This window comes from Euprymna scolopes, chromosome 5 (genome assembly GCF_053919585.1).
Source record: "Euprymna scolopes isolate OS-2025 chromosome 5, ASM5391958v1, whole genome shotgun sequence".
Taxonomy (NCBI): Eukaryota; Metazoa; Mollusca; class Cephalopoda; order Sepiida; family Sepiolidae; genus Euprymna; species Euprymna scolopes.
In genome coordinates, this window is record NC_136486.1 from 77224932 (window position 1) to 77369110 (window position 144179).

At 38.0% G+C, this 144179-nt stretch overlaps 1 protein-coding gene across 3 annotated transcripts; it reads left to right on the forward strand.

The window, feature by feature from the left end:
* The first annotated feature begins 26118 nt into the window (after positions 1–26118).
* On the forward strand, positions 26119–120168 carry LOC145276866 (charged multivesicular body protein 2b-like). Of its 3 annotated transcripts, XM_080128267.1 has the most exons (9): positions 26147–26289; positions 27376–27467; positions 59279–59306; positions 67349–67390; positions 110130–110231; positions 113609–113659; positions 119005–119107; positions 119225–119331; positions 119498–120168. In XM_080128267.1, the coding sequence occupies exons 2-9, from the start codon at positions 27439–27441 to the stop codon at positions 119603–119605; spliced, it is 570 nt and encodes a 189-aa protein (XP_079984393.1). In that variant the 5' UTR covers positions 26147–26289; positions 27376–27438; the 3' UTR covers positions 119606–120168. The 3 variants fall into 3 exon arrangements, with proteins under 3 accessions (XP_079984392.1, XP_079984394.1, XP_079984393.1); XM_080128266.1 differs by lacking the exon at positions 59279–59306 and having other exon boundaries at positions 26119–26289; XM_080128268.1 differs by lacking the exons at positions 59279–59306; positions 110130–110231 and having other exon boundaries at positions 26119–26289.
* The last annotated feature ends 24011 nt before the right edge of the window (positions 120169–144179 follow it).

Consider the following 144179-nt stretch of genomic DNA (forward strand, 5'->3'; position numbering starts at 1 on the left):
TCGCATTAGCAGGTGCACTTTCAGCAGTCGCGTCAGCCTTTGGCGTTGTATTGTACCTATATACAGCCTCCGCAATCGTGCATTGCTTCCTTGCTGCTATCCGTTTCACACTTCGGTGGCACCGCTCTGCTATACCGTTGCCACTCGGCACATACGCACACCTGTGTCAAAGCCGGGTCCCCCACTCGTCCATGAAACGCCTGAATTCCCCGCTGCAAAAGGCTGTGTCGTTGTCCGTGAGAATCTCTTCGAGTGGCCCCCGCTCGTAAAATATAGACTCTAATTGGCAGATGACACTAGCCGAGTCCTGTCTTGTTAACAGTCGCCAGATCGCAAACCTCGTCAGTCCGCAATCGATTAGTGTGAGGAAGTGCTGACCACCATAGTGGGTTATGTCCATGCCCAGCCGGCTCCAAGTCCCGTCGACTTCCAGCCGACCTTTCTGCCATTTGGTGGGAGCCGGGTCGATTGACTGGCATATTTGGCATTCCTTGACCACTGATTCTACTCTATTTTTGGACACTGACGGGTTGGTTAAGTGTGCAAAATAATATGTCCGTCTCACTCCGGGGTGTCCAGTGTCGTGGTGTACCCTCTTGATTTCATCCGTCTCCTCAATAGAGGCAGCACATAACGATCCTGGTTCGGCTTCTTTCTTCATTGCGTCGAACCACCTCTGGGGCACACGGGTGAGTTTATCTGCAAGATTGCGGGTGGAAGCGACAAGCACCGCGTTCACCGATAGGTTGTACTCTTCCACCAACTTCCTTAGTGTCTCCAACCTTCGTCTGATTAGCATTTCGGTAGCCGCCTTGGTGCGCACTCGCGCTTTGCCTGTTAGTGTGTCAACTATCCAGTGGTACACGCACAGTGAATCTGTGTGTAAGCACAATTCTTTAACCTTCCACCGGAGTGCCATATTTACTCCCTTTATCGCCGCATCCAACTCCGCTAGGTTGATGTGAGCAGCATCATCCAGTGGTCGCAACCAGCAGGCATCCTCAATCACAGACCCGTTCATCTCCAATTGTGCCCCGATCGTGAGGGAGCTCGCATCCACCCACACATTTAGTCTGTCTCCCTGGACGCACCAATCTCCTTTAGCGGGGTCCTCCTGCTTGACTCTTGTGATGGTTTCTTTTACCATGCGAAGCAACAGATTGTCCATCGTCTCGTCATCCCAGCCTTTGGTAACTGCACTCGCCCTCCTCTTCATGCTGGCTGTTGCGACCCGGGTCCATCCACATACTGGCAAGTGTCCTACCAGTTTTCCACAGGGAAAATATGGCCCGCCTCGTGAGGATATGGGGCACTTCGGGGACTGCAGTTCCGTGCCCCACCTCAAGGTCCCTCGCTCCTGTTGAACACTCAACCCCAAAACACGAGCGCCATCCTCCAAGCATTCTGGATCCTTACAAATCAGTCCAAGTTCGGCAAGCTTAGCCCTCACACGTGATGATGGCACAACGTCTTCATTCACGTATATGTCAAGGTATGCTGATGTCCCCTCTTTTACGGTCTTATCCTGTGACAATACAGCATTGACGATCGTCTTCATGATTTGGGGCGCAACGTTTAGCCCAAAGCCCAGTCGCGTGAGACAATACCTCCTACCGGAAAACACTAACGGCCACAGTGTCTCGCTAACCCGGACCTGCAGATATGCCCTTCTAAGGTCCAATAGGGACACATTAGAACCCAGCTGGCACCATTCTCGCAGTTTGCTAGCACACACGTTGGCATCGCCTGTGAACGCATCAACATATGAGTTCAGTTCTCGGTAATCCATCACCGGCCTGACTTTTGCTTTGTTCTGTTGAGCAGATCCTTGGGGGGTCCAAGTTTTTTGTAGGGGTAGGGAATCAACCAGCCATCCTCGATCCATCTGCGAAGTTCTTCTTCGTACGCGGGCCTCATGTGGTCGGGCACATGGTATTCCGTTATGCCATTTTGCAGTTTGGCCGGTTCTCGGTCTTCCGACCACTTCCATGAGGCAGTCCAGGCCCTCTTTTGCTCGTCAAATTCGACGCTGAAATCTGGTTGGTCGATCTTTAGTGCAGCACAAACTGGGGCTTTCTCCTGAAAATGTACCGCCCCCGTCGGCGTTATGTAGACGCCACCAAGGGCTCTGATGGCATCATATCCTAGGAGCAGGTCAAAACTCAGGGGGTTTTCTGGTACCACCAGCGCCTCTAGGTTAGCTGAGATTCCATTTTTCGTCCGAATGTTTACGCTGCCCACCCCGCAACATGTGCGCGTCTCTCCACTGATGGTAGTCACTCGGACGTTCTTCTTTCTCCAAGTGTGGCAGAAATCTGCACATATGATAGTGCGGGAGCACCCGGAGTCGAGGAGTGCTGAGCGCAGTGTTTCGTTGACATATATCGAAACGATCGGCAGCGTCTCATTTAATTTCTGCGTGGGGAAGAGGTTGACGCTGACACCTTGTCCCTGGTTCCGTTTCCCGGACAGTCTTGAGCTATATGGCCGGCTTCCTTACACCAGTAGCAGCGAACAGCCGTTGGTTGCTGCCGGCAGTTCCTTGCAATATGGCCCTGTCCATTGCATTTGTAGCATATGATTCCGCCACGTGGACCGGGTCCCTGATACGGTTTCTTTTCATTCGGCATGGACCGGGCAGCAGCAATTACCGGTTCCCTCATCTCGGAATAATTCTTCATTACAGTCCTGGCCCGATCCACTAGGTCATTAAGGGGCAACGAATCCGCACTTATGCTGGCTCGTAATAGTCGCTTTGATCTGTCGGGAGTCCTGCTAGGAATTTGCATGCTAAGGCCCGCTCGGGCAGTCCACCAAACAAGACCGTTAACTTGGTCAGTTCAGCCAAGTATACATCGACCGTTTTGCCCGGACGTAGGGTCCTTGCCTCAAGTTGCTCCCAAGCAGTGGCGGGGTCAATCGCAAACGCCTTGAACAGCGCCGCCTTAATTGTCTCATAGTCCTGTTTGCCGTCCTGGCTGAGCTGTTGATACACGGCAAAGGCACTGCCGGACAAGCGCAGAGGGGCAACACATTCGAAGTTCTTTACGCCAGACAAAACACAATGTAACTCCAACTTTTCCGCCCAGTCAAGTACCGGGGTTGATCCATCGAACTCCGGTATTAATTTGAAGTCAATTTTTTCCCCCATTTCGCCGAAATAGCTTAAAGCCGTTTCACAAGTAAGTTGGATTCTACCTTTTTAGGCGACTACGTGTGAAAAGAAAAAAAAGGCTTGAAGTTTTGTTCCAAGTTCTGCAGAAGGGCAGGTCCTGTAGAATCAGCAGAAAAGAAAGTCCTGTAAAGTCAGCAGACGAGCAAGTCCCAAAAAATCACACACACACTAAAGTACTCTTAAAGCTGCAGCAGTTCACCGATACAATCACACTGACGTCGATCCTAGAAAAGACACCCCCATGTTCCAAACACACTCCCTTTATCCTTCCGGCATTCGTCCTCGGCCAATCAGCAGCCAAAGAACGGTCACGTGGGGCCCAGTGATGATCGCACAATCTACAAGATGAGGACGGCGCCATTTTGGAATTTCTTTCATGTTTCGGCCATGCACGTGCGCACACCGTAGGAGCGTTCCAAGGTAAGGCATGACGCGCAGACACGTGGGTGCTTCCTCCCTTCATTTTCTTCGACTCTACAAATCCACAGTACAAAGATAGTCTCTATCTGTAAACTTAAACAGGTCCACTCCCACTTTCGCCCAGGGTCTGTCAGGAACTTCATGAGCCATTAATGGTTCGGCTGGATTGGCTACTTCATATTTTCTGCATGTGGGGCATTTTGAAACATAGTCTCTGATCTCACTGTTCATGTTTGGCCAATACAAACATTCTCTTGCCCTTCTGCAGCATCCTTCTATTCCTAGGTGTGTAGAATGCGGCTTCTCCTTCAGTATAGCCCGCTGGGTAATTGGAACCACTACACGATTACCCCTGAAAATTAACCCATCTTGTACAGTCATTTCATTTCATGTACCAAAAAACGGTCTCACCTCTGGGTCAAGATGTATTTTTTCGTCTGGCCATCCCTCCACAATTACTTGCTGCAACTGCTGTATGCTTCGGTCTTCTTTTGTGGTTGAGCGCAGTTCAAGCAGCCTCCTCTCTGTTACAGGAATGTATTCAGTTTCCTTGACATCATCTTCATTGTCCGTATCTTCGCTGCTTACTCCGTGGATATATGCTCTTGATAGCGTGTCTGCAAGGAACATCTTCCTACCTGGATGGTACAGAACGGTAGCATCATAAGCCTGTAATCGCATCATTATATTTTGCAGTCGTTTGGGGCATTTTCCCAACTCTTTTTTCATGATAGCTTCTAATGGCCTATGATCGGTCAGTACCGTTATCTGTCGAACAAACGTATATTGATGAAACCGTTCGGTAGCATAGACTACTGCTAGCTGTTCTTTTTCAATTTGCGCATATCGGGTTTCTGTGTCAGTCAGCGCATGGCTGATATAGGCTAGAGGTTGACCTTCCTGCAGTAGTGCAGCCCCCATACCCTTCTCACTTGCATCACATTGAATGGCCAAAGGTTTGTTGGGTTCATAGTATCTCAATACTGGTGTCTCACTCACTAACCTTTTAATTTTTTCAAAAGCTCTTTCATGAATTTGGGACTACGTCCATGGCACATCTGCCTTCACTAAATTCCGAATTGGGGCCATCATGTCGGAAATATGTGGCAGAAACTTGGCCAAGTAGTTCACAAATCCAGCCAATCTTTGCACACCTTTAACATCTGTTGGGCATGGCATCTCTTTTATAGCTTTTACCTTCCCAGGGTCAGGAAGTAACCCATCACTGGTTATCGTATGACCTAGGAAAGATATAGATGTTTGTTGTAGGTTCAATTTTCCAGCATTCAATCAAATCCCATGATCACGGCATCTCTGCAACAGTTTTCTCAGTTTTTTGTCATGATCAGCTGTTGCTTCCTCCATTGTTTTACCTTTCCCAATCACCAGAAGATCATCTGCTTTGTTGATCACACCCTCTAAATCCCATACATTGTTAAAGAGGGCCTTTTCAAATATCTCTGGAGCTGGAGTAATCCCAAATGGTAAAACCTTCCACCGAAACCGACCAAATAGTAATGAAACGACTGCTGACTTCATCTAATTTCAAATGCCAAAATCCATCTCGTAAATCCAGGGTGGAAAATACATTGCTGTCAGCCAGTTCTGGCAGCAAATCATCCAATGTAGGTAGTTGGAAATGTTCCCTTTTGAAAGCCTTATTTAGCGGTCTTGGGTCTATGCAAATCCTTAGATTTCCATTTTTCTTCATCACCAATGCCAATGCACTTACCCATGGAGTTGGCTCATTTACTGGTTCAATAACTTTCTTTTTAACCAGTTTCTCCAATTCAACTTTTAATTTGTCTTTCAGTGCGACTGGCACTCTTCGTGCTGCAGCTACATTTAGTGTTACTGCTGTATCCACCTCCAAATGTACCACTCCAGGTAACTGACCCAATTCCTCCTTAAATACATCTCTGAACTCGTTTATAATGCTGTCAGAGTTCTGGTTGCTGGATTCATCCACTTGGGAAATTTTGGCTATCATTTTGAACTGGTCCTGGTTGATTGTGATGAGTGCCATCTTCTGAATTGCATTTACTCCCAGTAAAGGATGGAAATGCTCTTTTACAATGACAAACTTAACTGCATATTTTTGTCCAGTTTTGGGGTCTATCATTTTGACTCAACACTCTCCCAATGGCTTCACTTCTGTACCATTCCACATGACCAGTGTCTTATTTGAAGGCTCCAGTGTTTTCCCCATTACATGCTTCTCATTCAGTATGTTTACTGATGCTCCACTGTCAAGATGAAAAATAATTGGCTTTCCTTTCACCATCATTTCCGCTTTTATCACCTCATGATTCACAGTGTTAACTTTTTCTTTTATTGTTACACTGTCTACCTGCCCATAGTCTGAAGAACTACTACTGTCATCTTGATCCTCATATTGTTGCGTTTTGACAGTCTGCACCTTCTTTTTCCTTGCTAGTTTGCATTTCGCAGAAAAATTATTTTTTCCATTACAGTTGTGTTACATGATAAGGGCTGTCCCCTTTTCATGTAAGTATAAAAATAGACAGATTTAGTTAAAATGAAAATGAAATAGAATAGACGAAATTCGAACCTCGTAATTTAGGTTTAGAAATAGACTACGAGAGAGAATTAGCAAATGGAATGTAAAAAACAAACCATTGTTTAGCTTAGAGATAAAATAGTTTGAAGAAAAGAATGTGCATTGTCATATTATGTGACTGTTATGAAAATTCAATTGAAGAATGCAACTATAAGATAATTTAATAAACATGTTTTTAACATATTGGAAATATAGGTTACTGGGAATATAGGTTAAAATTCCTTTTGCAAATAAAGGAAAAAGTTTTGGACATGCATTTCCAGAACACGTGAAAGAAGACACATGTTTTAACATGTGTATGACGTCATGGAAAATGGGGAGTTCTCGATATAATTAGAAACTTTAGAGTTAAGCAGGGATAAACTGAGAGAGAGTCTGAGAGAGAGTCTGAGGGACAGACGACAGTCCAGACATGGGATTCGAACGTCTAGAAGCGAGACGGTTACCTTTGAAACTTAGAATGTGAAACTTGAATTCTTGACTATGAAAGCCATGACCGGTCGGGAGAAGAAATAAACTCATCATGTGTTTTTATAAACGTTGTCTTTGTGTTGTAATTCTACCAAAAGGTAAAGTGAATATTGTCATTATATGTCTTGTATATCATGTGTTTTAAAATGTCTTTACATACACAATGTGAACACTAAGACTACCTCAACACTACCTCCTCACTAACACTTCTAAGTATGAACATTTTATATATATGAATCTCGTCATAACACGAACACAAAGAACGCAACAACATCTCTCTCTCTCTCTCTCTCTCTCTCTCTCTCTCTCTCTCTCTCTCTCTCTCTCTCTCTCTCTAAGACTCAACAACAAATCTCCTAATAAGACTCACTTTTAATAAGTCCTAACAACGAACAATATAACAACAAAAAGAAACAGAGTAATAATAATAATAATAATAATAATAATAATAATGAAACCTATATAACAAATACAATTTTGGTTGCCATGACCTCTGCTTTTAAAGAAAAAAAGCAACATCGAACCAGCACCACAGACAACGTGAAACGGGTCCTTAAAAGAAAAAACTTTGAGTGCCACAGAAAAAAAAAAAAAAGAAACACGTTTTAAAAGGGTCCAAGATAATTAAAAAAATAAATAAATAAATAATACCACGGTAAAAAAAAAAGAAACACAACGTTTTAAAAGGGTCCAAGATAATTAAAAAAAAATTAAAATAAATAATACTACGGAAAAAAAAACATTATGCGATCACAGAGATGCGAAAAAAAAAAAATTGAACACACACGCATACAAAAAACTAAAGTTTACAAGAAAATATTAAAAAAGAAAAAGGCCGATATCCCGTAATGAATGATAAAAGAGATACGGTCAGTTCAAAAAAACAACCCACGAATATTTCATTCATAAATAAAATAAAAACAAGAGAAAAATTGTTGTATTCGGATAATATGTTTTGAAATATACGGCCGCACACAAATAGAAAATAGGACAGTGTGTCATTCATAAGAATGTGTGTTAATGTCTGAATTGTTTAGAGAAACTGTCAATCATAATAAATAACAATTTAGTGTCAAAAGTCGAAAGTACATTTAAAATTCTCGAGTATTAAAAGGAAAAATGAATAAATAAATAAAATAAAATACACTAGAAAAAAGAAGGATGTAGAAATGAAAATCAAATTTATGCATTATGAATATTTTTTGGCTTTTTAGTGTGTTTTAATTGTTCTGGTCTTTGAAAAAGGGACAATTTTTTGTTTTGTGTTAACGGACTTTTGAAATGTATAATGTAACGAATTTTTTTTTTTTTTTTTGTGCAAGATGTTTAAATGTATTAAGGTATTTTCGTTTGAAAATGTGTTGAAAGTGAAACCATATTGTAAATTTGTACTTAATGTAAATGTAATTGATTTTCACAGTAGGAATTCAAAGTCATTAGTAAATATACATTAGAATTAAAATGATCTAGGAGAAAAAAAGACTAAGATAAATGTTGGCTTAGAAATCAGTTAGAATTTTAGAGATGGGACAAAATAAATTACGTAAACGGGTATTTAGAGAGTTTTTAGATGTGATAAGCCGTAAGAAAGATGTTTTTTTTTTTAGCATTTGGTTTTTGTTTTTGTTTTTTTAGAGATCCTATAATTTTTTTCCAAGAAAAGTGACTTGGTAGGGATTGATAAGCACAAGATGTGCCCCTATTCAAAAAATTTGGGAACCTGGTTAATTAAGTGCTTAAAATAAGCTGGTTGCACGTAACGACTCCAAGCAAGTGGTAAGACTTGGTTTAATTAATAAACAGGCGTTGGAAAGAATACGAAAATTCTTAAGGGGACTAGTAAACCGATGATAGGTAGTCCCGAGGCAATGACATATAGCTTAATGAAATGAGAGACAGGCCGTAGAGTACGTAAGAAAGATATAACCTTGTCTTTTTTTTTTACAGACGCATGAATGTGGGATATATCTGCTGGATCTTGGAAGCTCTGGTGAGAGAGAAGAAAAATCACAAAAAATCGGGCTATTAGATAGAATTTAGTGCGCAATTAAGGTGTTGTGGCGCAAAAGGTGTTAGTTAGTTAGGGGTGATATTTCTAAATCCTCGTCGAAGTTTCAAGAATCCAAGCGAGGAAATCCGAGTAAATCCGTATGAGAGAAAAAAAAAAGTATATCTTGATAGTTAAAGCCAACCAAGAAGATTGGTTATGAGCTTTGGTATGTCCCGTATAAGATAGTTATAGAATAAAAAACAAAACAAAGCCATACTTGATAAGACTAACCATGCGGAAAGAGACGATCAGGACACTTTTGGGACGAAGGGAGTCATCCATTTTGAGGGAGGTGGAAACCTCTAGTCTGCGGCATATGGGTGGCTGGAAAGTAGCTGATGTGAATCCTACAGGCAAAAAGTAAATGCCAAGAAGATCAGAAAGGTTCTGATCTTATAAAAATATAATAATTGTGAGGAGGGCTGACTGAAAGAGATTTTTTTTTATTAGCCTGATCTTTCCTAGCCGGGTGGTTGTGTAAATGTAGAAAAAAAAATGTACTAAATTTAAAAATGCATACATTTTTTTTGTGAAATATGGAAGGAAGGGATGTTACATGATAAGGGCTGTCCCTTTTCATGTAAGTATAAAAATAGAGAGATTTAGTTAAAAATGAAAATGAAATAGAATAGATGAAATTCGAACCTCGTAATTTAGGTTTAGAAATAGATTACGAGAGAGAATTAGCAAATGGAATGTAAAAAACAAACCATTGTTTAGCTTAGAGATAAAATAGTTTGAAGAAAAGAATGTGCATTGTCAATTCTGTTATGAAAATTCAATTGAAGAATGCAACTATAAGATAATTTAATAAACATGTTTTTAACATATTGGAAATATAGGTTACTGGGAATATAGGTTAAAATTCCTTTTGCAAATAAAGGAAAAAGTTTTGGACACGCATTTCCAGAACACGTGAAAGAAGACACATGTTTTAATATATGTATGACGTTATGGAAAATGGGAAGTTCTCGATATAATTAGAAACTTTAGAGTTAAGCAGGGAGAAACTGAGGGAGAGTCTGAGAGAGAGCCTGAGGGACAGACGACAGTCCAGACATGGGATTCGAACGTCTAGAAGCGAGACGGTCACCTTTGAAACTTAGAATGTGAAACTTGAATTCTTGACTATGAAAACCACGACCGGTCGGGAGAAGAAATAAACCCATCATGTGTTTTTATAAACGTTGTCTTTGTGTTGTAATTCTACCAAAAGGTAAAGTGAATATTGTCATTATATGTCTTGTATATCATGTGTTTTAAAATGTCTTTACATACACAATGTGAACACTAAGACTACCTCAACACTACCTCCTCACTAACACTTCTAAGTATGAACATTTTATATATATGAATCTCGTCATAACACGAACACAAAGAACGCAACAACATCTCTCTCTCTCTCTCTCTCTCTCTCTCTCTCTCTCTCTCTCTAAGACTCAACAACAAATCTCCTAATAAGACTCACTTTTAATAAGTCCTAACAACAAACAATATAACAACAAAAAGAAACAGAGTAATAATAATAATAATAATAATAATAATAATAATAATAATAATGAAACCTATATATAACAGTTGTAGCATGTCTTGCCAAATGCAGGACATACTTCCTTGTTCGGTCCATGTTGCAGTGTACACGCTCTGCATTCTCTCACAGTTTTTTCCCCTGGCTTTTTCTTGTGTCTGAATTCCACTCGGTTCACTCTCTCAGGCCTTAGGATACTGGCTTGTAATGTAGCATTTTCAGACAGCTTACAAATGTCTATACATCTTTGTAAATCCAGCTGTCTTATTTTAAGTAACTCAGCTTGTGTCTGAGGGTTAGGTATTCCCAGCACTACTTGATCTCTGAGTACTGAGGAAACGCAATTGTCACAAAAATTGCACGTTTTTACTAACATCCGAAGTGCCGTAATAAAACATTCCACGGTCTCCGTTTCTCCTTGCTTTCTCGTGTGAAAAACATAACGCTCGTAAGTTTCATTTGTTTCCCCTATGGCATATTTATCAAACGCCTGAATAATTTCCGTAGACGTTCTTTCATCTTCGGCGTTGAAAAGTGAAACCCGTAGTACACTTTCAAAGCATCATCCCCTAACGTATGAAGCAAAAGTGCAGTTTGATATTGTATCGACTGGGTTGTCAGATACGTAATAATAGCATAATTATGCCATTTTAGCTTAAATAGCTTCCAATTCTCTGTCAAATTCTGCTCCATATAAAGGGGTGGTGGTGGTCTTATGTGCCAGCTACCGGTCTGTTTATTGCACTCACGTCTCCTTCCGACATTTTTTTTTCCTCATCACCTCGTGGCATCGTAATTTTCACACCGAAAAATTAAACGTTACTTATCTGTTTTTTTTTTTCTTTTTCTGCTACCTTTCCACCGTTTTGTTTTTTCTTCTCTTTATTGTACATCCCACTGCCATCACCATGTTTCATGTGTGAGGATGCCCACGGATAAAATATAACATAAAACTAGTCGTTGTGTTTACTCGGCAACCATCTTTATTTGATACTCTTCTTACACCGGTCACCTCCAAGGGGCGTTACTCCAAACGGTGTAACATCTGTTTCTGTATGTTCTGAATTAATTGCTTCGTTAAAGCTTTTTGGCGCATTTTCCATTGAATAGCAATAGTCTATTTGATAATCTTTTATATTGTCGACCACAAAAAAATCGGGTCGTTTTCTATTTCTTTTGGGATATCTTTCGCTTTTATCATCATCATCATCATCATCATGGATACTCTCATCTCCGTCATTTTTATTGTCTTCGTTTGTTTTAATTATTTGAGGGAATATAATTTCATCTTCTTCATATGACGGTTTCCATCTGTAAAATCAAGCATGTCTGTGAATTTTACACATTGGATTCATTTTATTTTATTTTTCTCTGGAAAAAATACTAAATTGGCTTGATTGTTTTTATCGTATCCAAGAAATATACCTCTGTCGGCTTTAATATTCAATTTACTCTTTTTATCTATATATGCGAAGCAAGTTGAACCAAATATATGCATTCTGCTTAAATTTGTTTTTTTTTACCACAGAAAGATTCATATGGAGTTTTAGATAGTGTTTTGTTAAAACACCTGTTGCGTATTTAGGCTGCCGCCATAAGTGCATATGTCGAGAGGTTTTTGGGGAGATTTGATTCAATGAGTAGGCATCTTGCCATTTCAAAAAGTGTCCACCACGCTCTTTCAGCAGTCCCGTTTTGGTGTGGCGATCTAGGAGCTGATTTTTCATGCCTGATATGATGGTTAATTAGTAAAAGTTCAAAGTCTTTATTGGTGAATTCCGTACCGTTGTCAGAGCGAATACACTTGATTTCACCGTAGGGAGCCATGTCAGCTAGATATTTTTTAGTTGCTAGCAGAGTATCAGATTTGTTCTTTAAAAAGTAAACCATTATTAAACCTGAATGGTCATCTACGAAATTCAACACATATCTATAATGCTCTCTGGCCATTGGTTCCACAGGACCATTCAAGTCACAATGCACCATTGATAGGATTTTTTTGGCCTTCTTGTCTGGTATCTTGCTTTGATAGTTTGCCATTTTCCCTTGCGAACAGACGTCGCAGTTGAAATTTTTTGATGTTTGTATTTTCATTCCATCAACTACAGTCGGCAATTTTGTGATATCAGGAATGGTGCCATGTGAATTTTATGTCTGTAGATCATGGCAGGCGGTTTTCGATGGGACTATGCTATTTAAATAATATAGTCTTCCATTTTCTTTAATTTTGAATATAGTTCCATTCGGGTAAACCAGTTTTGATTTATTGGGGCTAAAGTTTATATTTGCACCTTGTTTTGTAGCAGCTTGTACAGAAAATATATTTTGTTTAAATTGCTGGGATTAGAAGAGCATTTTCTAGAATACAGAAACACAGTTCACCTTTATTGTTCTTTAGCAAGATTTTAGCATCGCCTCTGTTGCGGGAGCTGGTCGTCCGGAGATAATCGACCCAACAACTAACAAGGTAGACACAGGCAGAAAAACGGTGAATAGGCAAAAAAGAATGACAGATCACAGAAATGTCCGTTTAAAGGACGAAAAATCGCCCTTTTATTTGTAAAAAAACAGAGGATGTGTTCGATCGAGAGTCCTCGTCCTGGTCTTGATTGGTCGGCTGGACATTAGGAACGAGTGAATTGACCTAGTCTGGATTAGCCAGGAACCGGGGGCCTAGACCCAGGAGTGGTCTAGGAATGGCGTCCGGGACTTGAAAAGGAAGGCAACAGACTGCGAAGCAGGGCCAGGTGTTGCAGAAGGAGTCTGGAGCTGCAGACAGGAGGTGCAGGAAGCTGAAGGCTGGAAATGCTGGAAGCCGGAGCTGCAGACAGGAGTTGCCGGAAGGCTGCAGGCTGGAGGCTGCAGGAAGCTGGAGCTGCAGGAGGCGATAGGCAGTAAAACAAAGGGGAAGGTTTTTTGTAGGAACCTAGCCCTGAAAAGGGCTCTTCGGATTACTGCTGCGGCTGCACTGTGCTGTGGTCAGGAAAGGCTAAACAGAGTAAACAAAGAGGAGGTCTTTCGGAGGAACCTAGCCCTGAAAAGGGCTTTTTGAATTACTGCTGTAGCGGCTGCTGGTACTGGAACTGGAGTTTGATCCTACAGCCGTGTTTGGATCTCCTGATTCAGGCCGTATTCATGTCGTCGGCGTGATATCAGTGCGGTCGTTTCGTGAACACAAACAAACGATTCTAATTAATTTTAAACGGAAATTTATGCAATCAAAAGTAGATTGTGAGTGTATTGATTCCATTTAAAATTAATTTCGTCTAAAGGATAAATGTTAATCACCTGTTTTAGTGGTGTTTTTTGTGATATATTTAAGTCACGAGTTGATGATGAACGGGAGAAAGAAAGGGTGAAGGAATTCATTGCGGCCGGATCTGTTCGCTAGTTTCTACACTCATGCTCTCGCCATGGCGCGTTTTAAGGTAAGGGAAGGCGCAGGGGTGCGGAAAGGAGAGAAAAACAAAGAAAATATTGAAGCAGTGATTTCCACCGTGACACCTCTTTTCAAAACGATATCATTGACTCGACTCCCGTCAGTTAGTTCTACAAAATGATTTTGTGGCTTAAAGTTGGGGTCAAAATTGATAAAATCAGATTCCTTTGTAATCACATGTGCCGTGGCCCCACAATCGACAAGAAAATTATTATTGTTTAAACGTACACGAAAATAAAAATGTATGTTCGCTAACAGAGCTCTCCACATTTTTAATGGAGTCGCCATTTTGAGTCCTGTATCTACTGTGGTTTGAGTTGTCCCCCTTTGCAAATTGGCTGTTTGGAGAAATGGAAAACTAGATGGCTCTGGTTGATAGCCAATTTGCATAAGTGGAGAAATGGGCAGCATATAAACGGTACTTTTTTTTAAGCAGGGGTGAAGAGCGCAGAGAGTGAAACGACGGTTGGAAGAAGTGACGGTGAATTCTTTTTGTGACGGTGAATTATTTTTGGACGTTGAAGAGCTCAACCTTTTGGAAGGAACAGCTGTGTCTTATATATTTTTTTAAATTTCTTTTTTTTCTACTTCACTACAAGCTATTTCGGCGGGAACTATGGAAGCAAAGAGGAGCAGCAATGAAATGTTTAAGACGTTCTCTGGTGAGGGAGATGTTATAACCTGGTTGACCAAGGTTAAACTTGTCGCTAAGTTGCGGGACATCGCGGATGTAGCCAGCTTGATACCGCTATATCTTGATGGTGATGCTCTGACCCTATATCTGGAGATGCGGGAGGAGGATCGACTGTCTGTTGATGCCATTGAGGAAAAGTTGAAGGAAGCATTTACCGAAGGACCGTTTGTGGCATATGGCAAACTAAGCCGTATGGTGTGGACCAGAGAGCCTGCCGATGTTTACGCCAACAATATCAGGAGGTTGACGGGACTAGCAGGATTCAATGGAGGAGGCCGTCGATAGATGGTTAAGATGGCCTTTATCAATGGCTTCCCGGACCATATTTCTATAGCTCTGCAGCAACTGCCCGGTGTAAATACTATGGAGGTGGTGGAGTTGATTACACAGGCTAGGGTGCTGGCCAGGAAAAAAGAGAGTGAGCAGGGAATCGTAGCTGTTGCTCAACGAAGCAAACTGCAGCAGGAAATTGTGAAGGACGAAAAGCAGAGAGGACTGTGGCAGAGCCCCAGGTTCTCTGGCAGATGCTACCGATACCAAGGCCCCCATATGGCGAGGGAGTGCAGGGAGCCAAAGCCAGAAGTCACGTGTTACCGCTGAAGTCACGTGTTACCGCTGTGGGGAAGTCGGCCACATCAGCAGATTCTATCCTCGATGAAGGCGCTTCAGGGTATGTCACCACAAGTAGAGGTGACCCTAAATGGACGAAGTGCAAAAGCCCTTGTCGACACGGGCTGTACTTCAACAATTGTCACCAAAGACATGGTTGACACATGCAATGGAACCAGCAGCATTACGGCAGTTGACGGCAGAGAGGTGAAGTGCAATGGCACAAGTATCGTTCAGTTGATGGTACGTGAGATGTTACTAACAATCCAGGCGATTGTTATTAACAAAATTGTCACGGGTGTCGATGTGGTGCTAGGGATGGACGCAATTGCTCGACTAGGGGGTGTTACAGTATATATTATAGGAACTCCGTGAGATTTGGAGGACATCAAGGGGCTGCAGGTGTGCAATTCGAAAAAGGTGTCACAGGAACGGCCGGGTCAGACAAAAGTTGCACGATAGAGGACCAAGATTTCTCTGCACACTTTGATGGTGAGAAATGGACAGTCAATGGACAGTGGGCATGGAAGGAAGAACCTCCCATACTGAACAACAGAGTGGAATGCTACGAGCATACGTTGCGAGGAGGCACAAGAGTTGAATTTGAGAAGGAGGTGGACCGATGGATCTCAGAGGGGATTTTAAGACCATGGAAGGAGAAGGTGGAAGGTGTGCTGCCATTAATGGCGGTTGTTCAGCCCACAAAATAAAAAGTTCGGCCAGTACTGGACTTCAGGGAGCTGAACGTACACATTGCGTGTCACACGGGAGGCGATGTGATGGACGTGTGCGGAGAGACTATGCGAGAGTGGAGGCAGATTCAGAAGGCTGCGACGATTGTGGATTTAAAATCTGCATACCTACAGATCCACATTTCACAGGAATTCTGGAAATACCAGCTGGTCAGATACAAGGGCAGAACGTACTGCCTGACTAGGTTGGGTTTTGGCCTGAATTCTGCACCAAAAATCATGGCAGCGATCCTCAAAACGGTGCTAAGCAAGGAGGACGCAGTCAGAAGAGCCACCAGTTCCTACATTGATGATATTTTGGTGGATGAGACGGTGACAACTGCGGAGGATGTAGTAAAACACCTCAACAGCTTTGGGCTAATTGCAAAATGCCCGGAGTCGTTGGAGGGAGGAGCTGTGTTAGGGCTCCAACTAAGAAAGGACCAGATAGGACGGTTAGTGTTCCGGAGGGGAAATGAGATCCCGGAGGTGTCGGAAAAATTGAGCAGGCGAGAACTCTTCTCAATATGCGGAAGACTGGTGGGCCATTACCCTATTGCAGGATGGCTACGGACTGCATGTAGTTATATCAAAAGGCTAGCTAGTGGAGCGAAGTGGGAGGATGGAGTTGATAAAGAGACTGTGGACATTATGAGAGAGATTATTGAAGAGGTGAAGAGGGAGGATCCAGTGAGAGGTGTTTGGCATGTACCCAACAGTGCAGAAGGTGTTGTGTGGTGTGATGCAAGCTGTATAGCAGTCGGGGTCACCTTGGAGATAGGTGGTGTTACTGCAGAAGATGCTGCTTGGTTGTGGAAGAAGGACGACGTGGCTCATATAAATGTGGCGGAACTGGATGCAGTTAGCCTTGAAATGGGGCCTACAGAATGTTGAGGTGAGGACCGACTCAGCCACTGTGTTCTCTTGGATCCAGTCCGAAGCTACAGGAGAAAGGAGGGTGAAGACGAAAGGCGCTGCCGAGATGCTAGTAAAGCGTCGATTGATGATGTTAAGGGATTAGGGAATTTGATCTTCAACTTAGGGTCACTATCGTTCCTTCAGCGAAGAACAGAGCAGATGTGATGACGAGGGTGCGGAAGACCTGGCTAAAGGTGCCGAATGAGGCGGCTGTTGCAATATGTTGTTTGAATAAAGACACTCTGAAGGATTTGCATGACATGCACCATTTTGGAGTGGATAGAACCTTGTTCTTGGCCAGGAAGGTGGACCCCAGAATCACAAAGGAGGCCGTTAGGACAGTGGTTGAGAGATGCAGCCGGTGTCAATCAATCAACCCTGCACCAAGTAGACACGGAGCTGGTGAGGTTCAGGTGGCAGAGAACTGGAGCAGGTTGGCGATAGACGTAACGCACTATCGACAGAGGCCGTATCTGTCAATGGTCGACTGTGGACCAGGAAGAGTAGCCATTTGGAGGGAGATCAAGGCGGAAAATGCAGGTGAAATTGCAAAGGTCTTGAAAGAGGTGTTTTTGGAGAGGGGTCCAGTGACGGAAGTGCTAATGGACAATGGAACTGCCGTTCGCTCAGCTGCCATGGAGAATGTGTTGGATAAGTGGGGAGTGTGGCGCTATTTCAGGGCTGCATATAGACCAGGCGGAAACGGAATTGTGGAGCGGCATCACAGGACCATTAAGGCTATAGCTGAAAGGGGCCCGACTTCGCCGCCAGAAGCTGTCTTCTGGTATAATATGGCTCCAAAGTTAAGGCAAAAAGTGGAGTCAGTGCCGCAGAGGGCAATCTTCAAGTACGAGTGACGGCATCCCCGAACTGCACAGGTACCCGCGGAGGAAGGTGAGAAGCGAGCGACTGTCTGAGTGGGAGAGGAAGTGTGGATCAAACCGCCTGATGCTCGCTGTGCCACACGCTGGGGGAGGGGCATTGTGACAAGTGTCCAGTCCCCGAACAATGTATCTATTGACGGCATCCCTCGACACATCCTTGATGTGCGGCCGGTAGTGGTGTCATCAGAGGAAGACAGCGACGTCGAGCCAAGTAGCGACGTTCACGAAGAGGCTCTGCAGAGATCGCAGCGAGAGAGATGGCCGCCATGTTGGTCGAGCGACTACGCGATGAGTTGACATGTGATGATCGTGTAGATCAAGGGGACGTGTGGTTTGAGTTGTCCCCCTTTGCAAATTGGCTGTTTGGAGAAATGGAAAACTAGATGGCTCTGGTTGATAGTCAATTTGCATAAGTGGAGAAATGGGCAGCATATATAAGCGGTACTTTTTTTTTAAGCAGGGGTGAAGAGCGCAGGGAGTGAAACGACGGTTGGAAAAAGTGACGGTGAATTCTTTTTGTGACGGTGAATTATTTTTGGACGTTGAAGAGCTCAACCTTTTGGAAGGAACAGCTGTGTCTTATATATTTATTTTAATTTCTTTTTTTTCTACTTCACTACATCTACATTGGAAACTCTTGTGTTTAGGTCGTCCACAATAATAATTTTTGTACTTTTCTTAGGAGAAAAATTGTTTTTGGCAAAGTTGCGGTTTTTATTCCTGGCATGGGTATAATTTAATTTTTGTGTTTTTTATGTGTGTATTTTTAAATTTCATGATATTTGTGGATTCGTTTTTTTCTGTGGTCATTTTTTCAGTTTCTTCATAACTTCTGAGTGCTACCTTGAATTGGCTAAAAGTCATGGGTTTTTCTTTCTGGGTTATCACGGTGGTAAATGGCTTGAAATCACTCAGTAACCCCTTAAGGACCATGGAAATTAACAGACTGTCACTTATAAATTCACCAGACATTTTTAAAGAATTTCAGCTTCCATTTGTTTTAGAGAGGTCAGTTCAGTGTATAAAGAAATAATTTTGGGTTTTCCTTTCGATAAATAATGCTCTCTCAATATGTTCAATGCTTTGTAGCCATCGTCCAGGGCTTCTCTCATTACCAGTGATAGACTTCAGTCATCTAAACACTGTATTAATTCCGCAAAGACAGTTGCGTCCTTTTCAATGAAGTTGGGGTCGTTTCTGTTTTCAGGTTGTGTTTGAAGTACTTTGTGTAGCTTTTGGATTCATAGATATCCTAGAAATTTAACTTGCCACAATTCGAATTTTGATTCGGATCCATCGAAATAAAGACACACGCTGGGCCCATAACCTCTAGAAGTGTAAGCCATGTTTAGTTTCAGAACAGTTTCCGATGGTTCGTTGTTCTAAACAAGTCTTGAGAGGTGACTGGTTTGCAGTAGACAGAACAGTTTCCGATAGTTCGTTGTTACACACGGATGACAGTGATGGCTGAGAATGCTTTTAGGAGATTCGAAGTTCCTATCCGTTGCGGTTACCACCTGACGAAGGCCAGAGGAATAGTTGACCAAAACGTTGTGAATATACAAACCAATAAAAGATGAAAAACAACAAATAATAAAGATGAGACTAATAGTCCGAAATAAAAATAAATTAATATATATGATGCTCATCTCAAAAAACGAATTCCAATTAAGGAATAATATATATACCAATCGGTACGGACCCGACTATGGAAGATCAGATAATAAATAAACGTGGATTTATAAGATCAAAGAATCCAACCTTGATCGCCCTTCGGGGCCCGTGGCGCAGTTGATAGAGACGTTGAATCTCTAAAGTTCCAGATGAACATTGTCTGAAGATAGCGGTTTCAATCCCATCCAAAGCATGCCAGAGGGTTACTTGGCCAAAATGTGGTGAGACGACAACAACTACGGATGGCAGTGATAACTGAGAATGCAGTTAGGAGATTCAAAGTTCCTATCCGTCGCGGTTACCACCTGACGAAGGCCAGAGGAATAGTTGGCCGAAACGTTGTGAATAAACAAACCAATAAAAGATGAAAAACAACAACTAATAAAGATGAGACGAATAATCCGAAATAAAAATAAATTAACATGCCTCCCTGATCTCTGGATCACATTTTATAATCCCTCATCTACTGTGGCGATTGTCTTTCCCTACTTGGTCTCTGAGGTGTCTCGCCATCCTCCCGTTGCACATTGCTTTTTTTTTCTTTTTTTTTTTTACATTGGCATCACGGCCAAGAGGCCACTACCATTTCATTTTCCACTGAATATGTCTTGGTACTCCATCTACCGCAATGTTGTTGCTAGTATTATTCCCAGTTATGCGCCCTCTGCTCCACTATGTGGTACATCGTGCCCCTGGGGGCTTCACCCATACTTCATCACCGAGTTTGATGGTCCCTGTTGTCTCCATCTCCCTGCTTGCCGGCTCAACTCTAGGATACTTCCAGGAGTATTTGAATATTGACAGGTGTGGAACTGTCCCTTGCTGTTGCCCCGATCTAGGCAACATGTTGTACCAATAGACAAAGTGTTCCCTCTCTCTGCCATTGCCTTTTATGTCCGGAGGTTTCTTTCTACAATCCTGTTGCCACTGGGTCTATAAGCAGCTCTAAAGAATTGATGGACATTCCATTTGTTTAGCACATCCGCAACTGCTGCCAATCTAAAAGCAGTCCAATTGTCGGTTAGAAGCTCTTCCACCGGATCACGCTCCAGAAACATCACGTCAAGGGCTTCTGCTATTTCACTGCCTGTTTCACCTTGCAGCCTTTTCCATAGGGCAAAGCGCCTGGAGCCACAATCGATTATTGTCATGTAAAGCCCACCCCTGTAATGGTTGACATCAACTGCGAGTCTTTCCCAGGTTCCAGTCACACCTAGTTCTCAAGCTTCATGCACCCTTGGAGCAGGGTCAATTGACTGACACTTGTCACAAGTCATGACCACATATTTCATTTGTTCCTTTGGAACCCTCGGATCGACTTTTCTCACCAGGTACAATGTCCTCTCTACCCCCATATGATGCAGATTGTGCAACTCTCGCACCCCAGAGTTATCCAGATGAGTCACTGTAGCAATATGCTCTTTTGTTGGCACAAGCCAGCTTTTTCTCACTCTTGTGAGAGCATCCACTTTGTTCTTCTCAGAGGCAACCATGATTACACGCAGCTTCAAAGAAAACTCCTGCATCAGCTCAGCCAGCATCCCGAGCCTGTGCTTCACTAGCATCTCTGCTGCCCCTTTCCTTCTTATCCTTTTGTTATGTAAAATCATCGCTTTCGGTCAAGCAAACACAGTGGCACAGTTTGTTTTCACACAGATGTTGTGTAGTCCGCATTTTAAGGCCAGATTAACTCCTTTGATAACTGCATCCAATTCTGCTACAGTGATGTGGCCAGCATCATCCTTCTTCCATAGCCAGGCCGCATCCTCTGCAACCACTCCATCCACTTCCAAGACAACCCTTGTTGCAATACTGCTTGCATCACACCACATGACTCCATCTAGTGTTCGCGGCACATTCCACGTTTCCCGAACTGGGTCTTGCTTTTCCACTTCTTTCAGGACCTCTTCAATCAAGCCCGTCGTTCTTCCTCCCACTATCATCCCATCCTCTACTTTCGGCATGCCTCTTAATGTAGCTGCATGCTGGTCCAAGCCAGCCGGCAATGGGGTAATGCCCAATCAGCCTGTCAAATATCAAAAAAAGCTCCTGCTTGTTGAGCTTTTTTTTTCATTTGTGGGATCTCTTCGATATTCCAGGCCACCCGACGCATTTCATTTCAACTTTAGTCCCAAAGCTGCTCCCCCATCCAATTCTTCCGGTGCCTTGGCGACCAACCCAAACTTCAAGTAAACCACGACCTCCCTTACAGTCACCAGAGTTTCATTCACGAAGATGGCACCATCTCCCTTCCCCTTTTTTCTAGAATCTTCCTTAGAATTGTTGACATGAGTTTTTTGGCAATGTGGAGTTGCAAATAGGCAAATTTTAGATCGCCCAACATAGAGGCACTGTTCATTTGCTCCATTCTCTGACGGTCTCATTGCATATATCTATAGCGTCACCCCCCCCCCCCAGTATAGCACTCGATTTGTTGGTTCAATTCTTGGAAATCTAGTACTGGTCTTACCTTTCCTTTTGTTGGTTGCAGAACGGCCATTAATGGCAAGATGCTCGATTCCACGTCATTCGTCTATAGCAACAGTATTCCCTCCTTGATCCATCTGTCCACTTCTTGTTCAAAATCCTTTCTTGCTCCTCCTTTGAGCGAGTTATCGTAACATGCCACCCTGTTTGTTAACGTAGGTGGTTCATTCCTCCATGCTCACTCCACTGTCCACTGATTCCCATCGAATTCCGCTCTAAAATCCAGATTGATATCCATTTCTTTTCTCCAACCTGTTTGATTCCATTCGTTGACCTGCTCTGTTACTGCGCATCCAGCTGGTCCGAATCTCACGCTGTTGCTGCCAACTGTGACACCTCCAAGTTGGCATATTACGTCCATTCCAACAATCGCTTGGAGGCACCAGGTGATCAGTGACAACTGCATAGACTCTCATCCAGTGATTCTCGATTTCAATTGTGACAGTCCTCCTCCCTCAACATTTCACTCATGACCCATCGAATGCCACTACTTCACCCTTCCATCCTCTGACAAGGCTAGTGTGTACCATGGTAGTGGTACAGCCAGTATCGAATAGGGCCACAGCTTCTTGTCCTTCCACCACAATTTCACGCTTGGTCATCTGCTGCGAGTGCACCATTATTCCCAAGTCGGGGCAGCTGCTGGCACTTCGGCTCCCCTTTGACAGTTTCCTGGACTCTTGCAGTTAACTACCATGTGACCACTCTGATTACACCTGTAGCACACAGTCCTTTCCAAAAACTTTCGACAGTCTCTCCGCAGGTGCAGGCCCCACATTCAAAACATGCACCTCGCGGTCTCGGGCGGCTTTTGCTCTCATCTTTCTGTGCCACTGCTCCTACGGCCCCAGAGGGTTGTGTGCTTATTAATATTCTTGCAGTTGGGAGCAGATCACTCACCTCCAACGTCTCGATACCTGGGACCTACTGCAGCCTCTCAGAAATCTCCTCTGGGAATCCGGTAACAAATGCCATCTTTGCTACGTGATTCACAACCTGTCTCCGAATTCCTGCCAGTTCCACCAATCTTTTGACTTCATTTGCAGACACATCGACAAATTCTCCCGTCCACCTCTTCTCTTTGAATTTATTGTGTGCCTCAAATGGCCCTTCCGCAAATGCCTGGATCAATCTGGCTATTATCGTCTCAGCGTCCTTCTGTTCATGGGAGCTCAGCTCCAAATATAGCTCCATATTTACATGAATAAAACAGAAACTAGTAGGAACAGTGACGGCAACAAAAATGCCGATGCTAAGACGACTCCCGCTTGTCGATACAACATAAATGATCACACTAAACACACATGGCAACATTAAAGCTTATTTCTTTATATACCCACATCAACAGAATAACTCGCAACTCACCTCAACAAAGAAAACCGCCAGAGAAAGCCATCCATCGAAGAAAAATCAAAATCCAAAGCACAAACATCACACCAGACGCAACTCAGGCAACATATAAACACACATAATTATCTCATAAAACTTTGTAACGGTACAATACCTACTAGAACACATTCACAACTTTCTTAGCTTTAAATTGACATGCATACAAACCAAACATCAAACAGATGACTTAACATGCATACAAACAGATGACTTAACATGCATACAAACCAAACATCAAACAGATGACTTAACATGCCTACAAACAGATAACTTAACATGCATACAAACCAAACATCAAACAGATGACAGAACGTTTAAACACAAAAAAACAAACACAAATGAAAAACGAAAATGACGATCAGCACTGAAAGTCACCTTTGTTTACAACTATGTCCCCAATATGAGTATTAATAAGTCCGTTTTTCGACAAGCAAGCAGATCACCACAGGTCATCAAGCAGTGAGGATTGTCCCGCCAGCAGCAGTAGCAACAATCTAAGAATGACTCACTTGTCACCAGTGGCACAGCAGTCAGCTAGAAACGATCTACTTGACACTTAGCAGCTTAAGCCAAGATCAGCCCAACGTATCAAGCAGTGAACTTCATTCCATCAGCAGCCACAATCATCAACCTTTCATCAGCAGCAGCAGCATCAAAATTACTCCTCTGCCGCCACCCCACTCATGCAGCCTTTAAGGTTATTTCTCCTTCGCCGTCGCCGCAGCTGCTGCCACCACACCAGAACACCAAAGCCACGTTCCTGTCGCCACTGCTCCTACCACAGCCTGATGATAACACCAAATCGTTGCCGAGTTCATATCAACACTCGACCATCATTCCTACCGACGTCCCCCCACCACCACCGCTGACATATCTTGACACATTCAGCAGTTCATTTTACGATTGTTTTAACTTTAAATAAAAGTTTAAACTCAGCCTTTTCGTTTGTCTTTTTCTTGCTTTCATATGCACAGTTTTGTAATATAACACATTGAATTAAGCATTGTTTATTTAATATTTTCACACAAAAAATTATAATTGCAAAAACTATTTCCTCTTTTTTAGATTACATGTTTCGCATAATTTTTATATGTAAGATACTAATATTTTCTTTGCTTGAATGAATGTGTTACATTCAGCGTAACATAATCTTGAAAAATAACAAACAATTTTTTTTTAATTTAAAAGCAGGAACACAGAAAAATAATTAAATTAAAAATGGTAAAAATTATACAAACGTTCACGATAGGAATGTATGGATGCACGTCTGGGAAAAAAAAAGAAAACCAGTGTTGCAGAGGGAAGCGACTGGTGATTAAACCAATCGACCGTCCCACTAAAATATAATAGACAAATAGGCAAAAAGAGAACACCAATGGCAAAGGGAAGAATGACAAAAAGCTGAAGTCAGTTTAAAGACGATGAATCGTTTTTTATTTATGAAAAAAAAGAAGTGTAAATGGTCAATTCAAAAAGACCATGGAGATTGCGGTTAGGGCAAGTAAATCGGGATCAGCCTGATGTCGTTGGGTACTAGAAGATTAGCATCAGCAGCTCATGAGCCGGCATCAGTGTGCTCTGGTATAAGTAACTCAAGGTTGACAGGCTCTAAAGTGTGTAGCCTGACGTTAACTGGCATTGGAATGCTGCAGGTGATGCTGAAAGGCTGTAGGAAGCTACGGCAGATGCTGGAAGGCTGCAGGAAGCTGCGGCAGACACTGAAAAGCTGAAGGAAGCTATGGTAGGCAGTAGGAGTGCTGCTGGAAAATGCAAGAGTGAGCTGGTGTCTGCTGATTGAAGAAGGGTAGCAGGCAGGCAGTAGTAGTTGCAGAAGAATAGGTTTTGATTCGTATAATTAATGGAGGAAAAGGTACCCTGAAAAGGGCTGTTCGAACTACTGCTGCTGTTGGGCTCGTCGACTTGACTGGGAACATCAAAGTTGTATTTGAGAGGCTTTCTGCTCTCTTGATGGCTCAAGAGCGGTGGTCCGCAGACATGCAAAGATATTGTTATGACAGGTGTGCAAAAAAAACAAACAAATTAATACAGTTAATTCTCCACTGAATCGAATACAATCAAAAGAGTTCCACGTGTAAATTGATTGTGTTTATTTTTGATTTAGCTTGAAATCAAAGTCTCTGCTATTTTATTTAATAGAAAAAGGGTTGAATTTATGTTTCTTTCATCTCAGTTAGAAACGAGAAAAGAGTAGTTTGCTATCAAGCAGTGTATATGAGATTGTTCACAAATGAAAAAATAGCCGGTGTAGCAAAATATAAACCACGATGTAAGCACACTGCAACACCAGCACTCCCTGCCTCCTTCCAACTATCTGACGTCATTTTCAGACAGTCTTTTGACTTTCTGACATTTTGGGCTTCTGTAGAACGCATTCTTAAACGACTTTCTTTTGTTTTGTTTGAGCGAAGCCAGAATCTCTTGCTTTGGGAGGCTAGTTAAGCTATTTTTGTACAAACAAGGTGTTTTTTTTTAATTTAATTCAGTATCTAAGGACTTTACTTTACTAATTATCTTTGAAATACACGCAGAAACTAATATTATCTTTCAAGGGACTTTCACAATTAATTTATTTAATTTCAAAATTAGTTGAATTTTTCAACGCCGTGAAAACATTTTTCATTATAACTTTTTTTTTTTTTTTTTTTCACGTATACAAATACTTTTTACTTTTGGAAATTAACTTTAGGCTTAAATTATTCAAATAAAATCAAAAAGTAGTCAGAAACCTACAAAAAGATTATGATAAACCGACTTTCAAAACTAAGCTCTCCTATCTTTTTCCGCCATTATTGCCCGTACCTACCCTACTGACAACGCATTCTAAATTCTTTTTTTTTTTTAAATGTGGTGTTTTTTTATTATTATTTTATTTCTTTTTTTTTAAATACTGTTAAGAAAATACTTTTTACATAAAATAGTAAAATCTCCTTATAGTGCAGAATGAGTAATTTTTAGCAAAGATTTTATTTTATAAAAGTCTTCCTAAATGAAATAATGTTTAAAACGAAAGACCTACATGGGGAATAACTCTAGTGGTTTGAAGAAATTTAGAAGCAAAACAGGAAGTATGGAAAATGGCAATTTCACTTCCTGTGCAGTTTTTACTTGAATCATTTTCGCCTCCTCTTTTATTTTTTTTTTTTTCGATTCCTTTCAAATCTATTTAAATTCACGATTCAATATGTCTGGATTCTTTTCAAAAAAGCCTACTGTCCAACGTAAGATGTTTTATTATTTAGATTCTTGTTTATATTTCTTACCATTTGTCCACTTGCAAGCATAACATAACATAGATGAATTCAAAACGCAGTCTCGAATTCAAATAAAATATGTCTTGAAATTCAAGTCTTAAATATGAAGTTACGTTTAATAAGAATACGTGAATTACAGTCGATTAAAAAAGGGTTGTTTTTCTTTTGTTATATAATTGCTTTTTTAATGCTTATGCAGAGAAGTTACCGTACTATTTTATTTTATATAGTATTTTCGGGTTTGTATTACTGTACACATAGATTCGAAAAAGTTGTCAAAAAACAAATATATAACAAATAAATGTTATCAAAGGCAAGATAAGTTACTTTTCTACCAAACTGGATATATTTTTTGTGTTTTTATTCAATGTAACATATTTATTCAGCTACAAAAACATACAGTGTTTACCGATGTGATGTATTCGAAAATTCAAGATGGCGTCTCACACCCTCTTTAACACCGTAAGTATGGAAAAAGGTGTTATAAATAAAAAATAAAAAAAACTATACAAAATACTATTAAAAACCCGCCGAATATATGTCAATCTATGTCACGGTAACATATATTGAGCGAGTTTTTAACAGTATTTTATCCGTTTTTTTATTTATAACATCTTTTCCCACACTTACCGTATTAAAGAGAGAATAAGACGCCATCTTGAATGTTCCAATACATCGGTAAACACTGTATGGTTTTCGAGCTGAATAAACATGTTACATTGAATAAAAACACGAAAAATATATCCAGTTTGGTAGAAAAGTAACTTATCTTGCCTTTGATAACATTTATTTGTTATATATTTGTTTTTTGACAACTTTTTCGAATCCATGTGTAATACAAACCCGTATTTTCAATTTAAAGTTTTGTGATAGTTTTGATCAAATTGTTAGGTGAAAGTATAAAAACCACCCTCTCCTCTTCATGTTAAGAATGGGTTCTTCACACGGTAATTTCTTTCTTTTTTTGTTGTTCTTAAGAAAAAAAATCATTTTAAAGTTTAATTCAGAATTACTACTGTTTTTAATTGCTTTTGTTTTCTTTCTTTGTTTTAGAACAATTAAGGCAGAATGAAAGGGTGCTTAAAAAGACACAACGAGATTTAACACGAGATCGAAATGCACTGGAACGTCAAGAAAAACAGTTGGTGTGTTTTTTTTTTTTGTTTTTTTTTTTGTTTTTTCAAGAATTCCAAATTTATTGCAACGATTGTAACATTACTTAAAACAAAGATGGGTGCTAATGCACACTTACTGATCCGCGCTCTTTATTAAATCGTATTTCCAAGTTTAATTAGTTTTAGTTTTTTTTTTATTCAATTGTAAGGTTAAAGTACAGAATAGGTACAAAACACCCTCCCCATGTTAAGAATGGCTTTTTAAATAATAACGTTATTATTTCAGCACGGATCAATAAGTGCATGACTAGCAGTATCAGAATTTTTGTAGGAATTTTTGACACCCCTAACACGAAACTGCGAATACAATATAAAAATCTCGTAATTTCTCTGTTAAAAGTGGGTTATTTATTTTCTTTATGGATTATACTTCCAAAATAAACTATTACAGTTGTTTTAAAAGTAATAAAAATATTTTTATTTTTTTTTAAAACAGTAATGAATTTTCCGAACTCAATATTTTTCAATTTTTAAACTCAATATTTTTAAATTTTAAAAATCTATCAAAATTTTTCTATTGATTCTATTTTTACGATATTTTCAGGGTCAATGTGAAATTTTATGTTCTTTCCAATAAACCGAATATAATATTTTAGACAAACGTTTTTTTTAAATTCACGCCCCCCCATTTTCACGCCCCCCCCCCCATTTTGAAATGTCTATTAAAAAGTAAATAATTAATTTATGTTTAATAGGTTTATATATCACAAATTGAAGAGAAAAGGTCAATAAATAATATATTCAAATTTAAAACAAAAAAAAAAAAATCAGTTTTTTAGAAATTTACCTGTAAAGTCCGAAGTTTAAAACCTTATTTTATAAGAACACATTTTTTCTTTTTGTCTTTTTTTTTTTTTTTTTTAATGAAACCTTGGTCCTTGCTCCTTTAATTGAAAAAAAAATTAGGGCTTGAATTACATTTTTCGAGGAGTTATAAGCTTAGAAAGATAGGGGGTCGAATAATTTACGCCTCTCATTTTGAAATGTCTATTAAAAAGTAAATAATCAATTTATGTTTAATAGGTTTATATATCACAAATTGAAGAGAAAAGGTCAATAAATAATATATTCAAATTTAAAACAAAAAAAAAATCAGTTTTTTAGAAATTTACCTGTAAAGTCCGAAGTTTAAAACCTTTTTAAAAAAAAAAAACACATTGTTTTGTTTTGTTTTTTTTTTAAATAAAACCTTGGTCCTTACTCCTTTAATTGAAAAAAAAAATTAGGGCTTGAATTACATTTTTCGAGGAGTTATAAGCTTGGAAAGATGGGGTGGAATTATTCACTATTTTCACGAAATTTCTGACACTGCTAGTGCATGACTGCATGCATGAGTACCCAAAGATGGCGGGTTGTACACATAGATTCGAAAAAAATGTCAAAAAAACAAATATATAACAAATAAATGTTATCAAAAGTAAGATAAGTTACTTTTCTACATAACTGGATATGTTTTTAGTGTTTTTATTTAATGTAATGTGTTTATTCAGTTCGAAAAATATACAGTGTTTACCGATGTATTGGAAAATCTAAAATGGCGCCCGACTCTCTCTTTGACACGGTAAGTTTGGGAAAAGAACTTACAAATAAAAAAAAACTAGACAAAATACTGTTAGAAACTCACTCAATATATGTTACCGTGACATAGGCTGACATATATTCGGTGGGTTTTTAAAAGTATTTTTATTTTTTTATTTTTAACTCCTTTTCCCAAACTTACCGTGTCAAAGAGAGGCGGGCGCCATTTAAAATTTTCCAATACATCGGTAAACACTGTATTTTTTTTTGAGCTGAATAAACATGCTACATTAAATAAAAACACTAAAAACCTATCCAGTTAGGTAGAAAAGTAACTTATATTGTCTTTGATGACATTTATTTGGGTGCTAATACACTTACTGATCCGCGCTTTTTTTTTAAATCGTATTTCCAAGTTTAATTAAAGTTTTATGATATGTTTTTTTATTCAATTGTAAGTACTGTGAGAAATTCCATATTAAACCGCCATCTTTCTTTTAGGCTGCCTACACGGTTTGGTAGCCGGTCTGTGATTAATTTAAATTTGAATGTGTCAGGTGACTTGGCGCCTTTTTTGTATTCATATTTGCTTTGTCATCTGCTTCAGTTGCATGCATGCATGGTTATGAAAATAAAATGGCTGCCACGGATTACTTTTACTATTATCTTGAATATCATGTTTTCATATTTGGTAAACAACATATAAACCCCAAATTTCACATGAAGTGAGACCCTAACTTTCAAACATACCGTATCTGTCAGTTGAGGTATGGAAGCACAAAATGGGTACAATTTTTTAAAATATTTTATGTTAATTTTTTTTTCACCCCACTTATCTTCTATATAAATAAAACAGTACATGTGTTTGTGTGTGTGTGTGTAAATATCTAACAGGTAAACTCTTAAGGTACTGGTCACATAACGCTGAAATTCTCAAGAAATAATAGTCATGCAGAAAGAATGGTTTATAGCGAGTAATATCTTTGTTTACATACATGTATATCGCATACAGACATTGGCAAATTTATATGTAAAATGTCCATTCCCACTAGCGGACATTTTTATTTTTATGCACATGTGCATATTTGTTTCATTCCTGTTTAGAAAACAATATCAGGCTGTAATGTTAGATGTTTTGATTTCAATTCTATTTTCAATTGATGACCCCAATTCATTTTTTTCATGTCTTTGTATTAATTGTATTAATACATAAAAAATGGAATGTGTAAATTTTACTCACGGTTTTGAATTTGAAAATACAAAGAAAAACCTATTTTGGTGCTAATGCAAAGAGTGATCTGCACTATTTTTTAAATCGTATTTCCACGTTTAATTAAAGGTTTATTATGTTTTTTTATTCAATTTTAAAGTACAGAATAGGTACAAAACACCCTCCCTTCCCCATGTTAAGAATGGCTTTTTAAATAATAACGTTATTATTTCAGCATGATCACTCTGGTGATCATGGGGGGGGGTCTACTTTTTTTAATAATAATAATAATTACCGAAGCAATTCATGATTTATTATTTATCCTCATGAAAAGGTGCTTACCACTCCAATGTTCGCCGTATTCCGGAGCATGATTCAAGAATATATGACTGAAATTGAAGTTTGCATAACCAAGTTACAGCTATCTCCTTCTTCCGCAGTTAAAGGAGAACAAATAGAAGATTGGTTGGCAGATCGGACTCTCTCATCAGGTGCTACAGATTTCTCATCTGGAAGCCATGTGTTCTCCTTTATAATGAAACCTCCACAAATTCAAATCGTGGGACCAACATTTAGTGGTTTGGATACGAACAAAGACTGCATGGGATTCCGTAACTTCCTATATCAAAATCTCGGAATTCAACAGCTTCCCCATTGGTAAATCTGTTGTTGAATGGTTTTAAAAGCCCGAACACGTTTACAGGCTGTCCAAAATAAAAAAGCCCACTGGTCATCCAAGTGAGGCTTGATTCCTTTAATGGCGATCATGAAAAAGCAGAAGGTATATCCAGTGTTAAACTACCGTGAATTAAACGGCTTTGTGGATGTGTTCACTGCCAACACAGAAGTATGTGCATAAAAGCTAAGACAATGGCAGCAGCAAGGAGTTGATGTATCACATTTAGATTTACGGAAGGCATATCTTCAGATTTATGATGACGAGAAACTTTGGCCATTTCAAACTGTCCTTTTTAAGGTCCAGCACTTTTGTCTCGCACAGCTAGGATTTGAACTCAACATGGTGCCTCTCATTATGAAATCTATTCTAGACACTATCATATCGCAAGACCACACAATCGAGTGTGCTGTGTCGACATATGTCGATGACATTTTCATTAATGAAAATGTGGCCTCTGCACTGTGTGTGTGAATATTTTTTTGATTCTGGTCTGACTAAAAAATCAAGCCAGAGTTCTTGGCTTGCAGGTCTGGGAAGAAAGTGGCACCCTTTGATGGAAATGAGGAAATCAGATTCCTGAAATCCCCATTGACATATGTTTTCCCTGTGTGGGGAAACTTGTCAGTCATTTTCCCATGTGTGGATGGCTCAAGGTGGCGGTTGCGTTCGTAAAGCGCCTGGGGACTGCATCAACCAAGGGATGGGACGATGAGATCGAAGACCTCTCTTTCTGTCGCATATTAGCAGAGATACTGAGCAGTATACAAAAGCAGAACCTTGTAGGAGACTGGTGCATGGGCAGCAGTGAGATTATAATATGCAAGTTCCGTAGTTACAGGAGTAGCATTGGAGGGAAGCAGAAATGTCATCGAAGATGCATGTTGGCTGCATCCGGTCAATGATGCCAGGCATATAAATTTAGCTGAACCTGACGCTGCAGTCAGGGAGGTCAACTTGGTCCTCTAATGGGAGACGATAACATTACATTTGGTCACTTATTCGGCATGCGTGCACCGGTGGATTTTCTATACCCTGACTGGGAAGGCACGAGTGAATACAAGGGCTGCTGGCAAGATACTAGTCAGGCAATGGTTGGGAACCTGCAATCACTGGTAAAAGGGTATGAATTTACATGGATGTGACGCTCATACAGTCTTTTCATAATAACACAGATCACCTCACCAGAATACCGTACAGGTGGCTGGATCTGCTAAATGAAGGAGGGCCAGCACTTGAAAGCTGCGCAGCGGTTGGAGGACAACTAAACTAAGAGCAGGTAGCCAATGTCCATTGATAAAGCGGACATTAGGGTGTGAAGCGAACTCTGTTCATTGACCTGCAAATGTTGAAAGAGAATGTGAAATTTGTTATAAATAGCAATACGCATGAAAAAATTGAAATGACTTAAAATATTTCAATATTGGTATAAATAAAAAGAGCTTGATGAGCTAAGAAAGAATATTTAAAAAAATTTTAAATCCAATTAAAATTAAGGAAGTTATTTTTGTGCCTCACACGTTTGGATAGTTTTTCCCCCTCTTTAAGACCATATGCATTTTATCACATTTTTTACACTACTTTTTCAGTAAAAATGCTATATCTTTGTTAAAAAAGAAGATTAAGCAATGAAATTTATAATATAAGTGTATTTTTGTGCTAGTAATTAGAATATGCTACTGAAAATCTCCAAAAAATAATGGTTTCCAAATAATCTGCTGTAAATGCACAGAAATATACTGCAATTCCTTAAAAATGCCATGTATCAATTAAAAGAAAAGAAGTTAGAGAACTCAAAGTTGAATTGTAATTTTTTGTACAAATAACTGTAATCGAAATCTAGGACTGTTTAAAATGAATATATTGTAGTACTTACCAACAAAACAAACGCCCACGTGTTCGTGCGCGACAACAAAACTTGGGTTTTTATAAGCAGAAGTCTCGAGGTTGTCAGGAATCTCCGGGCGCATGCGCAAGAGGATGGATTGAGAGAGTGGTATAAAAGACAGGTCGAGTGAGAAGGTTGTTTTTGTTGTCATGGGACGTTACAGTGACGCGTGCATTAGCAGTTGATTAAGAAGTTGTTTTTTTTTTGTGTCAAGTCGCGCACCTCGGTGAAGGTGAAGGTCATAATCTATTGCGGCTATTTCGTTTTGTCTCTTTTCCTGGACAACTATGGCTGGGGCAAAGTTTGATTTAAAACTGATACCCGAATTTGACGGATCCACTTCTGTTGTCGACTGGGTCGAAAGGGTTGAGCTGACCTGCAACCTCTGTGAAGTAAAGGGGGTCATACCGTGATTCCCCTGAGATTGGCTTGAGGCGCCCTGAGTGTATATCAGCAACTTAGTGCCGTGGAGAAGGCTGATGTTACCTCTATAAAAAATGCTTTATACAAGGCATTTGCCATGGATCCCTGCACGGCCTACGAAACATTTGCCTCTAGGAAGCTCATGCCAGGAGAAACCGTGGACGTCTTCTTCGTGGAGCTGAAGAAACTTGCAGTTCTATTTGGCAATGGAGTGTCAGAGCAGACACTGGCGTATGCGTTTGTGGCCAGCCTTCCCACCCATGTTAAGCAACTGTTGAGGGCTTCCACCAGCATATCTGTAACGCCCATGGAACATTTGTTGGAATGCGCTCAAGCCATTATCAGAGATGAGGAGGACCTGAGGGAACCGGTTGTAATAATGGCGCAGGCAGCCAAGACTAATGCTGAAAAGAGTCCCAGTTTGAGACCCACGACCACGACTGTTTCCAATGTGGTAGTTATGGACATTTATCCCAAAATTGTGCGGAAAATGCATCAGGGGGCAGGACGTTAGCGCCGCCCTGTTCCCCGGACAAGATTTAACTGAGGCGCAACCGACTATAAGTGTACGTGAAACAAGTGCCTTGTTCAGCTCTTCTCGACTCCGGGTGCTCACACACCATCATGAGTGCCAAGTTGTGTCAAAACTGGACAAAGCAACACATCAAAGTAACCACAATAGGTTGCAATACGCAAGCTTGCTGTGGAGCTGGAACTGTCAAAGTCCACACAAACTCTGGTGTGGCCGCAGACATTAATGTGCTGGTGCTGCGAGGGGATTTGCTGGGATTCGATGTACTGTTGGGATATGATGCTATTAAGGCACTGGGGGGAGTTGTTATCGGAAGAGATGGGACTGTGCGGTTTTTGGAAACCCCAGTGTGTGCTGCAGTTCACATTGATCGGCCTGATTTTAAGGTGGACTATGACCATCACCAAAAAGCATGGACTGCATCGTGGAAGTGGACAGAAGGAAGGATGCCAACCGAACTCAAGAATAGCATTACAGAGTACTCGATACCCAACAAGGCCCGTAATGAATACGAGAAGGAGCTTGAGGCATGGATCCAGGATGGATAGCTGATTCCCTACCCCAACAAGCTGGGACCACCTAAGGGTCTGATTCCCTTAATGGCAGTAGTCCAGCATAACAAATCAAAAGTTTGTCCAGTTCTGGACTATCATGAACTCAATAGATACATTGAGACGTACACTGCCAATGCTGACGTGTGCGCCAGCAAGCTGAGAGAATGGCACCAGAAAGGCTCCAATGTGTCTATAGTAGACTTGCGGAAGGCTTATTTGCAGGTGCGAGTGGATGAGACATTGTGGCCGTTCCAGACAGTGTGGTTCCGGGGTCAGAGATACTGCCTTACTCGACTTGGCTCTGGGCTGAATATGGCACCGCAAATCATGAAGACCATTGTAAATGCAGTGTTGTCCCAGGAAAAGACCACTGAGGACGCAACATCGGCCTATATTGACAATGTGTACGTCAATGAAGATATACAATCTGCGTCGCACGTTAGAGAAAAGTTAGCTCAATTCGGGTTGGAGTGCAAGGATCCCGAACGTCTAAGGGATGGAGCACGGGTATTAGGATTGGACGTCTGCGGAAAAAACGGTACCTTACAATGGAGGCGTGGCAGTGAGATTCCAAACATTCCTGATGTTATTACACGGCGGACTATTTTTTCCTTATGTTGGAAACTTATTGGTCACTTACCAGCGTGTGGCTGGCTCCGAGCAGCTGTGGGCATCATCAAACACAGGGCAAGTTTAGTAACTACAGGTTGGGATGATGTATCTGATGATGCTCTTCTAACTCTGATGACGACGGAAACCCTAGAGAGAGTTGACAAGGAGGACTCTGCCCATGGAGAATGGTGTGTCGATGGGGACACTGTGAATGCGTGGGTTGACGCTAGTTCTTTGGCATTGGGAGTGTTATTGGAGCAACGTGGAAACGTAATTGAAGACGCGTGCTGGCTGCGACCCGTGAATGATGCTCAACACATCAACCTGGCGGAACTGGATGCTGTTGTGAAGGGTTTAAATCTGGCAGTCAAAGAAGTTGCACTTGTACACGGATTCTCTCTGCGTCTACCACTGGGTGTCCGACACTCTTTCGGGACGAACAAGAGTCCGCACTAAGGCAGCCAGTGAGATGTTAATCTGGCAGAGACTAAACACCCTGAAGAGTCTGGTATCGGAGTATGACCTGTCGGTGAGTATAACGCTGATGGCATCACACTGTAATCGTGCAGACCAACTAACCCGTGTGCCTCACAAATGGTATGAAGCTGTGAAGACAGGCATGGAGTTCGCTGCTCGATCTTGCACAGTTGGCGCATGCCAAATACAAAGAATTCATGTGGACATCCAGGTATCAAAAGAACTCTATATTTTGCGAGGCGTGTGGACCCGGCAGTGACAAGGGCAGATGTCAGGCAGATCGTCAAGCACTGTGAGGCATGCCAGTATATCGATCCTGCACCTGAGCAATGGCAGAAGGGGCGATTAGAGGTTGAGCATGTGTGGCAATGAATAGCGATGGATATTACTCATTACAGTGGTAAGCTCTTTCTAACCCTTATCGACTGTGGACCCACTCGTTTTGCGGTGTGGCGGCAAATGACCAGGCAGGACTCGGCGAATGTTGTCCGCCAACTGTCATCTATCTTTTCTGAGCGAGGTGCGCCGGAAGAGATATTGATGGACAACGATGTTGCTTTTTGTAGCCACCAAGTTCGGCAGTTGTTGAATGAGTGGGGTGTCCGACTACAACTGCGATGTGCTCATGTGCCATCAGGGAATGGCATTGCTGAGAGGAGCCATCGCAGCATCAAGAGAATTGCTGCCAGAAAGCAATGCACCATTACGGAGGCCACATATTGGTATGACATCACACCAAAGGATGGGAAGACACTAACAACAGCACCGGCCAATGCCATACACACATACCGTGTTAGGATAAAGGGCATTGACACTGTCCAGCCAATCGACGAGGATAGTCATGACAAATACAAGGTAGGGGATCCAGTTTGAGTAAGACCCCCTGGAAACCGGTGCACCACCAAGTTCAAGCGAGGATGAATATCTGGAGTGGTCAGCCAGCAGTCGGTCCTTGTTGATGGAACCGCCCGCCATGTGCGCGATCTTCGCCCAGCTAGTGAAGTACATCCCACAACTACAGAGAGCGATGAATCCTCAGATGATGAGCTGCTGATGAGTGAGGTCACCGAGCAAGAGAGTAGTAGTTGTAGTTCGTCTGATCAGGCAGGATCAGAACCACAACCTGAACCTGAATCCGAGATTGTAAATACCACCCTTCGCAGAAGCCAGTGAACTAAGAGGCCAACCCCGGCGTGCACTCTATGTAATCATCAAATCAGGGGGAGTGTAGTACTTACTAACAGAACAAACGCCCACTTGTTTGCGCCTTGTGTAGGCATGCGCGACAACAAAACTTGGGGACACATTATTTGGAAGAAGGTTTTACAAAGTTTGTTTACAAGATAATAGACAAAACACATTTACCTTTTAGTGGAATGACAACAGATGAAGACAACATTTACAAATATTGATGATTCTTTATTCATACCAGCTGGATGATGATGATGATGGTGGTGGTGGTGGATTCAATTACATTTTCCTATCTTCTCCCCCTCTCGCTTCCAAGAGAGCATCAGCTCCTAGTGTGGACGACTCGGGCTCTCTCTGGCTCTGTCTCTCACTTTGACTCTTTATAACTCTGAACCCTGTCTCAATATATTGAGATTCTCCGTTCTTGATGACGTCAGAGGCATGTTTCACCATGTGAAATTTATTCTTGTAGATTTTACCTTTGTATGTCCAAACACTCTTTTGGCAAACAAAGAATTCCCAATTTGAATTGTTCAATATCTAACCTATTTGTTAATCCTTATTTCTAAACTTACATTGTCCATTCTTTTAACTGACGTATTTAATATCCAGTTATTTCTTAAAGAATGAACAATCGACTGCATTCCTATCTCTGACACAAATAATATTTAGCTATTTGCGAGAACAATGACAATTGTTCTGCATCCCTAGGATTTCAATATTTATTCTTTTTTAACTTCTTACTGGGTTCGATTCTAACCTTTTCCAAATATCCTTTCAAACTTATCTAGTTTGCTTTCTTACTTATTGGGATGTGTTCCTTTTCATAACACCAAGATTATGGTATATTGAAAAAAATATTCAGTTTGGGATACCTATTAAGTATATTGAAAGAATTAGCTTTCATAATATCTGCCAAATTTTGGTGATTAGTCTTTCATTAGAGTGATGAAAAATAATCCACCATATTAATCTGTGATTGTTGCAAATTTCTACTTTTCTTGCAAATATAGATTTGTTTTCATATTTTTTATCTACAATAATTGAAAAAAGATGGTCAAAATCAGCTTTTAAAAGCTTTTAAATTAAATTAAATCATTGGCTGCTAGAAAGTAATTTCATTCTAACGCGTTTCATATAAATTATAATTTCTTTGTTTTATGCTTTACAAGTTATCGAGTGTTAACTATTTTGTACAATTACATGTGTATGTCTTAAAAATTTACTTGAATGCTGAGAAAAAAAAGAAGTAATTTTTTTTCTTTAAATTTAAATAACATATAAACATGCCTACGTTGTAGGCATAAACATGTTTAGTTTATATTTAATTGTATACTCTAATAGCTCTAACTAAACATTTATGAACAATATTTTTTGGATAGGGTAATTTAAAAATTACAACTACAAAAAGATTAAACAACATAAAATTATCATTTTTTTATATAAAAGGATTGCTTCCCTTATCAGTTGAGGTTTGTAATATATTCAAAATGTTTGATACTTCTCATGTTGAAAGATTTTTTTGGATACAATAATAAAAAGAATGGGTTAGTTTGAGTGGTATTCCCATTATGATTAAGGGCTTTAACATTTTTACCATTTGCTCAAAACTCTTCTAATATATCATATAGATTTATTGGTTCATGTCAAAAAATAAAATTACTACCAAAACAGTTACAAAAAATCGCCATGAAGCAAACAGACAACATAAAATGTTGTGTTTTTAAAACAAAATGCTTACGTTGTAGGCTTGTATATAATCATGTTTTTCAGTTGTTTTCACTTGTCAAGTAATCCATTTCAGCTTCTAGTTAATGGCGGGTCATCAGGAGAGAAAACAATCCATTTTAGGGCCTTGCCCTTAGTTTATTCGCTCGCAGACTTGTATATAATCGTGTTTATTGTTTTGTTTTGTTTTGTTTTTTTCCTATGGAGTATTTCGTTTCATGCTCCAAATAATATTGGGTCATCAGTAGAGAATACATACCATTTTGGGGCCTTCCTCTTAGCAAATTTTTCACGTATTGGCCCCCTCACACTAGTGTGAGGCCCGATTATCAGAATTGCATTTAAACAAACTTCTGAATACAATAAATATTGACATTTAATAATTTATCATTTCCTGTTATGAGCAACTGCTTTGCACATGTTGTTCAAATGTTCAAAGATTGCATCAATCATATTCTTTAAGAGTTGCTCATATCAAAAGAAGAAAAGAGAAATAAATAAATCAAATTAAAAAATTAATTTAAAAAACAATGAGTAGAAATAAATAAATCTATCTATATATATATAAAAGGCAAATGCACACAGTTTTTGTATGTCTCGAAAAGGCTTTTTTTGCCAATGGTCCCGAGGGGAGTTACTATCGCTTAGAACTGTTTATATAACCCCCTAGATCATAATATGTATGATTTGCGAACGTGCGTTGCGTCTAGATTTATTTACGGCGATTTTTACAAAATTATTTCTATTTCAGCCCGTCTTATGTTGCGTTCAGCTTTTTTGTATAAAACCGAAAATAATTCAAAGCTAAGGCAGGTTGCCGGCAATCGCACCAGGAAATGTCCAGAAGCAATCAGCTTTGATCAATGTGGGACCAAACTCCTTATATCACACAATTGCTATTCAATCTGGACAATGAGGAACTGGTTTCCTCCTCCTCAACATCTTGCGGAAACAACCAGCCAAAGTTGGGTAAACAAACCAAAAAGCTGTCCCGCAGCAAAAGTTAAGTCCGCTACTTCTATTTGACCTCATTAATGAGGTCAAAAAGAAGGAGCGAAGTTAACTTTTATCGCGGGCACATGTCAATTCTGTTTTTAATACTTTTAAATAAATTCAAAGGTGTTTCAGCTGTATTGCTGGCCGAGCGAGTAACGTGTCAGGTTTTTTTCACACTTTATCTAAAGGTTGTGAATCCGAATGTTGGTGTAAGATATCTTTTTTCTTTTTTTTTTTTTTTTGATTTTTAAAGGTTTAATATTGAAACAGGGTTATTTAAGCTATTTTTCACGTTCTATGTTTTTTTTTTGTTTTGTGTTTTCAGACTTTTTAAAGAAGTTTTAACGTTCGTTTTTCTTATTTTTTTCCGTCACATTCACGTTTTCTTTTTTGTTTTTCCGATTTTATGAAATTTTAACATCGTTCGTTTGGCTTACATTAGTTGTTTTTGTTTATTTTTTTAAGATTTAACATTTTTTTTATAATCAAACAGGGTGATTACTTAGCTTATTTTTTTGTTTTGATTTACTCCCCCCCCCCCTGCCGAGCACAAACACCTCTAAACACTCGGGCAACACCTGCTAGTCAAATAATAAATCAAATAAAAAATAAATAAATAAATCAAATAATAAATAAATCAAATTAAAAAATAAATAAATCAAATTAAAAAATGAATAAATCAAATTAAAATATAAATAAATCTACTCACAGAGATAACTACACTGTCGACACATGCTATCAAATCATGCAGTATTATTTTTTGCCCAGAGTTACATTACATATTTTTCAGTTATCTCTATGAGACATTTACTGGCTGCGATTCTTTTTCGGCCTTTCATTCCAAGCTGGCTTAAAAGTTGATATAGAGAGCCTGCAAGGAAACTCCTTGTTCCAATGTCAACAGCTTGAATTATTAAAACATAACCTTTACAGCTCCATTTTTAGATCTTTATTTTTCTATTTTGTGTGATGTTGTTTTTCTACCCGGCTCTAATAAGGTATTATCAATTCAATCAAGATGAGTCTTTTCTTTGTTCTTGACAACAGAACAGTGTCTGGTTGTTGCCCCTTTTCTCTTATAATTTTGCAGTAATTACTTTACCAACCAGGGAGTGCTGCGGTGACCATCCAATCATCAATGATTCCAAGAATATTTTGGGGCAAGTTGTACGCTTTGATCTGATACACAAAAGCAAAAAACTTATGGCTTGTTCATTGATGCTACCACTGATACACGTTTTTTCACTCAGCCAGCAACAAAGAAAAAAGAAAGATGCCTGCTGCAAGGCTTTGTATTTTTTAACTCTCTCTATCTTTCTCTCTTCGCTGTCACTCACGTCACAACAATTACATGTTATCCAAACACTATTTGGTTAAAAAGTGGGTGATTATTTTTCATTAAATTTATATATGAAACTGATTACTCATTTTAAATTTGTAAATAATTTTTTTTTATTTACCTAAAAGTTTTTCAGAGTGTTCACACATATTTGGTTAAAAAAAAAAAGTAGAATCTTTCATTTTTTATTTTATGTTTTTTTGAGGGGGGAAGGGATTAGGTGGGGGTCCTCCTCTACAATAATGCCATTTTTTTTTTTTTTTTTTTTTTCCTATCTGTCATTCAAGCTGTTACACTTGGGCATTTTTTTTCTAAAATATCTTAGCATTTTAAATACTACACTGTCAAGCTTTAAAATTTTGGGTCTGTAAGAAAGTGGCCTCAATACTTGACTAAAACTGTAACTAGAGTATTAAAGATTTGATTTTCTTTTGTCATGCTTCATTGAATAGATGTCCTTTTGTTGTAGTTGCAACAGTGTTCACTCTGGTTTGCACTATATCTTTAATCATGGCATCTAATGTATGGTGGCTCTGAGTTAGGTTGCACCAGATGATTAGTCCTTCTTGATGGCTATTGTGTAGGTCCTCAATTGATCACTGACATACTTGCACCATGTAGCCAATGAGATATGGAGAATTATATTGTGAATTAGCTCTCCCTCCAACTCATGAACTGTATTGCTGTGCAATAGAACAAATGGCAGACTTTAGATTGACTTTTTAGTAGAGAACACTAGCTTGGGCATGGCAATATAAGCTGCAATGGAGACAGTCATTGTCAGCTGATAGCTTATGCTGATCAACCAAGCTCATTATTATGTCTGACAGTCATGGAATACTAAAATCTCCATACATCCCTATAAGGACTATTAGTAGCATTACAAGCATATGCTGTATTTTCGTGGACATCTGCAATATTACATACCTAATGTGCTTCAACAAGTCATATCTTTTTTATTTGTGGGTCAATTTTTAAAAGAATTACATTGATAGAAAGAGTATAGAATAATGTTCCAATGGTGTTAATTTATTTTTCTTTTATGCATTCAATGTTTTTATGTTCCAAGTTAAAAATGAAAAAACACTAAAAAAAAAAAAAGGGAAACAGTTTTTCAATGTTTACATTTTATACGTTACGTTTGGATACATATGCGCGGTGTCAAATTTGATTGGATATGGCTGAAATTTTACAGGCTATATAAACATAGAAGTCCATCTCTATTGGACTTTAATTTATATTTTTACAACCCCAGGAAACAAAGTTACGACCGAGCAAAGTTGACGAAGAATATTTCAAAATTGATAAGATAAATCAGTATATATCATCCATTTTCATATAGATAATAGTTTCAGATTATTTTCATGTATAATATGTAAATATTTGATAATTATTAATTGTTCAGAAATTTCTTTAAAATGTGATAACATTTTATAGAAATTCAAATCTGCTTAACGGGGGGAAAACAGCTTGCTATGCACTAATGCGCTGACCAGCACTCAGCTGCCTAAAGTCAGCCTATTAACGTTTTGTTTGTATTCTCTTAAAAATAAAAAAAACACTTTTTTTTTGCTTTCAAAACGAAAACAGAAAAATCAGTTTCATTTTTTATTCTGAGTTTGTCAATTTAAAAAAATTATTTTCAAGTTTTTCAAATTTGATTTCCAAACAATACTATTTTGTTGTTTTTAACGCTTTTAGTATAATGTACTAAAAGCATTAAAATCCAACAAAATGTAATAAGTACATGTGTTTCTGTTATTTATATCGGTATTTGTGGAGAAAGGAGTGGCTTACCATTAAAGCGGCTGCGTGTTTGTGCCTGCAGAGCACAAATTGAGAATCAAGATGGCGCCCACATGCTTTTATGTGGAAAAAAGTCTCGTGGACTCTCAGGGAATCTCGGAGAATCTCGTGCTCTGGTTCCATAAATAACGAGGAAAGGAAAGCGGGAGGAGAGACGATTTTTAGTCATTAAAGCGAACTGACGTGTGTAAAAGAAGAGGTAGAAGAAAAGAGTGTGGTGAACGAAACAAACAACGACTCGGTTGAAAGTAGAGTTGTAACGAACACAAGCTATTTCGGCATGCCGTCAGGATTTGACCCCAAGCTAATTCCCCTGTTTGATGGCAGTAGCATTGATCACTCAGTGCAGAAATGGGTGGAAAAAGCAGAATTAATAGTGGGGTGAAGCGTATGGAATGCGTGGTCCCAATGCGCCTCACTGGGGGAGCATATGCAGTATACCAGCAGTTGGCTGATGAGAAGAAAACAGATTTTGTCTGCATCAAGCGCGCCCTTTTTACAGCATTTGCGTTAGATCCAGTTACTGCATGGAAGGAATTCATGGCCCGAAAATTACATCCCGGGGAAACGGTGGATGTGTATCTGGCTGAACTAAAAAAGCTATTGGTCCTTCTTGGAGGGATGTCAGACAAAGGCTTGGTGTGCGCCTTTGTTGCAGGATTACCTAAGAGTGTGGAAGATCTGCTCCGTGCCTCATCCCAAGTGGACGAAATGGACATATCGAAAGTATTGGCGCGGGCACGAGCAATACTAAAGAAAAGCCCTAACACTATAGATCAAGCGGACACTGTACTTTGTCAAGATGATTGATCCAGGAGTAGAAAAAAAAGATATCCGAAGAGTGGTGGAAAGTTGCGAGGCCTGCCAATCCATCGACCCTGCTCCAGCACGATGGAAGAAAGGGGAGTTGGGAGTGAGTGCTAAGTGGCAGAGAGTGGGCATGGACATCACACACTACGGTGGCAACCACTTCCTTACCCTCATCGATTGTGGGCCTACACGTTTCGCAGTCTGGAGACTCCTCGGGCGCCAGGACTCTTGCAACATTATTCGCCAGCTGTCATCCGTGTTCTGTGAAAGAGGTGCGGCCGATGAAGTGCTGACGGACAACAACCCAGCCTTTTGCAGCCATCAGATGAGGCAGTTCTTACAAGAATGGGGTGTGCGGCTGTGGCTTAGATGTGCTTATGTGCCTTCTGGCAATGGTATAGCTGAGAGAAGCCATCGCAGCATCAAAACAATTGCAGCCAGGAAGCAGTGCACCATCGCAGAAGCTGTGTACTGGTATAATCTCATGCCGAAGGATGGTGTCTCTCCAGGAACGGCGTCTGCAAACGCAATCTATCAGTACCGTGTCCGAGAAAAAGGAATCCACCCCGATACAACTGTGGCCACTGAAATAGAACGGAATCGATATGCCAAAGGGGATGCTGTCTGGGTGAAGCCGCCAGGAAACCGATGTACTGACAAGTATAAACGGCGCACAGTAACCGATGTGGTGAGTCAGCAGTGTGTCCAGGTTGATGGCGTACCCCGTCACGTTAGGGACCTACAGCCGGTGACACATGTACCACCTCCAGTGGATGATGAGAGTGACTCTGACTCTGAGACGAGTGGGCCATCGCTTTGGTTTGCACCATCCCTATCAAGCAGTGACTCTGATATCAGTAGCCTCCATGGAGATGAAGCCTTCCTCGACCATCAGGCGGTGGATGAGAGTGCACGCGAAGACGAGAGCAGCACTGTCCCCCTTCGCAGAAGCACCCGACGGCGGCGATCGCCACCCCCCTGCCGTCTCTGTGATTATGAGATCAGGTGGGGGGGGGGGAGTGTGGAGAAAGAAGTGGCTTACCGTTAAAGCGGCTGCGCGTTTGTGCCTGCAGAGCACAAATTGAGAATCAAGATAGCACCCCCATGCTTTTATGTGGAAAAAAGTCTCGTGGACTCTCGGGGAATCTCGGAGAATCTCGTGCCCTGGTTCCATAAATAACGAGGAAAGGAAAGCGGGAGGAGAGACGATTTTTAGTCATTAAAGCGAACAGACGTGTGTAAAAGAAGAGGTAGAAGAAAAGAGTGTGGTGAACGAAACAAACAATGACTCGGTTGAAAGTACAGTTGTAACGAACACAGTATTTATAACCAGGGTTGCGAAGTCGGAGTCGGAAGGAGTCAAAGGTTTTAGTCGGAGTCAGATTTCTAAGAGTGCAAGGAGTCGGAATTTTTTATCCAACTCCGACTCCTTAAGTCCAATGAATTTTTTTACATGGTTTTCCTGTTTGGTTTTATTACATTTTCTAACCAAACAAGGCACATTGCCACTTTGATGTAGGGGGCTACTATCAGCAATTTTAAGTTTCAGGATCTTGGGAGTTTAGCAGCAAGATGTTTACATTACACTTGAACTTCTGCATGTCAGTACAGTTGGGGAAGCAGGTACTGGGAAGACAATTCCAAATTCTGGCAGTTCTGGGGAAGAAGCTATTAGAGTAGAAGGCTTTCTTACATCTAGGGATCTCTACTGTGTAGGGGTGGGACTTTGCTGCTTGTTGGGTTTGTCGGGGGGTATTTTCATTAATGGGGGGGGGTGCAAAAGCTTGTAGTTCATCAGGTCATCCACCATTAAAATACTTGTAAAACAACAAGCTTATGTGGTGACTCTCTTTAGAACACTGTCCAGGAGCGAGAGACTAGTAGCAGATGCACTAGCCGAAATATGACAACAGTACTCGATACATGGGTGGATGGTGGCTTTGTAGAGGTACAGGATACTTTCAGGCGTAAGTAATTTCTAGCAGGGTAGAGAGAGCCCACCTTCTTCACAGCAGCCTTGACAATTATCTCAATGTATTTATTCCAACTCATGCTCCCTGTGAATGTTAAGCCGGGGAGTTTGAATGAAGTACTTTCAGGTAATGTATCTTTAGCCATAACTATTGGTGGTTGATAAGGTTTCATGTAATTATTAAAGGAAACGAGCTTTGTCTTGGCAGCTTTGGACGTTACCATCCATTTCTGACCCCATTCCACTATAGACTGATGGTCTTCCTCTAGGGTTTCCGCCATTGCCTTAGATATGTGCTCATTAGTTTTCCCCACGTGCCTGCTATAGAGCGTGATGTCATTGGCAAATATACCCATGTCAGAGACAATTTTATCAGGTAAGGATCGGTCCCTGAAGTACCCCTGTATTTATATCATATTGTTTGGACGTACGCCCATCGAGGACAACCTGGATTCTTCTCTCATTTAAGAAGGATTTAATTATGTTACGCATTCGTCCAGTAATACCATAGAGTTTATTTTCGTGAGAAGACTATCATGCCATACCTTGTCAAAAGACTTAGATATATATAGGCCTACTGCCTTCCCCTCCCCTGCCTTATCCAGTGCTTGGTATATACATTCAGAGATTACAGTTAGAATATCTGCAGTTGAACGGGCTTGCCTAAATCCATATTGATGGTCAAACAGAAGTTTAGTAGCTGTAAGGTAGTGGACTAGAGCTTGATTAATTAAAGATTCAAATATTTTGGCGAAAAGCGGGAGGAGGTTAATTGGGAAATAATTTAATATGTCAATTCGTTCGCCAGAGATCTTGTAAATTGGTACCACAGAAGTAGTATTCCAGCTGTCAGGAAAGCAAGATTCGTTAAGACATTTGTTAAAGGGTTTAGAGAGAACTGGAGCAACCTCAGCGGAGCATTTTTTAATAGAACAGCCGGAATGAGATCAGGTCCACATGATTTTGAGGTGTCTAGGTTTTTTATGATGTTATGTAATTGAGGGGGGGGGGGATTTCAGTGGTTTCTGTCCACGGAAGAAAGTCCGGGAGGGAATGGTTTGCTTGGTCCAAGATAGAGTTTGAGGGAAAATAACGGGCAAACATGTTAGCTTTCTCATTTGCTGTACAAACAACCTCATGATTGTTGAATAGTGGGGGAATTATTGATTGGCCATTATTTACTACACTATTATAGATTTTCCAGAAATCATGAGTTCCTAATTTCTGCGCTTCAATGCATTTCCTGGTGGTTTCAGTATATTCACTCTTAGCTGTTGCTACTTCTTTCTAGCTTCTATATACTTTATCTGTTTGTACAGGACTTATGTTGGATAAATCTACGGTATGCATGTTATCTCTGAGCAATGGCAGCTGCGCAAGTAGAAGTAAACTATTGGGGAGGGTGGGGTTTGCTATAGAACTTCCATGTAGGAACATGTGCTTCAATTGCTGCTTTGAACCATTCAGTAGTCTCATTTGCGCACTATTCTGCTGGAAGAGAAAAGATATTTCCCCAGTGGGGCATCTCTGATGCGATCTCTAACGGCATCCCAAGCAGTCTTATTTTAGTACGTTGTCATTTTGAGCAATGTCTCTTCAACTTGGGGTCGAGAGTTTAGAGTGATTATATCATTATCGCAGCATGATCAGCATTCCTAAGTGGGCAATCAGCATTTGTTACACAATCCTCAGGATCTCTTGTCAGAAATAGATCCTGAAGTGAGGCTTGCTGTTCCTGGCGATCTGGGAGGCAGGTCGGGAATGTTACTGTCTGTGTCAAGGAATGGAATATAACAAAGTTATGGATGATGCTAGTAGCTGTGTCAGTGTAGTTAGAGAAGCCAAGCCAATTTCTGTGGTGGGCGTTAGCATCACTAAATACATGTATTTGGGCACTAGTGTCAAGAGAGAGAGCTACAACTATGTTGTCAGAGACATGTTTGATTATAGTACAGTCCTGGGTTGATGGAGAGCAATAAAGAAAATACAGGTAGCTAACGCTTTGTTGTAAAATTAGTTTAAAGCACATGGAGGCCTAGTCCCCTGATTCTAGTTGAGATTCCCTAGACATGGGGAGGGTGTTACAAATATAGACTCCAAGTCCGTTCTTGTTAAAGTCCTTACAACAAAGTGGAAGATAATCAGACATGTTAAAGATGTTAGAGGGGATGGAGGAGTGAAAGTTAGTTTCACTTAGTGCTAAGATATCTGGGAGTTTGCTAGAAGAAATGATTCTACATCATCTAAGTTAATTCTAAGTCCTTGGATATGTTTAAATGCAAGCCCCAAGGGAAGAGGCGTGAGTGCGTGTCTGGTTTGAACATATTTTGGGATTGAGTTGTCATTTTATCTATTTCGTAGTTTCAGATCTAGATTGAGGTGCTAGGCAAAACCGATGTGCATAGCCACCATCATGCAACACAAGTAGACCATCAGTCGGCTCCTCATCCACAGGAATGTGGCCTCGGGAATGCCCACCAGAGATGAGTGCAGGGTGCCTTTCCATGCATGACATGGCACTACAAATATCCCGATATTACACAACTGATGACAGAACCGCCACTCTAAGCACTATCAAAGAGTTAGGGCTCCTGTACTGTCAGTTGGAAACAGCAATCAGCAACTGTCAAACCGGTACCCTCAAACTTGTCCGACAGGAATGGCCCAGTCCAATCATGTTAGCATATAAGGTAAATAAGCACCCCCAAGATGCCCAGTTATAGGAGAAGAGAATAAGGCAAATGTGTGTGTGTGTGGAGGGGAGGGGCATTCATTGCCCTAGTCAGAAAACAAGGTTAAGCACTGGGCGTCTCTAATGAGTCCTTGTGGCCACACATCTGCTCCTGGCTAATAGGCAAAGAAGGATTATGGAGTAAAGATAGGCAGAGCCTTACTATTCCTTAAGCAGTTTAGGTTTGCAAACCGGTGATTGATCAAGTCACCAGCTCTAAGGAGGTTGTCGTCCAGGAATGAGGAGGCCTCCCTCCCCTGTTTGGTGCCAAGACGTATGAGATCAGTGGCACAGATTTACAAATCAAAGTTCTCCTTATCTTAGATGGATGACCTAACCAGATCTACTGGTCCATCAGCATTGAGAGGGTTTTCCCTGCACCTGGTTTCAAAGCCAGGTATTTCTATGCTCCTGCATGGATAGTTAGGATTGATAGAGTTAGTATCAAAGAATGAGTATCTGCTTTGAAGTTACACTCCTCAGAATAGGATTAAGATTGGTTACGTTTTTCATGTATGAGTGTGGGGTGTAGATTAAAGCTGAATATCTGCTAGGGTTAAGAAAAGATCAAATGTGGTTTGTGAATTAGTGACTAATTGGAAAATTATAGTATAAGGGTCTGTTTCGAAATGTGCTTTAGGTGTTAGTTTTCAAGTAAAGATAATCACTAGCACTTTATCCCATCTAATGTAAGAAAGATATAGTTGCTAGTTAATATAGATCACTTATAATCTGGGCGCAAATTGTGGCTATTAGTTATCTATTTTATAGATATTGTATAGAGTATAAATATAGGTTAAGCTAATGCATCCCTTAGCAATAGAAATCTATAGATGTTTAGTATTTATCGATTTTGAAAAGGTCAGCCTACTGAAGTTTATGATCGGAAGCTAAACCCTCCTTCAAGGTACATGCAAAGTATGTGATTTTATATCGGCTTGGGGAGAAGAGCAATCGGTTTTTTGTCCAGTTGAAACAGGAGAGATGATATAACTTACAAGAATACAGCATTAATATACAATATAGATATATAGGGATTTGGGGAGGATTTAGGAGTATAAGGATTTTTAATGTTTATCATGCAAAACATAGGCAGGCGTCTTGGAAGCAAAGTATTATCCATTTAAAGCAGACATTTAGAAATGACATTTGTGCCAGTTATTTTAGTAACATACATCAGTAACAATATACATGTGACCTGTATAGGTCTTATATTTAATCATTACACTTTAGTCATAGAATGATAAATTATGATTTCCAAAAAGAGGGAAGCAGTATAAGTAAATAAGAGCAGGAAAACAGGGTTGGTGAATAAGCAATAACTTAATTGCTTCCTAAGCAGTAGTTTGCACAATTTAGCAGTTTTTGTATGGTTTTGCTTTTATTTTTGGAGATATCTCATATTTTGTACTGTAATGCTTCCAGTTCATCAAGATATTTCGGTCTGTCAGATCACTGCAAATCCTGTTTGGACAGCTGTTTTCGTTTTGGTTGTGATGTTACACAAGATCAATGAAAGTTCTGTCTTTAAGTGGGATCACTGTGGATTACATTGGATATCTATCGGATTGTAATCTGAAAGTTATCCAGTTACTGAAGCAAATGGAATTTGACAATTGGATTAGTCCGGGATCAATCCAGAATTACAATCTTATCCCCCCCCCCAAAAAAAAAATAACTGGCATAAATCAATAAGAAGCAACTCATGACACTATAGACCTTTATAGCTTTTTCCTTTTTTTTTTTTTTTTTTACATAGAAGTCACCACTTACTAAGGCCCAAAGGTCACTCGAGGATAATGGTCAATAGCACAATATCCTAGTAATGTTAGTAGTGGAAATTTGGTAAATTGGATTAGTTAAGGAGAAGGCTCATCAAGAATTTGTTTATGTTGGACTTGAATATGATCAAATTGTAGTCAGCTGGAAAGCAGGGAAATGGAAGAGAGTTCCACAGACGTGCAGTTCTAAGAAAGAAGCTTTGTTCATGGAATCTACATTTAGGATTAGGCACAGAAAAAGAGTGGGGAAAATTATTGACAGTGGTTTCAGCTAGCCTAGTGTTTTTCATGAATGTTTAGCAAAGAGGGGCCATCTCAGACAGGAACCTGCCATGAAAATAGTGATAGAGTAAAGACAGGCTCGTAACGTCTTTTCTGTGGGAAAGAGGTTGCAGGGAAGCGAAAATGGCACCCCCACCAGGTTATGAAGTCTATTTTGAAGTTTGTCGAAGCATAATAAGAGTTTTCCAGCAGCTTCTGCCCAAATGTGGCAATAGTACTCCATATGTGGATGTACCTGATTCTTTCTTAGGTAGAGAATTGCATCAGCAGTGAGATATCTACTGAAGCACTACAAGGATCCCACCATTTTTTCAGCCCAGAAGCTTGTCAAAACATGGAGCCTCCCCAAGACAAGAGCCATTCATTTCAATTGATGCCAGATAGATCAGAGCATTGATGATATAAAGATAGAAGCTTGGTTTTAGATGCATTAAAATTAAACAGCCACTTCTTTCCCCATTGCACCACATGCTCCAGATCAGAGAGGAGAGAATCACAGAGAACTTGGTCATTTACGGCCTTTGATGTGTTGACATAGATGGTAATGTCATCAGCATAAATGTCTTCGAATGATCTTAGGATGTGATTTAGAAGATCATTGTAGAGTTGGGCCAAAGATGGGCCCCTGAGGGCCTCTGGCAATAATACTGTGAGCTTCTGATTTCTGCCCATCAACCACTACCTTTATGAACCTATCAGAGAGAAATGATTTAATAATTAAGAAAACATTTCCAGCTATACCGTAGCTGGAGATCTTGTGAAGTAGGCCTTTATGCCATACCCTATCAAAGGTCTTTGATATGTCAAGAGCAATTGCCCTAGAAAGGAAGCCTCCATTGAGAGATTCGCTAATCCTATGAGATATAACCATTACCACATCTGCTGTAGATCTAACAGAACAGAAACCATATTGCCTGTCACTAAGAAGGTTATTTTTGCTGAGATGGTTAACTACTTCCCATTTAACACGGATTCCAGCAACTTACTCATGACACACAGGAGATTTATTGGTCTGCACTGAGAGGAAGATGACTGATCACCTGAATTTATAAATACAGGACACACTTATGAGATTTTCCAGGGTGTTGGGAAGCAATTCTTTAAGACAATGCTTAAACAGCTTTGTAAGTATGGGAATTAGTTCTGTTTGAAGCTTTTTCAGCACTATAATTGAAATGCCATCAGGGTCAGTTGCTTTATTGGAATCAAGGTTTTTGATTAGCTTGGCAACATCATGCACATATATTTGTATGTCACATAATGTATTTTCTGATAAAAGAAGAAATATGAGGGGTTGACGGCCTTAGTTGCATAGGGTATAATTAGTTGCAAAGTTCTTGGCAAAGAGTGTGGTTTTGTCTAATGCTGATCTAGAATTGACTTTAGTCTCAGTACAGCTTCATGTTTTTCTTTTGATCCTTTTTCCAGGAATACAATATTATCTTTTTAAAATTTCTTTTCTGTAAAATATGTCTTTACTTCCCTCTTCTGATGAGAAGCGCTTGGCTTAGAAATACCATAGCCTAAATAGGTTTCTCTGTCCCAAAATATTGTAGTCTCTTTTGAACTGAAAGCATAATAAAATTTAATTGTAATTTTTTTTTATCCCTTTGTTATTTTAACTTAATCTATAAACTTAGTTTATGCTTTTAGATGTATTTATAATGTATTTTTAACCCCATTTCCAAACTCCCATTCTTATCTGAATTCATTTTAAATGGCGAGTCTACTCCCCATGTTATACAATAAAATATGGTAATGAAATATTGTAAGATGGACTTGCATTTAAAAAAAAGCTTTAAATCTATTTAAAATTTTAACCATCCCTTAATCTGCCTTTAAAATAAATATTACTAAAAAATTAATTTATTTTATTGTATTATTTTATTCCATTTCTATATTCTGTGCTATCTACTCACTTGAAATTATTTTCCCAGATTTTTCTTGCATGTCATTCGTTTGTAATATATTAGTTATAGTTAGCAATATATTTATAGACACAATAAAAAAATTGGAAATACGCATCTCTTTTCTAGCATTCATCACCTTTGGTAAATGAGTTTGTATGTTTTAAATTATTGATACAGAAATCGAAAATTATACCATTTCAATAAAAGAAGGACGTATTTAAATCAAAGCACACATTTGGCTCTTAAGGCAGATCCTCCTCCTTTCCTCTTACTGCTCTCAAATAAACGCTAATCTTTGCACCCCAGTTCATTCCACATGGGTCGCTCAAAGTTAAGTGCATCTATATATCTGTGTTGTGTGTAACCGTTTTATGTAGATCTAGTCTCAACATTTCTTTTGTTTTCTTTGCTTTCTCTTACATATTCAAATAATTATTAATATCCTATTCATTTATTTTAAAACAAATTAGTTGCTAGAGCAGATTGGTTTTCTCATAGTACTTGAAAGATAAAATTTCTTGTAAATGTTAGAGGGGAATCTATCTCTAATCCTGCGCTTATTTATGAAGAATAGAGAAAAACTTTAAAGTAAGATACTCAATATCTTCATCCATGCAAAGGTGCAGAAATACCTGGTGTAGAAACCAGGTACATGGTTAGCCCTCTCAGTGTGATGGACCCGTAGATCTTGTCAGATCATCCATCTAAGAGAAAGAAAACTCTGATAAAAAACTGAGAGAGGGAGACCTCCTTAGTCATGGTTGATAACCTTCCTGGAGCTGGTGATTTGAACAAATTCCCGGCTTGCAAACGTAACTTACTTAAGGAATAGATAGGCTCTTCCTATCGCCAGCTTTCACACTTCTTCTTTGTCTATTAGCCAGGCCAAAGGTACAATACCAGGGACTCGCCAGAGTCATCCTGTGCTTGGCCTTATCTCCTGACTAGGACATTGAACTCCGTTCCTCTATTCCCTATTTTAAATTTCTCTCTTTCTCTTAGAAACTGAGAAAATTTGCTTGCATGCCACTTGTGTTCACTAGACTTGTTTGGGCCAGTCTTGTCTGAGAGGTTGAGGGTAACTGATTGACAGTTTGTCTTGCTGCTGTTTCCGACTGACAGTACAGGTGCCCTAACTCTTTGATAACGTTTAGACTGTATTAGCAATACATATGAAAAAATTTAAATGGCTTAAAATATTTCAATATTGGTGTGTATATATATATATATATATAGAACGAGCTTGATAAGCTAAGAAAGAATCTTTTTAAATTTTTAAAATCCAATTAAAATCGAGGAAGTTATGTCTATTTTTGTGCCTCACACGTTTGGATAGTTTTTCCCCCTCTTTAAGACCATATGCGTTTTGTCACATTTTTTACACTACTTTTTCAATAAAAATGCTATATCTTTGTTAAAATACAAGATTAAGCAATGAAATTTGCCATATAAATGTATTTTTGTGCAAGGAATCTAAATATGCTACTGAAAATCTCCAGAAATTAATGGTTTCCAAATAATCTGCAGTAAATGCACAAATATGCTGGAATTGCTTAAAATGACATGTATTCAAAAAAGAAAAGAAGTTACAGAACTCAAAGTTGAATTGTAATGCATTTTATGTGCCAAAAACTGAAATCGAAATCTAGGATTGGTTAAAAATGAATATATTGCAATATTTCTTTGGTATTATTGTAGATTAACACCTTCTGTTACCCCTCCCCATCTGACCACCTCTCCAAAATATGTGATTCTACCTTTATAGACATTTGCATGTGAACAACTTGAAAAACTTTAAAAGATAAACAAAAATTATTTTAGAATTTAATGTAAAATGATTTCCCATTTTGAATCATTTGAGCGTTTTAGGGCAGTTATCCCCCCCCCCCTTTTTTTCCTATGATAGATAAATCCTGGGTGTTTTTTTGTTTGTTTGTTTTCTAAAAGGCGATTATGCGTGGTTTTAAGAGGGTCTTTGTGCAATTATGAGAAGGTGGGGAGGTTGCCACTCTGACTTTGGGTTAATGATAGGGCTAAGGAAAATTATGTGTGAACATCCTGAAGACTTGATAGAAACAAAACAAAAACAATTTTAGAATTTAGAGTGAGGGTTGGTTTCACATAAATGTAAAATAATTCACTATTTCAAGACGATCCTAGCGTTTTAGGACAGTTGACCAATTTATTTTTTTATGGGGGATTAATCATGTGCACTTTCTTTAAACGTTTTTTATGTTTTTTTTTTTTACGCTTATATGAGCTCACAGAGGAAGTTTGTTTAGTGGGGAGCTCTGCCACTTATACTTAGCATTATTGTTAAGGCTAAAGATTTTAGGAGGAGGCTTGTCACTCATACCTAGGATTAGACATAGAATTAAGCAAGTTTATTTTTTTTTTTTGTTTGTTTGATACCCATTCTGAAACTTTACAAGAATTATGACAAACAGACAAAAATAAATGTTATTTGAAAAAGTGACGTCCCTCTAACAGAAAACATGATGCTTGGAAAAATATCAAGTATTTAAATTCTATTTAAATATAAAAAAAGAAACAAATTTTTGCTAAAGCTGGCAAATTGTTAAAAATCTTACCAAAAATGCTGTTTTATGATGTTCACATTTTTATCACTTTATTTGCTTAAAACTCTAAAAATATATAATGTATGTTATTATTTACTAATTCATTTGAAAGTATATTCATTTCTGAACAAAACGGTGGTATTTGGAAGACTTAAAGTGCTTTGGTTTTGTTTTTAAAATATGACTATTTTAGCAGGAACCCCTTGAGATCTGTGATTATCCAAAGCATTTTAACGGCCATGTGTATTGCTAGATGTATAATACTAGGATAGTTTTAGTGCCATGTCGCACATTGAAAGGGACCCTGCTGCTATATCTGGCTGGCTTTCATGAGACCACACATTCTAGACTGGACTCGGCTAATGGACTACTGCGTGTGTATACTTGGCATCAAAACAGGCCCACTCTTCCTAACATAAAACAAAAACATAATTAAATGACAACCCAAACAAATATCACGATAAAACCAGAAACCACCCAAACAAAACCAATTTACCTCCGTCTTTGAGGCTAGCTTGCTTTCACAAATATCTGTGGGCTTAGAGGTAATAGTAAACTCCCCGGATATCTTAACATTAAGTGAAAAAAACTTACATTCTTCAATCCCCTCCAACTACTTTAACATTACAGGTACCTTCCTCTTTGCCATAAGGACTCGAATAGATGGATGCACGCGCTTAGAGTCTATATTCATAGCACCCTCCCTTAAAACTAGAGAGAAAAATCTTGAATCTGATGACCAGGCTTTTATGTGCTTTCGACTAACATTTCATCACTGCATTAGGTACTTATATTTTCTCTACCGTTTTTCCTCGAGTCAGGATTGTACTCTAATCGGTCATGTCACTGATAGTATAGATGCAGCACTCTTCTTGGATAGTAACGCCAAAATACATGCGTTTGGTGACTTTAATGTCCACCATAAAAATTGGCTTGGTTTCTTAGGTTACACAGATGCAGCTGGACGCTCTACTTATAGCTTCTCTATAGCCCATTCCCTTAAACAGACAGTAATGTTTCCAACTCCCCTACCAGATCGTGAACCTCAGCAGGCTTCACTTCTAGACCTATTCCTCACTACACTACCTGAGGATTGTGTGACTAATACCCACAGTCAACTTGGAAACGCAGACCATCTAGTGGTATCAGTTGACATCACATTTAAATCCCAACCTGAAGGTGAAGAATCATTGCTCAAAACCACAACAGGGCTTACAAGGAAACCATTAGAGAACACATCCAAGATGGCCCATGGACCTATATCTTCTCTCTTCCTGCTGAACAGTGTGCCAATGAGACAACTGAATGGTGCAAAGCGGGAATTGAAGTACATGTTCCCACACAGTATTATAGCAAGCCCCACTCACTCCCATGGTTCACTACAGATGTGCAGCTGCTATGGCACAAAGACAGCATGCATTCCGCCAGTTTGTACGTCATAAGTCAAATACAAATAGGCAAAATTCGTAGATGCTAGAAATCATCGTAAGAGAGAAATAGTGACAACCAAAAGAAAACATGCTGAAATAATCAGGGAACGCATTGAATCGCAAAAGATAGGAACTCGTGATTTCTGAAAAATCTATACTAGTGTAGTGATTAAAGGACAATCACTAATTCCTCCACTGAGCAACAACCAGAAGGTTGCATGCACGGTAACGGAGAAGGCAAAACTGCTGTCCTGGCGACTGCCTTTATCTCCTTGGACCCCACAAACAACTCCCTCTCAAATTTCCCTATGCGGACTAAAGCCACATTAGATGATGTAAAAATCACCCCTTCTCATGTTTGTGATATCATAAAAAACTTAGACACCTCAAAAGCGTGTGGGCCTGATCTCATCTCTGCTGTACTAATTAAGAAATGTTTAACTGAGCTAGCCCCCATACTTTCCAAGCTCTACAATGCTGAATCTTGCTTCCCTAATAGCTGGAAGATGGTCTCTTGCTAATCTTTCCTAAACATGGTCCCAAAAAGTATCCTTTTTCATCCAACAAATGGTGATATGCCTTGTTAGGAGTTAACATTAAATATACAGGAATTCTGATGAAAGAACAGACCCTCTCAATTATCGCCCCTAAAAATATTTTTCACTAAAATATTTGAGACCTTAATTAATCAAACACTAGTTCACTACCTCGCAAAAGCAAATCTTCTCTCTGACAAACATTATGGATTCAGGCAATGTCGTCCTACTGCATATATTTTAACATTTATCTGTTAATGCATTTACCATGTACTGGATAAAGCCGGTGGAGTCACAGCTGTTGCTCTTGATATATCCAAGGCCTTTGACAAAGTCTGGCACAAAGGTCTGCTAATGAAAATTAAATCATATGTTATAACTGGATGTATACTAAATATAATTAGATCCATCTTAGACAATAGAAGCATACAGGTTGTCATTGATGGACATACATCCAAGCAGCATAACATTAATGCGGGAGTGTCTCAGAGATCGATCCTTGGACCACTATTATCCCTGACATTCAAAAAAGACCTCCCTGATAATATTGTGTCCGAGATGTGTATATTTGCTGATGATACAATGCTCTATAACATGCATCAGGGAAAAACAGATGTACATAAATCTAAGACAATGGCAGAATCATTAGAAAATTACCCCCAAACCATAGTTGAATGGGGACGCAAATGGATGGTAACATTTAATGATAGGAAAACTAAGCCGCTCTCCTTTAACAATTACAAGACCCCTCTCAAACAGCCTATATCGATGAAAAATAACACCCTACCTGCAAATTCTACCTTCAAACTCCTTTTTGGGACTATGAGGGGTGTGCAATAAGTAATGCTCCTGACCCACTTCCAGTTGTCTGATCTAGCTGAAATTTTGCATGTGCAATGATTTATATCTCTACAGGTTATGTGGCAAATTACAGCTCTGAACTAATTGGGGTTTCTGTTTTACAGGTGTTTGAACTGAGTCGGTTGTGAAATGGAGCCTGTTGAATGTCGAGCAGTGATCCGGTTTTTGTATTTGAAAGGACGCACACCACAGGAGACTTTTGATGAAAGAAACTTGTGGTGATAATGCCCCAGCATATGACCTTGTAAAACTCTGGCATCGTGAATTCAAACATGGTCGGAAGTCTGTGGAAACAGCTCCCAGACCTGGTCGTCCTCCTTCTGCCATTGATGAGGCATCTGTCCGTCAAGTTGAGGCTGCCATTTTGGAAGATTGGTGCATTACTATTCGCCAAATAGCCCAAGATGTTAAGATTAGTACAGGGTCTGTGGAAACTATCATTCATGACCATTTGCATATGCATAAGGTGTCTGCCAGATGGATTCCCAGGTTGCTCACACCATTCCAGAAGCGAGAACGCATCAAGTGCTCGAGGATGAATTTGGAGATGTGTAAGAAAATGAGTCAAAGTTTTTCAAAAAGCTGATTACAGAGGATGAAACCTGGATCCATCACTATAATCCAGAGACCAAAGCCTAGTCAATGCAGTGGAAGCACTTGGACTCACCACCTCCAAAGAAGGCAAGGGTGCAGCCCTCCACTGGCAAGGTCATGCTCACAGTCTTCTGGGACGAGGACGGAGTAGTGATGACAGATTTCCTGGCAAAGGGTACCACAATTACAGGAGCCTATTATGCTTCACTTTTGAGGAAATTAAGGGAAGCTATGAAAATCAAGAGGCTGGGCAAGATCAGCAAAAGATACCCTCCTCCTGCAGGACAACGCTCCAATCCACAACTCGCATGTCGCAAGATCAGAAGCATGGGCATATGGTTATGAAATCCTCCCCCATCCTCCCTACTCTCCTGACCTTGCACCCTCTGACTTTCACCTCTTCCCAGCCATGAAGTTGTTTTTGAAAGGAAAGCGTTTCCCTGATGATGCAGCCTTGATTTCTGAAGTCACGTTGTAGTTGGAGGACCAACCTGGGGTGTTCTACAAAAACGGTCTCCAGAGCTACATCAAACGATGGGAGAAATGCATAACTCTGGGTGGTTTCTATGTAGAGAAAGACTAATAACTGTGCCAAGTTTCGTTGCTCTACTGCTATGGGAAGTGGGTCAAGGGCATTACTTATTGTACGCCCCTCGTATTTTACCATATTTTATTTTGTGGGCAATATGAACTGGAACAAATACATAGAGGATATTGCAAAGACTGATGCAAAGATGGTGGGTTCCCTCTATCGAGCTAGAAGACTACTCACACCTGAGAGTATCATGTACTTCTACACCATTCACTTATGCATGGAGTATTGTTGCCACATCTGGGTTCATGCATCTACCACTAGCCTCTCCATCTTGGATAGGTTCAAAAAAAAAATTGTCAATCTAATCTGCCCCACTTTATCAACTAAGCTCCAGCTCTTGTCTTATCGTCATAATGTTGCATCTTTGTGCCTGTTTTAATGGAATGTGTTCTGATGAACTTGTTGCACTTGTACCCCGTACATATCCCCGACAAACCCGCTTAGCAATAAGATCTCACTCCTTCACTCTTGAGGTCCCTATATGCCAAAAAGCTTTCTATTCTAATAGTCTCTTCCCTTGAACAGCTAGACTTTGGAATTCCCTTCCTATTACTAGGTATCCCAAACTGGCCTAGTTTAGGTGCGAAAACTAGTAAATAAAGTAAAATTTCCCTTAACTTCAACTTGCGATATCTTGTTTGTTTTTTGGGTTATTTTCATATGGTTTTGATTTAAATAAAATTTAATCTTTTGTCTTTATAGATATATAATTCTTTTTCTTGTGTCTTTAATAGTTTTTTTTTTTTTCAGGATTTTTCAAGTTATGCCTCTAATTTTGGTAAATGTCGCTTTATTTTTTACACAAAAAAAATGTTGATGTTTTTCAAATTTGTTGCGCTTCATATTGTGAGTCTCTAAGTATATAAAAATGGTATCATTTTAAAGAAAAAAGGTCACTTAATAACATGGTGAGGTTATTAAAAGGTTATAAGTGGTTTTTCTAAAAAAAAATCCAACTTGAAAACTTCAGTGAAAGAAACATGAAAGAAATTTTATAGTAAGAATTCCGAAAAAGGCATCTTTAATAATCTGTTGTGTCATGTTTATGGCCCCATAAATCAAGGAGCGCACACTAATAAAAGTTGGGGTACCTACAGAGATTTTCAACTTAATGCCAGAGAGACCAATTATCAACTGTCAGCTAGCCAGTAGCCACAGCACAACGTACTGACTGACTGAACGGAAAAACATAAACAAACAACTCGTTTCACTATGGACTTACCAAAGTTCTTAGGTGAGTTTGTTTTTTCTTTATTATTTAAAAGTTATAGAAAGATATTTTTTTAATTAATATTTTTAGAACGTCATTAAAAAAAATGAAAATTTACAATTTAAAAAATAATGCCAGTTTATTTTCTATAGCTTTTTTCAAACTTTCATATGTTCTTTCATCGCTTTCTCCTTCAGTTACGGTTGGATAAACTTCAGCATTGTTAAATTATTTTAATTAAATTAATTAATAAAACCGTGTACAAAACACTTTTAGTTGTGTGGGACTGACGGAAAATTTTATTTTTTTCGGTTTGTTAAACTTTAGCATTGTTAAATTATTTTAATTAAATTCCATAAACAAAACGTTCGGCTAGTGACTTATGACGATAAAGTATATGTTTTTGTTATTGTTCAGAAACATAAGTTTTTTTAATTATGAAAAAAAAAAGAGAATTAAAAAAAAATTATTTAAAATAAATTACTTAAAATAAGCATTATTTGGGTTTGTATTACTGTACACATAGATTCGAAGAAGTTGTCAAAAAACAAATATATAACAAATAAATGTTATCAAAGGCAACATAAGTTACTTTTCTACCAAACTGGATATATTTTTTGTGTTTTTATTCAATGTAACATATTTATTCAGCTCGAAAAACATACAAAAACAAAACACGAAAAATATATCCAGTTTGGTAGAAAAGTAACTTATCTTGCCTTTGATAACATTTATTTGTTATATATTTGTTTTTTGACAACTTTTTCGAATCTATGTGTACAGTAATACAAACCCCATTATTTATTTACTAATTTTTTGTTTCTTTGTTTTGGATTCGTAAAACATGTCAACATTTACGCTTTGTAGAAAAAAACTGACTAAATATAAAAACTCAGATCCAAGGCTATATATTAGCAAATATATTAAATTATTTTATCCTAAAATTTGAAAATAATTGCATAAAAACTTTTTATGTCAGCATTAACAGAAATTGTGACAGAACGCATATTAATTTTATTTTGTCGTCACCCGTACATACACTCATAAACAATAAAAGTGGTTGCAGGACAGAATGGCTGGCATTCTGCAGCAAAGAAGGGTACCAATCTCAAATCACAAGTTACCGGGCAAATAGGTTTAATTCTCTATTTGAAAATGCCCTGGCAATATATTACCATAAAGAGCACATAAAATTATTTTCATCTGTGTTTGCAACATCTTGCAATATGAAATTACAGTGTGTTTTGGCTGACATTTCTGATGAGAGACTACATTCCCTACTTGCTGCAGTTGGTTTGCTGAACATTAATTTGACCAAACCTTTCTGGAAACTTGTTAACAGCACTGTTCAGTATGTTGACTTCCATCACTATATACAGAAAATGGCTCTAAGTTTAGAATGCTGGATCAACAATCCCCAGTTGTTATTAAAATCTGACTGTAAAGGTGTATTTAATGGGGAATTCTTTGAGGAAGGCAATGTGTCTCTCTGTATTAGTCTCACAGCCCCTGAACTTGTTTTAGAATGTTTGCGCAAGATACTCAGTTCCTCATTGTCACTAAGCACCAGTTGCATGACTTTTTAGAAGGAGGTACTTTTGGAAAAGATGTAGATCAGGAGACGAGAGATGCCTTGAAGAGCTGCCCTTTAACAAATCTGTCAGGTGAGCATGCCTTTGGAGATTTAGATTTTAACAACAAAGAGGCAATCCATTCTGAGCGTCTCCAGAAAACATGCAAAACATTTGCGACAAAAACATGCACAACAAGAAGCCCTTGTGAAACTTCGTGTCCAAGAAAAAATTGCACAAAATGAAAGTTTAAAGAAGGAAAAAGAACGTCAAGCTGCTGCTGAGAAAGAGAGAATTATTAACTCTGTTATTAAGCATGGTGGTCCAGTGAAGTCTGATAAACAGATAAAAAAATTTTCAGAAAGTGGTTTGGAAGCACTCAAAGATCAATTGAGATACCTCAAGGTTGTTTTAGGTGTCAAAATCAACACCAGTGGAAATAAAGTTAAACTGGAAGCTGCTCTCTCTGACTACTTGAAAAGAAATCCAATTGATTCATCTCCACCTCCACCAAAGCAACAAAAAATGTCTTCCCTAAGTGAATCTACTGAACATTCAAATAACTTCTGCAGTTGTGATGAAAATCCATCTCAGGATATCTTCAGTTATGAACATCAAGGACAATGGGTAGCTGTCTACTATGACACCAACTTTTACATTGGCCAAGTCATTGATATTATATCTGCATCCAGCGCTGTAGTAAAATTTTTAATGCAAACAAAAAGTAGAAAAGATTATTTTCGATGGCCTTTATCAGATGACATGGCACAAGTAGAGTCAGCATTTGTCTACAGATGGGATTTTGAGGTAATGCCAGTTTCAAGTGATGGTAGGATTTGGAGGGTTCCTGAGATATCTACCAAAGCAGAAGCCTATGAAAGAATTCTGAGAGAAGATCGATAAGAAAGGAATTGTAGTAAGACCTAAAATATCTTTCTTACTTGTTTTTTAAGTTGAAAGTTTTTCAATGTTTAAAAAAAATGATTTGTGCCTTTTTTTGTATAAAAAATTTCTAAATATTATTGTCGTTGGTGCTTTTTTGGCGAGTTTAAATTTCCCAAAGTAAAAGTATTTCTGTGGCAAAAAGTGTTGTTATTAGAAACAAGGCAACCATTTTTTTGAATTCCTCACCCCAAAATTAGTAAAGTTGCAAAGTTTCAAGCTTCTAACTTCAATGGTTACATTTTTACAGCAATTTCAGTAACGTATACTTTTGACTCATTTTTTTTACCTTTTTTGCCCTTTTTACAAAATTGCCTGTTTGACTGCTTTTACATGGTCTACAATTGAGTGGTTTTATCAATTTATAATTAAAAGAAAGAATTATCTTGATCTCTAATGTGTTTTGAATCATACTAAGAAGATTCAATACATTAGCTATTAAAATGAAATTGATATGAACAGTTAAAGTTGCCTTTCCGTGTCGTATTTTCACTGTTTTCGCGTTGATAGAGGGATTTTGCCTAGTGTTTAAGTTGGTTTCATCTAATATTTATTGCCTAAATTTGTATTAATTTTCATCTACTACAAGATAACATTACATTTATAAGGATTTTTCACTTGTTAGTAGCTTACATTTTTAGTTATAGACTATGAAATTTGGCTTCTCGGCCACGATAGCAAATTTCAACTTTCCGACAAACTTTGAATGATCATAACTTGATGGCTAATTGACCTACCAAAATAAATTTGGTATTTTTGTAAATGGTTTACAAAAATCTACATGCCCACATTACTTTTTTTTAGATATGATAAAAATAAAACTTTGGTTTGGGATACCTACTATTACCTGCTTTCCTGGTCATACTGATATGCAGAAGTTTAAATGTAACATAAACCGACATCTTGCTAATCTTTCCTAAACATGGTCCCAAAAAGTATCCTTTTTCGTCCAAATGGTGATATGCCTTGTTAGGAGTTAACATTAAATAAATAAATAGAGCTGGTAGAGTGTATATGGTAGTGTATTTATCATACAAGTGAATGTTAAATATAAAAAATGATATGCATGAAATGTAATTATAAAATGCTGAATAGGTGTGGGAGGCTGGAATATGGATCTGCAGAATAGATCTTCACATATGGGGTCAAGGAATCGGGAGTCGGAGTCAGAGTCTAAGATATCAAAGGAGTCGGAGTCGGCATTCTACGAATTCAAGGAGTCGGAGTCGGATTTTCACCATCCGACTCCGCAACCCTGTTTATAACTTCTTACTTGTACTTAAGGTAGAATTGTGTTTTTTAATGGTAAAAAAAAAACAAATTATATAACAAATAAAACATAAAAAATGACATTGCTTAATTGCAATACCCATGAAAAAATTGAATTGGCTTAACATAGAGAGAGCTAAGAGAGAATCTTATTAAATTTTAAAAATCTGATTAAAATTAAGGAAGTTATGACTATTTTTGTGCCTCACACGTTTGGATATTTTTCTCTCTTTAAGACCATATGCGTTTTGTCATATTTTTTGCACTACTTTTTCAGTAAAAATGCTATATCTTTGTTAAAACACAAGACTAAGCAATGAAATTTGCTATATAAGTGTATTTTTGTGCAAGGAAACCAGGATATACTACTGAAAATCTCCAGAAATTAATGGTTTCCAACTAATCTGCAGTAAATGCACAAATATGCTGCAATTCCTTAAAAATGCCATGTATCCATTAAAAGAAAAGAAGTTAAAGAACTTAAAGTTGAATTGTAAGGCATTTTATGCACAAAAAATTGAAATCGAAATCTAGGACTGTTTAAAAATGAATATATTGCAATATTTCTTTGGTATTATTGTAAATTAATACCTTCTGTTACCCCTCCCCATCTGACCACCTCTACAAAATATGTGATTCTACCTTTATAGACAATTACATGAGAACATTTTGAAAAACTTTATTTTGGAATTTAATGTAAAATGATTTCCCATCTTTAACCATTCCAGTGTTTTAGGACAGTTAACCCATATTTTTTTTCTATGGTAGATAAATCCTGGGAGTTTGTTTTTTTTCTAAAAGGTGATTATGTGTGGTTTTAAGAGGGTCTTTATGCAATTATGAGAAGGTGGGGGAGGTTGCCACTCTGACTTTGGGTTAATGATAAGGCTAAGGGAAATTATGTGTGAACATCCTGAAGACTTAATAGAAACAAAATAAAAACAATTTTAGAATTTAGAGCAGAGTTTTTTTTTTAAAACAAAACACTGTTTAATTCACTGTTATAAATTAAAGTAATGGATAAAAGTGCACACGTTACATATTTATTTTTCAACTATATTTTTAAAATTTGACCAAAAATAACGCCAGATTGCTTTAAAATTATGTATTCTGATAACCGAATAGCTCTAGTTAAGCTAATTATGTTCTGATAATGAGTTCCAACTAAATATGTAAGAACATTTTTTTTATATCCATATTTTCATTTTTTTTTTAATTTTTAATTCGTTCTGGAATAAAACAAAAACAAAAGTTTGTTTACAGTAAAGTAATCTATAGATAGCAGCTGTTGCTGCTTCTACAGATCGTTTTTAGATACTTTTTAAAATAGAACGATTTTTTCCAGGTATCATGATTTTAAATTGCTCGGTACCACAAAATAAAGCTGGTTACATTTTTATTTTTAGTAAATAAATGTAGTAAAAAGATTGATTTATTTAACAGTGGGTGTCTGAAGAAATTATTTTTCAAAATTTTCCAAACTTGTCATGTTGAAATCTGTTTTTTAACACAAAAAAATGAGCTGTCAAGAATTTCGGACAACCGAATCTATTAAAAGTGATATTTCTTCTAGTTAATTTCCAAATTTCGTGACATGACCATTTACAAATGAGGGGGGGGGATACAAAATCTTACTGAAAACGCTGTTTTATGATGTTAACATTTTTAGCACTTTATTTGCTTAAAACTCTTAAAATATATGCATTGTACATTATTATTTATTAATTTATTTGAAAGTATATTCATTTTAGAACAAAATGGTGGTAGTTTGAGGACTTAAGATGCTTTGGTTTTTAAAATATCACGATTTTAGCAGAAACCCTCTTGAAATCTGTGATTATCCAAAGTGTTTTATCGTCCGTGTGTATTGCTATATACATAAGAGTGCCAAGTTTCATGAGAATAGCTTGAAAGCTAAATAAATGGTGGCGAAATTACCAAATTTCTTGAAATTTTGAGGTCCATAATTTAGCCCACTTTTTCTATAGAAAAATGTCTACGGAAAAGCCTAAATTTTGGCACTTAAAATTCTCATAATTTTTTAACTACTGATAGTATTTGCATAATTCAAACGGTTTTAAGCATCTTTTACATAGCTCTTTCCATGTAAGTTTTATCAACTTTATCAAAGAAAAAAATCAACTTGTAATGCTACTATTAGAGGTAGATAAAAGTTGATCTTGTAGCTCCAATCAACCTCCTCAGCACCCTTCTAGAATTAAACAGCAGTATACTCAAAGTATACAAATGACTCTGCATTCTTCAAAATAGTGTCATTAAGAGACAGCAGTCTCCAATTCATTAGAGAGACCAAGGAGAAAAGAAGCTTAGTCTGTGATCTGTTGATGCACATAACCATGTGAAGTGCATCCTCTTTTAACTGTGTCTAGCACAACCTGCACCTCATCTCCAGTTGAGGTCAGTGTAAGCTAGGTTTGACACACTCGTCTAGTATCCAACTGACATTTCCTGATAGCCCTGGAAAGCATGATCAAGGATGTAGCCAATAGTACACATTCCTATCAGACATCAGTCTTCACCTTGGTTTCATCATATGCTCTTATTTAAAGTGTTTCTACTTGTAGGAGTACTGGATAAGACTAAGAAGCTTTTGATTCTGCTTTGATGATGTGCCAGAGGGAGTCTGTCAACGAAGACAACTTCCAAATCAACAAAGTACAGTACAGTCTGCTGATGATGAGCCCAGCACTGTTTCAGAGTGCATTGAAAGTTGAAAATTTTGGTCAATACAGCCCCTTCCTGGATGGAAACTGCCAATTTTCTGGAGTATTTTTAGAAGGACTACAAATGCTTCACTCCATTACAGGAAAAATACATTGCATCCAGGAAATATCTTTACTTTGCATTCATTGATCTAGAGAAGGCATTTGACCAGTGTCTAGAAAAGTTCTCTGCTGGCCAATGAGGAGCATTGATGTAGAGAAGTGAATCTTTTGTGTTGTCCAAGGCATGTATGTAAATACTTGTAGCCATGGTGTTCGTGTCAACAATCACTACAGCAAGGAATTTGAAGTAGGTATTTTCTTCATGTTTCTGAAGGCATTCTTCAGTGAGTTTGTGTAAGTTTGACATGGGAGCTCATGCATGCATATAGTCAGTTTTATTTTGTTGTTTACTTCTCTTTTATTATGATTTGGGAAACATTTACACTGTCAAATACAAAATCATTTAGGCAAAGTTGACTTTTAACAGTCTTATTTCCATCTATTTTTTCTGTTTTGTATTGTCACTCAGAATTAGTTCTACACTTTATTATCTCTCACACTACTGAAAGATTGCATGTTGAATATTACAACTGTTTGGAAAAAAAATCTAATACAGGTTTCAAATAAATAAATTCAGATAGTCCAACCATGTTGTATTGAGCCAGCATGATCTAGGATTCTGCTTGCATTCATTCTTGTTTCATTGAATATGACATTTTATTTTTTTTTATTTATTTTTTTTTTTCAGAATGTTTTCAGTGTCTTTTCTTTCTTTTTTTTTTTTCTTTTTTTTCCATTACAATAGATTGTAGGGTTACAAGCATACATTTGAAATACAAAAATAGATTTATCAAAGACTCCTAAGTAGGTTTTCACTGATTGCAGTAAGATAATCTGATAGTCAGTTGTATCAATTTAATCTGCATGTTTAGCATATTCGATTGATCAACTGACACCAATACTTTTTATAGAGGTATTAGAAAACATCTAATGATAAAAAAATAAACGAGATAAATATGGTTTTCTAATATAAAGCTAATCATGAATTAATTTCTCACTTTTGTTGTAATTCAATAAATTGGATTATCTTTTTTTATTGCAGGAGGAAGACATAAAAAAGGCTGCCAAACAAGGTAATAAACAAGTAAGTTTTTGTTTCTCTTATTTTTAATACTTTTACACTACTTTTTCAAAAAAGTTATATCTTTGTTAAAATACAAGATTAAGCAATGAAATTTACCATAAGTGTATTTTTGTGCAAGGAATCAGAATATGCTACTGAAAATCTCCAGAAATTGATAGTTTCCAAATAATCTGCAGTAAATGCACATAAATATGCTGCAATTACTTAAAAATGCCATGTATCCATTAAAAGAAAAAAGTTAGAGAATTTAAAGTTGAATTGTAATGCATTTTATGTACAAAAAACTGAAATTTAAATCTAGGACTAAATGAATATATTGCAATATTTCTTTGGTATTATTGTAGATTAATACCTTTCGTTACTACCTCTCCAAAATATGTGGTTTTACCTTTGTAGGCAATTACATGTGAACAACTTGAAAGACTTTAATGAAAAATAAACAAGATTCCCCATTTGAAGCCATTCCAGCATTTTAGAACAGTTAACCATTTTTTTCCTATGGGAGATAAATCCTATGAGCTTTTTTTTCCATAAAGATGATTATGTGTGGTTTTAAGAGGGTCTTTGTGTAATTATGGAAGGATGGAGAGATTGCCACTCTGACTTTGGATTAATGATAGAGCTAAGGGAAATTATGAGTGAACATCTTGAAGACTTGATAGAAACAAAACAAAACAATTTTAGAATTTAGAGTGGGCGTTAGTTTCACAAAAATAATTCACCATTTTGAGACCATTCTAGCATTTTAGGATAGTTGACCAATTTATTTTGTTATGGGAGATAAATTGTGCACTTTTCTTTAAAAAAGGATCTGTTTTAGTTTTTTTTTTTTTTTTTTTTTTAGATGCTTATATATAGCTTACCGAGGAATTTTGTTTTGTTGGAACTTGCCACTTGGACTTAGCGTTATTGTTAGGGATAAAGAAGGTTTTAGGGGAAACTTGCCACTCATACCTAGGTAGAGGTAGGATTAAAGGGTTTTTTTTTTTAAGAGGGCATTTTGACACTTATATTTACGGTTAATGATTCATAATTATTGGCTTTTGAAAATGTTATGCCTTAGATTTTGAACATCAAATTACTTTTGAATATGTATACATATAAATGAGGGGTGTGAAACTTTACAAGAATTATGACAAACAATGGGCTACAAATCAGAGGTCACAAATGTGTCTGACTGGAAAACTGCATCCAGTGGGACACCTTATTTTGCGGTCGAAACCAGAAAAATTCAAAAACAAATCCACATATCTAACCTTTGGTGCATGGAACATAAGAATCCTGCTAGACCTCAATCACGTGGACAGACCAGCATGACAAACTGCCCTGGTTTCAAAGGAACTCGCGGCTCTTAACGTGGGCATTGCTGCACTAAGTGAGACCCAACTCTCAGAGGAGGGTAAGCTGGAAGAAAAGGGCTCAGGATACACCTTTGGAAGGGAAGGGATAAAGATGAAAAAAGAATACATTTTGGCTTTGCTATAAAGTCACATATCATGCATGATCATCAGCTCACACCAACAGCTGTAAATGAGAGACTTATGTCTCTTAGAGTCCCACTGCCTTTGATAACTTCATTACTGTCATCTCGGTATATGCACCAACCCTAGATGCTGACAGTGAATTTTACCAACAGCTTGGCAAGCTTATAACCAGAACCCCACCACATGACAAATTAATGCTACTGAGCGACTTTAACGTGAGAGTGGGGTAAGACCATAGACTCTGGAATTCTGTCATTGGGAGCATGGACTTGGTAAATGCAACTTAAATGGCCGCCTGTTATTAGGACTTTGCTTAGAATTTGAGCTATTCATTACCAACACTCAGTTCTAGCTCCCAAAGAGATTTAAGACCACATGGAAACATCCTCGATCTCAGCATTGGCACCTTTTAGACTATGTCATCATCTGTCAGAAAGATAAAAAGGATATCCACATTACTAAATCAGCACTCAGTGTAGATGACTGTTGGACTGACCACCGTCTGGTCATCACACATACTAAATATACCACCAGAATGAAGCCCGAATTTGAATTAAAACAGCAACCTCAGAAAAAAAAAATATAACCTATCAAAACTAAAACAAAATACCCAACACCCCATTGAACAACACCTTTGTATAAACCCAACCAATTCTTGCAACCTGGAAGAAAAATGGTTGTCAGTCAGTAAGATCATTGATGAATCAGCCAAAATCACAGTCAGCCTAAAGAAAACTCAAAACTGGTTTGATGAAAACCGTGCTGAAATTAATCAACTCATTCAAGAAAAGATAAACGCTCACCATGCTCATGAACAAGACCCTCAAAACCAGCATAAGACCAATATGTACAGAAACCGCAAAAATCAGTCAAGTCAATCAAGATTATGAGAACTAGAAAACAAATGGTGGCAGTTGAAAGCTTTAGAACTGGAGGGTTTTGCAGAAGCCCGCAACCTTATAAATTTCCATGCCGGTGTAAAACAAATTTTTGGCTCCATCAGATCCTCAACTGGAACATTCCTTGCAGCAGACAATGCCACCATCCTCAATGATCCACAATCAATTCTGGATCGTTGGAAGGAGCATTTTGCCACTCTACTCAATAAAGAATCTGCTGCAGATGAGGACTTTTACAAAATGGTCCCACAGTACTCAGCACAATTATGGATGAATGCACCACCATCCTTTCCAGAATTTCAGATTGCAATGAGTCAAATGAAAGTAAATAAAGCCCCAGGACCTGATAATATCCCTTTTGAACTTATCCACCATGGTGGACAACATCTGAAAACAAGACTATTCACTTTCATTCTTAAGATGTGGGAAGAACGTCAAGTACCAAAGGATCTGAAAGACGCAGTAATAGTAACCATCTTCAAAAAGGGTGACCGAAAATCATGTGGGATTGCCCTTTTGTCCAAAATGAGAAAAATCTTTGCGTGCATACTACTGAATCGCTCGCTGTAAGTCAGGGAATCAGTCCTCCCAGAATCTCAGTGCAGCATCCGTGCCTCTCGGAGGACAATAGATATTATTTTCTATGCTAGACAGCTGCAGAAGAAAAGGAGAGAACAACAGAAACCCCTCTTTCTTGTATTCTATGACCTACAAGAAGCATTCGATAGTGTTCCAAGGGACGCAATGTGGAAAGTTTTCAAGCAGTTTGGTTGCCCAATCTACATTGTAGAATGCATCCAGCCACTTCATGACGGCATGTCAGGATATGTATTGCACCTGGGCAAGGAAACTAAAAAGTTTACAGTTACCTGTGGACTTGCACCTACTCTTTTTTCCTTATATCTTGCTGCAATGCTGCACGAACTTCCCCCAAATAACCCGAGGGTGGACATTAGGTACCATTATGATGAGGAACTTTTCAAGCCTGCTAGACTAAAATCTCAAAGCCTTGTGAAATTCCAACACATCACAGAGCTTCAATATGCAGGTGACAACGTGTTCCTTTACCATTCCAAGGAAGACATTCAGAAATCTGTAAACAACTTCACAGCAGCTTACCACCGCTTCAAACTCTCTGTTAATATCTGTAAGACAAAAGTGTTTGTACAACCAGTACCCAACACCATCTTACAGGACGTAAGCATTCACATAAATGACACTACTCTTGAGCAAGTAGATCACTTTCCATATCTCGCTAGCATAATATCGGAAAAGTGCTCAAATGAGAATGAAATAGAAAGCCGAATTGGCCTATGGAGCTTTCGCTAAACTGACAAAGTGTATCTTCAATAATAAACATCTATTAATAAAAACTAAACTCATGGTATACCACACGATTATTATCCCTATGCTTTGTAGGAGTATGAGACCTGGATTATGTACCAAAGTGATCCCATTAAATTCGAAACATTCCACCAACAAAACTTCGAGTTATACTGAACATCAAATGGTATGACTATGTAACCAACACAAGCATTCTTGAGAGAGCAAACAGCTTCAGTATTGAGGCCACCACCATGAGGCATAGACTGTTGGTTGAGCACATCCTCAGAATGGATGAAAACAGGCTCCCTCGACAAACCCTGTACTCGGAAAGGACCTATCGGCCACCCTCTACAGCGATACAAGGACCAACTCAAGTCCACCCTAAAAAACATCGGATTTGATCTTCACATCTAGGAAACAACAACTCCGGATCGGTGCCTGTGGCACCAATCCATCATACATGGTACCAAAGGATACGGAGCAGAAAGAAGACTGGTGGAGATCAAGAGGCAGGCAAGAAAAAATCGTGCTGAACAACCCTGACCCCTGCCAAGCATTGCTTGCCTTCTCTGCGCATGCAAATTCCATGCTCAGATTGGTCTGAGAAGCCATCTGCTATCCAAATACTGAGGGAGAGGAAACTGAAATTCTCGAATATGAGAAATCGGCTGACAATGATAAATGAGGCGTGTGAAACTTTACAAGAACTATGACAAACAGTCAAAAATATATTTTTAATACAAGTGATGTCACTAACAGAAAATGTGACGTTTGGAAAAGTATTAAGTATTAATATACTAGTATTTAAATATAAATAATAATAATATAAATTTAAATATCAAAAATACTTTTTGCTAAAGCTGATACATCATTCACAAATTTTGGATTAATTTGGTTTTTATTTTCAATTAACATTTCTTGTCCAAGTGACACATTATTTTGTTAAACTTTCCAGTTTAAGACGTTTTTTTTTATTTCTCTACCTGGACTTCGAGCCAAGATCACAGTGTATTATTCTGATGCTACACTTCGCCTTTTCTGTTCTCTCTCAGTGGAGGAAAAATCCTCCATGACTGAGACAGTTTTTATTTTTGTTCCTATCCAGATTGCCCCTTTTGGGGTGCTGGATTTTCCCCACATTAAAAACTGACCTTATCTCTAACTCTGCTCTCGTGGGGAGGCAAGTAAATATAGTAATAGTATAGTAGTAAATATGATGATTTTAGCTGAACTCTTGAAATCTGTGATTCTTCAAAGTGTTTTATCATCTGTGTGTATTGCTATAAAAGCTTTCACATGGTTTTATGCCTTATCTGGAGCGATTTCAATAAAAACTTTCAAGTGGCTTCATGTCTTGTTGAGAGTGATTCCTATAAAACATTTCAAATGGCTTCAATTCCCATATAAAAGTTCTAGTTCCTTCAGTTCTTGTCTGGAGTGATTTCCATAAAAAATTTCTAGTGACTTCAAGCCCTGTCTGGAACGATTTCCATAAAACTTTCAAGTGACTTTATGCCTTGTCTGGAGTGATTTCAGTAAAAACTTTCAAGTGGTTTTATGCCTTGTCTGAAGCAATTCCCATAAAACATTTCAAGTGGCTTCATGCCTTGTGTGGAGCAATTTCAATAAAAAATTTCAGTTAAAAAGTTCTGACTTTGACTACTCTTAGAAATCCGACTCTGACTCCAGCTAAAACCTCTGACTCTGACTCCACAACCCTGGTAGTAGGCAGACAAGCAGGCAGGCTCGAACCCATAACGCGAAGAAGGAAAAAAAAAATGGAGTAACGTCTTAGCCAATGTCTTCATCGCGCAACTGCAAGTTAAGCGTAGTCAATCCAATGGTGATGATGACTTACTAAAATGTCGGCAAAAAAAGCAACCCCTTTTAACCTTAACCCTAACCCTAACCCTCCTTGTACAAAACTGCCTCAGTTGAAAGTGAAGGAATTAATATTTTTGGCCAGTCTTTTTATATTTGTTGTCTGAAGGATCGAGCTTGAAAACGATACCAATCTTGTGTGGATGTCGCGTGTGTGGAAAGTTTTTGTAAGCCATACAAACACACACACATTTTACCCTATATAATGTAATGTATAGATTACATTTTTTGTCCGAGTGACACATTACTTTGTTAAACTTTCCAGCTTAAGAAGTTTTAGAAACCAGGGTTGCGGAGTCGGATAGTAAAAGTCTGACTTCTAGAATTCCTAGAATACAGACTCTGACTCCGACTCCTTTGATATCTTCGACTCCGACTCCTATGCGGAAATCTATTTTGCAGATCCATATACCAGCGTCCCACATCTATTCAGCATGAATTTTATAATTACTTTTCATGTATATTATTTTTGATGTTTAACATTCACTTGTATGATAAATATACTCACACGTGCACTATATCAGCTTTATTTATTTATATTTTTACTCATGTCTACTCTTTACAAGGCATATCACCACTTGGGTTTAAAAGGCTACTATTTGGGACGAGGTCTAGGAAAGATTAACAAGATGTTGGTTTATGTAACATTTTAAATTCTGCATATCATCAGTACGACCAGGGAAGCAGGAAGTAGAAAGGGAATTTCAAAGTCTAGTTGTTCAAGGGAAGAAACTATTAGAATAGAAAGCTTTCTGGCATCTAAGGATTTCAACAGTGAAGGAGGGAGATATTATTGTTAAGTGGGTTTGTCGGGGATATGTATGGCAAGGGGGTACAAGTACAACGAGTTTATCAGAACACATTCCATTAAAATATTTGTAAAATGGGCAGAGATGCAACATTGCGGCGATGGGACAAGGGCTGAAGCTTAGTTGATAAAGTGGGATTGATTAGATTGACAACTCCTTTTTGGAACCTATCATGTGACAATACTCCATGCATGGGCGAATGGCGGCCTTGTAGAGGTACAGGATACTTTTAGGTGTGAATAGTCTTCTAGCTCAATAGAGAGAACCCACCTTCTTTGCAGCAGTCTTTGCAATGTCCTCTACATAGTTGTTCCAGTTTATATCATGTGCAAATGTTAGGCTGAAGAGTTTGAAGGTAGAATTCTCAGGTAGGGTGTTATTTGTCATCGATATAGGCGGTTGGAGAGTCGTCTTGTAATTGTTAAAGGAGAGCGACTTCGTTTTACTAGCATTAAATGTTACTATCCATTTGTGGCCCCATTCCATAATTTTCTAACGATTCTGCCATTGTCTTAAATTTATGTACATCCATTCTTCCCTCATGCATATTATAGAGCGTTGTATCATCAACAAATATACACATCTCGGACACAATATTATCAGGGAGGTCGTTTATGAATATCAGGAATAATAATGATCCAAGGATCGACCCCTGAGGTACTCCTGCATTAAAGTTATGCTGCTTGGATGTACGTCTGTCAATGACAACCTGTATGCTTGTATTATCTAAGATGGATCTAATTATATTTAGTATACATCCACTTATAACGTACGATTTAATTTTCATTAGCAGACCTTTGTGCCAGACTTTGTCAAAGGCCTTGGACATATCAAGGGCTACAGCTGTGGCTTCGCCCACTTTATCCAGTACATCGTAAATGCGTTCAAAAATGAATGTTTAAATATCTGCAGTAGAACGACATTGCCTGAATCTATACTGTTTGTCAGAGAGAAGATTTGCTTTTGTAAGTGGTGAACTAGTGCTTGATTAATTAAGGTCTCAAAGATTTTGACGAATAGAAGAGACTAATGGGGCGATAAATGAGAGGGTCTGTTCTTTCACCAGAATTTCTGTACACTGGTACCACAGAGGCCATCTTCCAGCTATTATGGAAGCAAGATTCAGCAAGGAATTGTATTGTAGACCTTGGAAAGTATAGGGGCTAGCTCAGCTGAACATTTCTTGATTAGTAATGCAGGGATGAGATCAGGCCTTTGAGGTGTCTAAATTTTTATGATATTGCAGACATAAGAACGGGTGATTTTTTTACATCTTCTAATGTGGCTTCAGTTTGCATAGAGAAATTTGGGAGGGAGTTGTTTGTTGGCTCTAAGGTGGAGTTGGAGGTGAATCGCAGGGCAAGCAGTTCCATCTTCTCCATTGCCATGCATGCAACCTTCTGGTTGTTGCTCAGTGAAGGAATTGCCTTTATTCACTACACAATTATAAATTTTTTAGAAATCACAAATTCTTATCTTTTGCGATTCTATGCGTTCCCTGATTATTTCAGCATGCTTTCTTTCTCTTATTTCTCTCTTACAATGATTTCTAGCATCTATGAATCTATGCCAAATGTGAAAAGTATTGAATATTTTACAGATGGTGGTGCAGCACAATACAAGAATTATAAGAACTTTGCCAATTTATGCAACCATCAAAAAGATTTTGAACTTGATGCAAAATGGAACTTCTTTGCAACTAGTCATGGTAAACAACCATGTGATGGCATAGATGGGACAGTGAAAAGGATAGTAGCAAAAGAAAGTCTATGAAGACCAAATTCCAAACAAATCCTTTCCACAGAAACTGTTTGAATACTGTAAATCTGCAATTTGAAATTTGTATTTGACTTATGATGTACAAACTGGCAGAATGCATTCTGTCTTTGTGCAATGGCAGCTGCAGAATCTGTAGTGAACCATGGTAGGGGGGGGGGCTTGCTATAATATTTCCGCATGGGAACACGGTCTTCAATGCCCGCTTTGCTCCATTCAGCTTTCTCATTGGCACACTGTTCCGAAGAAAGCAAGAAGACATTGGTCCATAGAGTATCTTGGATGTGTTCTCTAATCGTTTTCTCAATCAGCCCTGTTGTAGTACCTTGTTGTTTTGAGCAATGGTTTCTCACCTTGAGGTTGGGATTTAAATGTGATGTCAACTGATACCACTAGATGGTCTGCATTTCCAAGTGGACTGTGGGCATTAGTCACACAATCCTCAGGTAGTGTGGTGAGGAATAGGTCTAGAAGTGAAGCCTGCTGAGATTCACGATCTGGTAGACGAGTTGGAAACATTACTGTCTGTTTAAGGGAATGGGCTATAGAGAAGCTATAAGTAGAGCATCCAGCTGCATCTGTGTAACCTAAGAAACCAAGCCAATTTTTATGGTGGACATTAAAGTCACCAAACACATGTATTTAGGCGTTACTATCCAAGGAGAGTGCTGCATCTATACTATCAGTGACATGACCGATTAGAGTACAATCCTGACTCGAGGAAAAACAGCAGAGAAAATATAAGTAACTAACACAGTAATTAAATGTTAGTCGAAAGCACATAAAAGCCTGGTCATCTGATGCAAGATTTTTCTCTCTACTTTAAGGGAGGGTGCTACGGATATAGAATCTAAGCATGTTCTTACAGCAAAGAGGGAGGTATCCTGTCATGTTAAAGTAGTTAGAGGGAATTGAAAAGTGTAAGTTTGTTTCATTTAATGCTAAGATATCCGAGGAGTTTACTAAAAGGTAAGACTCTACATCATCTATTTTACCTCTAAGCCCATGGATATTTGAGAAAGTGAGCCTCAAGGTCGGAGGGATCATTCCATGTCAATTCACCAGGTCATTACACCCACCGACTCCGAATTACTTGAAATTTGGCACAAATATTCCCCTTCATGAGTTAGGAAAATTTTTTGTAGACTATTGGTTAAACATAAGATATCTGATAGGTAATAATTGTAATAAATTTAGAATTAGGCCGTGAACTCTGAATGACCCTCCTCTAAGCCAGACTGGAACTTGTCTGTGGCACCTAAAATATTTATTAGTCACTTTTCCTCTAGTATCCAAAGAGAAAGGCAGCATTTTGCTACTTGGATTTTTTACTAGCACACAGAATAATTGAAGTATTTTTTTTTTTTTTTTTTTTTTTTTAGGTAAAGATGAATTGTTCTATTTGTAGTGAGCTAACAGTTGAAACAAGTACTAATTTATTCCATGATAAACAGGTTGGATTAATTTCAGTGGATCATTTGGATGCAATGGGTGTAAAGCTTATTGCCTATAGGACAGGACTTGATAAGGATAAAATACAAACTGTGACCATCACAATCAGACCTTGTTAACTAAGTATGAGTATCTTGAAAAGAGTTGTTGCAATCCATTTAAAAATCATAAGAAGCAAATTAAAGACAGTTTGAAAGCAATTTCTTTGAAGTTGGCAGATAAAGCAAAAGCTAAGTTGTTACTTATTCCAGGCAAGAAACTCTGTCCTAATTGTCGAATACGAATCAGCAAACTTCTTGATGATGAAAAACAAAAGTGTGTATCGGATGAGGAAATGCAAGAGCTTGATGCAAGTACTTTGACGGAAACAGAAGACAAATATCAATGAATGTTTCTCTGCTATTGGAATTTCTCCAATGAAAAAAGGGCTTCATAACTCTGGAAAGGCCCGTTTAGGTAAGAGAAAACTTTCCTCGGCAATACAAAGACCAAAGTCAGTAGGTCATTAAACATTGACTCTGAGCTGTTATGTGATGAACCTTTAAAATTAAAAAGTGAGATTTTAGATAAAGCTAAGTGCTTTGATAAAATGATAGAGGTTCTTGCAGCAAAAGTGAAAACTGTGGAATCCACTAAAATGAAAATACAGATCTTGACACTTCCCCCTACCAATTGGTCACACAAAAGTCATGAATGTATTTGGTGTTTCAGAACACATTGTACGCAAGGCTCGCAAATTGTATTTGGAAAGCGGTATTTTAGCTGTGCCAGAACAAAAACAAGGTAATATTGTAGAGTTAGTGCAAGCGTTTTATCAAGATGATGAGTACATTCGATTGATGCTAGGCAGGAAAGGCTTTTTTAGTATTAAACGTAATTTACATCAGCAGAAGAGACTCATATTGTGCAACCTAAATGAGCTCTTCAGAGCATTCAAGGAACAGAACCCGACAGTATCTTTAGGGTTTTCAAAATTTTGTAACCAAAATTGTGTGTCCTTGCTGGTAGTGCAGGTACACATGCTGTATGTCTATGCACTATCCACCCAAACATCAAACTATTACTGGAACCATTGAATGTACTGTATCAAGATCTCTTGAAGTATATTGTCTGCAATACAAGTAATAGACAGTGTATGATTCATAGGTGCCCAAATTGTCCTAAATCATCACAGAAGCTGGAAAAATTTCTTTACGACACCCTTGAAGAATGTATTGGTAATGAAAACTCTATTGAGTTCTCCCAATGGACAACAAGTGACAGATCAACTTTAATAACTCACAAGGAATCCTGTCAAGCTTATGTGGATTTAGTTATTTTGCAATTAAATAAATTAGCATCTCATTCTTACTTGGCTAAATCACAATCCAGATATTTAAAGCAAAAAAAAAAAAAGATATCAGTGATATTATTGCTTGGGGATTTTGCTGAAAATTACAAATTTGTTATTCAAGATGAGATCCAGAGTTTTCATTGGAGTACCTTTCAATGTACTTTACACCCAGTGGTATTCTATTTTAAGCTTGAAAACACAATGCAAAGTCAAAGTTTCTGTATTATATCGAGTGACAATTCCCATGATGTGGCATTTGTTTATATGGTACACAAAAACATTATCGAGGTGATCAAGGCTAATTTGCCAAATGTGAAAAGTATTGAATATTTTACAGATGGTGGTGCAGTACAATACAAGAATTATAAGAACTTTGCCAATTTATGCAATCATCAAAAAGATTTTGAACTTGATGCAAAATGGAACTTCTTTGCAACTAGTCATGGTAAACAACCATGTGATGGCATAGATGGGACAGTGAAAAGGATAGTAGCAAAAGAAAGTCTATGAAGACCAAATTCCAAACAAATCCTTTCCACAGAAACTATGTTTGAATACTGTAAATCTGCAATTGAAGGAATCAAATTCATTTTGATTAAAAAGGAAAGTTGAGCAAGCAAGAAGTCTCACTATTAGATTTGAAAATGCATCCACAGTTCCAGGGACAAGAAGTTTTCATCAATTTATTCCACTTGACAGAGATAAAATAGCCATGAAACAATGTAGTGAAGATGAAAACTATGAATTGATATATGACTTCTTTATTGAGGTTGAAGAAAAACCAATGAAATTTGTTGTTTCAGAATATGTTTGTTGCAGATATGACAGTAACGTTTGGATTAGCATGATCCTAGAAATTAATATGGAAAATAAGGACTTGCTAATTAAGTTCATGCATCCAGCTCTTCTATCACATTCATTTTATTAGAAAGAGGATTTTAAGGATATATGGTTTGTGCCATTAGTAAATATTCTGTGCACTATTGTGTCCCTACAACACCAAATGGTAGAGTTTATCATTTGTCCAAAGGTGATAAATTATCTGTGCAAAGAATTGTATACAAAACAAATTAATCTATGTACACAACAAAATTTGGTGCACAGCATAGGTTAAAATTTGTATATTATCATTTTCTTCTAAATATAAAAAATTTGTATATTGTTATCACTTTCTTCTAAATATAAAAAATTTTAGATTAATGAAAATAACTTTTTGAAAAATATGAAAAAATAATTTTTAAAGTGATGTAATTGAAAACATTTCTTTATGAATAAAAAAAATATAAATGTTTAGTGCCAATTACAAATATTCTAAGTTTTAAAAATTCACATGCATTTAAAACAAAAAAATCAAATTTTTTTGTTTCGTTAAAATTATGAAATTAATTTTTTTTTTTTTAATTCATTCAGAAATAATTTCTTTTAATTTAATGTTTAATGCCATCTATAAAAACTATAAAGTGCTGATCCTAATGCATGAGTCAATGTTTATCACTTGTTGAAGACAATCTATACGTACCATACAAAATGCAATATCTGCAAAATATATTTAAATTATTTTCTTTTTAAATTAACAAAGACTATCTTATTGAATAGTTTAAGAAATTACTTAACACAATATGAACATTTGAGAAGTTTGGGAGCATTAGGATGATTGTCTTTATCAATCTTTCATTGAATTACTAAACGTACATAGGAAAAAAAAAAACTATAAAATTGGCAGGGCCATATCTCCTAAAGTAGGCTAGAAACCCTCACAAATTTTTTTTTGAGAACTTAAGCAGTCATAGTAGATGCTATAAACAAAATATTATGAAAATTGAAGAGGACATATTTTCTCTAGACTGACCATAAGCTACATAGGTAAAAAATTGATGATTTGGGGAACATGCTTTTGGAAGAGCAAAATTTTATTTTCTACCAGGTATGGGGTAAAAATAATTAGATATTCGGATTCTACAGTCCCTAAATGCCCTTTCTACCAAATTTCAGAAATAAGTGGAAGTATTTTTTTCTCATTTTATAAAACACTGAAATTCTGTACGGTTTCACAGCATAAATTTGGAAGCAAAATATGCAAATTTTACACACACCTAAAATCCGAATGGTAAGGTTTAGGGACCAAATAATTTGGCAAATTTTCCTAACTCATGAAGGGGAATATTTGTGCCAAATTTCAACTAATTCGGTGTCTGTGGGTGCAGATTTGAACTTTTTGCTGGTGTTTTGGTCATTACCCGGAGGTGAATTGGTTTTGTTTGGGTAGTTGTCTGGTTTTATTGTGGTATTGTTTGGGTTGTCATTTAATTACATTTTTGTTTAATGTCAGGTTAGGGGAAGTGTGTTGAGCAAAGTGGACCAGTTTTGACACCAAGTATACACACAGTGGCCCATTAGCTGAATTCTGTCTAGAAGTTGTAGTCTAGTGAAAGCCCACCAGATATACCAAGAGAGTCCCTTTCTGTGCGAGACATGGCACTACAATTATACAACTGATGGCAGAGCAGTCGATCTAAGCATTACCAAAGAGTTAGGGCTCCTGTACTGTCAGTTAGAAACAGCAGCCAGACAAACTGTCAATCAGTTACATTCAACCTCTCAGACAAGTCCGGCCCAAATAAATCATGTGAGCACAAGTGGCATGCAAGCAAACCCAATTTTCTCAATTTCTGAGAGAAAGTGAAATTTAAAATAGGGAATAGGGGGAAGGCGTTCAATGTCCTAGTCAGAAAACCAGGCCAAGCACAAGGCGGCTCTGGTGAGTCCCTTGTATTGTACCTCTTGTCTGGCTAATAGACAAAGAAAAAGTGTGAAAGCTGGCGATAAACGGAGCCTATCTACTCCTTAAGCAAGTTAGGTTAGCAAAGTAGGAATTTGTTAGTCACCAGCTCCAGGAAGGTTGTCGGCCATGACTGAGGAGGCCTTGCTCCGCCAGTTTTATCAGTTTTCTTTCTATTAGATGGATGATCTGACAAGATCTTCAGGTCCATCATACAAAGAGGGATAACCATGCGCCTGGTTTTTTGCACCAAATATTTTTGCGCCTCTGCACAAATGAAGATATTGAGTATCTTATTTTAAAGTTTTTCTCTATTCTACATAAATAAGCGTAGGATTAGAAATAGATTCCCCTCTTACATTTACAAGAAATTGTATCTTTCAAGTACTGTGAGAGAATCAATTAGCTCTAGCAACTTATTTGTTTTAAAATAAATGAATAGGATATTATTAATAATTACTTGAATATCTATATATATATGAAAGCGAAAATGTGTGTGTGTTTGTATGTCCGCTAAAAACTTTCAACAGACACAACAAAAATTGACAAATTTGGTATCATATTAAAACTCCAACCTTCAGACGAAAAACATCAAAATTTTGGCCCCAACGGTCAACTCTAAGTTCTGCAGGGGGTGGGGGCAAAAAGCGACATTTTTTTCGTTTTTTTATTTTTTTTTTATTTTAGGTGTAATCTAATGATATTTATACATAATTGAAAAACGTTTAGTCATGTCACGTGAGGTGATGTCAGCACACTTTAATGGCGATATTTGTATACAATACAATGTATATAATACAAGACTCTGTATGGGTAAAATGTGAGTATCATACAAATGAAAATATTAACTTACAGGCTATGAAAATGGTACCAACGTTATTATCGGGTTAAAAATAGTAAAATACGAGAGTATAACGAAAAATGACAAGCAAAAATGATGAGTACAAAAAAAATTATGCTTAAAAATATTTAGCAATAAGAGGAACACCTCGCTATGTTGACAAAAGAAATGGACATTTTCTTTTTAGTATAAGTAACAATATGATCTCCTAATTCTGTTTAGGGTAAGGGAGGGGGGGGCGAAAGATGAGATCGCTTGAATTCTAAAAAAGGTACTACTACACTTTGATCTTAGCCAAAAGACCAAGTAACCTGCTAGATCTACAGCAGATGTGCTTACAGTTATATCTCATAGGATTAGCAAATCTCTCGACGGAGGCAACCTTTCTAGGGCAATTGCTCTTCACATATCTAAGGCCTTTGATAGGGTATGGCATAAAGGTTTACTTCATAAGATCTCTAGCTATGGTATAGCTGGAAATGTCTTCTCAATTATTAAATCATTTCTTTCTGATAGGTTCATAAGAGTAGTAGTTGAGAGGCAAAAATCAGAAGCTCACTGTATTAATGCCGGTGTCCCTCAGGGGTCCATCCTGGGCTCAACTCTTTTCCTGATCTACATTAATGATCTTCCAAATCACATCCTTACATCATTTGTAGACATTTATACTGACGACACTACCATTTATGGTAGCACATCTAAGACAGTAAACAACCAAGTTCTCTCCAATTCTCTCTCTCCTCTGATCTTGAGCACGTAGTACAATAGGGAAAGGAGTGGCTGGTTACTTTTAATGCATCTAAAACCAAGCTTCTCTCTTTACATCATCAACATTCTGATCCACATCTGGCTTCAATTGAAATGAATGGCTCTCGTCTTCAGGAGGCCTCAAGTTTTGACAAGCTTCTGGGCTTGACCTTTTCTCCTGATCTTAAATGGAACATGTACATCAAATCTGTTGCCCAGGCCGCTGGAAAAATGGTGGGATCTTTCTATTGATCCGGTAGATATCTCACTGCTGATGCAATTCTCTATCTATATAAGAGCCAGGTACGTCCAAGGATGGAATACTGTTGCCACATCTGAGCAGGAGCTGCTAGAAAGGACTTGTCCTGCCTTGATAGAGTTCAAAATAGACTTTGTAGCCTCATAGGAGATGTCCTTTTCTCTTCCCTGCAACCTCTATCTCACAGAAGAGATGTTGCGAGTTTGTCTCTGATGTATCGTTATTTTCATGGAAAGTGTTCGACTGAGCTTCAGTCTATGGTCCCCCCTCGCCTAACTTTCACAAGAAACACTCGTCTAGCTGTAAACACTATCAATAATTCCCCCCACTCTTTATCTGTGCCTAAACCTAAATGTAGATTCCATAAACAAAGCTTCTTTCTTAGAACTGCACGCCTGTGGAATTGTCTTCTGTTTTCCTGCTTTCCGGCTGACTACAAGTATAATATGGTTGTGTTCAAGTCTAACGTAAATAAGTTCTTGATGAGCCGTTCCATATAAGTTATCAAATTTACCAAATTTTCATTACTAATGATTACTATATTGTCCAATTTCTACTGTACACTTTTTAACCCTTATCTTTCAGTGGCCTCTTGGTCTTGATAATGTGGTGATGCCTATGTAAAAAAAAAAAAAAACGTGTTATATAGCATAATTTCCTACCAAACATCTTCTATGAAAAAAGATGAATATTATATATTTATCATGTACTAAATTAAGACGATGTCATCGCTAAACTGCTGATTCCAAATTCTGAAATAAAACCATTATTATTTAGTGAAATCCCAGGGATAATCTCCTTATTTTCGAGTAGATCGAAAGTTGCTACAATATTTTTAGTATTTTACTACTATGGATTACGGATCGTGCTGAAGTAAAAACATTGTATGAGTTATTCGGTGTTAATCAGTATTATACTTACATTTGGTGAGTGTTTAATGAAACCCCAGGCATAACCTCCTCCTTATTTTCGAGTAACGTTTGTTTCTCTAAAGCTTGAGATCCCAGGCATAACCTCCCCTTTATTTTCGAGTAACCGTATTACATAGCATAATTTATTACTAAACATTATATTCTATTAAAAAAGATGTATATTATATATTTATCGTGTACTACGTTGACACAAGATGACATATTCCAAAAATCACATAGCTGAACTGCTGATTCCAAAAAGCAGAAAATGAATCAGTGCACACTGGAAGCTTATTTGTAACATTTCAGAAATCACGTAAATATATCAAGTAATCCTAAGTTAAGGAGAAGATAAAAGTCAATCGAATGCTGAGACAGATACTACACTAAGGAGTTCATGTTGAAGTACTATGTATTAGCAGAATACCCAGTGTCGTCCAGAATTGGATGAGAAAGGTGGATATATGTACTAGCAGAATATCCGGCGTTGCCCGGGATTGGATGAGATAGGTTGATTTATTTACTAGCAGAATATCCGACGTCGCCTGGGATTGGATGACATAGGTGGATATATATAATAGCAGAATACCCAGCGTTGTCTGGGGTCAGATAATATAGGTGGATATATGCCTTAGCAGAATACCTAGCGTCACACGTGATTAGATGAGATAGGTGGATATATGTACTAGCAGAATACCAGGCGTTGCCTGGGATCGGATAAGATAGGTGGATATACGTACTAGCAGAACACCCAGCATTACTCGGGATTGGATGAGATAGTTGGATGTATGTATTAGCTAAATACCAGGCATTGCCCGTGATTGGATGAGATAGGTGGATATATGTATTAGCAGAATATCTGGCGTTGCCCGGGATTCGATGAGATAGATGGATATATGTACTAGCAGAATACCTGGCATCACCCGGGATTGGAATATGTGTATACATGTACTGGCAGAATACCCGGCGTTGCCCAAGATTGGATGAGATAGGTGTATATATGTACTAGCAGATTACGCGGCATCGCCTGGGATTGGATGAGATTGGTGTATATATGTACTAGCAGAATACCCGGCGTCGCCCGAGATTGGATGAGATAGGTGGATATATATACTAGCAGAATAGCCGGTGTCACCCGAGTTTGTATGAAATAGGTGGATATATGTACTAGCAGAATACCCGGTGTCGTCCGGATTGGATGAGATAGGTGGATGTATATACTAGCAGAATACCTGGCGTTGCCAGGATTTGGGTGAAATAGGTGGATATATGTACTAGCAGAATACCCGGCGTTGCTCAGGATTGTATGAGAAAGGGTATTATATGTACTAGCAGAATTTCCGGCGTCGCTTGGGATTGGATGACATAGGTGGATATATGTATTAACAGAATACCCAGCGTCACCTGGGATCGGATAAGGTAGGTTGATATTTGTACTAGCAGAATACCTGGCATCGCCTGGAATCAGTTAAATAGATAGAAATAAGTACTAGCTGAATACCCAGCATCGCCCGGGATTGGATGAGATAGGTGGAAATATGTATAAGCAGAATACCCAGCATCGCCTGGGTTTGAATTAGATAGGTGGAAATATATATTAACAGAATACCTTGCACGACCTGTGATGTAATTACACAGGTGGAAATATATACAAACAAAATACCCGGCGTCGCCCAGGATTGAATGAGATAGGTGGAATTATATACTAGCAGAATATCCGGCCCAGCCCTGTATTGAATGGGACAGGTGTTAATATATACTAGCAGAATACCCAGAATCGCCCTTAAATGGATTAAATAGGTGGAAATATAGAATAGAAACATACCCGACATGGCCTGGTATCGAATTAACCTTGCTGGAAATATATACTAGCTTTGTACCCGCTATCGCGTGGTATTGAATGACATTGCTGGAAATATATACTTGCAGAATGTATCAAAGTTATTAATTTAATAAGAGTGGGGCGATAATGTGGGTTAAATCTTTTAAAATGAGTCGAAATTAGTAACATATCCAATAATTTTGAAAAATGATGAAATGTGAGTTATTTTATTGTGTGTTTGTAATAAAATAAACAGTCCAGACAATGTATCAAAGTTATTATTTTAGTAAAACAGAGGTGATAATGTGGGTTGAATCGTGAAAAATAATTGCCAAAATTAGTAACATATCCAAGGATTATGAAAAATGATGAAATGGAAGTTATTTGATTGGTATGTTTGTAATGAAATAAACCGCCCAGACAATATTTCAAATTATAATTTTAGTAAGGGGGGGGGGGCGATAATGTGCGTTAAATCATGAAATTATCCAAGAATTATGAAAAATAATTAAATGTGAGTTATTTGATTAGTGTGTTTGTAATGAAATAAATAGTCAAGACAATGTATCAAAGTTATTATTTTAGTAAGAGAGGGGCGATAATGTGGGTTAAATTATGAAAAATATTTTAAATTAGTAACATATCCAAGAATTATGGGATTCAATGAGATAGGTCCAAATATATACTAGCAGATTACCTGGAGTCACAGAAGATTGAATGAGATACATGCAAATGTATGCAAGCACAATACACGGGAGATTGATTGAGATATATAGTCGTGGATTACCCGGTGTTGCCTGAGATTGAATGAAGTAGGTGAGAATATATACTAGCAAAATTTCCTGCGTCGCTTGGTATTGAATGAGGTAGGTGGAAATTATTAGCAGAATACCCTGCATTACCCCGGATTGAATAATATAGGTGGAAATATATAGAAGCAGAATACCAGGCATCACATCAGATTTAATAATGCAGGTGCAAATAAATACTAACAGAATACCTGGCATCACCTGGGGATGAATGAGATAGGTATAAATACAGAATAGACAAATATTTGGCGTCGCCCTGGATAGTATTAGATAGCTGCACATATACACTAGCAGAATATCCGGCATTGCTCAAGATTGAATGAGATAGGTGAGAAAATTTACTAGCAATATCCCCAGCGTCGCCCGGGATTGAAGGAGATTGATGGAAATATATATTAGCAAAATTGCTGGTGTTGCTCTGGATTGAATGAGATACTAGCAGAATAATTAGCATCACTCTGGATTAAATGAGGGTGGCAGAATATAAAGTTTGTACTGTAAATGGCTTAAACAATTTTCTATCTCAAAATTAATTCATTTGTGATGTCGATTATAGATATGACTTAAACAGTTTACGATTTCAAAATTAGATTAATACATACATATAAAAAGTTTTGGTAGGTGAGTATGAGGATCGAACCCGAACCCTTGATGCAAAGTTGGAAATTATAGTGTGAAAAAAAAAAGTGCAACGTTAACCATTAGGCCACCACGACATACAAGGGAGACACGTTTGAATTTATTTATTTAACTATTAAAAACATGTGTCCGCAATAAAAGTTTCCATTTGACCTAATTAAGAAGGTCAAATAGAAGTCACGCAGTTCACTTTTGCTGCGAGGCAGCGGTTGGGTTTGTTTACCTAACTTTGACTGTTTTTTCCCCAACAGATGTTTGGGAGGGGGAAACCAGCTCCCAATTGTCCAGATTGAATAGCAATTGTCTGATATACAAGATTGATCAAAGCTAATTGCTTCTGGACGTTTCCCGGCGCGATGCCAAGAAAGATGTTAAGTTTGAATTAGTTTCACTTTTTATACGAAAAAGCCCAATCAACACGCGAGAAGCCAAAATAGCAATAATTTTGTAAAAGTCGACGTAAATAAATCTATAAGCTACATGTGTTCTCAAATCCTAGATATTATTATCTACAGCCTATATAAACAGATCTAAGCAATAGTACCCCCCCCCCGCAAGCGTGTGCGAGAAAAGCCTTTGCGAGACATACACGAAATGGTCACACACATTTTGCCTTTTATATATATAGACTAGCGGAGGTACCCGGCGTTTCCCGGATGTTTGTAGTTGTGTGTGGTGTTAAATAAAAAAGAAACCGGAGGTGGGGGGGAGGGGTAGGATCGAATTCGAAGCCCTGAGGCGAAGTTTGAAAATAAAATCGGCCAGCCAGAATGAGTTAGTGAAAGATGTTTGAATTTATTTAAGTAAGAACCAAATTGACAGGTGCGCACCCGGAAGTCGTCGAGCGTTATGACGACGTCAATGACCAGGTTTCTTTGTTATAAGCGAAGTAAAAAAAGAAAACGTTTTAATTAAGAGGGGGGGTAATCAAAACATCGAAAAAAAAAAAAAACTAACGTAAGGCAAACGAATGATGAAAACAGAAAAACGAACACGTGAAAAATGGCTTAAATAAGCCTGTTTCGATATTAAAATTTAAAAAATCAGTGGGTACCCGGGTGGTTTGGGGTGTGTGGTCGGGGTGGATAAGCGAAGTAAAAAAAAAAAAACAGAAAAACGAACGTTATGTGAAAAATGGCTTAAATAACACTGGTTCAATATTTAAATTTAAAAAATCAAAAAAACAAAAAAGACATCTGACACCACGATTCAAACCCAAAACGTTTAGATAATGAACCAACGCGCTAATCAACTGACCTAACACGACATACATGAAATTTGTTCAGTTTTTCAACTATTTAAAGTAAATCAGGTCATGACGTCATCTGGCGCATGCGTTAGAACCGCTCGTCGTCACGAGAAGACCGTTTTTGTTGACCCTATCCCTGTCGAAAATTGTCGATTTCGAGGTGAAAAAAATGAACGTTTTTGGCCAATTTTTCAATATTTTTCGAGCGACTGATGGGGATTTGATATGATACCAAGTTTGTGAATTTTCTTCGTGTCTGTCAAAAGTTTTTAGCAGACACACAAACATAGACACATACATTTTCACTTTTATATATATAGACTAACGGGGGGGGGGCGTATCCGGCGATGCCCGGGTGTTTGGAGGTGTGTGTGGTGTTAAATAAAAAAGAACCCGGAGGGGAGTCGAACCCGAAGCACTGAGGCAAAGTTTGAAAATAAGCCTGTTTCGATATTAAAATTTAAAAATTTGGAAAAAAAAACCCATCCTCACACCATGATTCGAACTTAAAACGTTTAGATAATAACCAACTGAGCTGAGGCGACGTTCACGAAATTTGTTCGGTTTTTCAACTATTTAAAGTAAATCAGGTCACAACGTCATCTGACGCATGCGTAGAATTGGTCATTGTCACAAGAGGACCGTTTTTGTTGACCCCTCCCCCCTGTCGAAAATTGTGGATTTCGGGGTGAAAAATTAACGTTTTTGGTCAATTTTTCGATATTTTTCGAGCAAAGGATGGAGCTTCGATGTGATACTGAGTTTGTGAATTTTCGTAGCGTCTGTCGAAAGTTTTTAGCAGACATCCAAACATACATTAGCGGTTGATGGGCAGAAATCAGAAGCTCACAGTATTAATTCCAGAATCCCTTGGAGGCCCATCCTGGGCCCAACTCTCTTCTTGATCTACATCAATGATCTTCCAAATCACATCCTAAGATCATTTGTAGATATTTATGCTGATGACACTACCATCTATGGCAGCACATCAAAGGCTGTAAATGTCCACGTCCTCTCTGATTCTCTTTCCTCTGATCTTGAGCATGTGGTGCAATGGGGAAAGAAGTTGCTGGTTAATTTTAATGTATCTAAAACCAAGCTTCTCTCTTTACATCATCAGCGTTCCGAATCCCATCTGGCATCAATTGAAATGAATAGCTCTCGTCTTGGGGAGGCTCCATGTTTTGATAAGCTTGACCTTTACTCCTGATCTGAGATGGAACACGTACATCAAATCCGTTGCCAAGGTTACAAGAAAAATGGTAGATATATCACTGCTGATGCAATTCTCTACCTATATAAGAGCCAGGTACATCCAAAGATGGAGTACTGTTGCCACATCTGGGCAGGAGCTGCTAGAAAGACTTTATCCTGCCTTGACAGAGTTCAAAATAGACTTCGTAACCTAGTTGGGGGGGGATGCCCTTTTCTCTTCCCCACGACCTCTTTCCCACAGAGGAGACGCTGCGAGCCTGTCTCTGCTTTATCACTATTTTCATGGCACATGCTCATCTGGGCTCTGATCAATGCCCCCCCCCATCACCAAATTTTAACGAAAAAAACACTCACCTAGCTGAAAACACTATCAATAATTTTCCCCACTCTTTATTTGTGCCTAAACCTAAACGTAGATTGCATGAACAAAGCTTCTTTCTTAGAACTGCATGCCTGTGGAACTCTCTTCCATTTGCCTGCTTTCCAGCTGAATACAATTTAGTCATATTCAAGTCCAGCCTAAACAAATTCTTGATGAGCTGTTCCCCTTAAGTAATCCAATTTTATAAATTTCCACTGCTAACGATATTATCCCATTGACTTCTGTACACTCATTAACCCTTATCCTCGAGTGGCCTCCAGGCCTTGATAAGTGGTAACTCCTATGTATAAAAAGGGAAGGAAAAGCTATAAAGGGTTATAGTTCCATGGGTTGCTTCTTATTGATTTATGCCCGTTTTTTGGCGGGGGCAGATTGTAATTCCAGATCAATCCCGAACTAATCCAATTGCCAAATTCTAGTAGATTCAGGAACTGGATAATTATCAGATTACAATCCGATTGTTATCCAATGTAATCTACAGTGATCCTACACAAAGACAGAATTTTCATTGATCCTGTGTGACGTCACAACCAAAACGAAAACGGCTGTCCAGATTTGAAGTGATCTGACAGACCAAAATATCTTGATGAAGTAGAAGCATTACAATACAGTACAAAATATATTTCCAAAAATAAAGGCAAAACCATACAAAAACTGCTAAATTGTGCAAACTACTGCTTAGGAAGCAATTAAATTATTGCTTATTCACCAAACCTGTTTTCCTGCTCTTATTTACTTATACTGCTTCCCTCTTTTTAGAAATCATAATTTATCATTCTATGACTAAAGTGTAATGTTTAAATATAAGGCCTATACTGGCCACATGTATATTGTTACTGATGTATGTTACTAAAATAACTTAGGTTATTTCTAAATGTTTGCTTTGAAGTAATAATACTTGCCTCCAAGACACCTGCCTGTCTGTTTTGTATGATAAACATTAAAATCCTTATACTTCGAAATCCTCCCCAAATTCCTGTATATCTATATTATACAGTAGCGTCCAAAACTAAGGGACAAGATCTCAAAACCTATTATTTGTTTTTTCTCCATTTTGTCCCTTACTTTTGGACGTTCCTATTTTGAAAATAAATAATTGTTATAATTCTTTTTCTATCCTTTGCATATGATTTAAATTTTAATATGTTATTATGGATGATAACGACTACCAGTTGTCAAAATATCAGTTTTTCACAGTTGTTATTTCTAACAAATATTTGGTTTTAAAATTTTGTCCCTTAGTTTTGGTCACTACTGTATATAAATGCTGTATTCTTGTAAGTATGTCATCTCTACTGTTCCAACTGAACAAAAAAAACAATTGTTCTTCTCCTCCAGCTGTTATAAAATCACATACTTTGCACGTACTTTAGGAGGGAGGTTTAGCTCCTTGTCCTAAACTTTAGTAGGCTGACCCTTTAAAAATCAATACATACTAAACATCTATAGATTTCTATTGCTAAGGGATGCATTAGCTTAACCTATATTTATACTCTATAGAATATCTATAAAATAGATAACTATTAGCCACAGATTGTGCCCAGATTATAAGTGATCTATATTAACTAGCAACTATATCTTTCTTTCACTTAGATGGGATAAAGTACTGGTGATTATCTTTACATGAAAACTAACACTTAAAGCACATTTCGAAACGCACCCTAACCCTTATATTATAATTTCTAATTAGTCACTAATCCACAAACCATATTTGATCTTTTCTTAACCCTAGTAGATATTAAAATAAATCAACACCCCATAATCATAGATACCTCCTTTAAAAACGTAACCACATCTTCCAATTTTAATCCTATTCTGAGGACTGTAACTTCAAAGCAGATACTAATTCTTTGATACTAACTCTATTAATCCAAACTATCACTTCAGGGGCATAGAAATACCTGGCTTTGAAACCAGGTGCGGGGAAAACCCTTTTGGTGCTGATGGACTCATAGATTTGGTCAGGTCATCCATCTAGAAGGAAAACTCCGATTTGTAAACCTGTGCCACTGACCTCATACGACTTAGCACCAAATGGGGGAGGGAGGCCTCCTTAGTCTTGACGACAACCTCCCTAGAGCTGGTGACTTGATCAAATCATCGGTTTGCAAACCTAAACTGCTTAAAGAGTAGATAGGCTCTGCCTATCACCCGGCTTCCATACTCCTTCTTTGCCTATTAGCATGAAGCAGAGGTGCAGCCACAGGGACTCATTAATGTCCAGTGCTTGTTTCCTGACTAGGGCAATGAATGCTGTCCCCCACATTTGCCTCATTCCCTTTGACTATAGCTGGGCATCTTCGGAGTGCTTGTTCACCATATATGCTAACATGATTGGACTGCTGTCGGACAGGTTTGAGGGTACCAGTTTGACAGTTACTGGTTGCTGACTTAGAGTACAGGAGCCCTAACTCTTTGGTGGCGCTTAGAGCGGCTGCTCTATCATCAGTTGTATAATGTCAGGATGTTTGTAGTGCAATGTCGCGCATGGAAAGAAACCCTGCACTCATCTCTGGTGAGTATTCCTGAGGCCACATTCCTGTAGATGAGGAACCGGCTGATGGTCTACCTGTGTTGCATGGTGGTGGCTATGTACATCCGTTTTGTATAGCACCTCACCCTAGATCTGAAAATACAAAATAAAATAAAATAACAGCTCAATCCAAAAAGTAAGTTCAAACCAGACACACACTTAAAGAATTCCCCACCTCTTTTGAGGCTTGCATTTACAAATATCCGTGAACTTAGAGCTAACTTAGATGATGTTGAATCGTTTCTCCTAGCAAACTCCTCGGATATCTTAGCACTAAGTGAAACTAACTTGCACTCCTCCATTCCATCTAACCACTTTAACATGTCTGGTTATCTTCCACTTTGTCGTAAAACTCTGATAGACACCTGCACGAACTTGGAGTCTATATTCGTAACACCCTCCCTATGTCTAGGGAATCTAAACTAGAATCAGGTGACCATATACTTTAAACAAACTTTACAACATAGCGTTAGCTACCTGTATTTTCTTTATCACTCTCCATCAACCCAGGACTGTACTATAATCAATCATGTCTTAGCCGGCAGCCTTGACACTAGCACCCAAATACATGTATTTGGTGACTTTAACGCCCACCATAGAAATTGGCTTGGCTTCTATAACTACACTGACACAGCTTGTAGCGTCATCCATAACTTTTCTATATCCCATTCCTTGACAGAGACAGTAACATTCCCAACCTGTCTCCCAGATCGTTAGGACCAGCAAGCCTCACTTCTGGATCTATTTTTAACAACAGTTCCTGAGGATTGTGTAACAAATACTCATTGCCCACTCGGGAATGCTGATCATGCTGTGATAATGAGAGACATCACTCTAAACTCTTGACCCCAAGTTGAAGAGCCATTACTCCAAACGCCAAAGTACTGCAATAAGGCTGACTGGAATGCCATAGAGATCACATCAGAAACACCCTATGGGGAAATTTATTTTCTCTTCCTGCAGAACAGTGCGTAAATGAGACTACTGAATGGTTCAAAGCAGCAATTGAAGCACATGTTCCTACACGGAAGTTCTATAGCAAACCCCACTCTCCCCAATGGTTTACTTCTATTTGTGCAGCTGCCATTGCTCAGAGGCAACATGCATACCATAGATTTATCCGCCATGAGTTCTGTACAAACAGACAAAAATTTATAGAAGCTAGAAGTAATTGTAAGAAAGAAATAGCGACAGTTAAGAGTGAATATACTGAAACCACCAGGAAACGCATTGAAATGCAAAAATTAGGAACTCACGATTTCTGGAAAATCTATAATAGTATAGTAAATAATGGGCAATCAACAATACCCCCACTATTCAACAATCATGAGGTTGTTTGCACAGCAACTGAGAAAGCTAACATGCTTGCTCATCAGTTTACCTCAAACTCTATTTTGAACCCAGCAAACCATTCCCTCCCTGATTTTCCTCGGTGGACAGAAACCACACAAGATGATCTGAAAATCACCCCTTCTCAAGTACATAATATCATAAAAAACCTAGACACCTCAAAAGCATGTGGACCTGATCTCATTCTGGCTGCGCTATTAAAAAAAATGCTTCATTGAGCTTGTTCCAGTTCTGTCTAAACTCTTTAACAAATGCCTTAATAAATCTTGCTTTCCTGACTGCTGTCAAAGAACTGACCCATTAAATTCTCACCCAATTAGCCTCCTCTCTCTTTTCGCCAAAATATTTGAGTCCATAATTAATCAAGCTCTAGTCCACCACTTTACAGCTGCTAAACTTCTGTCTGACACTCAATATGGATTTAGACAAGCCCATTCTACTTCAGATATTCTAACTGTAATCTCTGAACATATATACCAAGCACTAAATAAGGCAGAGGAAGGGAGGGCAGTAGCCCTTTATATATCTAAGGATTTTGACAGGGGATGGCACAATAATCTTCGCATAAAAATAAAATCCTATGGTATTACTGGACAAATACTTAACATAATTAAATCCTTCTTAAATGAGAGGAGAATCTAGATTGTCCTCGATGGGCATAAGTCCAAAAAATATGATATAAATGCAGGTGTACCTCAGGGATCGATCCTTGGTCCTTTATTATTTCTGATATTCATAAATGATTTACCTGATAAAATTGTCTCTGAGATGGGTATATTTGCCAACGATACCATGCTCTATAGCAGGCATGTGGGGAAAACTAATGAGCACATATCTAAGATAATGGCAGAAACCGTAGAAGACTTTCAATCTGTAGTGGAATGGAGTCAAAAATGGATGGTAACGTTCAACGTTGCCAAGACAAAGCTTGTTTCCTTAAATAATTACATAAAACCTTATTAACCACTATGGCTAAAGATACATTACCTGTAAGTACTTCCTTCAAACTCGTCGGCTTGCCGTTCACAGGGAACATGAGTTGCCAAGGCTGCTGCAAAGAAGGGGGGCTCTCTCTACCGTACTAGAAAGTTACTTACGCCTGAAAGTATCCTGTACCATTGCCACCATTTGCCCATGTATGAAGTACTGCTGACACATTTGGGCTGGTGCATCTACTACTAGTCTCTCATTCCCGGACAGGGTTCAAAAGAGAGTCGCCAACCTAATAGGTCCTGAACTTTCATGTAAGCTTCAGCCCCTGTTCCATCGATGAAATGTTGCATCTCTCTGCTTGTTTACAAGTATTTTAATGGTGGACGCTCTGACGAACTACAAACCCTTGTACCTCCTCAACGAAGTCCCACCCCTACACAGTAGATATCCCTAGATGTAAGAAAGCCTTCTACTCTAATAGTTTCTTCCCCAGAACTGCTAGACTTTAGAATTCTCTTCCGGGCTCCTGCTTCCCCAATTGTACTGACATGCAGAAGCTCAAGTATTAATGTGAACAGACACCTTGCTACTAAACTCCCTACATAGTACCCCTGCAACTTAGGTCCCTTATAGTAGCCCAGTATATCAAAGTGGCAATGTGCCTTGTTTAGGGTAAAAATGTAATAAAACAAAAAGAAAAAACTGCTAAAACCAAACAGGAAAACCATGTAAAAAAAATAAATTGATTGGACTTAAGGAGTTGGAGTCGGATAAAAAAAACTCTGACTCCTAGTACTTTTAATACTTCGCAACCCTGTTAGAAACTGAGCACCCTCTACAAATATTTAAGTATTGATTTTGCATTTTGTTTTTTATATAATTATAATCTGTTGAGAAAAATTGTAAAAAAAGATGATAAAAATAAAAAAATATTGGGAGGAGGGTACCACTTGTACATGTGAACCAAATAAATCATTTCACGTTTTCTGGTTGTTCAGAGCAAAATACTAATGCAATGGATAAAAGTGCACGCAAGTTACAAAGCTTATTTTCTTGTCTCTTCAACCATATGAATATTTTTAAAATTTTACCAGAAATAATGACTGGTTGGGAATACTTTAATTATATATTATGATAACTGAACAGCTCTCATTAAGTTAATTATGTTCTGATAACAAAATAGTTCCAGCTAAATATGTAAGAACATTTTTTTCATATTCTTATTTTCATTTCATTTTTTTTTTTTTTTTTTTTTTTTTTGTTCTGGAATAAAACTGTCTGTTTACAACTGTGCTATTGCTGATAGTATTGCTGCTTCTGCTACAGATAGTTTTTAGATAGATTTGTAAAATAGAAATTTTGTGGCTATCATGATTTTAAATTGATAGCTATCACAAGAGAAAACAACATACAATTATACTTTTAATGGATAAAAACAGTAAAAAGATTGATTTATTTAACAGAGGGTGTCCAAAGAAAATTTTGAAAGAAATTTTCAATACTCGTCATGTTGAAATATTTCTTTTAACACACCAAAAGAACAAGTGGGCAAAAGTATTTCAGACACTCAAAACTATTAAAAGTGAAGTATTCTGATTAGTTTCCAAATTTCATGACAAAATTCTTAATACAAACGCAGTACGAGCAAATCAGGTCTCATTACAAAACCTTACTGAAAATACCATTTTATGTTAACTTTTTTATCACTTTATTTGCTTAAAACTCTTTAAATATATAATAAACTAGCATTTCAGCCTGGCTTTGCCCGGGTGTTTGGATGTGTATGTTGAGCAAAAACAAAAAAAAGTGGTAGTAGGAAGGCAGGCTCGAACTCGTACCGCAAAGGAGGAAAAGAATGGGGTAAAACCTAACGTTTATGCTGTTACGACCACCGGTTGGAAGTGGCATTTTTTAAAATAAAGACTAAAAAATCTAAAGGAGAGGATAACTTTCAAAAATATCGGCAAAAAAGTGACCCCCCCCCCTGTAGAGAAGTGCCTAATTGAAGGTGAAGATATTAATGTTTTTAGCCAATTTTTCGATATTTGATATGAAAGGTCGAACTTTAAAACGATACTGATCTTGATAAAATCTGTCGCCTCTATTGAAAGTTTAAGGCAGACATGCAAACAGACATACATACATTTATATATTGGTAACTAAAGATTTTCAACCCAAACTGATGAAAAAGCTTGCCCTATCTCTGAATATACTTTATGTGAAATTTCAAATATTTAGACCAGAAATTGTCTGAGTAATTTGGAAGAGACCGAAGAGGTCAATTTTTTTTTAACTTTGACCCCGATTATGACCCCTTAAAATTTATTGTTTTGGGCTCAAATCAAGTTATTAAGTTAGATCCATGTCCAAGGAACCTATATCTAAAATTTCAAGTGCGTAGACCCAAAATTGTCGGAGGAGTTTGGTAGAGTTCTCAAAAGTCAAATCGTTGAACTTTGACCCCTTAATTGCCAAATTTCTGGCCAAAAACCGATCACATCAATTTTCCCAAATCTCAGTACTCTGTACATCAAATTTCGAGTCTGTAAACTAAAAATTGACAGTCATTGCGTAGGGAAATGTACACAGACACACGGATACACACACAGACACGTTCACTTTTATAGATATATAGATAGAAAAACAAAAATATATACGTATACATAAATATATATGGAAACAATTTTGTGTTTACTGCACACTTTTTACGCAAATATTATGCAAGTATAAATCATGTAGAATATCTGCATGAATATAATTACACGTAATAGTTGACTAAGGATGAGCATTCCATGAGAAAACCAAAAAATCTAATAGGGAATTAATTAAAATGAATGTTTAAAAGAATATGCAAATTAGCTAGATCTTTTGCTAGTGAATGCAATTCTACGACCCATGTATAACAACATTGTATTTTCTTTTTAAATAAATAGAAAGGAGGGTTTTTAATATGAATATCAATACACAAAAAAGAGAAACGAATTTATAGGAGTATAGATATATATAATTTATTAATTCATTTGGAAGTATATTCATTCACAAACAAAAAAGAGAGACGAATTTATAGGAGTATAGATATATATAATTTATTAATTCATTTGGAAGTATATTCATTCACAAACAAAAAAGAGAAACGAATTTATAGGAGTATAGATATATATAATTTATTAATTCATTTGGAAGTATATTCATTCACAAACAAAAAAGAGAAACGAATTTATAGGAGTATAGATATATATAATTTATTAATTCATTTGGAAGTATATTCATTCACAAACAAAAAAGAGAAACGAATTTATAGGAGTATAGATATATATAATTTATTAATTCATTTGGAAGTATATTCATTCACAAACAAAACGGTGTTATTTTGGGGACTTATAGTTCTATGACGATTTCAGAACTCCCTTTAAATCTGCAATTATCCAAAGCACTTTATCATCTGTGTATTTGCTAGTAGTAGCATTACAAGCGTATGCTGTATTTTCGTGGACATCAGCAATATTACATAACTAATGTGCTTCAACAAGTCGTATCTTTTTTATTTGTGGGTCAATTTTTAAAAGAATCATTGATGAAAAGAGAATAAAATAAGCTTTCCAATGATGTTAATTTATTTTTCTTTTATGCATTCAATGTTTTTATGCTCCAAGTTAAAAATGAAAAAATGGTAAAAAAATGATGACAGCAAAAAAACTTTTTTCTGCTTTCATTTTGAAAGCAGAAAATCAGTTTCATTTTTTATTCTGAGTTTGTCAAATTATTTTCAAGTTTTTCAAATTTGATTTCCAAACAATACTATTTTGTTGTTTTTATGTATTAAAAACGTTAAAAAACAACAAGCTGTACTAAGTACATGCATATCTATTATCATTGTATTTATAAATTCTTGTACTTAAAGTAGAATTGTGTTTTTAGTGGTAAAAAAAAAAAAAAAAAAATACATAACAAATAAAAGGTACTTGTGCACTTACGCTACCATGCTGAAATAATGCTATTATTTAGAAACCCATTCTTAACATGGGGAAGGATGGGTGTTTTGTTAACTATTCTGTACAATTAAATAAAATATATTGTGAAACTTGAACTTATTTTTAACTCATTGTCAAGAACATTTCTTCTAATCAGTAAAACAAACCCGTTTTTTTTAACTGAGGATATCTAAATAATAATAATAATAATTAGGCGGTTCGATAAAGAATTTCATTGTGATGCATTTTATAAATTTTTACCTTGTTTCCACCTTAACATTTTTTTTTTTTTTAAATGACCACCTTTTAAGGTTTTCGGGTATGCTGAAAATGAATATCGCATTTAAATTTTTTGCAAATAAGTAGCCTTCTGGATATTAAGCAATGTCATTTCTTATGTTATTGCTGGTGGCCATCTTGGTACGTGCGTTTGTGCATAGTTTTTCAAGGTTACGTTTGTGCGCTCGTGCATACCAAGATAGCCACCAGTGATAACATAGGAAATGACATTGCTTAATATCCGGAAAACTATTTATTTGCAGAAAATTTAAATGCGATATTCGTTTTCAGCATACCCTAAAACCTCTAAAAGTAATCATTTTAAATGTTAAGGTGGAAACAAGGTAAAAAATTACCGCTTTATTTCTTTGTTTACATAATTGAATTTTCAGTAAAACAACAGAAGAGAAATGACAAAAATTACCATCAGTTGGTGATTATATAGTTGTTGCTTATCAGGATCCCTAGTATCCTGGTACTGCGAAAGCTACATCAAGGATTCGTTTAGAGTACAATTTATGGTTGCATCTCAGAAAATAGGGGTATATTTTGGGCCAAATAGAGAGGATTTACAAAATTGAAAATTGGACTAAGTTCTGGTTGACTATGGGAATTTCCATCTTTTACAGAAATCCAAAATCTATATGAAAAATCTACTCAATTTTTTTATATCTCAATTTTTTTTTCTTTTGAGTACTGGCCATGAATGCTCTTTAGGCATTCAATGGCTACACCCCAGATTAATCTCTCCTTTGTTGAGGAAGAAGGAAAATGCTTTCTCTCAATAAAGCTATATTTAAATACCAATATAATAGTTTTGTTCATGAATAGACACCCACTGTATAATACCATGTGCCAGTTTTTAAAAAAATGAAATTTGTACATCTTAATTCATTGCTTATGGTAAAAAGATACATCAGATTTGGCTGCATAATCAGAAAGAACACACAATTTTACATAAGAGTGCCAAGTTTCATGAGAATAGCTTGAAAAATAAATAAATGGTGGCGAAATTACCGAATTTCTTGAAATGTTGAGGTCTGTAATTTAGCACACTTTTTCTAAAGAAAAATGTCCACGGAAAAGCCTAAATTTTGGCAGTTAAAATTATTATAACTTTTGAACTATTGATGGTATTTGCATAATTCAAAAGCATCTTTTACATAGCTCTTTTTATGCAAATTGATAAAATAATAACTATCTAAAAAGAAAAAAATCAACTTGTAAATCTACTAGTAGTATAGATATGTAATCACTTGCTTTTGTTTTCTGATTAAAATGCCCTGCACATAAATGTTATTGTCTTTTCCTCCTTTGTTGCAAAACTCAATCATGTTCTGCAAAACTAAGAAACAAAAACAAAAATAATTTAAAGGAACAAGGCATCATAGATGTCCAAAGAGTAACAATAAAAAAAAAATCAACCAAATGATTTCAACGAACACCTACATCCTAAACTTCAACACCCCCAAACCTCCTACTGAAATAAAAATCGGTTATTTAATAGAAAAAGTAGAACTCTTTGCAATGTCACAACTGCCATAAATTAGGTCATCACAAAGACAGATGCACCAGTATGTAAAAAATGTGGCAAAATGGGAGAACACATTAACTGCTGAATGCCATTAAAATGCACAAATTAAACAAAAACATGTAGCTGACTCAAAAGAATGTGAAGTTTGGAAGAAGGAAAAACAAATAACTACAATGAACACATCAAAAATCTATCATACTCAGAAGCAAGAAGGTTAATTGAGAGCACATCGGACTCATCAACATATGCAAATATTGCCAAAATGACAACACAAAACAATCTGATTGAATTGATGGAAGAATTAAGATTACTAGTAGAAAAACTAGATTATCTAAATGGAACCTAAAGGAAAATCCCCAATCTCAGAATGATAAAACTGAAAATACTATAAACCAAACAAAACAGCAAATGCCAAACTTACCCAATACTACTACCAAATGCAAAACAAACTCTCCTAAGAAAAATTAACATAACAAACAGAAAACAGAAATGGTGCTGGTTAAGGATGAAAACAAATCTCTTAAACTCAGTGATACAAAAATACCAGTAGTTGAAGAACATAAATTCTTAGGCATTATCTTTGACAAGCAACTAGCCTACAAACCTTGCATAAAATATCTGAGAGTCAAATGCAATAAATCAATTCAACTACTGAGTGATTGCAAATACTAACTGAGGAGCAGACCGACAAGTTCTAATAAAACTCTACAGAACATCAATATGATCAAAACTAGACTATGGCTGTTTCGTCTATGAAACAGCCAGGAAATGCTATTCAAAAACATTAGAAACCATCCATAACCAAGGACTCAGACTGACACTAGGAGCTTATAGCACTTCTCCAGTAAACAGTTTACATGTGGAAGTCTATGAATGTCCACTGCACCTAAGACGGGAAAAATTTGCACTACACTCAAACTTTTCTCAAATCCTACAAACTCAACTTACAGTAGTGTCTTCCATCCTGAATGTAGTACTTACCAACAAAACAAACGCCCACGTGTTTGTGCCTTGTGTAGGCATGCGCGACAACAAAACTTGGGTTTTTATAAGCGGAAGTCTCGAGGTTGTCAGGAATCTCCGGGCGCATGCGCAAGAGAGAGTGGTATAAAAGGCAAGTCGAGTGAGAAGGTTGTTGTTGTTGTCATTGGATGTTACAGTGACGCATGCGTTAGCAGTTGATTAAGAAGTTGTTTTTTTTTTTGTGTCAAGTCGCGCACCTCGATGAAAGTGAAGGTCATAAGCTATTTCGGCTATTTCGTTTTGTCTCTTTTCCTGGACAACTATGGCTGGGGCAAAGTTGGATTTAAAATTGATACCTGAATTTGACGGATCCACTTCTGTTGTCGACTGGGTCGAAAGGGTTGAGCTGACCTGCAACCTCTGTGAAGTAAAGGGGGTGCATACCATGATTCCCCTGAGATTGGCTGGAGGCGCCCTAAGTGTATATCAGCAACTTAGTGCCGTGGAGAAGACTGATGTTACCTGTATAAAAAATGCTTTAAGGCATTTGCCATGGATCCCTGCACGGCCTACGAAACATTTGCCTCTAGGAAGCTCATGCCAGGAGAAACCGTGGACATCTTCTTCGCGGAGCTGAAGAAACTTGCAGTTTTATTTGGCAATAGAGTGTCAGAGCAGACACTGGCGTATGCGTTTGTGGCCGGCCTTCCCACCCATGTTAAGCAACTGTTGAGGGCTTCCACCAGCGTATCTGTAACGCCCATGGAACATTTGTCAGAACACGCTCGAGCCATTATCAGAGATGAGGAGGACCTGAGGGAACCGGTTGTAATGATGGCGCAGGCAGCCAAGACTAATGCTGAAAAGAGTCCCAGTTTGAGACCCACGACCAATGGGAGATGTTTCTGCTGCAGCCAGCGAGGCCATTTCGCAAGAAGTTGTACTAACAAGGGGCGGGGGCGCCCGTGCTGTTTCCAATGTGGTAGTTATGGACATTTATCCCAAAATTGTGCGGAAAATGCATCAGGGGGCAGGACGTTAGCGCCGCCCTGTTCCCCGGACAAGATTTAACTGAGGCACAACCGACAATAAATGTGTACGTGAACCAAGTGCCTTGTTCAGCTCTTCTCGACTCCGGGTGCTCACACACCATCATGAGTGCCAAGTTGTGTCGAAACTGGACAAAGCAGAACATCAAAGTAACCACAATACGTGGCAATATGCAAGCTTGCTGTGGAGCCGGAACTGTCAAAGTCCACACAAACTCTGGTGTGGCCGCAGACATTAATGTGCTGGTGCTGCGAGGGGATTTGCTGGGATTCGATGTACTGTTGGGATATGATGCTATTAAGGCACTGGGGGGAGTTGTTATCGGAAGAGATGGGACTGTGCAGTTTTTGGAAACCCCAGTGTGTGCTGCAGTTCACATTGATCGGCCTGATTTTAAGGTAAGGTGATTAAGGTGATTTTAAGGGAACTGTCAAAGTCCACACAAACTCTGGTGTGGCCGCAGACATTAATGTGCTGGTGCTGCGAGGGGATTTGCTGGGATTCGATGTACTGTTGGGATATGATGCTATTAAGGCACTGGGGGGAGTTGTTATCGGAAGAGATGGGACTGTGCAGTTTTTGGAAACCCCAGTGTGTGCTGCAGTTCACATTGATCGGCCTGATTTTAAGGTGGACTACGACCATCACCAAAAAGCATGGACTGCATCGTGGAAGTGGACAGAAGGAAGGGCGCCAACCGAACTCAAGAATAGCATTACAGAGTACTCGATACCCGACAAGGCCCGTAATGAATACGAGAAGGAACTTGAGGCATGGATCCAGGATGGATGGCTGATCCCCTACCCCAACAAGCTGGGTCCACCCAAGGGTCTGATTCCCTTAATGGCAGTAGTCCAGCATAACAAATCAAAAGTTCGTGCTGGACTATCGTGAACTCAATAGATACATTGAGACGTACACTGCCGATGCTGACGTGTGCGCCAGCAAGCTGAGAGAATGGTGCCAGAAGGGCTCCAATGTGTCTATAGTAGACTTGCGGAAGGCTTATTTGCAGGTGCGAGTGGATGAGACATTGCGGCCGTTCCAGACAGTGTGGTTCCGGGGTCAGAGATACTGCCTTACTCGACTTGGCTTTTGGCAGAATGTGGCACCGCAAATCATGAAGACCATTGTAAATGCAGTGTTGTCCCAGGAAAAGACCACTGAGGACGCAACATCGGCCTATATTGACAATGTGTACATCAATGAAGATAGACAACCTGCATCGCACGTCAGAGAAAAGTTAGCTCAATTCGGGTTGGAGTGCAAGGATCCCGAATGTCTGAGGGATGGAGCACGGGTATTAGGATTGGACGTCTGCGGCAAAGATGGTACCTTACGATGGAGGCGTGGCAGTGAGATTCCAAACATCCCTGATGTTATTACGCGGCGGACTATTTTTTCCTTATGTTGGAAACTTATTGGTCACTTACCAGTGTGTGGCTGGTTCTGAGCAGCTGTGGGCGCCATCAAACGCAGGGCAAGTTTAGTAACTACAGGTTAGGATGATGTATCTGATGATGCTCTTCTAACTCTGATAACGACAGAAACCCTAGAGAGAGTTGACAAGGAGGACCCTGCCCATGGAGAATGGTGTGTCGATGGGGACACTGTGAATGTGTGGGTTGACGCTAGTTCTTTGGCATTGGGAGTGTTATTGGAGCAACGTGGAAACGTAATTGAAGACGCATGCTGGCTGCGACCTGTGAATGATCAACACATCAATCTGGCGGAACTGGATGCTGTTGTGAAGGGTTTAAATCTGGCAATGGCAGTCAAAGAAGTTACACTTGTACACGGATTCTCTCTGCGTCTACCACTGGGTGTCCGACACTCTTTCGGGACGAACAAGAGTCCGCACTAAGGCAGCCAGTGAGATGTTAATCCGGCGGAGGCTAAACACCCTGAAGAGTCTGGTATCAGAGTATGACCTGTCGGTGAGTGTAACGCTCGTGGCATCACACTGTAATCGTGCAGACCAACTAACCCGTGTGCCTCACAAATGGTATGAAGCTGTGAAGACAGGCATGGAGTTCGCTGCTCGATCTTGCACAGTTGGCGCGATTAGCTCATGCCAAATACAAAGAATTCATGTGCAGAGTGGACTTCCAGGTATCAAAAGAACTCTGTATTTTGCGAGGCGTGTGAACCCGGCAATGACAAGGGCGGATGTCAGGCAGATCATCAAGCATTGTGAGGCATGCCAGTCCTGCACCTGAGCAATGGCAGAAGGGGCGATTGAAGGTTGAGCATGTGTGGCAAGGAGTAGCGATGGATATTACTCATTACAGTGGTAAGCCTTATCGACTGTGGACCTACTCGTTTTGCGGTGTGGCGGCAAATAACCAGGCAGGACTCAGCGAATGTTGTCCGCCAACTGTCATCTATCTTTTCTGAGCGAGGTGCGCCGGAAGAGATATTGACGGACAACGATGCTGCTTTTTGTAGTCACCAAGTTCAACAGTTGTTGAATGAGTGGGGTGTCCGACTACAACTGCGATGTGCTCATGTGCCATCAGGGAATGGCATTGCTGAGAGGAGCCATCGCAGCATCAAGAGAATTGCTGCAGAAAGCAATGCACCATTACGGAGGCTACGTATTGGTACAACATCACACCAAAGGATAGGAAGACACTAACAACAGCACCGGCCAATGCCATACACACATACCGTGTTAGGATAAAGGGCATTGACACTGTCCAGCCAATCGACGAGGAGAGTCATGACAAATACAAGGTGGGGGATCCAGTTTGGGTAAGACCCCCTGGAAACCAGTGCACCACCAAGTTCAAGCGAGGACGAATATCTGGAGTGGTCAGCCAGCAGTCGGTCCTTGTTGATGGAACCACCCGCCATGTGCGCGATCTTCGCCCAGCTAGTGAAGTACATCCCACAACTACAGAGAGCGATGAATCATCAGATGATGAGCTGCTGATAAGTGAGGTCACCGAGCAAGAGAGTGGTAGTTGTAGTTCGTCTGATCAGGCAGGATCAGAACCAGAACCAGAACCTGAATCCGAGATTGTAAATACCACCCTTCGCAGAAGCCAGCGAACTAAGAGGCCACCCCCGGAGTGCACTCTATGTGATCATCAAATCAGGGGGGAGTGTAGTACTTACCAACAAAACAAACGCCCACGTGTTCTGTGATCATCAGATGGGGGGGGGGGTAGTACTTACCAACAAAACAAATGCCCACGTGTTTGTGCCTTGTGTAGGCATGCGCGACAACAAAACTTGGGTTTTTATAAGCGGAAGTCTCGAGGTTGTCAGGAATCTCTGGGCGCATGTACAAGAGGAGGGATTGAGAGAGTGGTAGAAAAGGCAGGTCGAGTGAGAAGATTGTTGTTGTCATTGGACATTACAGTGACGCGTGCGTTAGCAGTTGATTAAGAAGTTGATTTTTTGTGTCAAGTCACGTTTCTTCCACGTATTTGGCACATAAGCACACCGCAGTCGCAGCTGCACTCCCCACTCCTTCAGGAACTGCCTGACCTGCCGGCTGCAGAAGGCTGGGTCATTGTCCATCAGCACCTCTTCGGGCGCACCTCTTTCCAAGAATACAGATGCCAGCTGGTGAATAATGTGGGAGTCATCCTGGCGCCTGAGTGGTCTCCAGACCGCAAAGCGCGTAGGTGCACAATCGATAAGAGTGAGGAAGTGATTGCCACCATAATGTGTGATATCCATGCCCACTCTCTACCACATGCCGCTCATCTTTGGGGTATGGAAGCAGCCAGCCATTGTTGATGCAAGTCTGCAGTTCTTCTTCATACTGTCCCCTGAACCTCATTGGAGGGAGGTACTCTGATAGTCGGTTCCGTAAGGATCTTGGTGGTTAATCACCAGACCACATCCAAGATGTCGTCCACACGTTGGTTTCCCAATCATACTCCGCATGAAAGTCAAGCTCGTCTACGGCAATCGTGATGCAAACACGTTTCTCATGTTGGGCAAACTCTATCTTGCCGGTGCAGTCCACAGTGATTCCACCCAGCTATGTAATAAAATCCATACCTAGAAGTAGGTTGTAACAAGCTTCCCGTCCACCACCAGGGCTTGCACGGTTACTGCAGGCCTGTCGCCGATGCTTGTGCTGATGATGCTTCCTCCGCAAGAGGCCAGCGACCCTCAACCCACGGGACCGGAATTCTCTCCTTGTACCAACTGTCACAACATGCCTTACGCACAAGGGTCTGGGTGCACCCAATGTCTACAAGGGTGAGGCATTCACGTCCATTAATGCGCACGCTCACTGTGGGCAGCACCTTGTTCAGTAACGATCTGGTGAGAAGATTGGCACTGTTTCCCGGACAGGCACAGGCCAGGTGTTCCCAGCATTTACACTTTTAGCACTGAAGCCCGCTAAGCCAGTGAGTGCAATGAGAGACAATCTCGGGCCAAATGGTTGAGCCCACCATACTTGTAGCAGCTTGTAACTGTGTCCAGGTTCTGAGATCCACCCTGTGATGGCTGCATGGTCTTCAGTCTCTGGGCTCTTTTTTTAGTATCGCCCACTCTAATAGTTCCGAGATATCCATCTACTTGGGATGAGACAGAGCAGATCTTCCACACCAGTGGGCAATCCTGCAATAAATGCGCACACCAGGCCTTTGTCTGACATTCCTCCGAACAGGACCACAAGCTTCTTCAGTTTTGCCAGATAAACATCAACCATCCTCCCCAAAATGTAACTTGCGTGCCATTTGTATACAGCATATTCGCCCCCAGCGAGGCGCATTGGGACCACGCATTCTAGACGCTTCACACTGCTGAGCTAGCATATCAATTCTACCTTTTTCACCCATTCCTGTACTGACTGCTCGGTGCTGCTACCATCAAACAGTGGAATCAGCTTAGGATCAAATAACTTGTAGAACTGGAACCTCCTTCACTCGTCCCAATGCACTGAGTAACTGTCTGTCTTGTAATGTCACCTGTTTACTGTCTGTACAGCAAAAACTGCCCCATTCCTCCAAGCGACGTGAATCTTATAAGATCACAAGACCGTTTTTGTTAAATATCGCAGGCGCCATCTTGGTTTATCTTTTTCCTGTCCAACGCGCATGACAGGCAGACACGTGGTCACTTCACAGGTAGGCCGTTTGTATGTCTATTTCTATTTTCCCCATACCCATCCTCAAAGAATGCGCAGAAGTTAAAGTCTCCAACAAGAAAATGACAAAAAAAGAAGTAATAACAATAGTGAGACTCCAAGTAGAACATACCACTGCCACTCATTCACATCTACTAAAAGGTGAAGAAGCACCAAGCTGTAACCCATGTCAAGAACCCTACACAGTGAAACATATCCTAACCAACTAATATAGATTTCAATCAAACACAAATAAAATACTATCAAGAAAACAATTTGAAAGACATCTTTTTGATCCCGAAAACCTCTTGGAATTTCTAAAAGAAACAAAGTTGAACAACAAAATATAGTTGAAAAAAAAAAAAAAAACATCCAAAAAATCACTATATAACTAGGCACTAGTTATATAGTAATCAAAAAGCATTATTTCTACTGAAGTTTCAATACGAACAAAATCTGGAAAAATAACAAACAATAAATAAACAAATGAAAACCAATTCTTCAGCATTAAATATTTCGAAAGGATTGATATGCTGATAAAATAAACAAGCTAAACTAAACTTGCTTTTGCAAATGATTACATATCTATACTCCCACTTTGCACTGAACTGTTTAACCTTTTTGTTGTTAAGTGTGTTTTAGAATTAGGCTAGTGTGCCTTAAATGGTACTTTTGCAAATATTGGACATGATAATTTCATAATTTGATGTTCTCAATACTGATTAAAAGCATCCCTAGATCCATATATAATCTATATATATATAAAAGCAAAAATGTGTGTATGTATGTTCACTTTTTGTGTATGTCCAAGAAAGGCTTTTTTCAGAGAAGCGGTCGGTCGGCTCGCAACTTCTTAAAACTTTTTATATCACATAGAAATCATAATATCTCTGAGTTAACAATGGTGCTCGCCTGTCTATTTAACTTGCTCGACTTCAGGAAGATAAATATTCAACATTTGTTGCTCGCCGCATGTGGATTACTCTTTTTCCTATAATAAAAGCGACACTAATTCTGGCGGTATTTTCCGTCTATCGGCGGAAATGTCCGAAAGCAATCAGATTTTATCAATGTGGAAATATTTTCCTTATATCAAACAATTGCTATTCAAATTGGACAAGGGGAGCTGTTCCTCCCCCCCTCCCCCACCAACATCTTGGGGAAACAAAAATAAAAAAAAAAAGCTTTCCGCAGTAAGTGAAATACTATCCCGCAGTCAAAGTTGACATTAAGTCATTAAAACGTGCACCTGCCAAATCTAAGTAATTAAATAAATTCAAACGTGTTTCCGTTAGTATCTCGCGGTGGGTCAATGGTTAGTCACACACTTTTTTTTTTTTTTCACACTTTAATTTCCAACTTCGCCTCATAGGGTTCGGGTTCGATCCTCATACTCACCAACCAAAACTTTTTTTTTTAATTTTACCTACCCCCCCCCCCCCCCCCCCGGAGTTTTGATTTACCCAAAACCACACACACCTCCAAACACCCGGGCTACGCCGGGTAACCTCCGCTAGTACATATATATAATATATATATATACAATACAAACACTTGTCAAGATACAGTATTGTGGACAATATACTATTGTTTAAAACAATGTGTGTGTGAGCGAGAGAGAGCAGGGGTTTTTGAAAATCTAGCAACAGAAAAGTGTACGTTTAAAAATCGAAGCCATGGATTTTTTTCTTAAATTTTTTTTTTATTAAAATGTTTAAAACAGATATTTTAATAAAAAATTTAAAACAGGGAAGGCATTTTAAAAAATTTACTTACCATATAATCTTTCTTCTATCTATAAGAGTCATTCCAAAAGTAAAGCCTCCTATTTTTTAACTCAAAAAGTTGAAGAACTATGAAGACGGAACTAGTACTATTAAAACGAGCAACCTTTTGTGCTCCAGAATTTATTTTTCTACATAGTCACCAGTATTCTCAATGCAGTTTTGTCAGGAATTAAATGATGCATCTCTACTTCTAACATGAGAGGAGTTACTTTCTTAGTGTTACACCATCAATATCTGCAACAAAGAGATGAAACTTTCAGATCATGAATGTATAAGTTTAGTCATTATAACAATGCAATTTGTAATCCCCTCTGATCCATTTGGGCAGAATAAAAAATAGGAGGAAGTATTTTTGGAATGCCCTTTCTATGCCTATCTAGTTTCATTTTTTCTATTTGAAATAATGATGAAATCTTCTATTTACTAGAAAATGATATAAAATCTAGAAATGTTAAAAAACATACCTTATTTTCTTAAAATCTATTTTCATTAATCACAAGATAAAATATGTGAAAGTCCTATTTAATACTGTAACATTTTTAATCAATAAAAGCTTAAATTTAGATTTAATTGGTTGAGAAAAAACAATTTTTAATATTGACTAGTAAAATACTTGTATTTAACATTTTAGGCTGCTTCTGTTCTTGCAAAACAACTTGTGGCTCTTCGAAAACAGAAAAACAAAAATTTCATGGTAGGATCTCGAGTCGGAGCGATTGGAAGTCAACAAAAAGTATGTATTCTTCCTTTTTTTCAAGCAGGGAGACAAGGGTTTTTAATTGGGACTTTTACTTATGTTAGAATTATTTTGCTGGTACTTTTGTCTGGCATTAATGAGAGGATTTTTGATTGGGACATACTGAACTTTGTTGGTGTGCAAGTTGTGATTGTTCTATTGCTAACCTAGAGTATGTAAATGCTGTTGCTATCCTCGGCGAAACATACTCTGATTTTCAGCATTGAACAACTGGCAAGCACATGGATTATTACTGCTTTTAAAACAAAGGTTTTGTCAGACAACTACCTACTTTTCAACAGTCTCTATCATTCTCAATGACACCATTGTCAAGGAAGTCGAATAATTCAAGTATCTTAGTTCAAACTTTATAGGACAGAGTAAGAATGAGATTGTAATCTGTATCAATTGCACACATGTAGCTTTCTGTTGCCTCCAGAATGGATTGACATGTACTGCCTTTGACATATAATATTCATCTCTTTGCCCACACTAAAAACACGCTTTTTATGACCACACTATTTATGACCACACTATTTATGCAAGATGCAATACCACCGGCATCACCAAGACTCTTTTTAAAAAGAAACTTTGATGTGGTCATATTCTTAGACGCGATAAGGAGGAATTCGTCCTCAAGTTGATAACACTAATCACACCTACTGGTTGGAGAAAACAGAAGTAACCAACTGAAGATCTGGATTAGAACAGTGAATATATGAAGCTAGTTGCCTCTTCATCTTTAGTGTTTATCACTGGAACTGAGAATGGCTGAAGTATACAAAAAATTCAATTGTCAATAAGCTAGGGTGGATTGCTTTTACAAAGGATTCAGTGAACTTATTTGGAGTTGACTCAACTCGCTCTAAAATATCCCACTCCAATATTCCCGCTGAAATGTTCCAGAATACAAAACCAGGATCATCCCACATACATACTCCTCAGAAGTACCTTGTTATACTATAATTTATGCTTGGGACTATATTTCATCTGTTAACTTGCTATGCATTAATGGCCTTTCTCGTTTTTCTCTTTTATTTCTCATCATCCTTGAATGATTTGCAACATAATGGCTATTTTTGTCATTATTACTGTCTGCTTCTTACACTCTATTGGGGGAGTATCCTTTGTCCCCCAAAGTTGGATCATTGTAACTAGCCTAAGCTCACAGTGATGGCACCATCCGCTTCTTCACTATGTGGAGGAGTATCATTTATCCTCCAAAGTTGGTAACTGCCTTTCCTAGCTTTGGTTATTTTTTTGTGTATTATTCTTATAAATAGATATTAGATTTTATATAACCTTTTGTGTTGGCACTGTTTTTTCACAGCTGGTTTATCACTTGTTCTTTGAAACTTGTAACTTGTAACAGTTGATGGGGGCAGGTATTGGATGCACTTGCTTTGAAATGCTCCCATAACCATTGTTCCAGATGTTCCCTATTATTTCCAATAAGGGTAAACGGGATTCTTGTAGGTTTGTTCAGAACTGTTTCTTTTTAGGGACATTCACATGGTGCTATCCCATTATTTGAGGTTGACATGTCAGCTTTCGATATCTAGTACGGGAAGTCATGAGGGATTAATTCTAAGTCTTTCAGTGTTGACGAATAAGTAAAATCCCAGTCAATTCCACGTATCCTATGGGTAGTTGGTATTAGCATGTCGCTAGTGCATCCCAGTACTTCCAGTATTTCAGGACCACTCGAACATGTTTGAGCATCAGTATCCATGACACCCTGGATATGGTGTATTCAACAGCAAGTCCCATTATCTAAAGCACACCCAAATTTGGCATGGAGCTCTGATATCAAAGATACTTTGACTTTTATGGAGGGTTTAGGGTGGGGGCATCTTCTTTTGAATCTTCCTCTGCTCCCTGCAAGATGTGGTATCGCTGCTTATTTCTGTGTTCGTTCACCAAATGATTGTCTTCTTGCTAAGTTTTTTGACTGGTGTCATGTTGAATAACTCGTTGACTCCATTGTCAACCTCTTTGGTTTTCGACACACTTTTTGTGTTCAGTAATTCCGCAATTAAGGCATCTGAGTTTTCTCGCCGGACGCTTCTTCCATCCTTCTAGCCCATTGGGGTGTGATGTTCTCCCACACCCTCACAAAGTTTATTTTTAGGAGTTCTGGGTTCCTCCCTCTCCTGAGATGGTTCTTTCTTGGACCTTATCGAACCAAACATAAAACACTTATTTAGGCGGCTTTGCAAATGAAGAGTCGACGTATCCGTTGTCTCTAGACTAACCCGTCTGTGGCATTTCTGTTCCACTGTTGTCAACATATGGACTTCGGCCAACAACTTGTACCATATTTGCAAGTCAAGGGATGAGTTGGCCAGCCATCATGTCCTGAATAGTTTATAGTAAGCAGCTGCAAAACCTCGCTTGGGACCGAAGTTTTTCTAAAAATGCAGCACCTCCCCTTCTTGCTGTCTCGTATTGTAGAATCTATATCTATGCACTTCTTGATGTAGACCTTTCACCACAATGAGTCGTATATGCCATAGGAGCTGTTCTTCTGTGGCTACTAGTTCAAACAAAAGTCTGTTTACCTCGTTTGAGCAAGCCATTCTTAATTTGTTGCATATTTTCATGGGGTCAATTAAACTGCACATTTGTTTGTACCAGGTCCATGTGTCAATGAATAACGCTCAGTCCCTGTCAGTGTAACTATCGTTGATCACAGGTCTGTCTGTTTTTTTAGTGTGAGGTCTGTTTGACACATTTTCATTGCCGACACAAAACTCGTTATTTTTTGTCTGTAAATTTATCAACTGCTGAATTGCAAGTAATGTTCATCATTGCATTGTCCTAATGCCATTACTATTCCAATTTCAGTAACGAAATAATCTGGTAAAAAGAAATCCTGTAGAAATGGATCCTGTTCATAGCGCCATGTAAAGTGGACTTAAAAGTCTACTGAGTTTGAGACTAGCGCTGAATTTATAATGGGTCTTCCACCTTTTCTCGATCTATCTTATCAAGCATTTCCATTCTCTGTAGAGATGTTGGAAAGCGTTTTACTCTTATAGTTTCTTCTCACAAACTACTAGGCTTTGTAATTCCCTGCTTCCCTGACTGTACTAATATGCAGAAATTTAAATGTAATGTGAACAGACTCTTGTTACTCAACTCCCTAAATAGTGTCCTTGTAGTTATGGTTCCTATAAATAGACCATTACATCTAAGTCACAATATGTTTTATTTGGGGTGAATAAGAGTAAAATAAAACATTAAAAAAAATTAACATTATTTCAAGTAATTATGATACAACCTTAAACTTAAAGATTCATAATATTGTGAATCACAAATGAAGGTTACTTTGAACTCTCAGTTAACAGTATATTTTCTCTTTTTTGTTTCAGATGATGCATTCAAATATGAAAATGGCTGATGCTATGGGAACAACAACAAAAGTAACATTTTCTATCTTCCTGATGAGTCTTTTCTTTTTTTCTTAATTAAATTAAAAATTTTGATTTAGATTATTCTTGAAGTTCATTGATTTTAAGATTTCAGTTTTGTAAAACCATTTTTATTCCATTAAAACATTACTCGATTGTTTTTTGTTTTTTTTATATATATTTCTTGCATCTTAGTAGGTATTCCAAACTAGTCTAGTTTAGGATGCGAAAACTGGTAAATAAAGTTAAATTTCCCTTAACTTCAACTTGCGATATATCGTTTATTTTTTGGGTTATTTGGATAAGTTTTGATTTAAATAAAATTTAATCTTTTTGTTTATAGATATACTAGCGGGGGTACCTGGCGTTGTCCGGGTGTTTAGAGGTGTGTTTGTGGTGGTGGTGGTGGTGGTGGTGGTGGTGGTGGTGGGTAAATCAAAACAAAAGAATAAGCGAAATAATAACCCTGTTTAAATATTATATAAAAAAAAAACAATGTTAAAATTTCTTGAAAAAATCGTTGCCTTTTTTTTTTTTTTTTTTTTTTTTTACATAGGCATCACCACATTATCAAGGCCAAGAGGCCACTCAAGGATAAGGGTTAAAGGGTGTACAGTAGAAATTGGACAATATAGTAATCATTAGTAATGAAAATTTGGTAAATTTGATAACTTATATGGAACGGCTCATCAAGAACTTATTTACGTCAGACTTGAAGACAACCATATTGTAGTCAGCCGGAAAGCAGGAAAACGGAAGACAATTCCACAGGCGAGCAGTTCTAAGAAAGAAGCTTTGTTCATGGAATCTACGTTTAGGTTTAGGCACAGATAAAGAGTGGGGGGAATTATTGATAGTGTTTACAGCTAGACAAGTGTTTCTTGTAAAAGTTTGGCGAGGGGGGACCATAGATTGAAGCTCAGTCGAACACTTTCCATGAAAATAACGATACATCAGAGACAAACTCGCAACATCTCTTCTGTGAGATAGAGGTTGCAAGGAAGAGAAAAGGACATCTCTTACGAGGCTACGAAGTCTATTTTGAACTCTATCAAGGCAGGACAAGTCCTTTCTAGCAGCTCCTGCCCAGATGTGGCAACAGTATTCCATCCTTGGACGTACCTGGCTCTTATATAGATAGAGAATAGCATCAGCAGTGAGATATCTACCAGATCGATAGAAAGATCCCACCATTTTTCCAGCAGCCTTGGCAACAGATTTGATGTACGTGTTCCATTTAAGATCAGGAGTAATGGTCAAGCCAAGAAGCTTGTCAAAACTTGAGGCCTCCTGAAGACGAGAGCCATTCATTTCAATTGATGCCAGATGTGGATCAGAATGTTGATGATGTAAAGAGAGAAGCTTGGTTTTAGATGCATTAAAAGTAACCAGCCACTCCTTACCCCATTGTACTACGTGCTCAAGATCAGAGGAGAGAGAATTGGAGAGAACTTGGTTGTTTACTGTCTTAGATGTGCTACCATAAATGGTAGTGTCGTCAGCATAAATGTCTACAAATGATGTAAGGATATGATTTGGAAGATCATTAATGTAGATCAGGAAAAGAGTTGGGCCCAGGATGGACCCCTGAGGGACACCGGCATTAATACTGTGAGCTTCTGATTTTTGCCTGGGTGTTTGTGTGTGTGTGGGGGGGGGGGTTAAAAATGTTTTGGTAGGTAGGAAGGATCGAACCTTGAGGTGAAGGTGGAAAATAAAGTGTGAAAAAACCCTGTCACGTTAACCGCTTGGCCAGCAAGAAAGAGTAACTGAAACATGTTTGAATTTATTTAAGTATTAAAAACAGAATTGACACGTGCCCGTAGCTGAGTTAACTTTTACTGCGGGGCAGTTTTTTTGGGTTTGTTTATCCAACTTTGGCTGGTTTTGTTTCCCCCAACACATTGGGGAAAACCAGCTCCCCCTTTATTAGGGGAGTGTGTCCAAATGAAAGCAATTGTCTGATATGACAGTGAAAACCGACATTGACCAAACGTCCATCACTTTCTGGACGCGGGGGACTGCTGATACCAATTCAGTTTCGCTTTTTTATACTGAAAAGCGAAACAAAGATGCAGTGATCGAAAAAAAAAATCTCAAATAGCATGTAAAAGTTGGGCAAATTAAAGATAGACGCGACTCCCATTCTTAAGTTTATGATTTAGACAGTATATAAAAAGTTTTAAGAAGTGAGCCGACCGAGTGCCCCCTTGAAAAAAGCCTTTTGCAGACTACACAAAAAGTGCACACACACACTAACACATGCATATTTTTGCTTTTATATATATAGATAATTCTTTTTCTTGTGTTTTTAATAGTTTTTTTTTTTTCCAGCTTACTTCAAGTTATGTCACTAATTTTGGTGAACGTGGCTTTATTTTTTACACAAAAAAAATGTTGCTGTTTTTCAAATTTAGTGCGCGTGATATTGTGAGTCTCTAGGTATAAAAAAATAGTACCATTTTAAAGAAAAAAGGTCACTTATCAATATGGTGAGCTTAAAAAAGGGTTTAAGTTGTTTTTCACAAAAAAAAAATCCAACTTGAAAACTTCAGTGAAAGAAATTCAATTGAAAATATTTCGAAAATGGCATCCTTTTGTAGAGAAATATTTCCTCTTTGATAATCTGTTGGTGTCATATTACTACGCTCATAAATCAAGGAGTGCCACTAATAAAAGTGAATGTACCTACACATCAAGATTTACAACTTAATGCCAAGTGACCATATCAATCAAAATAAAGATAGAGATGACGTCCATTTGCGATCTAGGAAGTATAAGGAAAGTTCTCCAAAATAGTACCCCGCCCCTCCTCGAGAATCACTGCGGAAAAAAAAAGCCTTTTTTGGCCGTTTTACCTTTTATATAATGTGACATAATCTTTAAATTGGATTATGTATTTTATGAAAATTTAAAAATTTAGTTTTAGGCCGTCAAAAAATATATAGTTTTTTGGGTTTTTTTATTTTTGACACCAAGGCAAAATGAACATGAAAAGAGAGAGAGAAAGAGAGTATAGAAGAAAGAAAAAGAGGTGAGAAAGACGTTCAGCAGACAAGCTAGCGAGTTGGCAGGTGACCCGGTCAGTGACACGCTTTCTGACTCCTGCTAGTTACCAAGCGAACCAAGAAAAAAGAGGAGGGTAAGAAGAGTATTAAGAAGAGAGAGGGTGCACATGGAAAATTTCCACCCAACAATGACACAATCAGCCAATCCACTGATAAAAATTTCCACTCCACCATGACAGAGAAGGGGGGAAGGAACCAGCATCATCGAAATATAGAATGTCAACTCTACAAACACGAGGGACACAGCCCTCCAAAAATAACTAAAACATTGGATGAATAATACGTAGGAATACCACATGTTACGAACTGTCATCCGAAGTGAATAAAATGGTGGTTAAACTTCACATAGAAAAGAAACAAAAAAAAGAGAAAATAAAAATAAAAACTGTAAGTTATCTCTCTGAATACCTCTCTTGTACATTAAGTTAATGAGTTCATTTTGTCATTATTTTGTTTGGACTGATATATTTTGTTGTATCGATATATTTCTCAGTAGCATTTTCAGATAGTAGGTTAAGATACCCCTTCCACACCCTCGTAATTGTTTTTTTTTTTTTTTCATTTTATTTAATTTCATCCCTTGTCTACCATAGTTTATTTTTTGTAATAAAATTTATCTTTGAAAGTTATTGTGTGTTGTGTCTTTGTTAGTTTCATACGTTGTTCATTCGTCTATTGTACATTTTCCGGGTTTCGAAAGAGTCTCCCCATTCTGTTTCAGCAAGATGTATCGAATCCAGAGGGCACATTTGTTTCATTATTGTTCATTTGTATTTGATAAATGTCTTTTTATTATTTTTTTGTTCGCATTCATAATAATATGGTTCCCATATCATATTAAATTCTATACTAGGTCTACTTAGTAATTGCTTATTCCCCAGCATATGTGCTGCTTCTTTCTTACTTTCTACTATTCTCTATAATTTTTACTTCGTCCCATAATGGCAGATGGTTTCCCTTTTCCTTCCTTTACTAAGGACCTCTATCCAGTCATGGCTAACGAAACAAGAGCGTGCTACCCCCATGAAGTAAATAGTTCCGCTCAAAATTCTGTCCAAATTCCAAAGTTCAGCAGAAATATTCCTGAGTTCGACAAGATACACCTGAAGAAGGTCGGAAGTTACATCGACCAAAATGTAAAAATCAAACTCAAGATGAGACCAGTAGTCCAATGAATCCAAATAATACAAATAGCAAATCCTCACTGCAAAAGTTCAGAAACGTCATGATAAAGTTTAATAGCTTAGTTTCAATTTTATTTGTGATTAAAATTTCTGAATTTAATACAAATTATAAATAATTGGAATCTGTACTAAATAAAATTTGATTTTGTACACATTCATAAGATTAATCAAAAATCAAAATATATTATTCATTTTATATTTCTATAGCATAATAAAAATTAAAGATTCCACAGATTTAAAAATTTCTAATTTTAAACACAAGGCTGGAATTTTAAAGGACAATTATAAAAACGAAAGTGTATAATATAGTTAAAATGAAGATGTGTGTGTTTTTAAATTCTAATTATGGATTGAAGTTCCGATTAAAAAGTATTTTTATTTTAAGTTTTATTTATCATCATTTGAAAGCTGAAATAAAACCCTAAAAGAAAATGAGCTGATATTTAATTTGTAGCTCCTTTTTTTCTTTGTTTTCTTTTATTTTCTCTTTTTTCAAAGAATATTAATTTTTAAATCATTTTTATTTTTTTAAATCTTATTTCATTTCTTCATTTTCTCTTTCTGTAATTTTGTGCAAATAGTTGTATTGATCTATTGTCAACCTGCATCCATAGATGAATTTGGAATATTTTGCTGCAAAAATAATCTTCTTCTCTAAATTTAATGGAGTGGTGGGGGGGGGGGGTCCTTCCATTTAAGCTGGAAGAATTTGTGTTTTCTTCATTTCTTAACTTGGAGAAATTAAAGTTTATTAATATTGAAATGCTTAAATAACAAACATTCTTCTAACACAATTCCAGCATAGAATTCTTATAACAGAAAATTTTGTTTAAAGTGTTTCTGACTTGCAAAAATATTTCTGATTAGCAAACTCACCACAATTTTCAATCAGATTTTAGTCATTGATAAGGATTCAATTTTTGTTGGTGTTGTCTCAGATAGTTTTCCATTCAATCAGTTGTTGCTGACTTCTGATTGAGACTTAGGTGATTTTCTTTTAGTAGGATTGTGAATACATCACACTAAAAGAATTAAATTTGTATATATGAAGAAAAGTTTACATGTCTGTCCTTTTCAGTAAGTGAAATATCCATATTTATTGCAGACGATGACACAAATGAATAAAGTGATGGATCCAAAGAAAACAATGAAAATGATGCAAGATTTTCAGAGAGAATCTACAAAAATGGAAATGTCTGAAGAAATGAGTATGTTCATTCGAAATTCATTTTATGTTTTGATTTTATTCAGTCTTCGTTTCATTTTAACAATTTGATTTTTTTATACCTTCTTTATTTGGTTTCTGTTTATATTTTGATATCTAGTTAATGATACACTTGAAGATCTTCTTACTGAATTTGGTGATGAAGAAGAAGAAGATGCCATTATTAATCAAGTTTTGGATGAAATTGGAATTGAAATTTCAGGAAAGGTGAGATTTCTTATATTTTCTCCTGTTTTTTATTTTCTCTTTTAAATGTGATTTTTAAATCTTTGATTAGAAATGAATGTTCTAACAGAAATTAAACTGCTATTTTTCATTTTTTATAAGTTTTAGTCACAGAATGATAAGTAAATCTTTCTTTTCTCATTTACAGTTAGTTGATGCTCCCTCTGCACACAAAGGCACATTGGGTCAAGCATCAAAATCTAAAATTACTGATGACGAAATCGAACGACAACTTGCTGCTTTAAAGGATTTATGAATTGCATTTTGTGCCTGAAATTAACATTCCTGGACTATTTTGAACAACAGAAGTTCTTACAATTTAATACTAATAATTTTTTTGATAAAAATGAATTGTTGGATGGCTCAAAATCATGTTTATATATGGACTTATGCCACAAGTATCAGTTGATAAAAAGTCAGTTGAAAAAAGGAAGAAAAAAAATCGAATTTCAATTGTATTACATTTTTCATTAAAAAAATTGTAAATCTTTAAAATAAAAATCTTTTTTTTTCTATGATGGATAATATTTTCACTATTAAAATTATTTTCTATACACTAGAATTTCTTCTTGCTATCCATTATGGAAATTAATTATTAATTAAATACAAATATTTTCTTTAAAAAAAAAAAAAATAAACTTTTCAGACGATTTTCAAAATACAGTTATTTTTATGCATTATTAAAAATGTACAATGGATTTTTTTTATTTTAATTTCTTATTTTTTATTTTGTTATTTTTATTTTTGATTTGTTTTTGTTTTTTTAATGAAATTCACTTCAAACTTTTATTGGAAATCAATAAATATTTCTTAACATGACTACAATTGTTCACCTTATTCACCATAGTTCTCTGATTTTGGAAGAAAAGCATGTTAATTAAGTTTTCAAGTTTAGGTTTTATTTTAAATTTATTTATTTTTCTCTCAATATTTTTCAAACGTCTACAGATGAAAATTCAAAATGCATTAAAATTAGTTGAATGATTTAAAAAAAAAAAAGATTACTGTAAATGTTTTGCTAGTAAAAATGTTTTGCCAAGTAAAATTATACATTTCTGGTTGGTTCTCTTTCAGAAATTGCATTTAAATTACTTATCTGTTAATAATGGAGATTATATATCTGTCTGAAGCTCAAACTATACTATTGAAGACTATTGTACTTGGTATTAATTAGTATAGAGGAGTAGTGTAGTATAGTCTGAGATAGTAGGAGAGAGATTACTCTTTTACACTCATAAAATAAGATCTAATATATTAATCTAAATATATATTTTAGAAGATTAGTATAGTATCTTTTTTGTTATCATACCATCCTCCCAGACATTACCTCCTCCTTTGAAGGTTAGTATAATTTCACCAGATTGACTATTTTTCAAAATAATTGTTGTCACTGAATTGTCAATTTAAAAATGTTTTTTAATTATTCTTCAGCAATTTTGTATAAGACCATATTGTTCTCAGTATTTGTTTTTTTTTTTGTTTTTTTAATGAATGAAAAAAATTATATCAGCCCTATATTAAGTGCCTATTTACTTGCTTCCTTGTTAGGACAAAGTTAGACAAAAGGTTTTAATGTACAAAACATGTAGCTCCTCAGAAAAAGGGTTCTTTGGATTTGGGGCAGAAAATAAGAATTGTTTCAGTTTTTTCTTAGACTTTCTCATTCACTGGCCAAGAACAGAAAAGACAAAGTGTAATACCAGAATAGATACTGCATTTGAACCTAGCCAAATTCTGTAGTCATTTAATACCAAAATATATTTTTATCAGTTCTGTTGTTTTTTATTTGTATTTGTTCTTGAGACAATTCTTTCAAACTCCCTTTTGAAGGTGGTCTAGTATTTGTTCTGTTGTCATAATATCGTCTCAAGCATTACCCTTTTTTTTCTTTTTTTTTTTTTTTTTTGAAACAAGAATAAAATAACTTTTGTGTTCCAAAATTTCTTCTATTTATTGGAGAGAATTTCAAGATTTTGTTTGCAAAAAAACCTGTTCACATTACGATTCACTTGGCTTAAAATGTATGTAGTGTACTAACTAGAAAACTATATATATGTGCCCAAAGTGTACTATCTTGAGCATATTATCCATAAAAACGCCTTGGTTTAGTACTGATTTCTAAAATAGTCATATTTTAAAAACCAAAACACTTTAAATCCACAAAATAGTACAATTTTGTTTAGAAATAAATTTAGTTTAACATGGAGCAATAAATAATAATGGGTGACCATTTGGGAATACCAGCTGCTGTATGTAAGAGGACTTCGATACCTCTATGCAAGAACTGGAAAAACCTAATGTCATTGCCTCTGATGAGGATATACAGGCAACTGGGACCACCTGTGAATTTAACATTCTCTTGACACTTCCGCATTTGAAGGAAGTCAGTTCAACCCTTCTAGTTTGAATGGTGTATAACAAAAAAAAAAATAATAATAATTTATGGCATATTTGAAGAGTTTTGAGCTAATAAAATAACAGAGTTAACATCACTAACTGATCATTTTTACAACTTTTGTAAAAAAAAATGCATGCGCTTTTTAAAAGTTTATTACGTTGATTTATCATCAAAATCAATCAAAATGAAGCTCTTAATTCTGGTAAGAGTACCATTCAAGCTAGCCCATTCCTTTTATTGCTGTTTCAAGAGTACTTTTCAACATGACAGATATCAAACAGCTTGTAAAAAAGATATTACATATCCTAACTGAAATTAATCCTTTTAGCCTTTTTCATGTATTCAAATTATTGTATTGTATTTTGTTTTGTCTTTTCATAGAATTTTTAATTACGTAATCGCAAATAATATTACCAACAATAAGTAGCATCAGCAACAGATCTGTTTACGACAAGACAGAATGACTTTAAAAAATTGAAAATATAAGTATTGAAAATGTTCGTAAATGTTGAAGCTATTAACAAAATCTTAGGTGAAAGATTAAAAATAGGCTTGTAAAAGTAATTTAATGATCAAAACAGTTTCATAACCAGACAACAATTATGAAAGTTTAGCTGTTTTTGGAGGCGTAAAAATAGAATTGAAGAATATAATTTATACACTTTTATTGCTTAATACTGTGTTTTAACAAAGATATCTTTTTCCTGAAAAAGTAGTGTAAAAATGTGATGAAATGCACATGGTCTTAAAGAGAGAAAAATCCAATTGTTTATGGCCTGATAATCATTATTTCTTTAGTTTTAGACAGATTTAAAAAGATTCTTAGATCTTTTTATGTTTACTATTTAGGATGTTGGAATGCGTTGAAAAGAAATCAATAAAATGCTTGACAGCAAATGTAAGCTAAAATAGAAAAACTATTGTTACGTGTGTCTCTGAAATATGTGATAGTTTTTCTATAATTTGTAAGTGTGCCATTATCAAGATAAAATCCAATGCAATCTAGTGATTTAATAAGTAAAATAAATTTTGTAAAGTTTTTTGTTTGTTTTCTTTTCAAATAGGATTTTCATTTCAAGAAATTTAAATGTTGGCTGAGAATCAAAATTTTATACAATTTATTAAAAATAGATAAATTTCAAAAATTTATCAATTTTTATTTAAGAATAATGTAAGCAACTGCATTAGTATGAACAATTAGGTAAATGGTGAACATGTAGAGTAGCAGCCAACATACAATGATAATATGAAAAAATAATGTTGAGGCTACAAACATAATGTGAATGTAGGTGGGCAGAGTAGATGTGTCAGAGTGAAAATGTCTCTTTATGGATGACTATCTTAACAAGTAGCATAAAATGTCAAAATCAATGAAAGTTTCTAAAAACATGCAATAATGGACCCGTTTACACATGTAGATTTTTGATAGAATGCTATACTGGACATTGAAATGGGGGAAAATCTGATGTTATATATAACAAATGCTGACGCAGTATACTACTAAAACTTTGATGCTGTTTTGCCTACTTGTCATCACGTACACATCTGTACATGAATTTTTTTAATTGCATTTTCACCCCAAACAAGGCACAATGCCACTTTGATATAGGGGGTTACTATCTGGGATATAAATTGCAGGGATACTATGTAGGGAGTTGAACTTCTGCATGTCAGTACAGTTGAGGAAGCAGGAACCCAGAAGGGAATTCCAAAGTCTAGTAGTTCTGGGGAAGAAACTATTAGAGTAGAAGGCTTTCTGGCATCTGTATAGGGGTGGGATTTTGCTGCTTGTCGGGTTTGTCTTGGGTATTTATGCAGAGGGGATACAAGAGTTTGTAGTTCGTCAAAGCACCTACCATTAAAATGTAAAACAGGCAGCGGGATTTAGTCGATGGGACAGAGGTTTAATCCTAGCTGACAGTGCAGGACCTATTAGGTTGACGACTCTCTTTTGAACCCTGTCTAAGAATGAGAGACTTGTAGTAGATGCACCAGCCCAAATGTGGCAATAATACTCCATACGTGGGTGAATGGTGGCCTTGTAGAAGTAACTTTCTAGCATGATAGAGCCTGCCCACCTTCTTTGCAACAGCCTTGGCAATGCCCTTGATGTATCTGTTCTAACTCATATTCCCTGTGAATATAAAGCCAAGGAGTTTCAGCATTTTCAAGCATTTTCAGGTAATGTATCATTAGCCATGGCTATTAGTAGTTGAGAAGGTTTAATTTTTTTTTTTTTTTTCACTACAGTTTGCATTTTGGAGACGGAAGTGTTTTTGTTGAGATAAGTGATTTCAATATTAATTCGTACTTTTTATTTTTAGATTCAAATATTAATAACTACATTTTATTTCAGTATTTAATTTATGTATTTCTGTTTTATTAAATGCTAGCTTTTTTTCTCGTCCATAAATGTTTATTTATCTACTGAGTTGATCTTAAATATTGTATACTCAATCCATTATATTATCCTTTTCAGTCTCCACCCCTTAATTCCTGCTTCCATCTTATCTCGCAATTACTTATAACGTCACCAACTAACTTCGGAGGAACCCCCCCCCCATCCGCTTTTCTTTTATATCGTAAGTTTCTTAAAACGTGACTAGCTAAAGTTCAGAATGAAATCACGCTTTTCTGTTAATGGCAATTTAAAAAAAAAATCTTCTGAACGCTGTTTAAACTTAAATTTTTCACTACATTTTGGAGATGGAAGTGTTTTTGTTGAGATAAGTGATTTCAATATTAATTCATACTTTTTATTTTTAGATTCAAATATTAATAACTACATTTTATTTCAGTATTTAATTTATGTATTTCTGTTTTATTAAATGCTAACTTTTTTTCTTGTCCATAAATGTTTATTTATCTACCGAGTTGATTGCAAAAATAGATTACGAAATTGTACTCATTTTTAGTTTGTGAGAGGGGAATCTATCACCATACTTTCCCTTAAACATGTCTGTTGGACTTTTATTAAGTAGAATACTTAATTATTTTTTTTTTTTTTTTTAATGGAGAGTAGAAAACGCATTGTGGATGCGTTATCGGCAGTTCCTGTTACTCTCGCTTCTTATTTGTCCCTCAGTCCTCATTTTTTAATGAGTGATTTTTCTGACAAAGGGAGAAGAAATAGCTGTTTTCTAGGTTGGCAGTATTTTGCGCGAACAGTTGGCAGAGATGGCGGAAATTTTCTGTTTCTATGTCTATCCTTGTAGCCATGTCACTAGTAAGGGTGCTGGAAGTAAACGTTTTGTCTGGGCTGACGTTATCCGCCTGATAGTCAGGGACCCGAACCTTGGATTAACCACTAAGGAGGCTGTCCTATCAGCAGGCGCAAAGTACTGGGACTGCTGTATTGCCATTTGGTGAATGGATCTGAACCATGCAGTAGTCTCTTGTGGGGCCCTTTCGATGCCATACTAGTGGGTAATTGTTACGGCTTTACCTTTTCATGTGCTACAAAAAAAAAAAAAAAAAAATTTTCCTGTCTTTTTCTCTCTTACTTTCCCTCTCTGTACTGCTCTAACCAAGTATGCCGACCTGTTCCACAAATCCCAAAACCTCAACATGAAATATCTCCAGAAAATAACTCGAATAAACGTAGAACCTCATCTTCCAATGTAGACCCCTACTACCAGGTCTCCTTCTCCAACATCAGGGGTCTACGTTCCAACCTTCCAGAGGTTGAAACCCAATTACAGGAGACGAAACAGAACATATTATTTCTAAGCGAAACTAGAATAGGGCCAACCACTTCCCTAGATGAGTTCATAATTAATGGATACTCTAACTTAACAGCTAAATCTGACCCCCAAGATCGGCATGGAATATGTGCCTACATTAAAGATGGCTTCCCGTGTGGCAGGGATATCTCTAGAGAAGATCCTAATTTACCCTATATGTGCTTCCAGGTTGCACTTGCTAACACCACTGCATTTATATCGGCCCCACAACAGCGGAGTTACTATCTTTAAGAGCATATCTGAGAAAATAGACCATATCCTGTCTGCACATCCCTCGGCTAACATCTGTGGTGACTTCAACGTCCATAACGTGGAATGGCTGACCCATTCAAATAAGACAGACGATGAGGGGAGGTTTTGTCATGATTTTGCCATTGCTTATGACCTCACTCAGATTGTTCGCGAACCCACCCGTGCGCCCGATACACCCGGTCAATATGCAAGCCTCCTTGACCTTTTTCTCTCAACTTCCCCTGAGCTATGTTCATGTTCCGTTCATTCTCCTCTAGGATCCTCCGACCACTCCGTCGTATCAGTTAAGATAAAAACAAAATGTAATAAGTCCCCAGACGTACCCCTCCACCGTACTGTATACCGATACTCTATGGCTGACTGGGATAGCTTCCGTACATTCATATTTGATTTACCTCTGCACTCCATGTTTAAAAAGTATCAGATCTGACCGAATGGTTAATTGTAGGCATAGACCAATTCATACCATCTAAAAAATTCCAACAAAAACCTACCAGCCAGCCATGGTTCTCCCCAGAATGTGCTGCTGCTATTGCGCACAGAAATCACTTTTTCCATAACTACCAACGTAATAGATGCACTGAGACTAAAGCTGCTTTCAGAACTGCCAGCAACCACTCAGTCTGTTAAATCCAAGGTAGCTGATCAGCGGCTTGGTTCCCACCAGTTTTGGCAAATAACAAATAGGATCCTGAACAGAAGTGTGCGTTCTATCCCAACCATTATCAATGGACATCTCGTCAGCATCAGACGAGGCCAAACTATTTGCAAAGAACTTTGCAGCTAATTCTACCCTATGCGACGAAGGCCATCAACTCCCCATATTTCCTCCTATAACACAGAACACGCTAGGTAACATACAAATATCCATGCATGAGGTCGCCAAGCTAATCAAGAACCTAGATTCCAGTAAAGCAACTGGCCCTGATGGCATCCCAATTATAGTGTTAAAAAAGCTTCAACCAGAACTTGCTCCCATACTTACGAAACTGTTTAAGCGCTGCCTTAAGGAGAAGTGCTTTCCGACTCCCTGGAAAACCTTATCAGTTTGCCCTGTATTTAAGAATTCAGGTGATAAGTCATCTCCCTCTCAGTACAGACCAATAAGTCTCCTGTGTGTTATGAGTAAGTTGCTGGAATCCATAATTAATAGAGAAATAGTCAACCACCTCAGCAGAAACAACCTTCTTAGTGACACGCAATATGGTTTCCGTTCTGCAAGATCTACTGCAGATGTGCTAACGGTTATATCCCACAGGATTAGTGAATCTCTTGACAAAGGCTTCCTTTCTAGGGCAATTGCTCTTGACATATCAAAAGCCTTCGACAAGGTATGGCATAAAGGCCTACTTCACAAGATTTCCAGCTACGGTATAACTGGAAATGTTTTCTCAATCATTAAATCATTTCTCTCCGATAGGCTCATAAGAGTAGTGGTCGATGGACAAAAATCAGAGGCCTGCAGTATTAATGCTGAAGTCCCTCAAGGGTCAATCCTGGGCCCAACTCTCTTCCTGATTTACATCAACGACCTCCCTAAACACATACTTAAATCATTCGTTGACATCTGTGCTGATGACACGACCATCAACCGCAACACATCAAAGGCTGTAAATGACAAAGTTCTCTCTGATTCTCTCTCCTCTGATCTTGAGCGCATGGTTCAGTGGGGGAAGACGTGGCTGGTTACCTTTAATGCATCTAAAACCAAACTCCTATCCTTACATCATCAACGCTCTGATCCCCATCTGGCATCAATTGGGATGGATGTCTCTCGTCTGGGAGAGGCCCCGTGTTTTGACAAGCATCTGGGTTTGACCTTTACTCCTGATCTGAAATGGAACACGTACATCAAGTCTATTGCCAAGGTCGCTGGAAAGATGGTAGGATCCTTCTACCACTCCAGAAGATATCTCATTACTGATGCAATTCTCTATCTATATAAAAGCCAAGTACGTCCAAGGATCGAATACTGCTGCCACATCTGGGCAGGAGCTGTGAAAAATAGCCTATCCTTCCTTGACAGAGTACAAAATCGACTTTGTGGCTTAGTGGGAGATGCCCTTTTCTCTACCCTGCAACCTCTCTCCCACAGAAGAGACGTTGCGAGACTATCCTTGTTTTATCGTTATTTCCATGGCAAGTGCTCGTCTGAACTCCAATCTCTGGTCCCCCCTCGCCAATCTTGTAGTACTTACCAACAAAACAAACGCCCACGTGTTTGTGCCTTGTATAGGCATGCGCGACAAGAAAACTTGGGTTTTTATAAGCGGAAGTCTCGAGGTTGTCAGGAATCTACATGCGCAAGAGAAGGGATTGAGATAGTGGTATAAAAGGCAGGTCGAGTGAGAAGGTTGTTGTTGTTGTCATTGGACGTTACAGTGACGCGTTCGTTAGCAGGTGATTAAGAGGCTGTTTTTTTGTGTGTCATGTCGCGCACCTCGGTGAAGATCATATAAGTCGTGCACCTCGGTGAAGGTCAAGCTATTTCGGCTATTTCATTTTGTCTCTTTTCCTGGACAACTATGGCTGGGGCAAAGTTTGATTTAAAACTGATACCCGAATTTGACGGATCCACTTCTGTTGTCGACTGGGTCGAAAGGGTTGAGCTGACCTGCAACCTCTGTGAAATAAAGGGGGTGCATACCGTGATTCCCCTGAGATTGGCTGGAGGCGCCCTAAGTGTATATCAGCAACTTAGTGCCATGGAGAAGGCTGATGTTACCTGTATAAAAAATGCTTTATACAAGACATTTGCCATGGATCCCTGCACGGCCTACGAAACATTTGCCACTAGGAAGCTCATGCCAGGAGAAACCATGGACGTCTTCTTTGCGGAGCTAAAGAAACTTGCAGTTCTATTGGGCAATGGAGTGTCAGAGCAAACACTGGCGTATACGTTTGTGGCCGGCCTTCCCACCCATGTTAAGCAACTGTTGAGGGCTTCCACCAGCGTATCTGTAACGCCCATGGAACATTTGTTAGAACGCACTTGAGCCATTATCAGAGATGAGGAGGACCTGAGGGAACCGGTTGTAATGATGGCGCAGGCAGCCAAGACTAATGCTGAAAAGAGTCCCACGACCAATGGGAGATGTTTCTGCTGCAGCCAGCGAGGCCATTTCGCAAGAAATTTTACTAACAAGGGGCGGGGGCGCCCGCGCTGTTTCCAATGTGGTAGTTATGGACATTTATCCCAAAATTGTGCGGAAAATGCATCAGGGGGCAGGACATCAGCGCCGCCCTGTTCCCCGGACAAGATTTAATTGAGGCGCAACCGACAATAAATGTGTACGTGGACCAAGTGCCTTGTTCAGCTCTTCTCGACTCCGGGTGCTCACACACCATCATGAGTGCCAAGTTGTGTCGAAACTGGACAAAGCAGAACATCAAAGTAACCACAATAGGTGGCAATACGCAAGCTTGCTGTGGAGCCGGAACTGTCAAAGTCCACACAGACTCATTAATGTGCTGATGATGCGAGGGGATTTGCTGGGATTCGATGTACTGTTGGGATATGATGCTATTAAGACACTGGGGGGAGTGGTTATCGGAAGAGATGGGACTGTGCGATTTTTGGAAACCCCAGTGTGTGCTGCAGTTCACATTGATCGGCCTGATTTTAAGGTGGACTACGACCCTCACCAAAAAGCATGGACTGCATCGTGGAAGTGGACAGAAGGAAGGGCGCCAACCGAACTCAAGAATAGCATTACAGAGTACTCGATACCCGACAAGGCCCGTAATGAATACGAGAAGGAACTTGAGGCATGGATCCAGGATGGATGGCTGATCCCCTACCCCAACAAGCTGGGACCACCCAAGGGTCTGATTCCCTTAATGGCGGTAGTCCAGCATAACAAATCAAAAGTTCGTCCGGTGCTGGACTATCATGGACTCAATAGATACATTGAGACGTACACTGCCGATGCTGACGTGTGCGCCAGCAAGCTGAGAGAATGGCGCCAGAAGGGCTCCAATGTGTCTATAGTAGACTTGCGGAAGGCTTATTTGCAGGTGCGAGTGGATGAGCCATTGTGGCCGTTCCAGACAGTGTGGTTCCGGGGTCAGAGATACTGCCTTACTTAACTTGGCTTTGGCCTGAATGTGGCACCGCAAATCATGAAGACCATCGTAAATGCAGTGTTGTCCCAGGAAAAGACAACTGAGGACGCAACATTGGCCTATATTGACGATGTGTACGTCAATGAAGACGTACAATCTGCGTCGCACGTCAGAGAAAAGTTAGCTCAATTCGGGTTGGAGTGCAAGGATCCCGAACGTCTGAGGGATAGAGCACGGGTATTAGGATTGGACGTTTGCGGGAAAGATGGTACCTTACGATGGAGGCGTGGCAGTGACATTCCAAACATCCCTGATGTTATTACGCGGCGGACTATTTTTTCCTTGTGTGGGAAACTTATTGGTCACTTACCAGTGTGTGGCTGGCTCCGAGCAGCTGTGGGCATCATCAAACGCAGGGCAAGTTTAGTAACTACAGGTTGGGATGATGTATCTGATGATGCTCTTCTAACTCTGATGACGACAGAAACCCTAAAGAGAGTTAACAAGGAGGACTCTGCTCTTGGAGAATGGTGTGTCGATGGGGACACCGTGAATGTGTGGGTTGACGCTAGTTCTTTGGCATTGGGAGTGTTATTGGAGCAACGTGGAAATGTAATTGAAGACGCGTGCTGGCTGCGATCCGTGAATGATGCTCAACACATCAACCTGGCGGAACTGGATGCTGTTGTGAAGGGTTTAAATCTGGCACTGCAATGGCAGTCAAAGAAGTTACACTTGTACACGGATTCTCTCTGCGTCTACCACTGGGTGTCCGACACTCTTTCGGGACGAACGAGAGTCCGCACTAAGGCAGCCATTGAGATGTTAATCCGGCGGAGGCTAAACACCCTGAAGAGTCTGGTATCAGAGTATGACCTGTCGGTGAGTGTAACGCTCGTGGCATCACACTGTAATCATGCAGACCAACTAACCCGTGTGTCTCACAAATGGTATGAAGCTGTGAAGACAAGCATGGAGTTCGCTGCTCGATCTTGCGCAGTTGGCGCGATTAGCTCATGCCAAATACAAAGAATTCACGTGCAGAGTGGACATCCAGGTATCAAAAGAACTCTGTATTTTGTGAGGCGTGTGAACCCGGCAATGACAAGGGCGGATGTCAGGCAGATCATCAAGCACTGTGAGGCATGCCAGTCTATTGATCCTGCACCTGAGCAATGGCAGAAGGGGCGATTGGAAGTTGAGCATGTGTGGCAACGATTAGCGATGGATATTAGCCATTACAGTGGTAAGCCCTTTCTAACCCTTATCAACTGTGGACCCACTCGTTTTGCGGTGTGGCGGCAAATGACCAGGCATGACTCAGCGAATGTTGTCCGCCAACTGTCATCTATCTTTTCTGAGCTTCAAAAGATTACAGAAGTAATCAAACATCTCAACAAAAATAACCTTCTTAGTGACACTCAATATGGTTTCCGTTCTGCTAGATCTACAGCAGATGTCCTTACAGTTATATCGCATAGGATTAGCAAATCTCTCGACGGTGGCAATCTTTCTAGAGCAATTGCTCTTGACATATCTAAAGCCTTTGATAGGGTATGGCATAAAGGTTTACTTCATAAGATCGCTAGCTATGGTATAGCTGGAAAAGTCTTCTCAATTATTAAATCATTTCTTTCTGATAGGTTCATAAGAGTAGTAGTTGAGGGGCAAAAATCAGAAGCTCACAGTATTAATGCCGGTGTCCCTCAGGGATCCATCCTGGGCCCAACTCTTTTCCTGATCTACATTAATGATCTTCCAAATCATATCCTTACATCATTTGTAGACATTTATGCTGACGACACTACCATTTATGGTACCACATCTAAGACAGTAAACGACCAAGTTCTCTCCAATTCTCTCTCCTCTGATCTTGAGCACGTAGTAAAATGGGGAAAGGAGTGGCTGGTTACTTTTAATGCATCTAAAACCAAGCTTCTCTCTTTACATCATCAACATTCTAATCCACATTTGTCATCAATTGAAATGAATGGCTCTCGTCTTCAGGAGGCCTCAAGTTTTGACAAGCTTCTGGGCTTGACCATTACTCCTGATCTTAAATGGAACACGTATATCAAATCTGTTGCCAAGGCCGCTGGAAAAATGGTGGGATCTTTCTATCGATCCAGTAGATATCTCACTGCTGATGCTATTCTCTACCTATATAAGAGCCAGGTACGTCCAAGGATGGAATACTGTTGCCACATCTGGGCAGGAGCTGCTAGAAAGGACTTGTCCTGCCTTGATAGAGTTCAAAATAGACTTCGTAGCCTCGTAGGAGATGTCCTTTTCTCCTCCTTGCAACCTCTATCTCACAGAAGAGATGTTGCGAGTTTGTCTCTGATGTATCGTTATTTTCATGGAAAGTGTTCAACTGAGCTTCAATCTTTGGTCCCCCCTCGCCAAACTTTCACAAGAAACACTCGTCTAGCTGTAAACACTATCAATAATTTCCCCCACTCTTTATCTGTGCCTAAACCTAAACGTAGATTCCATGAACAAAGCTTCTTTCTTAGAACTGCACGCCTGTGGAATTGTCTTCCGTTTTCCTGCTTTCCGGCTGACTACAATATGGTTGTGTTCAAGTCTAAAGTAAATAAGTTCTTGATGAGCCGTTCCATATAAGTTATTAAATTTACCAAATTTTCATTACTAATGATTACTATATTGACCAATTTCTACTGTACACTCTTTAACCCTTATCCTTGAGTGGCCTCTGGGCCTTGATAATGTGGTGATGCCTTTGTAAAAAAAAAAAAAAAAAAAAAAGGTGCGCCGGAAGAGATATTGACGGACAACGATGCTGCTTTTTGTAGCCACCAAGTTCGGCAGTTGTTGAATGAGTGGGGTGTCCGACTACGACTGCGATGTGCTCATGTGCCATCAGGGAATGGCATTGCTGAGAGGAGCCATCGCAACATCAAGAGAATTGCTGCCAGAAAGCAATGCACCATTACGGAGGCCACGTATTGGTATAACATCACACCAAAGGATGGGAAGACACTAACAACAGCACCGGCCAATTCCATACACAAATACCGTGTTAGGATAAAGGGCATTGACACTGTCCAACCAATCGACGAGGAGAGTCATGACAAATACAAGGTAGGGGATCCAGTTTGGGTTAAACCCCCTGGAAACTGGTGCACCACCAAGTTCAAGCGAGGACGAATATCTGGAGTGGTCAGCCAGCAGTCGGTCTCTGTTGATGGAACCCCACGCCATGTGCGCGATCTTCGCCCAGCTAGTGAAGTACATCCCACAACTACAGAGAGCGATGAATCATCAGATGATGAGCTGCTGATAAGTGAGGTCACCGAGCAAGAGAGTGGTAGTTGTAGTTCGTCTGATCACCCAGAATCAGAACCAGAACCAGAACCTGAATCCGAGATTGTAAATACCACCCTTCGCAGAAGCCAACGAACTAAGAGGCCACGTGGCCCCCGGAGTGCACTCTATGTGATCATCAGATCAGGGGGGGAGTGTAGTACTTACCAGCAAAACAAACACCCACGTGTTTGTGCCTTGTGTAGGCATGCGCGACAACAAAACTTGGGTTTTTATAAGCGGAAGTCTCGAGGTTGTCAGGAATCTACAGGCGCATACGCAAGAGAAGGGATTGAAATAGCGGTATAAAAGGCAGGTCGAGTGAGACGGTTGTTGTTGTTGTCATTGGACGTTACAGGTGATTAAGAGGCTGTTTTTTTTTTGTGTGTCAAGTCGCGCACCTTGGTGAAGATCATATAAGTCGTGCACCTCGGTGAAGGTGAAGGTCATAAATCTTTCACGAAAAACACCCGTCTAGCTGAATCCACTGTGGAAAATTTCCCCCACTCTTTATCTGTGCCTAGATCAAAACGTGGATTCCATGAACAAAGCTTCTTTCTTAGAACTGCATGCCTGTGGAACTCTGTTCCGTCTGTCTGCTTCCCACCTGACTACAACTTGGATGTCTTCAAATCCAACGTTAACAAATTCCTAATGAACCGCCCCCTTAAGTAAACACTTTCAAATCTCCACACTAACGTACTGTACTTGCAATAACACTTATCCCTGAGTGGCTTCCGGGCCTTGATAAGTGGTGACCACCGTGTAAAAAAAAACAAAAAACATTCATACTTATTAAGGGTTTTAGGCAAATAAAATGATAAAACTGTGAACATCATAAAATGGTGTTTTCGGTAAGGTTTTGTAATGACCCTCCCTGATTTCTAAAGGCGCGTACCGTGATTGTATGAAGAATTTTGTTATGAAATTCGAGAACCAATCAGAAGAGGTGTTAATCTTAATAATGTCAAGTGTCCGAAATATTTTTGACCATTTCTTTTTTTTTTTTTGTCGTGTTAAAAATAAGACTTTAATATGACGAGTATCGAACATTTTGAAAAGAAATTTCTTCGGACACCCACTAGTAAGTAAATCAATCTTTTTACTATCTTTATCAATTAAAAGTATTATTGTATGTTAAGTAGGACCGCGGTAATTGATAATAATTTAAAAAGACCTACCCGAAAAAAAAAAGTTTCTATTTTTCGAGTTTGGACAAATGTAGTATTATTAGCAGCAGCAGCTGAGGTATTAGCGATAGCACAGTGTAAACGTAAACAACATGCGTTCTTTAATTTTTCTTCAAGAACGAATTAAGAAAAACATGAAAATATGAATATAAATGTTCTCATATGTTTAATTAGAGCTATTTTGTTATCAGAATAACATTAGTTTTTCGGTTTTCAGAATGTATAATAACAATTATATATTTGCTTTTTTTACAACTTTTTTGAATCCCTCAAATCAATATTCTTGCAATTTTAAAAGCAGTTAGAAAACACATCAAACTACAATTAGGAAGCTTTTTATTTCGTTACTTTTTTTTTCTTCTTATTAAGCGAAAGGTATTTTTTACGACCTGCTCCAGCGTAGTATAAACAGCCCATGGAATAAACATAGGCACCGCCAAAAATGGCCGAAAAATCAAGTTGTTGTTGTTTTTTAAAACGAAATTACATTTATTAAAATCCATTATTTCTGAGTAACTTTTTTTTTTCCAGAAAGATAAAACCCTGAATTTTAGAAAGCAGAATAATGTAAAACTTTTTCTACTATTTTTAATTAAATTTTAAATGTTAAATTTTCCCCAAAAGTTAACAATTGGCGTTTTTTGTTTTGCACAAAAAACGTGGTACTGGTCGCGATTTGAGTTTCCTGCCGAACACCATAAAAAAACACTGACTTCTCCCTACGCATGAGCAAAGGAAGGACATGTTTTAGTTGCCATAGTAACTAAACGATTATGAATTTTTATCGACTTTTTATAAGTTTTACTGTTTATGAATATTGAAATAAAAGAAATTACTACACATTTATTAATAATATCTCACTTTTATCGCCTTTGTTTATAATTACTTTTATCGACTTTTTTTTACTGTTTATGTGTCACTTTTATCGACTTTTTCTTTTCTTTTTTAAATAGCATTTTCTTTTTAAATGACGACGTTTTTACTGTTTATGAATATTAAAAGAAAAATAATTACTAAACATTTATTAATAAAAAAAAAATGGGTGCTAGTGCAGTGCAGTGCACTGCACTATGATCCGCGCTATATTTTAAATCGTATTTCTAAGTTTAATTAAAGTTTAATGTTTTTTTTTTATTCAATTGTAAGGTTAAACTAGAGAATAGGTACAAAACACCCTCCCCATGTTAAGAATGGCTTTTTAAATAATAACGCTATTTCAGCACGGATCAATAAGTGCACTAGTACCACAAAATAGTGTTTTGTACTTATTCTCTAGTTTAACCTTACAATTGAATAAAAAACAACAACATTAAACTTTAATTAAACTTAGAAATACGATTTAAAATATAGCGCGGATCATACGTGCACTAGCACCCATTTTTTTTTTTTTATTAATAAATGTTTAGTAATTATTTTTCTTTTAATATTCATAAACAGTAAAAACGTCGTCATTTAAAAAGAAAATGCTATTTAAAAGAAAAAGTCGATAAAAGTGATAAAAAACAAAGGCGATAAAAGTGAGATATTATTAATGTGTAGTAATTTCTAAAACATGTCCTTTGCTCATGCGTCGGGAGAAGTCAGTGTTTTTTTTATGGTGTTCGGCAGGGAACTCAAATCGCGACCAGTACCAAAAACGTATATAGTTAAAAAAAAGAAAAAAAAAAAGAAAGAAAAGAAAGTTTTTGAACGAATTAATTTGTTTATTTCTTGTCTAACTAAGATTTAGGGTGATTTTCTATGAGAATATGCAAAAATATTATAATATAAGTACCTGGATTTCAAATAATTCCACTTATTCATATAGGCAACCAGTTACTTCGAGTCGATTTGATTACTGTTTACATTTGTGCTTGATAAAAAGCAAACTACGGAAGACCAAAAAGCCAAAAAAAAACTTATTTTTTCAGTGACGAAAATTTCAATGTATTATTAACGCTGAGGCTGGCCAGTACCAGATGGGTGACCATTTGTATGAGTTTGGCTTTTAATGTGTATGTGTGTGGGGGCCAGGCTCTCCAAAATGGGGAGGGGGGGCAATTTAATGCAGAATAAAAAAAATTATTTCAGCGCGTTTGGTCCATCGTAGTCAAAAGGCGGCAAACGTTTCCAAACTTGATCGAAAAAATAATGATATTTTTAACACAAAGGGCACAATATTTATCGCATTTTTTTTTTTTTGTATCGATTCTTCAAAGCATGCCCTGTTTAATAATGGTCATGCATTATTCGGCTCGCTAAAAAGAAATTGTTAATTTATTTATCAAAGATTTAAAAAAAAAATTTTTTTTGTATAAATATTTAAAAAAAAATTTTTTTGTTTTGCTTAACTTAAATTAATTATTTTACTTAACATATTCACCGAATTTCACACTTCAAAACTCAAAAGCGGGATAATTAAACACAATCGAAGTTTTGATATTCAGACATCAAAATAAGGTATGCAAACAATTTTTTGTTTTGTTTTGTTTTGTTTTTTTATCTATAATCCCGTCCCTTACAACAACATAATGTTTTATTCAGTTTCAGATGATTATTTTAAGCATATTTGGAACCGCCTCAAAACAAGGGGGGGGGGGTTAGCAAAAAAATATATATATATAAATATTGTTTATTAAAAATAAGTGCACTGTTATAAAGTTCATTCTTCTCTTAATAATCGCTGAAAATTTCGTATTGATTGGATAATTACCTGATTTTTTGGTAGATTTTTAAAAAGACGGTCCGTCAAAAAGTACTGACCTGCCCCTCCCCCCCCCCCAGTTTTGGCGGTGCCTAAATAAACACCTTCAAGTTTCAACCTCGAAAATAGAAATCAACAAATTTTTCGAATTTGGTGCTTGCGCGTTATTTTTAAATGGTATTTTCAAGTTAAATTAAAGTTTTACAATATTTTTATTTTATTAATTTGTTAACTGAAAGTACAGAATAGTTACAAAACAAGCTCCTCTCCCCATGTTAAGAATGGCTTTCGAAATAATAGCGTTATTATTTCAGCACGGTTCAATACGTGCACAAGTACTTGGAATTTTCTTCGAAATTTCGAAACGCAGCTTCTTATTAAATTAAAACTAAATATAACATTTACCTGTCGAATACACACACACACACACACACTCTCTCTCTCTCTCTCTCTCTCTCTCTCTCTCTATATATATATATATATATATATATATATATATATATATATATATATATATATATATATATATATATATATATATATATATAACTTTCTGTAAGATATTTATTTGAAATGGAAATGGCATTTTGCAGTTAAAACAGCAAAACAAAAATGAAGTAATGGTTCGTATTCCAATCCACAGAGGTACGAAAAAGTTGTCAAAAACAAATGTTATCAAAGGCAAGATAAGTTATTTTTCTACCATAAGTGAATACTTTTTTTTTTTAAATGTAAAATGTTTATTCGGTTCGAAAAACAAGTAGTGTTGAGCGAGCGCTACCGAAGAACAAGAAAAATGGCCGCAATGTCTCTTTACATTTTTGAAGTCTCAACAAAAATTTAAAAATAAGAAATGAAACAAAATGGTGAATGAAACCCACCCAATAAATGTTACCGTGACATTTATTGGGTGGATTTCATTCACCATTTTGCTTTAACACTAAATATTACCTACTTTTCGAACCGAATAAATATTTTACATTAAATAAAAACACTAAAAAACTTATTCAGTTAGGTAGAAAAGTAACTTATCTTGCTTTGCATAACATTTGTTATATATATATATATAAGCTGCATGTGTGTGTGTGTGGTCACGAATAGGCGTCTATATGGTTAACTATTTTAAAAAACTGATTACATATAATAATAGAAGATGTATCGAGACACAGGAATGGGTATGTTTGAGTTGGCAGAACGGTGGTTCATTAAAATTGTGGGGTCTGCGTTCGCGCCTTGTCCACAAAGTATGGAAATAAAAAATAAAAAATTAAAAAAAAAACGTTTACAAGTATTTTTGATATAGATGTATGGTATTATTACCATACATTAACATGGGTACTAATTAGAGGTCACCATTTCGGTAGGCTCCCACTTCGGGGCGCCTCCGATAACAGGGAGAACTGGAGCGCTGAAATAGAAAGAAATACTGGTAAAAGAAGACATTGTCTTCTTATAAAAATGAGGACGTGTAACGCGACTTTGTTATGAATTCATGAGGTTTTATATATCCAATATATATGTGTGTTTTCCCGAAACTCGGGTTACAAAGAAAGACAGTGCCTTTTGTAAAGTCTGTATTAATGTTCAATGCTCCTCTTGGCTACCTAAGGGGAGCTGAGGAGTGAGGCGTGTGTTCTGTCTCTAGTTGCCGTGGAAGTAAGAACGTTTCCTTCACTCGAATGTCCCACGTAAACCGCTCTCGCTTTTCATTGGCTGGAACATCTGATGACGTATAAGAAGAAAGGAAGGAAAAGAGAAAAGAGTAGGGAGAAAGAGAGAACTAAGGTGAGAATACAGCCTAGTCTCGTAGTAGTAGCAGCTCGCTACAAGAGTCCCCCTCCAATTAACGGAGTTAAGTAACTTATACCCAATTATTAAATCTGTTCTTTGTTTAAAAATAAAAGTATTCGTTTTTCTTCTTCCATGTCACCTTCCTTCCTGCTCTAGACTTATATGTGTCAGTAGCAATTCCATCTTTGACTTTGTCGGTATCGTCTGTCCTAATAATCTTATCACTAGTATTAACTTTATCTGTCTGTGACTTCTCCGTCTGTCTAATTTTATTACTAATAGTTGGTTCTATATACGGTTTTAATCTATCTATCGATACGTGTGTGTGAATACCGTTGTTCTTGTCGATCTGGAAATGCTTGTCTGATCGAGTCAAGACTTTATAAGGACCTGAGTAAGGTGCTTCTAACGGTTTTCTAACTCGATCGACCCTGAGCCATACTTTTTCACAGGACCGTAAGGTTTTTGGTATGAAAGTTTTTGAATTGTCGTGGATATGTCCTTTTCCATTGTCAAGTACATCAATTTGGGACATCCATTCACACAAATTACGTATGTACTTATTATTAACTGGAGTCTCTCCTGCTCTCCGTTTGTGTATTAACTGCTGAGGAATCAATATCGGAGGTCCAGTAACAGATGTAAAAGGGGAAAAACCTGATTCGTTAGGGGTGCTACGTATACCAAGTAGAATCACTGGTATGGCTTTCATCCATGATTCTTTGCGAGCTATTATAGCTGCTTTAAGAGTACGGTGTGCTCTTTCAATCATCCTGTTACTTTGATGGTGATACGAAGTTGTCCTCAATCAGTAAAAACCTACTACCTTGGCTAATTCCTGGAACAACTCACTCTCAAACTGACTACCTCTGTCAGTTACCACATGCAGTGGGACTCCAAATCTGGATATCCATGCATTGATAAATGCCTCTGCTACCGACTGTGCAGTTATTTCAGTCATAGGCTTCAATCCAGCGAGTTGCACGGTCGATGCAGTAAGCAAGTATTTGTAAGGGCTTAGGTAAGGGTCAGACTCATTGCGCGTTAAGGGCAAGGGACCGTCTGGAAACGTGCAGATGGTAACTCGAATTCTTGGACCACAGACTTTGTGTGTCTGTGAACTTTTGCTTGCTGACACTCTACACATTCTGCGCAGAATTGCTTAATTGTTCTATCTAAGCTGGGCCAAAAGTATCTGAACTTAGCCAGTTTAATAGACGCTCCTGTACCAGGATGCGCTAACCTATGTAAACTGTTGAAAATAGCCTGATGAAGTTCTTTTGGGATAAACGGTCTGGGATACTTCGTCGAAATATCGCACAGGACTGAGCCGATTTCCTTCGACACACAATATTATTTTAAATCAGTGTATGACTTTATCTCGTCATCACGTCTTTGTGCCTCTGCTATTTCAGCCAAATCGCATGCATCTATCTGCACAGCTAATGCAGGCCGAGACATACAGTCTGCAACTATATTCTCAGCTCCTTTAATATACTCCACGTCAGCAATATATTCGGCAAGTACTGACAAGTGTCGTTGTTGTCGATCTGTCTTTGCCGGTGTCTGACTGTAATATGCTCTGCACAGAGGCTTATGATCAGTGAATAATGTCACGTGGCGACCTTCTATGAGGTGGCGGAAATGTATCACTGAAAAATAAGCTGCCAGTAGCTCTCTGTCAAACGTGGAATACTTAGTTTGGGCTTGGGAAAATTTTTTGGAAAAGAAACCTATAGGTACTGGTTTCTTATCTACCAACTGGTGCAATGCAGTACCCGCGGCAAATTGGCTAGCATCCGTAACTAGGTGGTACTCCATAGTTGAAGACTGTGGATGAGCTAACACCGTTAATTCAGACAACTTGCTTACTATTGCTTTGAAAGCGTGAGTTTCTTCCTCATTAAGCTCGGTCTTTGCTTCCGGATCCAACCTCATTCGTTCAGTTAACGGTAAAACTACGGATGCATAATTAGGGACTAACTTACGGTAAAAACCTGTCATCACCAGAAATCTGCGTAAGCTTTTTCAGTCCTTAGGGACTGGAAAATTTTCCAACTCTTTAATTTTCCTTGAAGTAGGCAATAAACCTTCTTTGTTTACGTGGAAGCCTAAAAAGTCTAACTCTGGTACTCCAAATATACACTTATCTAAGGAAATCTCTAAATTGTTATTGCTAAGGATTCTAAATACTCTATCTAAGTCTTCCTTGTGTTGTTGTTGTTTGCTATCGTTAAAGACTAATATGTCATCTAGGTATATAAATACGCAGTCTAACTTTAAAAATATCTTGTCCATAAAACGCTGAAATGTAGCCGCAGCATTCTTTAAACCAAATGGCATGTAATTAAACTCAAACAAGCCAAAAGGTGTCACGACTGCTGTTTTAGGCACATCGTCAGGGTGTACCTTAATTTGATGATACGCTGAGGTTAAATCTATTTTAGAAAAATACTGTTTGCTAGCTAACTGCGTGCAGAACGAATTTATATTTGGCATCAGATAGCGGTCTGTTTTCGTAATGCTATTTAGTGCGCAGAAATCACTGCAAGCTTGATACGAACCATCCGCCTTCTTTACTAAATGCAACGGGGTTGCCCACTCGCTACTGGAAGGCTGGATAACTCCAGTATTTAATAACTTTTTAAATTCCGCCTGCACTGCGTCTAATTTAGGGCCGGAAAGTTGTCTGGCTTTAGCAAAGACTGGTACCCGGCTGCCTGTATCAATCCTGTGATACACTCCACCATAGTCTTTGTTTGTGCCGCTATGTGGTGAAAGTACATTATCATATTTACTTATTACCTCGGTAATATAATCCGCTAGGTCGATTTTATTAATTATTACCGCATCGGTTCCTGTTACTGCATTCACTGTAATCTCATGCTCTGTTACGTTATCACGGATGGATCGATTTTTGCAATCCACTATGATGTGAAATTTGTTCAAGAAATCGAATCCTAGCAAAGGGTTAGTGACATCTGCGATCACAAAACTCCATTGGAAAGATCTTCTCAAACGTGGAATTTTTATTTCTAAGTTCGTTTGATCATAGCATTTTATACTCTCCCCGTTAGCGGTTGAGATATGCACAGGGGTTGGCTCCAGGGTAACTCCATTTACTACGGAATGTGGCAAAATGGAAACACTGGCCCCTGTATCTATAATAAAACTAACTTTAGCTGCTCCTATCTTGGCAGAGACTTGTAATAACGGTGGGACCACTGGAGCAAACGCAGTCTGCCTGTCTAGTTTTCTAAGTCACTTGGGGCAGGGGAGGAGGGGGCGCGAATTAGGTAGCATTTGTATACTGCTCTTCTTCTTTGGCCACTTACACTAGGGCTTACATGTGCGAGCTTCTTCTGCAAAATAAATATGTGCTCTACACATCTTCGGTCGCTGTTTCCGTCGATATGGACGTAAACCGGCCGGGATGTTTTCAAAAGCGTGTCTGGTGGTACTATAATCGTTTGCCTGAGTATGACTTCTAACCGCCTGGAATACTGACGTATTCTCTATCAACGGCATCAAATTGTCGGACAGTCGACCCAATTCCGTTAACGGCATCTCGGTGTAGGCTGCTACTGCTGGTGCTATTTGCTTCAGAAGCGCACGTATAAACTTGTGGCGCACTATCTCTTCGCTCGCTCCTATCCTATTCGCGATCGTCACCATCTCCTGGAGGTATAACGATGGACAACCAGATAATGTAGTGGTCTTCATCAACTTTTCCAGGAGTTTGGGTCTGGTCTTTTCATAGGCAGATAACACCGACTCCTTTAATTTAGCGTAATTAAGTGACTGTAAGATTGCTGGGGGAATATTTGTCACTACGTCTGGTGGCAACGCGCTAATGACTGTGTAAAACTTTGTATCGTCGGTCGTCACGTGTCGGAGATGGAACTGCGCTTCTAATATAGAAAACCAACCGTTTACACTAGTCTCCATGAATTGTGGAGGTTTAATACTAACTTGCTGTGCATCCATTATTATTAATGTTATTATTATTATTATTATTATTATTATTATTATTATTAATATTATTACTACTACTATGGTTATTAGCTACTATCAGTTAATATTATTTCTTCTTTTTTATTTACTTGTAATGGCGACTAAAGGAAATTGCTGGGGAAAAGGAGAAAAGGTGTGATAGAAAGAAGAGAGAGAGAGAGAAAAACGTACTCACCAGAGGTTAAATTCAGCCGTTACTGGGATTGATTATTATTAGTTTTTTGTTATATATATATACGTATATGTATATATATATATATATATATATATATATATATATATATATATATTAGTAAATGTTCTTCGGGGGGGGGGGAAGAGTTCGTCTGGTGAAATTTACCACCTGTGTTCCAAAGATGGCGTATGTTGTCACGCACGTGCGTTTCAAAGAAAGTTTTTGTATGTGTGTGTGTGTGTGTCAGCACGCCGTTTGTGAATCTGTTTTAACTGCTCGGGTCGCTTTCGTCGGAGAATAGTTTTTAGACCTGGTTCTAATTTAGCAATTTATCTGATGAAAATCACGTAAAATGACTTCTTTTTTTTTCTTTAGTGTAAAACTGTTTCACAAAAATAGCAATATATATATATATGCATATATATGACTGGCATTTCTTAGGAAGCGGATTCATATATATCTTATTTTTGTATGGTTTTACTGTTGTCCTCGAAAGTTCGTTTTTTTTTTTGTTTTGTTTTTTTAATTTCTTTTTTCACTCCGTCCCGTTCTCCTGGGTTTTTCGTGAAGATTGCGTATATATACGCGCACGGGGTTCACCATATTATGGTATTATTACCATACATTAACAGGGGTACTAATTAGAGGTCACCATTTCGGTAGGCTCCCACTTCGCGGCGCCTCCGATAACAGGGAGAACTGGAGCTCTGAAATAGAAAGAAATACTGGTAAAAGAAGACATTGTCTTCTTATAAAAATGAGGACATGTAACGCGACTTTGTTATGAATTCATGAGGTTTTATATATCCAATATATATGTGTGTTTTCCCGAAACTCGGGTTACAAAGAAAGACAGTGTATTTTGTAAAATCTGTATTAATGTTCAATGCTCCTCTTGGCTACCTAACGGGAGCTGAGGAGTGAAGCGTGTGTTCTGTCTCTAGTCGCCGTGGAAGTAAGGACGTTTCCTTCACTCGAATGTCCCACGTAAACCGTTCTCGCTTTTCATTGGCTGGAACCTCTGATGACATATAAGAAGAAAGGAAGGAAAAGAGAAAAGAGTAGGGAGAAAGAGAGAACTAAGGTGAGAATACAGCCTAGTCTCGTAGTATTAGCAGCTCGCTACAGATGTACATAAGAATACTTTGATAAGTATGTTTTAACTTAAATAGGGATGGTATAATAAAATTGT

Excerpts from the sequence above, each read along its gene's own strand:
- LOC145276866 (XM_080128266.1), top strand. The coding sequence starts at position 26,253 with ATGTCTGGATTCTTTTCAAAAAAGCCTACTGTCCAAC. Across the intron at positions 110,232-113,608 it reads CGATTGGAAGTCAACAAAAA|ATGATGCATTCAAATATGAA; the intron begins GTATGTATTCTT and ends TTTTTGTTTCAG. Across the intron at positions 119,108-119,224 it reads GGAAATGTCTGAAGAAATGA|TTAATGATACACTTGAAGAT; the intron begins GTATGTTCATTC and ends TTTGATATCTAG.